Source organism: Equus quagga, chromosome 9 (assembly GCF_021613505.1).
Source record: "Equus quagga isolate Etosha38 chromosome 9, UCLA_HA_Equagga_1.0, whole genome shotgun sequence".
Classification (NCBI taxonomy): Eukaryota; Metazoa; Chordata; class Mammalia; order Perissodactyla; family Equidae; genus Equus; species Equus quagga.
The window spans coordinates 41,560,918-41,680,619 of NC_060275.1; the positions used below are offsets into that span (position 1 = coordinate 41,560,918).

General features: G+C 38.9%; 2 protein-coding genes across 2 annotated transcripts; both read right to left on the bottom strand.

The window, feature by feature from the left end:
* Nucleotides 1–7,944: 7,944 nt before the first annotated feature.
* Nucleotides 7,945–57,166, bottom strand: DSG2 (desmoglein 2). The gene is made up of 15 exons (XM_046671395.1): nt 56,915–57,166; nt 39,847–39,882; nt 38,517–38,651; nt 34,857–35,018; nt 34,563–34,707; nt 33,535–33,701; nt 31,423–31,560; nt 31,124–31,309; nt 26,639–26,904; nt 23,308–23,450; nt 22,789–23,016; nt 16,246–16,473; nt 14,213–14,334; nt 12,657–12,968; nt 7,945–10,829 (listed from the first exon to the last, which is right to left on the bottom strand). The coding sequence occupies exons 1-15, from the start codon at nt 57,146–57,148 to the stop codon at nt 9,813–9,815; spliced, it is 3,519 nt and encodes a 1,172-aa protein (XP_046527351.1). The 5' UTR covers nt 57,149–57,166; the 3' UTR covers nt 7,945–9,812.
* Nucleotides 57,167–70,702: 13,536 nt separating this feature from the next.
* DSG3 (desmoglein 3) lies at nt 70,703–101,317 on the bottom strand. The gene is made up of 16 exons (XM_046671398.1): nt 101,108–101,317; nt 92,871–92,906; nt 92,211–92,342; nt 91,206–91,361; nt 90,604–90,748; nt 89,574–89,740; nt 88,553–88,681; nt 88,095–88,280; nt 85,128–85,399; nt 84,333–84,472; nt 83,008–83,235; nt 81,077–81,331; nt 76,886–77,025; nt 76,535–76,598; nt 74,621–74,856; nt 70,703–73,413 (listed from the first exon to the last, which is right to left on the bottom strand). Exons 1-16 carry the CDS (start codon nt 101,153–101,155, stop codon nt 72,796–72,798), a joined length of 2,952 nt encoding a protein of 983 aa, XP_046527354.1. The 5' UTR covers nt 101,156–101,317; the 3' UTR covers nt 70,703–72,795.
* Between the last annotated feature and the right edge of the window lie 18,385 nt (nt 101,318–119,702).

The window sequence follows — 119,702 nt, forward strand, 5'->3', positions numbered from 1 at the left end:
CTAGGGGATGGAAATATGTTGTTCATTGAAATTCTTTCAAATTTGCTGTGTGTATATGAAGTTTCCCAATAGAACATTGGGAGAAATGTTTACGGACGCAAGACATGCCCTTCCGTTAATTTCAATAGTACTGTTTAACTTATGGGCAAGTCAACACAAAAAATAATTGAGCACCTGCCATATATAAAGCACTGTGTTATGTACTGAGGATACAAGAATGAATAAAGACCAAGTTCTTGGCTCAGAAAGCTTACAGTTTCATGAGGGAGACCAAAGGGCATCCAAACCGTCATGGAAACAAACACATGTCAACAGTTTTCTGGAATAGTCTAATTTCGGGTACTTTTATTATTTTTAAATGGAAGGCATTCGTTAAGTAAATGACCCATGTTATTTTGATTGCTTAACTTTGTGAGACTTTTTTTTATAAATAAATTCACAAGTCAGGGAACAAAATCTTCTGTCAAATGCCGCATTCCAATTTGGTTTAGGAAAACATTTTCACTCTAATTACACCTTGCCTCTCTGTTGGTTCTGTGACCTTGTCGACACAACATTTAAAATTTACAGCAAGGAAAAAGGCACTGAGAATCCATGGAAAAAAAATCAATAAAAGTGGAAAAAAAGAGGTTAATATTTAATGCTCACCTGGGTTTGAGTTATTTTCAACTTTTCCCCACCCTGCTTTCTTCAGGATCTCCCACCTGCAGCCCATCCCGGACTACAGCCTGAGGGCTCTTTCTAAAAACTGACCCGAAGACTGTAGGGCTCAGAAATGTTCTGTGGCTCTCTGGTCCAGTTCCACGGCCTTAGGCTGCATCTGTACCACCTCTTCTTCCGTCTTTTCTGCTGCGTCCACCACGTCATTTCCCAAACACTAGCCACCCTCACCTGTGTGAGCGGCGCCTCTGCTCAAGCACATCCCTGCTTCCTTAATCTTCACTTTTCATGAAAAGCCCCCCTCTCTGAGAAGACTTCTTAGATATTCCCATCCCTAGCCTCACAGAGGACTTAATCTCTCCAAGCAGCCTTGGCATTTTCTTTCTATCTTTGGTGACTTGTTGATTACAGCTATCTTGGTTTTCAGAATAAGGTGTTTGTAACTACCACCTCCACTACAGCGTGGGCCCCTTGTCTTTGAACAAACTTAAAGCCACTGAACAGTGCTCGGCACATAGTGAGAACTCAGCAAATGTTTGTTTCATTGAATCTCAACATCTATTCTTTTTTTTGTTTTGTTTTGTTTTTGTGTTTTTTTTCTGTTTTTGATGACGATTAGCCCCGAGCTAACTGCTGCCAATCCTCCTCTTTTTGCTGAGGAAGACTGGCCCTGAGCTAACATGCATGCCCGTCTTCCTCTACTTTATACGTGGGATGCCTGCCGCAGCATGGCTTTGGCAAGCAGTGCCATGTCCGCACCCGGGATCCAGGTCCGGGAACTCCGGGCCACCAAGAAGCAGAACGTGTGAACTTAACCACCGTGCCACCGGCCGGTCGTCTTCAATGTCTATTCTTAAAATTAGCCCACGCCAGGTTGACTGTGTTATTTGTAAATCCATTGGCCAGCCTCATTTCCTCCCAAGTGAAGCATTTTTAATAGAACCAAAGGCTCAAGACTCAGCTTCAGAAGGACATTTTGTATTTCATCACCAAAGGAGCAGTACAGGTTTTAGTAGACTTCCATAAGCTGGGCCTCGTTTCCCAGGCAATCCTAAAGCATATCACACTTTATCGGGAGAAGCACAGTTAGCAAGGGCAGGTATTGGCCTTTGTGCGTTTGCATTGCTTATGTCTTTAAATTGCTTAATTTTTTCCTCTTGGTTTTGATACAGACAGACTTTGCCTCGTTTGCTGTATGCATAATGCCATCTAGTGGTCAGAAAGCATATAACACTCGTTTAACCCAACCCTACTGAGTTGATGGTTTTGGGGCGCGTCCAGAGGATCTCCAAGTGGACAAACATGTGAATTATTACTAGGTGAACGTACGCATCATTTACTGCTAAGCCAACTCAACTTGGGCTTCATCTAGCAGGAGTGTATTTAGAAGTATTTATGATGTTTGTATTTTGCGCATTTCCCCACTTCATTCACAGCCGTACCTCAAGGGCTGTTTTTTCTCCTTAACCCAATTTCTTTTCTTTGAGAAAGCACCCATGTAAAACGTTAGGAGTGGTCCTTAGAGGGGTTGGGAATGACAAAGCTTGAGATTACTCCAGCAGGATTCACATTAAAAGGATTGTAAAACCAAACTGTCTGCAAGAAGCAGCTAGAAGCGGTAGATGAGGGGAAATGGGGCATCTGGGTCCCATCCTATCATACAGCCTTGGGTAAAAGGACAGAATAATAAAACAAATCTTTAATACAGTGAGTGAAATCTCCGACAATCCTGGCAACTAGAATATAGAAAGAAACTCTGAAATAAACTATTCGAGCCATTGCAAATAGTTCCCATTATTCACTAAAACCTCTATAGTTCTCTTTGGAGCAGGACTCCTCAAATGGTTCTCAGAGTCCATGGATTAAGGCTTTATACTGAGAACAAACTTCGGTTTGGGATGCAGCAAATTAGAGGATGCAAATTGACATTGACGTCATCCATTACACACAGGTTTAGGAAATCCACTCTGAAAATCTTGCTGGATTTTCAAAATTCACAATTGTCCTGTTTGAGTGTATCAAAAGCCCTTCTCCTCCTGGGAAGGCTGAATTGTCCCAACTCAGGTCATCATTTTCCCTCTGCCTGGCTGTTTATGCATTCAATTGGCCAAGCATTCCCTTTACTGGTTTACTTTGGTATTTTTTACAGACACTGGAGAAAGCGTGGAAGAGAAAGATCAAAAAGGCCATTCCTGCCTCCACTGATCTCAAAACCTAGTGAGGGTGGGGATAGGAAACAAGGATAATGTATATGAAGGAATTAGAGAAATTTAGTAAGTAGTTTTTGTTCTTTAATCTATATTTTGCCTTTTTCCAACAAAACATGTGTAGTAAAAGAAAATATTTTGGTAAAATAACACTTTAAAAGTGAGGAAATTGGAGTGAACCAAAACAGGGGCTGAACTCAGGCTGTTAATCTTCCTAGAAAAATAAATAATTAAATGGGCATAGTTGCCAAATTTCCTAAGCCAATTTGACCATTAAGCAAACGACACTTTGAAATTGTTTTAATAGTAATAATTTCTGCTAGTTAGGGGGCTGTTCCTTTGGTTTATTACAAAACAAGAAAGTATTAAATAAATTCCACAAAATGTACCAATATTTATTAGCAGACGGGCATAAAAACAGTCATGTGACAACCTGATTTTGTAAAGTTGGGCATTTCCACTCTCTGCCCCGGTCCCTTCAGACTAGCAGTTGATGAAAGGTCGGTTCTGAGGTAGATGGAATCATGTTTAAACGACGAGCCAGCATTGTGTCTCCGTGAAGTGGGAGGACACAGGACGTGGGACTGGACCTCAAGTGCTTCAGTGGCGCCATTAGACTCTCAGGCCTGCCATGTTCTCACACCTTGTTCATGGCCGTGCAGCGGGGGCTGTACCCAAAGCCTTAACAATCACCGGTCTCAAAACTACTCATTTCACCCAGGAAAAGCTACTTCTATCCTTTATGCTAATTAGCAAGCCTTCCGATGTGGATTTTGATGATGATTTTTGAAGGGCTAAGTAACCATTTCTGGCGAGACAATTTCTGATTAGAATTCTTGAAAGACTAACCATTCCTGGGCTAGGGAATGAATCAGAATTAACTTGTACACATGTTTGTCACACACCTTATACGGAAGTAATTTTGAAGTGAATGACTTCACAGACATTACAGCAGAAGTCATAATGGAGAAACAGATCAATATATTTTATTTTAAAGTCTTTGTATCAATTTTTTTTAACTAGAAGTGGAGAGAGAGGAAGAATAATTTGTATTGACAAATTTAGAATACAAAAAAAAAAACACAGGAAAGGCCACTGTGCTATGTATAGGAACCTCAGAAGCAAGGAGGAAAAAAAAAAATCTTTAGAATGAGTTCCAAATGAGAGGATTGTCCTGCCTCCCCTCTCTTAGCTGAGGAGCTGTTCGTGGTAGCTGTGCTGCAGAAGCCTCAGGGGAAACTGAAGAGCAGTATGAAGCGTGTGGCCATTGCTGGCAAGCTGGGAAACTGGCCGCTGTCGACAATCCTTAGAAACTACAGCCAGCGCTTCGCTTCGATTGCCTTTGCGGTTTCTCTAAAGGCCCAATAGAGACTCTGAAGTCTCTTTATTCAGGCTGCTTTCAACTCAGGTTTAAATTTTATCACCGTGACAAGCAATTTGTATTAATAATTAACCAAAGAGTTGGATAAAGGAATTCATAACTTCCATGAGAAAAAATAGTGCAGCTTTTCAGGCTAGTCTGTATGTTTGTTTACTGGATATTATGGTTCCCCCAACATTCACATGTTGAAATGCTAACACTTAGCACCTCAGAATGGGGCTATCTTTAAAGATAAGGTGTTTACGGAGATAATTAAGTTAGAATGAGATCATCTGGATGGGCCCTAATTCAATATGACGGGTGTCCTTATAAGAAGAGGAAATTTGGACATAGACACGTACAGAGGGAAGACCACGTGAAGACACAGGGACAAGATGGCCATGTGCAAGCCAAGGGGAGAGGCCTTGGAAGAAATCAACCCTGCCCACACCTTGGTCTTGGACGTCCAGCCTCCAGAACTGTGAGAAAATAAACGTCTGTTGTTTAAGGCCCCCATTCTGTGGTACTTCGTTATGGCAGCCTGAGCAGACTCATACAACAGGATTTTTAAAAGAGTCTTTTTTTTATAACTTTAAAAATGAGTCATCATTTAGCAGCTAAATGCCTGAGTCAGTGAGTGTTCCAGGCAGAAGCAGACAGAAGTGAGGAGAGTGTAACGGATGGTATACAAAAAGTGAGGCAGGTGAGGGAACCCTCATGGGACAGTCCAGGACCTTGAGTCTGGCAACAGTTAAGTGGGGGGCAATCACCACCAACAGGCCCCCAGGAGCAATGAGAGGGAGTGGGTCCTAGAACTCAGAAGGGGAGTTGCTGTACAGAGGGAGATGTCTGACAGACGCTGGAGAGAGAGACAGGGGAAGAAATGCCCGGACCTTATTTCTCTCTTTCTCCCCAGTGCCTCCCACTGGCAAAGCCCAGCTAGAAGCCAGAGGGCAAGGATGCCTGTTGAAGCGGCCTTAGAGCAGGGTGAAAAAGGTAGAGAGTTGATATAAAGAAGCAAGTGGAAAATCTCCACCCCAGGGCATATCTGGATTCTTAATAGAAGTACACATTCCTCCTCTCATTTTCTTCAACTTGGCTAATGGGTTGGTGGAGGTCCTGTAATCTGTGGAACAGTGAGTCCATTTCCACTCGCCAATGGACTCGATACAGGTTTCTGAATATGCGTGCTCATAATGCGCTATAGTCAATGGAGCAGGGACATCAAGGATGGTGTGGGGGACAAGAGGCAACGTTTGAGGGCCTCTTGATTAGAGTATGAGTGTGAAGAAGGTCAGAGATCTAGTGACATAGCAAGATCCACCAACGGGAAGCTCAAGATTTATGTACATTGTTGGCGAATTAGTAGAACATTTGAAGGTAGACTGTGACAAATTCAAGATGTATACTATAATTTCTAGAGCTGTGCTGCCGAAAAACCTTTCCATAATGAAAGAAATGGTCTATATTTGTGATAGCCAATTGCTAGGCATTGCCACATGGAGTATAGCCCTAGAGTATTAGGGTTAAGTACAAATCTAAGAAAGAAAAAATAGAATTTTTCCTGGTGCCAAAAAGGAGAGAGACTTTCCCTTTCCTCTCCCCTTTCTTAGAGCATTTACTTTAGAAAACTTGTCATTGTTCATTCTTCCTCTGCCCCTTTCAGATAGGATGTAAATCATTTTAAAACTAAATAAGCCTTTCGCTAGCTTTACAAGCAGGAATGTCTTTCTCAAGGACCTGGGAGCCATCTCTTCGAACATCAAACACGTGAACATCAAGGAAGACAGCACCCGTCTCTCCTTCTCCATGGGTGCCTGCCTCCAAATTGTAACTAGCTACCTGTCCCAGAGATATAAGAGTTTTACTATTTCTTTGAATAAAGGCAATCAGCAAACACAATGGCCACCTCAATTACCAGGTGAATTTAAGATGAGCTGTGTATGACAAATGGTGCTGGCAAGTCTTACTTGAGGACAAGTTACTTGTGAACATCTTGTGAACATGTATGTAATGGGTTGTATCTGTCTGGCTATATTTCTGTCTTTGCAATTTGTTTATAGGTTTCTTTCCGTACTTGCAATTTCCTTAGGGGCTACCTGTGACACACATCACATTCTGGCTTAATGCTTATTGTATCATGAAACTGTTTTCTTTCTCGTCTACCTTTGTGGAGTGTTTCCAGGTAGACTAGATTTTGTTTTTAATGATGTTTCCGCAACAAGAGTAAACAGTTAAAAAATAAACTGGAGGTTTATTTTTTATTATTTAGGTTTATTAAGGAGTATAATTAACAGGTCAGTAGGGGACCTGCAGTGGAATCCTAGAACATGCAACACACCAAGGAGGAAAGGAGCAGAGAAATGAACAGATGGGACCAAGAGAAAACAAATACCCAGATGGTAGGTTTAAACTCATCCATGTGAATAATTGCTGTAAACAGGCTAAAACCTTCCATTAAGTCAGAAATTGTTAAAATGGATAAGAGAGCAAGACCCATTTATATAATTACAAGAAACACACATTATAAAGGTATAGTCAGGTTGAGAGAAAAAGGATCAAAAAGATGTACCATGCAAACACCAAGCCTAAGAAAGCTGGCATGGTGATGAATGTTAGAGGCAAAGCAGATTTCAAGACAAAGAATATCCAGAGATAAAGAGAGACATTCCATAATGATGAAAGGGTCAATTCTTCAGAGAGACACAATAATCCTAAATGTTTTTGCACCTAGTAACACAAGTATAACAAATTTCAAAATACAGGAAGCGAAAGTAGAATGAATTAAAGGGGAAATAGGCAAAGCCACAGTCAATTGGAGATTTATAACATTCCTCTCTCAGCAATTAATAGAAAAAGTGGACAAAAAAATCAATAATGATATAGAGGATTTGAATTACACTTAAATAGAAACCAAGAAATTTTGGTATGTTAAAATTAAATTATCTGGAAGTTACGTAAAACACTTCATTTCTAGGTGATACTTGATAAGCAATGTCTTATTGTATAAATTTTGACACAGAGATGATTAGAATATGTCTGTAGAGATACATGCAATCAACCAAAAGTTGCTCCCATGTGCCTCTTGGATTGGGAGCCCCGGAGTTATGGAAATATCCCACAGTTGTCATGCTTTTGGATGTCTTGATGCACCAGTGTTGTGAAATATTTCTTGATGTGACATTATAGTATAGGCAGAAACTCTGATCTTTTCCCTTGTAAACTATAAGAAGCAACTAAAACAGCCTCTCAACATTGTTTGAATGATTTCACCTCTTTGGGTCAGACATGCAAGCCTTCTTTAGCCCAATCCAACAGGTTCCTCCAATGTTGCTTGCTGGGCAGGGAGAAAACTTCAGTCTTTTAGGAACAAGGTTGCCAGACTTGGCAAATAGAAATACAGAGTGCCCAGTTAAATTTGAATTTCAGATAACAGATAATTTTTTCACTCTAAGACAAACTTACTCTTTTTAGTGTAATTAAATTACTACTCATTATTGATCTGAAACTCAAATTTAACTGGGCATTCTTGTGTCTACTCTACTTAGGAAGGGAAATATGCTCTTCCAATGAGGTTGGTTGAGCTGGATTTAACCAGTTCACAATAAAATACCAAAGTCCAATAAATACCCGCCTTCGGGGTGTTGCCTCCTCCCCTAACCACCAGCTATATTCCTTGTAAAATACAATGGAGCAATAAAAAGATAGGGGCAAACGGTCGCTCTAAAGATCATCTTTTTATTTAAATATTTTAATGATACACATACAAATATAGTCTCCCAAGCAACACATGTAAAAACTAATACAAATCACCCTTTCAGGTACAAAGAAAGCCATTTAGAAACTGTGATTATGCTATATATATACAAGAGACAGGCTAGGTTTTTCAGGCCTGCCCAAGGACGACCTTTAAGACCAAGTTGTGTTTGTTCGGAGTACATAGGTCATATTTACATTTGCACACAGTAGTGATATTCCTGTTGTATACTTGGTAAAATATAACTACTAAGTCTATAATGGAAAAAAAAAAAGCAACAATTACTAAGTAGAGAGTTAAAAATTTGGATCATGGAAGAATGACCTTCATCTTGGCCACAGGCTTACGGTGTCTAAAAATATCTGCCTTTTACCCATTAATAGTCAGTAGGAGTAAAAAGTATAAATCTTTTGCACAACACAATTCAAGTCAATGATATTTTAAAAAATACGTACAAAATGAATTTTTAAAGATTCATTTCCCTAGCAAAATATCCTGAAAAATCACGAAATTACATAGTCTTTAAAATTTATGAAAATTATTTTGCTATGGAGAATATTTATATAAATTATTATGGATATGCACAGATACTTTGAAACGTGAAATGGATTATTTTTTCAAGGAGCAATAAAAATACAATCTATTTATTTGTCCAAAACAGCCAAATCACTTTTAAAAAAAAGGGGCGAGGATGTTGTACAAATTCAGGTCAATTATATAATATTTAATACCCCTGTAGGAAGTCATGACCAGCTAGCCAATGACTTTGAGACACAGAATAACATCAGAATTTCAAACTCATAATTATAAAAATTATAGGGTCTTTCAATATTTTTTGCAATTGTAGATAAAAGAGAGTAGCTTCTAAAATTCAGTTGTATTCCACAAATATTGATTTGGCACCCACGTTAGGCAAAGAGGATATACAACAGTGAAACAGGCACAGTTCTTACCACAGTGTACATAGTCTAGTAGTTAAGTCAGCTGTACTAAATTAGAAGATAATGTACCCTGAGGGTTTTTTAATATCATACTATTACTATAAAAAGTAAAGTGATTTTATATTTATAAATTTCTCCCTGGATTATACAACTGCACTTGAGGTGTTCAATATTTTCATGATTACTGAGAGACAAAGGGAAGGTATAATGCTGTTTTTAAAGTCATACAACACACACACACGCACACCCACACACAGAGTCACATGCACACACATAGTTACATGCACAGAAACATACAATGTGTGTGCTTACCATGTCAGTATTGCAAAATTCAGTCAATTTACCACAGACTGAAAGGCCTCTAGTCTTATGGAAAACAAGAAAACAAACTGGTTGCCCAGACTGTGCGTGTAATCTTTGGATGAATGAATTATTGATGATCTGCTAGGTGCAGTAAAGTACGGAGTACAGAACAGCAGGGTTAAAGGTTAACAGGGTGAGCAAAGGGGCCCACTCAACCTCCTGGGGGCTCTCCCGGATGGTGATGAACTGGATACTCTGTGTTCATTTGGTAAATTCTTAGAAGCCCGATTTACTCTATTTAACTTGCTTTGTGAATATTGTTTGGCCATTTGCCACTAAAAGGCAATTAGGACACAGCACGACCACTATACCCTTGGTAAATCCTGGAGCATTTTTGAAGTACACTCCTGGAAGCTGAGACAGTGAGGCCCTTGGTGTGTATGTAATTAAGTAAAATTTTAAGCCCAATGTCTGTGTGCCTCTTACGGCTGTAAGACTCCTGAAGAGCCAGGTCCATTGAAAACATGCAGTCAGTCCCTGCTGGGTAAACTCTGGGTCAGGCTGTGGCTGACTGCTGCTTAGGACTAAGAGTGCTGGATGGTGCTGTGCTTGGAGACTCTGGTGGAAGATGTGGTTACAGTAGAATGAGAATGACCAGACTCCTCTAAACTGAAATTTGGAGGAGGGCCAGTGACTCCAGCTCCAGAAACCACAGTCTTTCTGGCCGTGACAGAGGTTTCAGCAGGAATTTGGAAACCGGACTGCAGAGCGGAAGCAGGTGTTAGCACCCTTTCCGTCACTGTCACGTTCTGGCCTACCGCTACACTGGGCATGGTCAGAGTGGGCTGCACAGCCGGGCTGGGGGCAAGGAAGCTCTCTCGCTCCCTGACCATAACATAATGTGCATCTGGCGGCTGCTGAGTGCCTTCCAGAGGACCAGACACCCCCCCGTTTGGCTGAATTATTCTCTCGGTAACCGTGACATTACCCTCACTAGCATAATGCTGATCTACCAAGGTAGAAGCTGGAGCATACACCCGCTCTGTCACAATCAGGCCCTGTGGCTGGCTAGGACCCAGGATCATAGTACTTGGTGGCATGGTGGAGCCTGTGGCATAGGAAGTTTCTTTCAGTATCACATTACCAGGAGGCAATGGATCAGGAAGTGGTCGAGGCACCTTTTGACCCTGCCGAGAAGATACAGACCTTTCAGTGACTACTTCCTGAGTTACTTTCTCTGCATTTGCTTCATGCAAGTGTTCTGGAACTTGAAAGCTACTACCAGAGGAGGAAGCATTCTCTGAATTAACCTTAGTTTGCTCATAGAGTGAATGGGAAGCTGTCTTCACACCTGTTTCTCTCACAGGTTTTGGCTTCTGCTCAATTTGCATATCTATATTTATTTTCCGACCCACACAAACTTCAGCTAGTGTCTTGAATTTAATTCCTAAATCATCTAAGAAGCCATCATCTAGTTCTCCTTCAATAAAACTGCAACAGCCAATGGAACCATGTAGAGATTCAGTTTCTTCCTGAGAATAAACCAGAAGGCAATCTTTGCCCAGGTGAACGTCATCTTCCTCAGTGTAAGAGGCCGCTTTCTAAAACGGAAATAAAAACAGACACATAACTAGTGGCACAACTTCACTTAAAAACAAGACTCTATATTCCTGCTCAAAATGCATAACCTGAGTCTAATTATGAGGATGCATCAGAGAAACATAAACTGAGGGGCATCCTACAACACGACTGACCTGTATTCTTAAAAAATATTAATATTAAATGCATGGGGTCGGCCCCATGGCCTACTGCTTAAGCTCAGTGCGCTCTGCTTTGGTGGCCCGGGTTTGGTTCCCAGGCACAGACCTACACTACTTATTGGTGGCTATGCTGTGGCAGCGTCCCACATATAAAATAGAGGGAGACTGGCACAGATGTTAGCTCAGGGTAAATCTTCCTCAGAAAAAGAAAAAGAAAAAAAATTAATATTGTGAAAAACAAAGAAAGGTGGAGGAGACTGTTTCAGATTAAAGTAAAGTGTCAAGACAACTAAATGGAAAGCAGGACCCTTAATTAGGTCCTGGACAGGAAAAAAAATAGCTATAAAAGACATTATTGTGATAATTGGCTAAACTGAAGGAAGGAATATATGTGCTATTGTTAAATCTCTAAATCTGTTCACTGTAACTGTGGGAATGCAAGAGAATGTGCATGCGTGGATGCGTGGGTGTGCACGCGTGTGGGTGTGAGAGAGAATGGGAAGGCAAACAGCAAATGTGGCAAAATGTTAACATAACAATTGGGTAATCTGGGTAAAGAGTATACAAAAGCTTAAAAATTCCATTATTCTTGCAAATTTTCTGATACATTTGAAACGATTTCTGAATTAAGTTGTGCACACATACATAACCAAGAATGACTGGAACAGGATTAGCATGGAGAAAGAAAACATCAAAATAAAACAAACAGGGCACCAGCATGGAGCTTGGCAGTGAGAGAGAAGAGGGAAAAATGATTTCCCTTGACATGATCTCATCATGTCTCTGTCAAGCTGATCCCTGGGCTGGGCAGGAGATGGTATGAAAGGAGGGTGGAAGGGAGCAGACACTGGGGAAGGGCTCCAGTAACTTGCAACCATTTAGAAGATAGGGGACAGAAATAAACTGGCCTCCACGGAAGCCCACCCCCTACTCGTCTCAAGTGTCCTTCAGATGCCTGACACCCTGACTCTGCCCATCCCCAGGCGGGACACAGGGACCTTGTTCTCAAGAAAGTCACTCAGCCTGCTTCTAGTTTCTAATTCCAGGCAAGAGCTACCTGACTGCATCTCGTCATCTTCCCTCATAATTTTTTGTGAAGCCATGTACTCTCATTCAGAAGAGAGAATTTAAACGGACATAACAGATTGTGTTTTTCAGGTCACACATTCTCTCCCCACCACCAGGCCCAACCCTATCAAGCCTGCTCCTGCACAGGGATTATACTTTCTGACCCACTCATATCTGGTTTAGTCATGTGACTCACTCTGGCCAATGAAATGGGAGTGAGGAAAGGCAGCGTCTCTAGGAGACACTGCCTGGTTCTGCAGTGCTGTTCCCTGTGGCCCAAGGACAGCAGCTTTCCAGGCACAATCTGCTCCCTTGACATGACATTCGCCTTGGAATGCAGATGACATGGAGCAGAGCCGCATGCATCAAGTGGTCAAAATATGAATGGAAGTGAGAAATAAGCCTTTGTGAGAAGTAAGACTGTGGAGTCATTTATTATTTCCACTGACTGACTCGGTGGGTCACGTCTCTTCCTCATTGCCTGGAAGCATTCTTTTAAAAAAAACAAAGTCCCATTTGGATCCAAGGCAATCATTACCCTAATAATACCATATTCATATATAAATTTTTTTTCCCCTATACATAAAAACAAATCCTTACCTCAGTGAAATAATTTCTTAAGAACTCATCACTCAGGGCCACGGCAGCTGCTTCAGCTCTGGTCATGTCTCTGGAAGCCCCTATGGTTCTTGTGGTCGTAATGGTTTCGGAGTCTATGACTCTTGTTAACTTGGTAACCTGGGGGGGGTCAACAGAAATAAGGCGTCTGCATTCCTTCCATCTTCCGTCCACCTCATGCCCTTTGGTATAGGAAGAAGAGCTACTTCCTTTGGTGATGGTCTTGGTTGTTACACCTCCTACTCCATTGCTTACATGCACTCCGTGATCTGCCGCCACAAATGAGGACACCACCTGTGAGAGCAAATACAGTTGAGAACCGAGTCAGAAGGATGGAGCGTCAGGATGGGTGGTAGAAGGATCTGAGCTAAGTGGGCATATGAAGGGAATAAGCTGTCTACACAGAGGCAAATCAGGAAAAATATTTTGGGTTGAATAACTTCCATTTGAGTCTTCTGAAGATCCCTATTCTACCTTCTTGTTTTGTTAGCTGATTGTAACAAAAGGAAAAGACAAAAATGATTTAAATATGGTCTCAGTTCATTTGCTCTATTGGCACCAATGGCATTTCAACTTTCCTCTAGTTTGATGCATCTTCTCCAGTTATTAAATCTTTATTTTGTTTTTCTAGGTGGACACATAGAGGCCCCAAATAAAGACTAGAACTCCAAGCCTCCACTGCTTCTAGGTCTAGCCAGATGACTAAGTTCTGCTTAATTTAATTTCAAGAAGAAATGGTACATTCAACTTCTGGGAAGTGTTCTTCAAAAGCATTCCTTCACTTTTCTCCTATCTGCTGGTTGGAATGTGGGGATACTAGCTAGTGTCCGGTCCATTAGGACAGTGTGGGAATGAAACTCATCCATGCAGGAATAGCAAGAAAGGAGGAAGCAGGGGTCATGTTGTGGAGGCATCATCACATTGGTCCTGGATGGCCCAGGGTTATTCTTAAGCCACCGTTATGCTGAGTTCTCTGACACCTGATGCTAAATCATATCCTATTAGACACGGTGCTCACTGTGGATGCTGATGAGACACCCAGTGTGGAGATGCAATAGAGAGAAAATGGGAGAGGGCTATTAAGTAGATAGGAGAGGGGATTTTGCAACGTTTTACAACTGTTATGAGGTTGTAGGCACACCTCTGCCAACCCTATGTATCGAGGAGAATGGCAATGGAAAAGCATCTAGTTGAGAAAGGTTGCCCATTTAATATTGGGAGCAAAATTTCTATCCTAAATCCCTACACACTTTTGCTCTCTCTCACCTTTGTTGTGCTTTCTCTGTGTTACTACTTGACCTTTTTCTTCCATTCTCTGTAACACAGGACCTGTCACAGTAGAGCAAAGCCACTTCAGCTCTGCCCTGGCAACAAACACAAACTATACTGTCCTTCAAACCCTTTGTTTAACAAAGGCATATCCATGAAATCTGTAATGACCATTTTACTCTCTCATGACGAAAAACGTTAGAAACACTTCCCAAGGACCCTTTAACTCAGAGAAGAAGACAAGTTACATCAATATGTGATTATCTGACCTTGTCTTCAGGTGGCGCCCCTTCATTATTCCAAGGATGCAGCATCTCTATAGTGCCGGGGATGGGTGTGAAGCCTTTGGCGCCCTCTCCACAATGGCACATCAGCAGTAAAAGCGGTACAACTGGACAGAGACAAAATTGGGTGCAGAGGAGGTTAGTTCTGACATATTTCTAAATTCATATTGCGTAATTTTGCAATGTGTGTATCTCTTCCTGGAGTTCAGTCTTTGCTTATTTCCAGCCCTATTTTTCCGATTTTCTTTTCTTCCCCTGATCCAACCTCATCAAGCTTGTTTTGGGTGAGTTATACCAAAGCCTGAAGGCAGGATGAGGGAGTCTCACAGATTCAGAGACCACGTTCATCACGGAGGCTGTCTCTGGTTACCGAATGGAACACCAAGACTGGATTCAATAGTATCCAAATCATCAAAACCAACTTCAAGACTTAAATTTTCTTTTAAATCACTTTAATTTTTAATATGAGAAAATTCACTATCTAAAAAATATTTATATATGTGTTAAAAAAAATCAAAAGCTCCTAAGGGTAGGAAAATGTTAATATATTCAAATATTCTAGAACATTGGAACTTCTATTAATACTTTACCACTTCACCCTACAATGGAATTTAGCACAGGGCAGGACTCACTGAGGTTCCAATTAACCTTTGAATTACCTAAATACTATTTTCTAAAGCGCTTCTACCTTAAAAACCCTTAGAATATATATATAACATTTCATCTAGGATTCAATCAAATTTCAAAACTCCCTCCTTAAATTTTATTCTACCTCTAGGAGGAAGTGAAGGCCCATGCTGGGCCCGTGATCAGTGTAGTAAAGAATTAACTACACCTGCAGCAATCCACCCCAAACTAGCTTTCATGGCCACTCCCATTTGGCAGCGTCCAGTGATGAACTGACTACCCTCTAGATTCCTTTTTATGTAAAACAGTTGACAGCACCTACTGTCAGTGATAAAAAGATTGAAATCAGCTAGGGGCAATTAAAGAATTTCAACAAATTCAACAAATACTTATCAAATGTCTGCATGTGCCAAAAGGCATATTAGGCCCCGGGGAATATGAGATGAGAAGGCAGTGCAAGGAATCCCCGGGTAAAAGATTTGGTCCCAGCTCCAGCACCTACTTCCCGAAAACTTGGTAAGCTGAGACAAGTCATTTACCATCATGTGTCTGTACTTCACCCTTAAAATAGAGATGACGGTGGAAAAGTACACTGCAAACTGTTGAGTGCTGTGCATTCAATGGCACATCTACTAATGGCTTTGACAAGCTCCTCCTCTGTCTTTGCAATAGCTGAGTCCTCTGCCCATGTTCAGTGGTCAAGTGGAGTGGTATTCCACATGACCCCAGGCTGCAATTCTTGGTTCTTTCATGAAAGGAAACCCCAGGTCTTTGGAGGGCATGCAGGGAAGGCAGGTGGTTGTCAGTGTTGGGGAGCAAAGTGCTCAGAGGGTCTGTCTATTGTTGGAGCTGGTGAAGGGCCAAGTCAAGAAGAGGGTATCGGGAGGTGGAGCTCTGACACGGTGAGTGTGCAAAGCAAGGAACCATGGGGATAAGCTGAGTTTTTAAAATAACCTTGTATCCATAACCCAAATTCTTGCAACAAAAATCTTTTCTGAGCCTCCTATGTGCAAGGCACTGTTCTGGGCACTGGGCAGTGAAGAAGAGACAACATCCCTCCATCACAGAGCTATCAAACTGGGGACACCAACAAGGTTTCTGTTACAAGGGTGTTGAAGAGTATGCCTAACAACCTTGGTTATTTTAATCAGCAAATGATTCATTTTTATAAAACAAAATTCTGAAGAGTGCTACAATAACTTTTGGTGAATTTATCACTGATCAATGATTATTCCCCTATTCACCCTCAAAAGTGTTCTAGTGTAGTTAAAGAATAACTCTAAAGAAATCCATGACCACTACACTAACACAGCACGAGTAGTAAGTTATGACTCTAACGAGTAACAAGTAAGTTACTAAAAGAGCCAAAGAGTGGCTTTTAAGACACTTACGTAGCAAGAGCAGAAGAGCAAAAATTATTAGCGCGATTGCCGCAGGTCCCAGGCCAACATAGGAGTCACGCAGTGCTTCTACACAACCACCGCCATCCAGACAACTGCAAACCGTGAGATCAAGGGTCTGCTTCTCAGGGCAACTGAAGCCCTGACGATCTGAAATCAGGAACTGAATTTCACTTCTCCCAAGCTTTCGTTCGCTTTGTTGCAGTAACACACTGGTACCTAGGAGGGCAGGAGGCAAAAGGAAATAAAAATGAGCAATTACCATGGAAGGGGTGAGATTAAGTTACAGAAACATTCTTTAATTGCTAATAATCTTTAGCTCCAGTTAGTTTTATTCTTCCTCAACTTCTCTATTGAATTCACACTAGGTGCTTCACAAAGTTAGTGCAGACACTCCAAACAGGCAGGTTAATAGCAAAGGATTGGATTTGTACACACCTTACTTTTATGATTAATTTTAGCAAATACGTGTGGTCTACCAAATGCTAGGAACTGTTCCATGTACTGGGAATAGAGTGACAAACAAGTGGTGAGTTAAGTGACATTTCCGATGAATGGTCTTTATTTTACCATTTCTTTAAAAAACTTTATTAGGGCAATTTTCAAACAGACAGTAATAGAGAGAAGAGCACAATTAACCCCCATGGTATCCATTTCCAGGTTTAGTAATTTTCAACAATGGGCCAATCTTGTTTCATTTAGTCCCCTCCTTTTTGTTCCCAACACTGTATACTCAACATTTTGAGAAATTTCAAATCTACAGAAAAGTTGAAAGAATATTACAATGAATATGATATACCCTTCACAAATTGTTTACATTTTATAACAATACTTTCTCTCTACACACACATTTTTTTCCCTGAACTCTTTCAAGTTGCAGATATCATGACATTCTTCAGCATATACCTTCTAAGACCAAAGGACATCAGCCCTCTTTAGAAATTTATTATTGATATACTACTATCTAATATATAACCCATATTCAAACTTTTCAATTGTAGTAATAAAGTCCTATATAGTTCTCTGTTTTTCTCTGTTTTCTTTTTTGATCCTGGATCCAATCAAGGATTAGGCAATTGCATTTAGTTGTCATCCTAGTTTCTGTTAATAATCTAGAACAGTCCTAATCTCCTTTTTGGCCTTTCAGGACCTTCATGTTTTTGGAGGCCACTTATTTCAAAGAATGCTCCAGTTTGAATTTGTCTGATTGTTTCCTCATGATTGGATTCAGGTTATACATTTTTGGCAAGAATATTACACAGGAAGCGTTGTGTGAATGACCTTTCATCTTACTTTTTTTTAAATGTGACTGATGATTATTTCTAAATTTTTCCTTCACATGAATAAAAATAATGACCGGTTTTCATATGAGTAAAAACAATCACTTAGAATAGTTGAAACATTATCTGATACATGTATAACATTAAAAAATAATTTGCCTTCAAGACATGTAAAGACGGATAAATATAAAGATAAAAATGAAGTGTTTTGGGTTTTTGCTTTTATTTATTTTTGGAGTTAAAAGACAGCCTCTTCTCATTTTAAGGTCCAAGTTTTGTGGAATTTCACCTGCACAGCTAGAAATATACTTATTAAATCATCCTGAAAGCTTTGGAGATGTGAGGAAAGCACCTAATCATTCACTTAAGAAATATGAGCTCATAAAAAAAATCCAGGAAAACATGGCCTGGAAGGATATGACTAAATTAACGATTGGTTCTGAGGGGGTAGGTGGGAGGGGACGAAGGACACAGCGGGACTTGTACTTTATCATAAAAAAAGAGGATGACAAATATTCTTTTGTTAACATTCTTTTAATTCTAGGTAGTAGGTACAAGGGTGTCCACCTTATTGGTCTCTGTATTTTAAAATTTTCCCCAATAAATAAAAACAGATAGGACTATTTATTATCATGACAGTTGGCCAATCACCTTATTACGTAACCAAAGAGAAAAAAGCCTGGCTTACAGAATCTTCCCTCTAAAGTGCCTAGATAAATGAAGTATAATCTCAGTGACCTCCTGTTATAACACTCGAACATGTATATCTTTAAGAGTGTTTTGTTTCTAAGACTATGAAAAATTCAAGAACCTATCAAATTCCAACCCCTTTATCTTTAGATAGGAAATCCATTTGTGTGTCTGGAGAGGCAGCACAGCATAAAGGCAGAGACTCCAGAGCTAGTCTAGTTGGGCCCAAATCCCGGCCCCAGCTCCTAACAAGCTGTGACCTTGAGAATACTAGTCAAACTCGGTTTCCTCATCTATATAATGTTGACCACAGCAGGGCCAAACTTCTAGGGTTGTTAATATCACTCAAGTGCTGAGAACAGTGCCTGGCAGCTCCCAAACTCACGTGTTTCTTAGATAAAATAAAAAAGTCTTGGAATCCCAGCAAGTTCAATGCAAAACACATTCACATATCTTAGGCAAAGAAAGGCAAACTACACTCCAGCGTTCAGCTGAGGCGGGAGTCCCAGGCCTCTGTGAGTCCAGAAGGAGATACCATGAGCCAGGAGACCAACCACTGTTCAAGTTTTGATGCCTGTGACTTAATTACCATAAGAAGAATCATCTGGATGTCTGCCCCCCCCAGGGCTCATGCTAGCTGAAAACTTGATCTGGAGTAACCTCAATTAATCAGGACGGTGACTGTCATCCTTAGTGGAGAGAAAATCTGAGTTAACTGAGGGTATAGCTGTCTTCTTCAAGTAAGTACACAAACCCTAAGAAGACTTTGAATTAAGTATAGAAATGTTTAAGCAAATTAAAGACACAGTTTGAATATTTTTGTAAAGAATTTATTTGTATTTGTTGTGTTTATATATTTGTCATATTTTTAGGAAAATTAGCCCTATTAATATGACAGCTTTGTAGCTCCAATTTAACACACGTATAGGCAAACCTGAGAGATCTTGTAGGTTTGGTTCCAAACCACTGCAATAAAGTGAGTCACAAGAATGTTTTTGTGTCCCAGTGCATATAAAAGTTATGTTTACACTATACTGTAGTCTATTAAGTTTGCAACAGCATTATGTCTAAAAAACAATGTACATATCTTAATTAAAAAATACTTTATTGCTGGGGGCTGGCCCGGTGGTGCAGCGGTTAAGTTTGCATGTTCTGCTTCAGCGGCCCAGGGTTTGCTGGTTTGGATCCCAGGTGCGGACCTACACACCACTTGGTAAGCCATGCTGTGGCAGGCATCCTACACTATAAAGTAGAGCAAGATGGGCATGGATGCTAGCTCAGGGCCAGTCTTCCTCAGCAAAAAAGAGGAAGATTGGCAGCAGATGTTAGCTCTGTGCTAATCTTCCTCAAAAAAAAAAAAAAGAAAACTTTATTGCTAAAAAATGCTAACCATCAGTGAGTAGCCTTCAGTGAGCAGCAATCTTTCTGCTGGTGAAGGGTCTTGCCTCAGTGTTGATGGCTGCTGACTGATCCGCGTGGTGGTTGCGGGAGGTTAGGGTGGCTGTGGCAATTTCTTAAAATAAGACAACAATGAAGTTTGCCACATCGATTGACCCTTTCATGAATGATTTCTCTGCAGCATGCGATGCTGTTTGATAGCATTTTCCCCACAGAACTTCTTTCAAAATTGGAGTCAGTCCTCTCCAACCCGGCTGCTCCTTTATCAACGAAGTTTACGTAACAGTCCAAATCCTTTGTTGTCATTTCAACAGTCTTCACAGCATCTTCACCAAGAAAAGATGCCATCGCAAGAAACCACTTTCTTTGCTCATCCATAAGAAGCAACTCCTCATCCGTTCAAGTTTTATCATGAGATCGCAGCAATTTAGTCACATCTCCAGGCTCCATTTCTAATTCTAGCTCTCTTCCTATTCCCACTACATCTGCAGTTACCTCCTGCATTGAAGTCTTGAACCCCTCAAAGTCATCCAGGAGGATTGGAATCCAATTCTTCGAAACTCCTGTTAATGCTGATATTTTGACCTCTTCCCATGAATCACAAACGTTCTTCATGGCACCTGGAATGGTGAATCCTTCCCAGGTTCAATTTACTTTGCCCAGATCCATCGGAGGAATCACTACGTATGGCAGCTATATCCTTATGCAATGTGCTTCTTAAATAGTAAGACTCGAAAGTCGAAATTATTCCTTGATTCATGGGCTGCAGAATGGACGTTGTGTTGGCAGGCATGAAAACAACATTAATCTCGTACATCTCCATCAGAACTCTTGGATGACCAGGTGCGTTGTCCATGAGCAGTAACATTTTGAAAGGAATTTTTTTTCTGAGGGGTAAGTCTCAACAGTGGGCTTAAAATATTCAGTAAACCATGTTGTAAACAGATGTGCTTTGTTGTTCCATTTACAGAGCACAGAGTAGATTTAGACTGGTTTCAATTTAAAGTCACAAGCTGCATTAGCCCTGACAAGAGAATCAGTCTGTCCTTTGAAGCCAGGCATGGACTTCCTCTCTAGCTGTTAAAGTCCTAGATGGCATCTTCTTCCACTATAAGGTTGTTTTGTCTACATTGCAAATCTGTTTTTTAGTGTAGCCACCTTCATTACCGATCTTAGCTAGATCTTCTGGCTAAGTTGCTGCAGCTTCTACATTGGCACTTCCTACTTCTCCTTGTACTTTCACGTTATGGAGACGGCTTCCTTCCTAAACCTGCATGAATCACCTTCCGCTACTTCAAACTTTTTTCCTGCAGCGTCCTCACCTCTCTCAGCCTTCACAGAATTGGAGAGAGTTAGGGCCTTGCTCTAGCTTAGGCTTTGGCTGAAGGGAGTGTTGTGGCTGGTTTGATCTTCTATCCAGACCACTAAAACTTTCTCCAGATCAGCAATAAGGCTGTTTAGCTTTCTTATCACTCGTGTGTTGACTGCAGTAGCACTTTTCATTTCCTTCAAGAACTTTTCCATTGCATTCATTACTTGGCTAACTGTTTGGTACAAGACACCTAGCTTTTGGCCTATCTCGGCTTTCAACACGCCTTCCTTACTAAGCTTAATCATTTCTAGCTTTTCATTTAAAGTGAGAGAAGTGCGACTCTTCCTCTCACTGGAACACTTAGAGTCTGCTGGAAGATTATTAATTGACCTAATTGCAATATGGTTGTGTCTCAGGGAATAGAGAGAGAGATGGGGGAATGGCCGGTCAGTGGAGCAGTCAGAACACACAAATTTACCGATTAAGTTCACTGTCAAAATTTTATGGGCGTGGTTCACGGCTCTCCAAAACAATGACAATAGTAACATCGAAGATGACTGATCACCATAACAAATATAGTAATAATGAAAAAGTTTGAAATATTGCGAGAATTACCAAAATGTGACACAGAAACATGAAGTGAGCAAATGCTCTTGGAAAAATGGTGCTGACAGACTTGCTTGAGGGTTGCCACGAACCTTAAATTTGTATAAAATGTAATTATCTGCAAAGCGTAGTAAAGTGAAGCACAATAAAACGGTATGCCCATAACTGTGTTACTGATTTAGACCTGTGGTTTTAGGTTGAAATATCACTGGTTTGTTTGGTATTGGACCACCGAGGAGAATTTCAGGGTCAATGCACTTCTAAGTTAACTTCACAGGAATTTTGGAGTACAGAGATCATGGGAAGGTTTTCTTTATTAATTCAGATCACTGAAATACACAAAAAGGAAACAATATACTAAACTTACGAATATAGCTTGAAATGTTGAAGGTGTTTAATTTGTAAATTGGACGAAACATCATTCAAAGCCTCTTTAAAATGACTGCAAAAATTGGTTAGACTTAAAATAACAATAAACTTGCAAACTAAGAAAAACTTGGGTATTATATTTGAAACTTTTATGAAATGCACACTAATTGTTTAGATCAAAATAATCTTCTGGATAAGTTTTTCTGCATTCAAAAACTACCCTGAAGGGAACCCAAAAGCTCAAGTCAACAAGGGGGATATGTCCAAGATATGGATATATACACATGGCCATCTGGCATGGGGGGGCCAGTAACTGACACTTCGTTGCGCTGTGTCCCTCACTTATGAGCTTTGTGACTTTGAACAAGCTACTTAACTCTGGGTAAGCCAAAGTTTCCTCAGCTGTAATGAGAAAATAATGTTATTGGATAAGGATTAAATGCAATGATGCATAAGAAGTGCCAGCAGAGTGCCTGGCACATGGTGAGTGATCAATAAATGTTATTTTTAATGAAATTGTTACCATATGTCAAGATTTTTAGATGGCACCTACTCTGATTGCGGTGCTTAGACAGGCAAGGTACTCCTAAACTCACAAGATGAAACAGGTACTTTAAGAACAATTTAGAGAATATCCAGCTATCTCTAAGACATTAGGCCATTTTTCTTCTCTCCTTTTCCGTTACTCCAAATGGGTTATTTATTATAGGCAGATAAAAGACAGTCCGCCTGATGGTCAGAATTTAATTTTATAAACTCCTTTAAAAAACTGTATTGGAAATACACTTTATGAAAAAAAAAAACCACAGCCTGTATTACGAAGATTTTAGATTTCTAACAGTTTAATATTTAAATATGTAGTCCAATGATTTTTCTTACTTTCTTGGTGTACGATCTTCCATCTTTCTGCCATTCCAGCTGGTGTGTCAATGATGGAGAAACTGAAAGGCCAGCTGTATGGGTATCCATCCAGGTCCTGTGCAGTCACGTTCACATGCTGCACGTCGTCACAGACAGTCTGCACTGGGTTGATCAGTGTGGGGCAATTGTCATTGATGTCTTCAACTGTGATAACAATGGTGCCAGTGATGGTTTTTCTGGGATAATCTTAAAAATAGGAAAGAAACAATACATATATTCTGGTGATATTGCTGACAATGCACATAGTTCGAATCCTCTTGCCAATCTGGTAAAGAGAAGGTGCTAACAAATTAGGACATTCCGTATCCTACATATGTTTTCATATTTGGATCAAGTAATCTCTTTTAATGCACTAAGTAGAAATGTCAAGGCTTATCTGTTGGAGAGATTTGGTTTTTCTACAAGATCAAAACTTTGGTGTTGGAAAATAAAATCTAAATACACGTAACCAAGAAACATATCTACTTAATAACTTACCTTCCGATATAGCCACAATCTTAGCTGTGTATGTACCATTGTGGACATATCTGGATTCAAAATCGGGAATTTTTACAAGTCTAATTTCAGATGTGACAGAATTCACAGAGATCCAATTGTCTATATCTTCGAATTTGGCATATCTGTTATAAAACAAACAAAATTAATTTTGGATTCTGGATAAATTGAGAATCTCTAATATCTACAACTCTTTCCAGCTTACTTTTTGCTTCATCATAAACGTTCTTGTTACAGGCCTTAGTGGGGAATGTTTTAAATTTCTTGAAACTATCCTAAAAGTCCCTCCCTTTACTGTATATTACACTTCAGTTGGAACTTTCCTTATTTCTCTAACATACCCAAGACATAAATGCAAAGGCCACATCCCCCTCTAACCCAGGACATTTGCCAGTTGCTCTGCAGTCTGTCCCACAGCTGGTGATCTAGTCTCTCTCAAATCTGGGCTAAACCTTTGGAGAAGAACTTAGTTACCCAACAAGAACTGGTGGAGAAAAGTAGTCTTACATTCTATGGTTTATTGACATATTATCAATATTTTAAAATATCAGTTTTACAAATCAATGAATGCCTTAAATGAAAGTACTTTAAAATTTTGGGGGTAATGTTGATTGTTAGGAGCAATAGGCTTCTTTCGGGTAGAAACAGTTAAAACTGAAAACAGTGCTGATAAAGTGAGTAAAGGAGAGCTAGTGTGGAAAGAGACAGCTTTCGGAGGGCAAGGAGAATGTTCACATTATGTCTCCAGAAATGTATGTAATTTAATACCATTGAGTTTAAAATATAACCCAATACAAATATAGACCAAATATATGAGTATCTTGGTTCAGTCAAATTGATAATTTATTTTCTACAAAGTGTTGGTTTAGGCACACAGGAATGAGTGGCTAATTTATAGCAATAATTATTTATACCGCTATTGTAAAAAATTCCAATTATACACTTGAACTAAATTCTTCTGCCTTTTAATATTTCTATGAGGAAACAATACATTTGGATCTTCACAAGTATGTCTGAATTTCATGTCTGGAATTTTAAAGCTTGGACTTGGTTGCCATCAGTGGTTTCCCACATTCATACCTATAATAAAGGCAGAGTCATAGTAATAACGATCACATTTCACAATGGAATGTTTTCTGCAATCTCATTTATGGAATTTTCTAACTGTTCTTCTCTATTGTGAAAATCAGACATCATCAAAGTAAGACGGCAGCTCACGTTATGTCAAATATCCATAAACAACTGATACATATGAATAATCAGTAAAATAGTAAATTATGAAAAAGTTAAGGGAATAATTCTTCTGTTGTCCTTATCAGCATTTGTAAATACCAACACTAATTACTTAGGTGAACAATGGAAAATAATTTAACTTAGCTGTATCTCTCATTCTTTTTCTGTAAAATAGTAGGATCTAATTGATCTTTCTCAATCTAAAGCTCTATAATTATATGCTAAAGAATAAAAGAAAATACTTTGAGAAATAAAGAAGCATGGTTCATTGTTTTTCCAGGCAAAATATATCTTTTGAAATATTCATAGCTCTTAACAAAAACAGCAGCCAAGGGGCCGGCCCCGTGGTGTAGTGGTTAAGTTTGGCACGCTCTGCTTCGGCAGCCTGGGTTTGCAGGTTCGGATCCTGTGCACAGACCTACACCACTCATCAGCCGCACTGTGTCGGCAACCCATATACAAAATAGAAGAAGACTGGCACAGATCAGGGCTAACCTTCCTCAAGCGAAAAAGGAGGGAGACTGGCAACAGATGCTAGCTCAGGGCAAATCTTCCTCAGCAAAAAAAAAAAAAAAAAAAAAGAGGCAGCACAAATTAACAGCTAGGGGGTAAACAGAAGTTTCAATAGATAGCCACAATATTATTGGAGGGTAATTCATTAGAACATATAAGCCTTTCAGTGGACAGCAGAAGAAATGATCATATGGAACATCCATCCTCAATTCTGGGGATTCAGTTAGGACTGCCTTGTTAGGTTTAGAGCCATGGAAATAAAAACCAGACTAAAAAACTCAAGAGAAACAGGACTGACTTCCTGCACAGAGGGTGGGCAAAAAGGGTCACCAAGACTCCAGAAAACACAGTGGAAGTTGTTTGTTAATATTATTTTGGGAAAAAATTATTTGCTGATGAATTTCATTAAAAGGAAAGAGACACTTGTAAAGGGTTTCCTCTACATTCCCATTCTTGATACAGTTGGCCATGCATCTAAATACAACGTTATATGAAGTACTGGCACCCAGGGGCACATGCCCGGGGACAGTCAAGAAACCAAGCAACTCTGGCACTGATAGCAGAAAGGCACACAAGCTGTGTGTCCGGGTACCATGTGCGGCTTCTTTTAATTCAACCAGAATCACTGTAACTAGAATTCCATAAATAATAGCTCTGTAGAGTTGTCTTTCCATAGTATGCTTCTGAGATGTAAGATGGAAATTAACTTTGCAAATTTCAACGTATCATGCAAACCTAAGGTGTCACTATAGAGGGGGAACAATCCAGTCCCTTCTAGCACAGTGGTGGCATCTAGTAGCTTCTCAAAAATATATTCTGAATAAAAGTCGCCACGATCAAGACACACATTATAAAAGGTCCATCAATCCCTGAACCAAATAGCATGGTTTAAATGAAGATTAATTTCCAAGATTTAGGTACAAATAAAACTGGTTTCACCATATGAAAATACATTACACAACTCTTTTCTTCTTTTTTCCTCCCCAAAGCCCCAGTACATAGCTGTATATCCTATTTGTAGTTCATTCTAGTTCTTCTATGTGGGATGCCTCCACAGCACGGCTTGAGGAGCGGTGCTAGGCCTGTGCTCAGGATCCAAACTGGCAGACCCTGGACCGCTGAAGTGGAGCGCATGAACTTAACCATCAGACACGGGGCCAGCCCCCTATGCAGCTATTTTCTTAACCAAACTTGTGTAGAGTAGAATAAGCAGTAAATTTTATTTGCTCCTTTCTTACCTCTAATACCCTTTCAGGAAATAAGACAGATTTTAGAAAGTTTCTTTCTGAATGTTCTCTTTGCTGCTTTTAACCTTCTCTAGCCAGAACTATTCTGAGGTGAGGGACCCAGCGTCCGCCTCACACTCAGGTGGTGCAGGGAAGGAAGCCTGGGGAAATTTCTCCCTTCCTCTCAGTGACAGGTACAACTCTGGGGAATTTAATCTACAGACCTTTGGGGAATTATAATGTGGAGTGGGAAGAAGTGAAGAGTCCACATTTCATTATGAGTTTTTGAAAATAGGCATTTAAAGTAATTAAAAATGAGGAGATACATTAATAACTCTTACCTTACTTGGGCTAGTTTTCCAGTGTCTTCATCGAAAGCTTCAAATTTTCCAATTATTCGGCTTAAGCTTGCTTTATCCATGCTCTCGCTAGTGCGAATTGAGATTGTGCTGCTTTTAAAATGAATGCCTTCTTTCACATTTTTCACCTTTACCGTGATGGGAATGGATATAGGCTTATATTTATTCTTAACTGATTTGTGAAATGCTGCTTTATTAGTGACAATAATGCTGAAGTTAAGATTCTTTATTTCTTCATAATCTACTTCCTAGAAAGGCAAAATCAAAAGAAATTCTTTTAAAAGAGAAAACAACCAGAACCCACATAGAACACACACACACACACGTGGTTTTAATGTAGACATCATAATTTCACACGTGGGAGATACAGTGGCACTGAGTATTCCAACTCTCATACCAATACCATGCAATTAAAAAGTCTCTGTCAATCTGGAGATTCCTAAATGTTAAGAATGTTTAGGAAGCATCCCTAATTAATTTTTTAAAGGTCAAAATCATTTTAAAAATGTATACTTTTTGACAATTTGAAGTGATTTTTTTTCTTAATGAAAAACATGAATGGACATTTAAGATAAATGAGTATTCCTTAAACTGTGCTCTGTGGGGGTGTTCTGGTGAAAAGGGCCACTAAGCAGTGGCAGCACTGCCAGCTCTGTTCCCCTCACACCGACTTTCACTGCACACTAGCAGAGCAAGAACTGAGACCTCCTGGAGGAAAGATGACGTCTAACTTTGTTAAACCCAGGGCTTTAGAAACTTGTTTAAACAAAGAACCTACCGCCCCTCCTTTCTACCATAATGTCTATTAATATCTGGTTTGCGATTAACGCCATAAAAAATGAACCTTCCTCCAAATATGCTATTCTTTGTGAACTGTGGTATTTAGAAAGTACACTTGATATAATCAGTATATCACTGTATGCATATTTTATGTTCCAATTTGTCCATTTTCTTTTTACAAACTTTTCTATTTTATTCTATGATTTAGATATAATTTACTTAGCCATTCTATTACTGGGCATTTGGAGTACTGGCAATTTTTAAATATAATTAATACTGCTCTGCACATATTTATACAGAGCATTTTTCCTCTGTTGAGCTACATCCTACTACTAAAAGAAGTATCTAGTCAAAGTTTATTTAGGTCCTGTTGCTTTATTCCTAGTGGCCCTGACCATTTAGACGCACTGACCATTTATGCTTATTTCTTTAGTATAACATTACATATATTACGTGTGTTTACATGAATTACTGCAAAGAGGTTCACTTTTGTTTTTGGAAGATTTGTTATGAAATTTCTTATCCTCTCTGTAGGGTTTTTGATGGATAACAACTTTTCCTGCCTCTTTTTTTATATGGGACACTATGGTGTTGGGACAAGCACACAACAGATATGACTACAGAAAATACACTCTATGTTTTCTTTTTAAGTTGCTTTTGCACTTCACATGCTTGTTTTGAAGGCATGATGTAGGCTGGATGAGAAATAAAATCTTCCAGCCACTGTCATTCGTATTCAAAGACTGTGGAAAGCCAAGACAATGCTATAAACAAAAAGAGCTAGGTACTGAGGACATAAAAGCTATTTCACAGTGTTTGTTAAAAATAGCCATGATGCCCAAAGAGAATGGAAAAACTTTCAGCATCAAGAGCAATGTATGCGGGCATATACTCTTATTTTCTTTACAATTGTCAACACATTTTATCATTTCCATTTTTGCTATTTTTAATAGCATTGAAGGTTTTAAATTTATTTGTTAACAAAGCTGAGGCTGTTTTTTGTGTGATGATTCCCTACCTCTATTTCCACAGTTTAAAGTATCTGTCGTTCTCATTTATCTTTTTTTTGACAGCTTTATTGAGGTCTAATTTACCTACAATGAAATTCGCCCTTTTTAAGTGTGCAGCACGATGATTTTTAGTGAACCTATATGGTTTTGCAAACACCACAACTGTTCACTTTTAGAATACTTTCATCACCCCAAAAAGTTCCTTTTTGCCTTTTTGCAGTCAATTCCTACTCACATCCCCTAGCCCCAAGCAACCACTCGTCTGCTTTCTCCATCCATCATTTTGCCTTTTCTAGAAATTTCACATAAATGGAATCATATGATATGCAGTATTTTGTGTCTGGCTTCTTACACAAAATTCAATGTTTCTAAGGTTCATCCAGTAACATGTACCAGTACTTTATTCCTTTTTATTGCTCAACAGTATTCTACTGTATACATACACCACATTTTGTTTATCTGCTCACCAGTTGATAGACGTGGACTGTTAGCAGTTTTTGACTATTATGAATAAAAGCTGCTGTAAACACTTGCACACAAGTTTTTGTATGGATAAGATGTTTTTATTTTTCTTGGGTGAACACCTAGGACTAAATTGTTGGCTCACTGGATAACTACTCTATGTTTAATGCCGTAAAAAACTGACAAACTAGCTACACTATTTTATGTTTCCATCAGCAAATATAGGAGTTCCAGTTTCTCTAGATCCTTGCTGACACTCGGTGCTGCCAGTCTTTTTGACGACAGCCATTCTAGCACGTGTGTAGTGGTATCTCACATAGTTTTAATTTGCATCTTCCCCAATAACTAATGAAGTTGATTATCTTTTTATGTCTGTATTTGCTACTTGTAGATCTTCTTTGTCTAACTTCCTTGCAATGGAATCTGATTATTGCTTTTCTAATTTGGAAGCAATTCTTTATAGAATTGAGACAGTAAATTTGTAATTTTCTCAATCTGTTGCTGTTATTTTATTTTTTTTTAATTTTTAATTTTATTTTTTTTGAGGAAGATCAGCCCTGAGCTAACATCTGCTGCCAATCCTCCTCTTTTTTGTTGAGGAAGACTGGCCCTGAGCGAACATCCATGCCCATCTTCCTCTACTTTATATGTGGGATGCCTGCCATAGCATGCCTTATGAGTGGTGCCATGTCCACACCTGGGATCCGAACTGGTGGATCACGGGCCACTGAAGCAGAATGTGTAAACTTAACAGCTACACCATGGGGCTGGCCCCTGCTATCATTTCAATACTAATTTTACTATTTTTTGTCCATGCCCCCTTTGGTAGAAATAACCATATCCCTTTTTTTGCTACCACACAAATACTTCTATTCTGGCACTTCCATCATTTATCAGTAAGTGAGTGCTTCTCCTTATGGCTGTTATTGGCTTTTCATCTCAAGCATCAAGCATGGTTGCACCTATAATCAGTGACTAAAAAGTATGCTTACTTCTACATAAGCAGATATAGATAGATATAATAAATAAAATCTATTTTGTCTCTGATGCCATTATCCATTTCTTCAATAATCATAAAATGTGTCTTCCCTTTAAACACGCGGTAATCTTATTCTAGTTTTCTCTGCTTTGAATAAAGGTAGTCTAAATGCAGACAGTAGTAGCCTATTGATAAATGGTACCCAGAATTATTACTGTGAAACTTCAAGTTAATTTTTCACTACTCTGTTATACATTTATATTACCATTATTCCTCTTCCCACTGTTAGATTTTACCTACTTTGCCATATATTAAAGTTTTGTAAAACTCTGGAAAGTTCTGGAATCAATTTTTGTCTGTGTGTGACTTAATGGAATAGTGTTTTGAAAGCTATAGATTTGCATTTTACTTTAAAATCTGATAAAGGCAATTCTACCATAAGCCATTTAAAAATACATTGATTTTCTTCCTTACTTATTCTACCAGATAAAAATCCATCCTGTAATTTCTGCTTAAAGAGATTCTGTGGGGGTAATGGGTTTCAAATGTATAAGACCCATATGTTTAATAAGACTACTTAATTTTTCCTTCATTGATTCAATTAAGCACAAGAGGTTTGGCCACTGGCTTTCAAAATGTGACCGTCATACTACTTATATTAGAATCACAAGTGGATTTTTGTTATGAAGGTGAGTTCCTGAGTCCAACTCAATCAGAATTATCGATGATAGGGCCAAGAAATCTGCATTTTTGGAATATAGCTTTACTAGGTGATTCTTAGGCACACATAAGTATAAGGACAACTACATGAGGGCTTTATCAAGTTATTACAGCTTTTGTTTTTAGATGTCATTAATGAGGTTTGGCTTTACTGTTAAGTTGATCCAATAAGACAGAGTAAGTTGGGGCATACTCAGTAGAGGCAAGAAGTCATGACATGGGAATGCCATAGTCAGGCACAGGCTGCAAGGAAGACCAGAAGAGTGCTAAGCAATAATGATGCTTGTATCATGCTGCCAGGTTAGGATCAGAGTCCCCTGATCTGAATTTGAACTGTACTGTGACCACTTACTAAACACAGAACCTGGGCAAAAAGGGATAGCTCCTATCTCAAACAACTGTGACGCCAGTTAGATGAGAATGTAAAGCATTTGTAAGTGTTTGGGGCTCAAAATATATCAGTTGCCTCCTCTGCACCAACTTCTCCCATTCCAGTTTTGAACACTAAGTACTTACCTTAATAAGGGTCACAATTCCTTCATTAGTTTGAGTATCAGTTTCTATGTGGAAATAACCTTTTTCGTTTCCTGATGCAAATGTAAAATTTGCTAACCAATTATCAGAGCCTATTTCATCTGCATCGAACACTTTAATGCGTATAACTTCTACATTGGCTTTATTTTCTTCAACCGTCCCTTCATACTGCAAAACATGAACATATGATGTTTATTTTAATGTAACACAAACATACATGATATGTTCTTCGGACTAAAATATGAATAAGTAGGTATATTTGTTATAAAAATAATAGTTACCGTTTCCTTTTCGGCTACAGGTATATTGTCATTGACATCCAAAATACGAATCTGAACTTGAGCTTGTGTCACTGGTTTATCCGTGATTTGTCCATTGCCATCTCTCGCTTCTACTGTCAAAGTATAGCTGCTGTGTTCCTGCAGGGCAATGAAAAACATCCAGCTGGGATGAAAATGAATCGCTTCCCAAATCTGGTTTTTAGTTCACTTTGTCACCAAGGGAAGGAACCACAGTATATTTTATTCATAAGTAAGTTTCATGATCTGCTGTTATTTGTGTGAAGATGCTGTTTACTTGCCATCAGAGCTTTTCCAGAAAGGCAGAAAACCCTAGAGGAGTTGTTGATAGTCAAATTCTTAAAGGTACCATTGGTGATATTATCAGGAGATAAGTCTCTCCTTAATGCAGTCTGTGCACAGGGGGGTGTTCAAAATGTAGTTTGCTCTACACCAGAAGTGATGGCAGGACTGTAGGAATTGGTCCTGTCTGCCCTACATCTCATGCTCAGCTAAAGTTAAGCTAGGAAAATCTAGTTCCCAAGAAAACGGCCAGGGAAGGCAAAACCTGGTGAACTTTGTCCAGACATCTCGAAAGACATGATTTTTAGAGAATGTGTCTAGAGAGCAACATCTTGGATGTTAATCCAAAGTGAATCCTTCTCTTCAACATGCTCCCTTACGATGGCCCCCTTCAGTATGACTGGAGTTTAAGAAGGAACCAGGCAGCCAGTACCAATGCATGGGGGTCCTGGGTGGGGCAGAACCGCTCAGTGAAAGGCAGGACAGCAAAGGCTCTGGAGCCAGCTGCTTGCGTTCCAATTCTGGCTTTGTCACTTATTACCTGTGTTGGACACACACTTAATCCCTTTGACCTTTGGTTTCCTTCTGCATAAAATGGGGATAATAATTAGATCTCCCTCCCAGGGTTCCTAGGTGAATTTAATGGATTAATCTATGTAAAAGGCTTGGAATAACAACTGGCACATGGTAAACGCCCAATTAGTGGCGGCCACGATTACTGGCTAAACATTCTATGGTTTTCAGAGACAGTATCTTGTTAAAAAATCACTCTACTAATTCAAAATAATACTTTTCCACTCTAATTTTATGTGAAAAGTGCAGAGCAGAATTTTAGGAGTAACAATATTCTTTAATTTTGCAAAGATTCCAATAGTAATTCTGGGCACAATGCTCTCCCTCTCTAGGCAGAGTCAAATAATTTTCGAAGTAATGCAAAATACACTGACTGCACGTGGACGATGCTTTATATTTGATGACAATTCAGTGTTCTTAGGATCATCAACATTTTACTCGTGCACACTGTTAAACCCTTCACGTATGCAGCATTTAAAAAAATCCTATATCTCCCTTTTTCATCTAAAATTTTCCCTTTGAGTTAGAAATATAAAAGTGAAACGTTTGAGGGAACAGCTTCTCTAGGAAACTCAGGCAAATTTTCCTCCAATTTGGGATTTATAATAATTCTTTCCTTTATAAATATTTCTATTACTGTAAGTAGGACTCCTATTTCAATTTTTTCCCTCCCTCTGTATATATATTTGAAGTAAAGCAGACTCCTGAGATTTCATTACAGAAACACAAATTAAGGAACATTGCTTTAGAACTCTCTAGCAAACAGAATCCTGACTGGAGAGGCCTTAGAACACTGCTGTCCCTACGTAATTTAAAATTTCCTAGCAGCCAACTTAAAAAAGTAAAAAGAATAGGCAATACTAATTTTAAACAAATATATTATATTTTACCTACAGTATCCAAAATACTATCATTTCAACATGTAAGCAACAAAAAATTATCAAGATGATAATTACATTACATGCCTTTTTTCACACCAGGTCTTCCCAATCTGGTGGATAGTTTACAGTTACAGCACATCTCAATTTGGACTAGTCACAGACCACGTGCTCAATGGCCTCCTATGGCTAATGGCTACCATATTAGACAGCGCATCCCTAAAAAAGGATAATTTCAGGAGTTACCCCATGAATGAGGAATATAGAACAAAGTAGGAAAAGAGGGAGAAAAAAAAGAAATAGAGAGGAGAATGTGAAAGGATTATAGTTTAAAGATGAGTAACAACAAATATTAATTTACCTCTCTGTCCAAGGCAACACTGGTCGTATAAATCTCCCCTGTGTCTTTATTTAGGTGGAACACTGGAGAAGAAGCAGGCTCCTGAGACACAATTCTATAGGAAATTTTAGAATTCATGGTATTGGGCTCATCCGCATCTGTTGCGATGACTGTCATCACAAGTGTATCTGGCATTAGAAACAGGGTGTCCAAGATGAAACTCAACTTTAAGACACTTATATACGCTGTTACTTTACTTATAATTTCAGCTTGTTCCCAAAAGGATTTCAGATGCATCAAACTCACAGTTTACCAAAATCAAAAGATTTAATTGGATGAGGAAGTAAGTGTGAATGGAGTATAGGAATAGAAAAAACATGATGAGGGCTAGGCTGAGGTCAGCACGTCCAATTCTTGGGGTGCAGTCCTGAACACTTGCTACAGGAGGGCTGCAAATTTATTTATAATAATTTTAATAACCAATACAAAGAAAGCAGTTTGAACAAATACAAATACATACTTTTTAAAATACAAACAATTCAGGAGAAGCATGGCTATTCTTTACACTATGATCTAAGAGGAATCTCTCCTGCAAGTCTTCATATGGAGAGTGCATTAACAATGCTGTCGAGAAATCTGACGGGAGAAATAACGTAAGCCAAAGGTCAGCCAACTACTGCCAGTGGGCCAAAGCCAGCCAGCCACCGGGCTTTGTAAATAAGATTTTACTGGACCATAGCCACGCCCATTTGTTTACATATTGTCCATGGCTGCTTCCCTGCTACAGGGCAGAAGAGTTGCTAGTGACTTAACCTGTCACGTCAGTCTACCATATCTGTTCTCAGGGTAAAAAAGATGCCATGTAAAGTCTTTTGAACTTATCACAAAAAAGGCAGTCTTTCTAAGTCCAAACTTAGAGCAATACGTTTACTATTATTTGTCCTGTGGGCAATACTCAGCCTCCATTAAGAGAGAGGACTTAGTGTTCCGTTACATGATGAGGAGAAAATGACCTTGGGTATTCATTCATAAAAATAATAGACTCTTACGTGCTGCACTCAGCTCTTCAATAGACCCAGCAAAGACGGCCTGGGTGAACACTGGCTCATTGTCATTGATATCGAGAACTTTAATGCGGAGTTCTAATGGTTTCTCTAGGTTGTTTCCTCTTACATCCAAAGCGTAACCCATCAGCTGAAATCATGACACAAATAATAGCAGAGATTAGATTTAAGCTAAGGTAATTGAACTAGCAGGGATCAATAAATAAATAAATTAATAAAACGAACCATAACTATTACCAAAGAAAAACTCCAAACAAATAAACGTAAAATTGGTCTTACCAGAAAATATGGTGTTTCTTCTCGATCAAGAATGCGGGTAATGTTCAAGTCTCCAGTGTCTTTATTAAAGACAAACACGCCAAAAGGTGGCTCTGTGATCCCTTTTCCGGTGTATTTGTATGTAATTTTTAGTCCTTTTTCTTCTGCAATATCAGAATGTATCTAACACAAAAACAACAGAGGAATGCCTCCAGTTAAACCCTCTATAACTTACTTGTAAATATTTTTAAGGGCAAATTTCCCTCTGAAGTTGTCAGGATGCTGACAGCAGGAGGTATGGGAGCACAAGGGCTCAAGAGCAGATGTGCTGGTGTTAGAGAACCTGGGTTCTCCTCTCCTCTCAGCCACTCAGTGGTTATGTGATACTAAGACAGTCACTGAACCTCTCTGTGCCTCAGTGTTGTTATCTGTAAAGTGGAGAGATACTATTGTCTCCCTCTCAGGGTTGTTATGAAGTTAAGATATCATTAGGGGTACTGGTGGCGGGGGGGGGGGGTAAATTTTAAGTTTAGCACATAAGGTAAAATTTGCAAAGTTAAAATCACCTTCAGAAATCCATTTAATCATCTGGAAAGCATGAAGAAGGCATCTTTCCTTTGAAGGATTAAAATAATCAAGCACCTTCTCTGCTTAAAATGCTTCAGGAAATTGATGTTTCTAACCCACTGGGTCTTCTGTAGTTGCCATCTTCATGCTCTATAAACACTTTATCCGTATCCCTAATTCTGCATAGTAAGTGTGATTAGTCTCTGTGGCCTCCTCTTGGTTCCTCAATTCCCTCCTTTAGACTTCACTGAAGCCATCGCCACCCACCTGCCTGGTGGGTTCTTTTTCCTGAAACCTCAGGATTAGTTACGCTTTCTTCCCATAGGTTTCCCAACATGCACTGGGGCTGGGGAGTTGCTGCTGAGAATACTAAGGGAACAGCAGATGGGGCCTCCAACCTCCTGGGACACCAGCTCTAGTTCTGGAGCGGAATGGTGAACCTGGAGCAGTCCCGTGATTACTCTTCAGAGACAGCTTCTATCGATCTGTTTGTCTTTCTCTGTGCTTCTGTCTGTCTCTTTTTTTGCCAAGTACAGTGTATACACATATATACACACACATACATGTATTTGCATATGTATGTGTGTATATATATACACTAAAGTATTTATAAAGAATATTCTAGATCTTTATGTACTGATTATAGGTATTATATAATTCCACTTATGTTAAAACTAAAACAAACTTGTGTCGACATAAGTGTTGGTTTGTATGTATATACGTATGCACGTAAGAGTATGTAGGTATACACATATTTATGCATTTTATAAGACCCGGAAGATACTAAACTGTTGACAGTATTACCTGTAGATAATTTGGAAAGTTGGGGAAATTTAATAAGACGTTTTTGCTTTTTATGTAAATTTTACTCTTAGGAACTTATATAATCAAAATTAGAAAGAAGAACAACTAGCACTTATAGAACCCCAAAGAATCAATGCCTTTTAGGGAAACCTATTGAAAGAATGTGTGAATAACTCAGATATCTCAGAAAACCAAAAATACCAAAACAAAAACCTTAACTGATTGCATATATACTATTATGTAAAGCCATGATGAAAAATTTAGATTTTGGAAGGCTTTTATGAAAACAACACATTGCTGGAAAAAGGAAATTGTTGTCTTTTGTTGCACAGCTGCTCTTTCTTTTACGGAGCTCTTCATGTACAACATTTATAAGATTGGAAAGATGAACGTAACACTTGGGTACGAACATTTATTCATTCATACCAATGTTTACTGAGCACCTGCTGGATGTTGGCACGGCTCGGGGCACAGGGTATGAGCTATGAGCCTAAGGACTAAGCCCCTGCCCTCAGGAGACTTACACTCTATGGAGGGAGCCAGACAATAAGCAAGCAACATACAGCACAACGTCTTGAGTGGAATGTGCCATAAATGAAGCTGAAACGGAGTAATAGGACTGAGAGAGATGGCGTGAGGAAGGGAAGGGAATTCTCCTAGGAGTTGACACTTGGGCAGAGGCTTGATGCTGTGAGATACTGTAAGTATCTGTAGGGAGGGGATTCTAGACAGAGTGAACAGTAATGCAAAGGGTGAGAGGCTGGAATGAGCTTGTGTCAGTTTAGGGATGGAGCAGAGTAGGGGGTGAGGGGTAACAGGAGCTGAGGTCAGAGAAGAGGCCAAGGTCAAAAAATCCCAAGTTTATTCCTTCCATTGTAGCTACTGAAAGGGTCTCACTAAGGGGGTGAACATGCTTCGATGTTTTTTCAACTGCTCACCCTGGCTGGTTTCTGAAGAATGGACTGGGGGGTGGAGCGAGGGGCGGCGTGGCCCAAGAGTGAAAGCAGGGCGACAAGGTCTCGGGCTCTTTTGTAACACAGGTTAGAGATGACAGTAACCTGGATGAGGGGTGCGGCAGTGGAGAGAAGTGAGCAGATCTAGAATATATTTTGGGGGTAGAACTGATAGCACTTGCCACGTTTTTGAAAAACTGGATAGAATTACAGTGCTATTTACTGAAATGGGCAGAACTTATGTAAAACAGCTTTAGGAGAAAAATTAAGGTTTGGGTTTGCAGCTGCTAAATCTGAGATACATATTAACATATTAGTATGATTACTATATAATTTATCAAAAAATCTCACCCCTTTGAGAGTGAAAGGAGAGTTATTAATTATTAAGCCAGGACAACGGGCATTAACCAAGACTGTCTCAAGTAGAGTGTATGGTTATCCTACTTATTAGATATTGGTTCTTTTCATTTTGAACATTATTTTTTATGTGTAGAGTGGCAGAATATGCCACCCCAAAATAAGCTACTTTGGTATAGGATTATTTTGAGGCTGAAGGCAATTGAGAAGGAGCAGACGGGAGAAAAGTTCTCTGCCCTCCCCCTCTTGCCTAAAAGCAGGACAAAAATCTGTAAGGGTGTCCTCCCTCCCCTCTCTACCAGGAAGAACAAAAATTAATCATCAGAGACAACTTCAGACCCATATTGGCTTGGAGATGACACCAGGAACCCACGGAACAAACTTTACTAACCAGCCTTTTTCTACCATTAGTTTCCAATATATTTGCCTTCCCACAATTTACTACCCCTAGAGATTCAAGGTCCTTTTTCTTAGTCACTTCTCTAAAAATTTGTTCCTTTGCTAAGCCCAAGTTCAAAGCAAACTGCTGAGTTACACATTTCTGGGTACGCTCAGGTGTTACATGTGCAATACACATGTTCATGCACTTCTGTTTGTTTTTCTCTTGTTAATCTGTCTTTTGTCAATCCAATTTACAAAGTAGGGCCTAGGAGGGTGGCAAGAGAAACATTTTTCCTCCCCTACAGATAGTGTCTTATTTTGAAAAGTGTTAAACAAAGGTTCAACTAGTGCCAGATCCCTTAACTCTTAGTTGAACCAAAGCCCCAAATTATATATATTTTCACTAAATACGCATCTTTCAGAATGGAAAAGACAATCTTCGGGTTGGCACTTTCTGCTAAAAGTTAAGCTCTGCTAATTTTCAAACATTATACGTAACGTCAAAAGACTCAGTAAGTACATTATATAATTCTCTTTAAATTTTAACACGAACATGAAAGTTTTATCACAACGTATTTGAATAATATGTATATATTTCCTCTTTCTCTGGAGAAGGTACCTTGGCAATAGGATTCTTTTTGGACAGATCTTCTCCCTCCCGGAGAGCCACAGGGGCCGTGATCCAGGCCCGCTTTTGCCGTACTAAGTGAGTATGTTTAGAAAGCAGCTCATTTTCATTTCTTGTGTTGAAGACCTACAACAATAAAATATGGCCAAAAAATTATTAAGTACCCTGAGACATCAGTATGGAATTTACTAAATTTACTAGACTTTACTAAAACTTTAAAAATAGCTGTGCAAGTTTTAAGATATAAATTTCATATTTCTTAAGATCCATTTTCAAAGAGAAAATGAATACACTCCAGCAAACTCGACAGGTGTTCAAGAGACTGTCTCCAAATGATACAGTGGTAGGGTGTCATTCTTATCAGTGAAAAAAGATTTCTCAGAGTAATTTAGTGACCTTACAAATGGGCAAGTTACAATTAATATACTACGTCAAGAATTTTTTTTCTTACTCACTGAAAATGAAGTTTGATTTTTCTGTGGTAGCTTACAGTTTAAAAATGAATTATTAAATGCTGTAAGACTAAATCTTAGTAACCTGTTGTTATCAATTTGACTAAAACTGGTAACCTGTCAGCTAATGAATTTATTTTTAAGAATGGGGTAAAGGATTAAATTACCCATCTTTCATTTTCAGAACCTTAAGTGGAAAATTATAAATTTTTAGTTAGGCTTTAATAGATATATATCCTATCCAAGGAAAATTTCAATACAGCTGACCTAGTATCTTAAGATCAGAAATGATCATTATTCTAGGTTTTACTCATTTTGTTGCTCTACATAACGTGTTTTATTTCAAAATATTTACACTGGTTATCATTAAGTCATTGAATTTTTTGTTTTTATTTGAAAAAATTCTATAACAAAAAAATTATATCAAAAAATTAAAATAGAATTTATAACGCAAAAACGTAAAACTTCTTTCTACTTTTTCACTCACACTTCGGAGTATTTACTGTTAGCAGCTTGGTTAATCTTTTCTCAGGACCATACAGTTGCATGTGTATAAAAGTCTTTTTCCCATAAAAATGGAATTATACTATACTTCTCATTCTGCCCCTTGATTTTTTCATTCAGCACCTCATCACAGACATTCTTCTATGTATCATAAATTACTTTATCATTCTCCTATTGATGGACCTTTAGACTGTCAGAAAACGCTGCACCAAACATCCCTGGATAGTTGTTCCTGTGCACTTGTTTGAATGGGAACAGCTGGGACTCAGGGAGTGAGCATTTTTAATCTGGTAAGGCACAAACTGTCTTCCATGAAATTAAGCCTCTGAGTCCAAAAGACAAAAATAATCCCCTTGGCTCCTTACCTCTAAATGGAGTCCATTTCCAAAGTTACAGCAGATCTGTAAAATAAAATTATTTGTTATTTAATACAGTTTGTCACTTAATTCAGTTTAAATACATTGTTAATGACCTACCACTTAGGATACTATAGGTATTTAAAAAAAAAATTTAACCACCACTACTATCCTCCTTTGTCAAAAGGAAACAAATTATAATTTTTCCCTTTGCCTCCCGACAAGGACCAGGGCCAGAGGGAGGAATCTACATTCTTTTTGATCCACACTGCCTCTTGCAGAAAACTCAGAACTCAATGAATAACTGAAAAACAAAAGCCAAAACTGTCCTCTTGAAATCTTAGCCATTTGCTGACCTTTTTCTCCTTACTTTAGGGTTTTCATCTCACGTTCTCTGGGACCCATTGACCTTTCCTCAAGGCCTTTTGTGTGAGATACAGAGACGCACACCGCCCCTTGCCCCCTCCCCACACTATCTCCCATTATCCCCCAGGGTCACACACACACACACACACACACACACACACACACACACACGACTGTCCTTATTTGGACATCATTCCTCAACTTCCTCAGTCCCACCAACTCTTTTCTTTGGTTCTTATCAAGCACTGTCGCACTTCAGACTTCATCATTACACAGAACTAAACAGAGTTATGTTCACTCTAAAATCTGCACAATAAACTCCTACCCTGCTTTTTGACTTTCACTGTACTTTTACAGTCCATTGACCTCCTCTTGGCTTCTCTTTTCTCCTGGCTTAATCTAAACCAGCACCTTCTAATATGGCAGCCACATGTGGCTATTTAGATTTAAACTTAAATTATTTGAAATTAATTTGCTCAATAGCCACAGAAGGCAAGCGGCTAGAGAAAATTTTCATCATTGCAGGCAACGCTATTGGGCAATGCTGGTAGACTATTGCCAGCCATTCCAAAGACGCTATCAATGAGTCAGGGATCCCTCATTCTCTTGAACTTCTAATATTCCTGCCTCACTTTTTTCCCAACTCTGAACGTCTATTACTTTGTTTGATTCTGACCCTGTACTGGCGATGCCGCTAGAGAGAGCTGCGGTGACTGAATGGACCCATCACAATCCATGCTAATAGCCGCTCCCTCCACAGGGGTGGTGCACATTTCTAGGGTGACCAAATGTTTACATTTGCCCAGGAGCGTCCAGCTGACACCTATTGTGCAGGCATCCCATCTGTTAGCAACTCTTTCCTTCTCAAAAGTGTGCTCATTCAGAGCATAAACTATACAGTCACCTTATCTTTGTCTCTCTCTTATTGTAGCCCCATCATTCCAGTCCAAACTTCGGGGGAATGTGCCAATCACACCCACACCACCTCTGAACCCACTCATTCTTAGGAGATGACCCCATGTTTTATTTGACTCAGATTGTACCTTCAATCATCTTTTCCTTCCCTTCTTCAAGGAAGAGGTGTCTTGATTCCTCTCCAAGGTTAACCACCATCTGTGTTCTTTACCTTCCACTCTCCTACTTGTTCTCCCACATTTACCTTCTCAAGAACCTTGTTCCTTTCACTAACTTTTATCTTCCTTCCCTACTGGCTAATCCAACATGTTCATTTCCTTCACACTGACAACCAAACATATTCAGATCTTCCCTCTCTTAAAAATAAACCAACCCTATCCTTGTTTCTGCTAACATTTAATCTACTGCTCCATAACCTTCTTTTACTGTAATTTCACACTGAAACAATTGTATGTATTTATTGCCTTTACTTCCCCACCTGCCATTTATGCATTAATTCACTGTAATGTCTTAATTTGGATTTTCTCAGTCTTGTTTGCCTTCTTCCACCTGCATCTCATGTCACACGGATCCAAGAAGCCCTAGTTGGTAAATGGAGCTACAGGAAAACAGAGAACTACATGGAAAATAGGGCTTTCTGTAAAATTTCTAAGTCTCTTCCACTTCTTCACATCCCTTTGAAGGCTTCTTGCAGGGTCTGTTCTACTTGTGGATCCCTCACCTTCCTTTCTTCCCTCTACCTTGTCAGAACATGTTCTTGCCCCTACTCTTCCAAAGAGAAACTCAAGGATAGTCGATGTTCAGCCTCTGGTATGAGCCTCTCTGGAGCAGATGCACAACATGCTTAATTTTCTATTTTATGGTCAGATATATTATGTCTTCCTTGTCCTCTCTATTATTAATTTACCAAGCTAGCAATAGCCAGAGATATCTCTAGCCAAAGTTGTGCTCCCTAAATTTACGTATTTTCAAAGGCGGCACGGTATGAAAAACAAGTAAAAACAATGCTGAGATGGATCACTTCTCTCTGCGTGTTTCTCTTTTGGGAATTGTGGAAAGACTAGGGACTAGATCCAAGATTCCTCGGTGTCACATCATCAGGGGACATTCTTAAAATATAATTTATTTCTTGCCCAGCCTCCTAACCATCGTCTCTTCTCTTTGTACAGGCCATATTGAGGGGTTGGCTGGATCCAATATTTACCACTTTTATTCTTCCCTAGAATCTTATCGGGCCTAGCACAAGTATAATAAGCAGGTGTTATTTTAAGTAAATGTTATCATTCTGAACAAACATAATGTGTTTTACTAGGATATAAATAAAAGGGAGCAATGTATGATCCTTTAGTCAAAGGTAAACCCTTCCTAAGTATATCTGCATTGATCTTTTTTTATTGGAATGTACTTGCTAGATGTTACTTAAGAAATGCAGAAAATCACATGGTTTCAAACAGTGCTGCTTAAACTTGAACGTGTATTTTGTTTACTGGGGATCTTGTTAAAATGAAGATTTCAATTCAGTATGTCTAGAGTTCAGCCTTATACTTTGCATTTCTAACTAGCACTTAAATGATGCTCAAGCTACAGGTTCTCGAGGAGCAAGGTTGTAGAACGTGATATGGAATATCAATTGTTCGTTTAGGGATAGAGACAATGCAGTCTGCCTTATTCATTACTGTCTCAGAAGTTAACACAAGAAACTTTGTTACACTTGAGCACTAACGTCTTGAAAGCAGAGAATCTTACATTTTATTTCATGAATTTACTTTTTTCTTTTGCTGAGGAAATTAGTTCTGAGCTAATATCTGTTGCCGATCTTCCTCATTTTTGGCTTGAGGAAGAAAAGCCCTGAGCCAATTAGCTACCTATGCCAATCTTCTTCCACTTTATATGTGGGTTGCCGCCACAATATGGCTGACTAGTGGTGTAGGTCCATGCCTGGGATCTGAACCTGTGAACCTGGGCCACCGAAGCAGAGCACACCAAACTCAACCACTACGCCACGGAGCTGGCTGCATAATTTACTTATTTTTAATGTTAAAAATTTTTTAAATTGCAAATATATACAAAAGCAGAGTGAGCAATACAATAAACACCCACATAGCCAACACCCAGTTTCAACTATCTAGCACACACTTCTTTTTAAATAAATTTTTAATTTAGGAATAATTTTAGATTTACACAATGCTGCAAAGATGGTGCAGTTTCCCCCTAATGTTAACACCTTAAATAACTATGGTACATTTGTCAAAACTAAGATATTAATATTGGTACATTTAGACAATGCACAGTTAACTAAATTCCATGCTTTATTCAGATTTTACCATTTTCCCCATTAATGTCCTTTTCTTCTGTTCCAGCATCCAATCTAAGATCCCACATTGCATGTAGTCGTCCTGTCTCGTTAGTCTCCTCTGATCTGTAACAGTCCCTCAGTCTCTCCTTGTTTATGACCTTGACAGTTTTGATGAGTAACTGGCCAAGCGTTCTGCAGTGTCCTCCAATTTGGGTTTATCTGTTATTTTTCACAGGGTTAGACTAGGGTTATGTTTTTGGAAAGAAAACCACAGAGTTGTGGTGAAGTGCCCTTTTCATCACATTGTATTAGGGTACATGATATCCACATGACATTATTGGTTAAGGTAGCCTTTGCAGGTCTCTCCACTACAAAGTTACTACTTTCCCCTTCCCTCCTCTATTCCTTGGAAGTGAGTCGCTAAGTCTAGCTCACCCTCTGGGTGGGGATAAGGGAGGAGAGAGATTAAGCGTCACCTCCTTTGGGTGGGGCACCTCTACGTTTTATTTGGAATTCTTTGGTAAGAAAGATTTGCCTTCTTCCTTTATTTATCTATTCGATCATTTATATCAGCATGGACTCATGCATATTTATTTTATTCTGTGGGTTATAATCCAATACTATTTAATTTATTTTGTTGTTCAAGTAGTTCCATCTTTGGCCATTAGGAATTTCTTTAAGTTTAGATTCTGTGTCCCTTTGACATGTCCCCATCTTTTTGTTTTTTGAACTCTTCCTTACTGCCTACCATTTTGAGCATTCCTTACTGCCTTGTATTTTCCCTGTCCCAGCCTGAGAAAGAGCCATTTCTCTAAGGAGCTCTGGTTTCTAATATCGGAGAATGGTATTTAGAAGCCAAGATCTGCGTGTGGGTGTAGCATACACATTATAAAATTGTTTCCGGTCTCCTCAACCACTTTTTCAGGGTAGGTTGTAAAGATAGAGTTTTTCTTAACTTTATTATCAGAGACTCTGTTTTAAGTTTTTTTGAGTAGCAGTTTCATCCAGTGGAAAGTGTATGATGTTGGAAACAGTCATACTAGATTAAAATCCTGATTCTGTCAGATAAATTGCTTTAATCTGAGTTTCCTTATTTGTCCAATGAGAACTACTAACACCTCTGTGCAGACATTTTTGATTGTGTATCTAAATGTCATTTCCTCTCATCTTCAGTGTTCACAGAACCCTATTTTGTTCAGGTATCAGATAGACCCTACCCAGTCACGAAGCTGAATAAAGACTGGTAAAATGCCAAAGCACGAGAGCCTCATTCACTTTGATGGTGGCTAGTTTAGGCATAAATGTGAGTAGTCAGCTCAGGCTGCCATAACAAAACCACCATAGGCTGGGTGCCTTAAACAACAGGAATTTATTTCTCACAGTTCTAGAGGCTGGGAAGTCCAAGATCGAGGTGCTAGCTGATTCAGTTCCCCAGTGAGGGCTCCCTTCGCTATGTCCTCACATGGGATGGGGAGCCAGAGGGGGAGGATACAGGGGAGGAGAGAGCCATCTGGTGTCTCTTCTTATAAGGGCATTGGTCCCAGCATGGGGCCTCACTCTCATAACCTCACCTAAGCCTAATTACCTCCCAAAGGCCCTACCTCCAAATATCATCATGGCGGGACCTAAGGCTTCTACATATGAATTTTGGGGGGGGGGGGGCACAGACATTCACTCTATAACAACGCATAAGAGAATTTTGGCCAATGAGATATCAGGAGAGTCTGGAAAAGATTATCCTTGCTGACAAGAAGAGAAACATATGCACAATCTCTGTATTCACCTGCTTCTGGAGACTGCTAAGCAAGGATGTGATATTTGCAATGGCCACAGCCACTTGTGACCATGAGTGATAAAATTAGTAAAATGACAGAGAAGCCAAACTGAAACCATAACATCTTTGAGTTAAGGAATTGGTCAAGTCTGGAGCCGCCCAATCTCCGGACCATTTCTTTTAAGATATTAAATATTCCTTTTATTTAATCTATACTTAGTTGGGTTTTGTTACTTGTATTTAAGAGCAACCTAACTGGTTCACCCATTTTGCAGGGCTATTATATAAACTAAAAGAAATAATAGATAAATGTGCTTATTGCAAAGACTAGCACATAGCAGGCACTCGGTAAACAGAATTATGATGGTATTTCCTCACCTAAGATGCATTTTCCTCATTTTAAAATTTCTGAAATTTGGATTTATTCATGCCTTCAACTTCCCAAGTTCCTACCATATGCTAAGTAGTTGAATGCTCTTATCCTCTTGGATTAAGTGTTGGGGAGATAGACAGAAACAGGTTGTGAGAAGAGCTGTAAAGAAAATTAAAGCAAGGACAGGGTGGCAGAGAGTGATTTAAGACTGGAGGGGGCTCTTAGAAGGGGTTCTCTCTGCACAGAGACCACAAAGGAATGAAGGACCAAGTGGGGCAGAGTCCTGAAAAGGGAATAGATAGGCCATGGGGTGGGAATGATCAAGCTGGTCCTGCAAGAGGGGAGGGAGTCTGTGGGGATGATGTCAGGGCTTTTGGGGTGCTGGCAATCTGTTGCTTCATCTGGTTGCAGGTTACATGGTGAGTCAGATTGTGAAAATTCAGTACACTTGCGATATGTGCACTTTTCTGTATGTGTCACGCTAAAAACTTACAAAAACTTATGTGCACCTTAAAGCTAAGGGTGTCATGAATCTTCGTAATAGTTCTTCTATTTGCATTTTTATCACACCTACTGCAGTAGCCTGTTTTCACAGACACTTAATAAGGCATGACAGATGAAAATGTTTGCTCCACACTCATTGTACAAAAAACCTAAGAGATCTGTACCAATATTCTGTCAACTGTGGAACTATTTGTTTATTTGATTAGGGAAATAGCTATGATCTGAACTACACCTTTCTAAAGTAAATAATTGGCTGTTTCCTTGGGACTCTGTATCTCACGGAATGCATTCTTAATTCAGAACAGTGGTTCTCATCTATGGGAGATTTTGTGCACACATCCCCCTCCCCTACCTTGGGGCCACCTGGGATATTTTGCAAAGTCTGGAGACATTTTTGGGTGTCAAATCAGGGATGGAGGTGGGGATGGTGAGTGCTACTGGCATCTAGTGGGGAGAGACCAGAGATGCGGCTCAACATCCTACAATACACAGGACAGTGCCCCCTACTCCCCCAAAGCATTATCTGGCTCCAAATGGCAAAGTGCCAACATTGAGAAACACTGATTTAGACCACATTTCTCTGATTGGAAGACACTGTAATAACTAGGGTGAAGAAGGTTGTACAAACTCCAGAGAACCATAGATTTCTGTAAATTTCCAAATTGGTAGGATATTGCAGGCAATATAAATGGAATAATTGACCCTGTCTTCTGTCCTCCATTCCCACTCCTTCCCACTTCCCTTTGAACATTTCCAGCTCTGTAAGTCTGAGTGACTTCCTGTGGGAATGTTGTAAAGGGTTTCAAGGATTGGAAGGATGGCTGGACAAGATGGCCATTATGGTTTCTCCTAACTATGAAATGTGGAACTCTTTTGTTTCCCCACAAGGAACTTTGTAATAGCGAAGTGTCATGTGTGACATGCCTTCAACGATGAAGAGGAAAAGTACAAAAAAAACAAAAGCTTCTGGTCTCTGTATTCAAAGCAGTAGCGTTTTTAGATGAATCAGAAAAATCCTTCAAAAGCTTTCCCAATTTACTAAAGTTAAATTTTTTTTTTTTAAATTTCTGCTGTTGGATCCTATGCATCTTGTAAAAACTGGCCTTCCTGGTAACTAGCAGGAAAATAATTCGTTCTGGCAGAGGCATGAGGGAAGGCCAGGCATCACTGCAAAATACAATCAATGTACTCTTTGTTCTCAAGGTTGGCACTTTTAGAAAAGGCTTCCTGTTCTGAAGTCACCTTGATGAGAGTAATAAGCAGAATCCAGTAGCCCGTATGAGTCACTGAATGACAGATCCTCCTGACTTGACAGGTTCTCAATCTGAAGCAGACGATCTTGAAATTTTCTTCTGTGCTTCTATGAGGCCCCGGTGAGGTGACCCCTTAAGGTTTAATATGTCAGACTAATAGATATCTTTTAAAGATGAGATGTAGAGGGATACAAAGTGGTTTAAAACAGTTTCAACTTTGAGGCATTATAATGGCTTATTATTTCCACTTAGCCAGAAAGAACTTTATACAGGAGGTCAGTGTGTGGTCAATGGATGATCTTTGGGACTCAAATAGAGATGACCTAGCACGTGCCTGCTGTTCTCTAAAGTCATACCCACCCTTGGACAAGCACAGAAACACCTGTGTTATTTGTTTTCCTTACCCACCCTTCCAACCAGGCAGAATGTTTTAAAATTCTTTGTTTCACCTTTGCACTGTACAGAAAGTAAAATCAGAAACTGTCCTGAGGGTCCCTGCCTTACCCCCAATCCATTCTTAAAGCATTTTCAGCTTTGGCTGAAATGATCTAAAGGGAATAAAATGAGATAAAGGCCATGTATGTCACTTATTTATTTCCTCTGAGCACACATCCTATTATTCTATTTGTATAGACAGAGCTGGAGGTCTGGTAGCCTCTGTACCTCCAAGAAGGTCTTGGCAAGACCTCTGTAATGGCAGAAACTTACATATTCAGAAGAGTTCAAGTGACCCAGTGCAGCAAGGGTGGATCAAGTGATTTTGCTGAGCTACTCTGATAACCTTTCATAGGTCAGATTTATGTTAGAATTTCACCTACCATACCCTTCTCTTCTTAATTTTCTATTTTTTGAGGGAGGAGGAGAGGTAGTCTTTATAAAATTTCTTTTTTTATAGCTAAACGTTATAACTTATTTAGAAAATCCCAACTTAAAAATCCAATTTATAAATGACCCATATGTAAGTATAACTCCTATAGCAGCCTTATTCAATAGCTAATTTATTTTTGTATTTTATTGAGGTAACTTTGGTTTATAACATTATATACATTTCAGGTACACACCTGTATATTTCAACTTCTGTACAGACTATATCGTGTTTACCACCAAGTCTAGTTGCCATACATCACCATACGCATACGCCCCTTTACTCCTCCCATCTCCCTTCCCCTCTGGTAACCATCAATCTGTTCTCTGTATCTATGTGTTTGCTTATCTTCCACAGATGAGTGAAATCATACAGTATCTCCATCTGACTTATCTCACTTAGCCTAATACCCTCAAGGTCCATCCATGTTGTTGTAAATAACAAGATTTCATATTTTTTATGGCTGAGTGGTATACACACATTGTGTGTGTGTGTGTGTGTGCACATACATATATCTATGTCTCCTTTATCTATTCATCTGCTGATGGGCACTTAGGTTGTTTCCATGTCTTCATTATTGTGAATAATGTTTTAACAGCTAATTTAAATATACAATTATATTTCTTTTCACAGTTGCTAATTAAAAAAACCAGAAACAAGAAAAGCAATATTTTGAACTTTAATTTTTCAACTCTGAATTTGAATTTTATATAGTAAAACTTACATACTTCAAGTCTGACTGCAATAAATTATACAATTTATCATAATCTTTTGCCTGTTCCTCATATGTTTAGGCTAATCTTAATGTAACAAATATGATTTTGGGTGAGTCATATTGAAGTTAGCTTCAAAGAGGAAGACAGTTTCCTTGAAAACATTTATTGACTCGAAGAATTTTAAAATACGGATTTAGCAATGCTGTGCTACACCTGAGTTGTCAGATAAAGCTGCGAACTTATTTCAAGTTAACTTTTGTGAAATCATGGACAGCTCCTATTTTTAACTTGGTATAGACAAACTTAAGACCTATAAAAATCAATATTACTTTTCTTAGTGTCAATTTCTTTGGCCCAAAAAACATTTTTTTTAAAGTCAGAGTCACTAACAAATAGCTAAAAGTAGGCTTGATATATTTAATCATCTTTCTAGTCCCAATTGGTTTCTAATCGGGATGTTAACAGTGGCGCTCAAACTTGAGCGGTGTCAGAATCATCTTGCTCGACCACAGACTTCTGGGCCCCACCCGAAGGCTGTTTCTGATTCCGTGGATCTGTGGTGGGGTGTAAGAATCTGTATTCTAACAAGTTTCCTGGTAATGCTGATGCTGCTGGTCTGGGGATCACACTTTTGAAAAAAACCACAGAGGAGAAAGGAAAAGAGGAGAGAGCCTGGCTAACTCATAGACTGGATAATGAGCCCTTAATTACAGAGATGTGTGAAACAACAGACCCCAACTGAGGAAATTCAGTAGATTTCCCACTTTACAAGTCCTCATTAACTACAAGGATTACTTTAAATAGTGTTTTCTTCTGGTTTACACCTCTTCTTCTAGCTTAAGTTTTACTAACCTTGCGCATTTGCTATTTTTGAAATATTTTACCATTTTATTGGTATGTGTTTTCTATACCCGCTAGAAATGCTTTTGGAATCAGGAAAAATATACGTAAATCTGTATAATATACCTTACATAATTCTATAGACAAATATGATGTGCTGCCACCTTATTGCTGCAATATATTTCTGAAAATTACATTGAAAAACAGAATGAAGAAAACCAGATGTTTCCCCCCAGAAGTTTAAGGAAATCAAGAGCCTCAGACTGTCCTTTTTCACCATTAGATGGCACTGGTCTGTCAGCAAGGCAAACTTGAGGAACTACCAGAAATGCACCAACAACTGACTTCAAGGCCCAAAGTGGAAAACAGGTATTTTCAACTGGCTTCAAATAGCGGGCTGGCAAAACTGAAAACAGTGAAAATCAATGGCTTTTCAAAAGTTGTATGAATACTTTTGCAAGACTATCATCTGTGAAACTAGACATCTTAATTTACATTCTTTTCCTTTTTTTCCTTTCTAGAATGATTCTAACTTGTAATGAGACTAAACCAATTATCTCGTCCAGAAGTTCAGGCCTTACTGATGACTAACTGTAGAAAACTGCTGCAAAGGAGGTGACGGTGATGCCCTTGGAGTGACAAGAAGCCTATGGTCGGGGGACTTGAGTTCTATCTGGCTTTGCCCATTAATAACATTCGCTAGATCCAGTGACTGGCACACAGTGGATGCTCAAAAAAATGTCAAGTTCTCTTCCCTACACCCAATTTCCCCCACGGTAAACTCCAAAGACAGCACCTGCCAGAACATGGAGACTGAGGGCAAAGAACAAGAAGTTGTGCACCGTGGCATGTAGACTACGTGACGGTGGCAAGTAGAAAATAAGGACACACATTTGTACCAAGGATCTTCACTGATCCTATAAGGAGTGGGAGCCATTGACAGCTTCTGGTTAGGGATACTAGGACACCAGAGCCTCAGAAAGATTTTTTGGCAGTACTGTGCAAGATGAAAGGCAGGAGGCAGTCTGAAGATTAAAGATGTAATGAGGACAGGCAATAGGGTAATGGTACTGGGATGGATGGATGGAGGCAAGTCTTTATGGGGACACTAGTACGTGCAATGCCCTGTGTGTGGAAGATAGGGGAATGGGTCAGAGGGTACCAAAATTTTAAGTCTGAGTGGCTAGAAGGATGCGATTCTCAGGGCACAGATTGTAGAAATGTTAAGCTCAGGTCCTGGGGGAATCCTTTGAGGAGGCAGGAGAGATAACAGACAATAGAGAATAGGGCACTGTGTTACACACACACTATCCTAAGGGCAGCACCCTCTCAGCCACTGCTGTGCCACCCACTCTCACCTCCCTTGCCTCCCATCCATATCTGATATGTCTCCTGGTGATGTGTGTACAGCATATCCCTCTACTGTGCTGGGTCAGAAAAGGAGGTGAGAACCACTGTAGCTTCCTAGAGGTGAAAGGACCCCTATTAGAGCAGTGAGGAAGCAATGGAAGGAGATATTTGAAAGAAGAGACGACTGATAGTGTTAAGATGATGACTGACCTAGGCCCCTTGCCCAATTTCTCCATGAGCACTTTCTGGGTCTGAGAGTGGATCTCTAAGATGAGGTGGTGGGTAGGGACCATTCATTTTAATTTTATTTTCTGTTCGTTTGCACCGTAGGGAACTTGAAAAAGTAGTGGGATGGAGGTATTTTAGAACAGGGGAAATCTGAGTTCTCCTCATCTTTTCTCATTTCCATCCAAATCTGTCCTCTCATTCCCCAGTCAGCCTGGCAGCACCTGCTTGACTGATGACACTAATTCCCATGAAGGTGGGACTTTGACGTAAGACCTAAAAAAGCATTTGGCACAGAGTAGGTGCTCAATAATATTTGTTGCTTGAATGAATGTACCAAGGCTTAACCAATCCGGAGAGACATTTGCATTTTAAAAAGAGGACAGAGATAGGTAAGTTGAAGTCCTCATTAGAACCTCTCACTGATCACCATTCTCACTGGGGGTGCTATTGGCATTTCCAGTATGAAAAAATCTTCATGAGTAGCCAATTCTTGTAAGTTCTGCAGATTGCTGGATGTTTAGCATCCCTGGATTTGGAGTACCAAACACCAATAGCATCCCAGGCCTTGTGACAACCAAAATGCCCCTTGCACACCCCTGCCTCCCAACACTTCCTCAAGAACCCCTGCTCCCAAAGCAACCCTGCCAGGCTGCACCCTCCCTCCAATGTACTCTCTGGGCTTTTCTGCCTGTCTTTGATCACAATGCCCCAAGTTCTGGAACCCCTCCTTTTTTTGAAATAATGAGGCAAAACTGTACCCAATCAGTCAACTACCATCTCTTCTTTCTCGATGCTTTCCTGACCAACTCAACCAAAACTCATCTTTTCATTTTCTTAATGATTTGAACACCTCCCTAACACCACTCCCTTGTCAATTAGCCTTTTCCGGCTTCCCTTGGTATCAAGAAGGCTACATTAATCTTTCTGCATGTTGTTCTGCCTTATAGTCTATGTTCCAGTTACAATGAACTCTTTCAGTTCTTCCAAGAAACCATGCACCCTGTCTTCAGGCCTTTGCATATGCTCTTTTCTCTACCCAGAACATTCTTCTCCCTCCTCGTTGTATCATCTCACTAATTTATAATTATTCTCAGATCTGGGATGCTCAGTGCTAGAGCTCCTTCTGTAGGCTTCACGATACTATGTGTTCTGTTATCATTCCTCTTCTTACCATGAGCCATTTGGAAATTAGCTATTTATTTGTTTACTAGACTGTAAGCACCATGAGGATAACACATGTCTGGCTTTTTTGTGGTTTCCCAATGTCTAGCACATTGCCTAGAATCGAGAAGGGAGTCACTAAATAGTGGTCATACGTGGTTAGTTTCTACAGTTTCCTTTCTTGTGGGCATTACTCATCTTACCATTAGACTATGGTATAAATCCTGTTGTTCCCGCCTCCTTCACCCTAATCACCAAGTTTGCATACGATAAAAATCTCAATACATTTTTTTAATAATATGAAATAAACAAAAATAATGCGATGTCATATGTGGTATACATCTGATACTCTAATATAAACTTAACAGAGAAAACCACCTTTCATCATACATGGACTGTATGTTTGAAAAGTGTTTTCATCTGCTAAAATCAGTGGCACATTGAAAGATAGAAAAAAAAGCTGTGATCTGTGATTAAGAAATGCTCAAATTGTTCTAAAGCTCATTTATGATTTCAATTAAGTTTTCTGAATTATACTACAATTTGGCAGTTTAAAGAATACCAATGCCTATTCTATGAGTAATTTTTTCCCATATAAATATTCGTATGCTTCATTCATGAATGAACTATTTTGCAAAATTTAGACTGGTAATTCTCACTCTTATACTTGTCTGATAATTAGACTAATTGAGACGTTTTTGTCAATACATATTTCTGGACGTCAGCCTTGGGATTTTAATTTAGCTCATAAGGTATTTCTAATGATTAGGGAGAATTCAGACCAAATGAATGCTCATATCTTTTCATAAAGTACTTTCCCCTAAGTTTATAATCAAAGAAACTTCTGTTAAGAGCTGTCATTTTCCCATTACCTATTAAATTTTAGAAAGAAAAACAAATGTGAAATCATACATTTCTAAAGTCCCAAATATGATAACTGATTATTCTTATAGGCTTCAATATTTCCAATCTAATTTATACTTAAATTTATTCTAAAATCTGTTATCCAGTTGCATATTAGAACATTAGGCAAAACTCCAACGTTATTGACAATTTATAGATAGTTGAACACACTTGCTATGGGTTGAAGTGTGTCTCTCCAAAGAAGATACGTTCAAGTCCTAACCCCTAGTACCTCAGAATGTGACCTTATTTGGAAACAGGTCTTTGCAGATTTAACCAAGTTCAGGTCCTAGTGTGGGCCCTAATCCAATATGACTAGCGTCTTTATAACCAGGGTAAGTTTGGAGAGACTCAGATAGGCGCAGAGGGAAGAGGATATGAAGAGACATAGGAAGAAGGCCATGTGAAGACAGAGGACTGGAGTGATCCATCTACAAGGCAAGGAATGCCAGAGACTGCAGGCAAACCACCAAACGCTAAAAAGATGCAAGGAAGGAAACTGACAGGTTTCAGAGGGAGTGTGGCCCTGCTAACACCTTGATTTCAGACTTTTTGCATCTAGAACTGGGAGACAATATATTTTTGCTGTTTGAAGCCACCCAGTGTTTGGTACTTTGTTACAGCAGCCCTAAGAAACGAATACACTAATAGGTATGACTGTCCACAGTACAATTTGCTATCACTGAATCCTTAAAATGTAGCTTGATTTTAAAGGACAAGCTTAATTAGTCAAAGGTAAAATTGAGGGAACCACCAGAAAATTCCTCCCTCAAGTGCTCTCTTTAGTAGTCTGGTGAAGCCTATGGACCCCTTCTCAGAATAATGTTTTTAAAGTTATAAAATAAAAAACATCACATTATGAATGAACTCAATATTGAAATAGTTATCACAATTTTTTAAAAAACACCAATCTGTGATGCAATATCATGCACCTTGTTATCAACGTATTGAACAATAAGATCTAGTAGAAAGCATATTAGTGATGAGACTAAATGGTGTCTTGAGCTAACTGTTGCATGATATGAAAGTATGTGTGACTTCTACTGTGACAAAGTCACAGGTACTGCTAATGCTATTGCAGTCTTTTCTACACTCACAATTTAAAGAAATGCTAAATTGCAGTTAGAGATTTGTGAAAATAGATATGTAATTTGTTCCCAGCCATGTCTAAGGACCCTCTGAATTCTATCTATGGACCATTTGGGAGTTGGTGGATCCCCGGTAAAGAACTCTTGATGAGGAAAGATTCTCTGGCTTTCTTCACAAATTTGTCTCTATTTTCCATTTTGATAGAGTTGGGCTAAATGACTGTGCGATAGCTATGTGGGTACCACTCAACACCTCTCTGGTGTGTCTCCCTGAACTGCAGAGGAAAGCTAAAGACCACATATCACAGACTCCCTTGCAGCTAAGTTTCTGCATGTGAGTTAGGTTCAACCAATCAGCATTTACATGAGATCTGAAAGGAAGCAGAGCAGAAGCTATGTGTCTGCTGTTCTTGCTGGCAAGCATAGATGTGGCTAGAGTTGGTTTTCTGCAGTAAGCTTATTATGGCTCTAGTGTCCATCACTAGATTCATGAGCACCAATTCAATAGGATGGTATGCCTCCTAGCAAATGTGACATGATTCTGGAGCTGGCAGCAAAAGTAGCAGCCTAACTGCGGCAGTTTCCACCTTGTGGGAGTGGCAGTATTAGTTCCTGATTACAGGCGAGGCAGCAGTTCTCTAAGTGCTTGGGTTCTGCTGTGTGGCTTTGAAGTCATTACCGAGAGCTCAAACTGGGTCTGTTTCCTCAACCCTTCCTGCACTCATGCAATTAACTTGATGTCCTGAAATAAATCTCTTCTTGCTTTAACTAGCTAGGGTGAATTATGCTATCTGCAAGTGAACTCTGACCCATAACTACTACAATTTATACTCCCTTCTATAAAAGACTTATTTCCTGAAGAACTACTTCTAACAGACGCTTTTTATTTTTTACTGAAGACTACTCTTCAAACATATTGGGGGACAAAATGTTGAAGTGCCTGCTGTTCTCTGATCAAAAATAAACATATTCAAATTTTCATCACAAAAAGCATAATAGAAAATACAAAGAGTAGTCCAAGAATCTGTTTCAGTTCAGTTATAATCACTTTTTAAAGGAACAATTATTATCCAAAAAATTAAAATTATTTAATTGCTAAAGTAAAAAAATGCCTGATTTATTTACCTATTTCTCTGTAAATGTACTTGAATTGGCTTGCTTGTTATGTCATTTGCGGGGAAAGTTAATTTATTTTCTTATATGGAAGGAATTTAATATTTAATCCTCAAAGGGAGCCGGGTGCCAGGTCAGCTTGGTATTCTCCTTAGCCAGGGAGCAGCCAGAGGAGAGCAGCAGTTGCTCTGTTATTCTGGAGCCAAAAGCAAAACCCAAAATTACGTCTTAAAAAAGTTTTATTAACAAAATGAACCTGAATTGAAAAATTCCCTCAATGACTTGGGCAAAATGAAATGGATGAATAGAGCATGAAAATAAACTGGTGTGCCAAAGGTCCTAATTAGCATGCTATCAAGGGAAAGTTCACTTAAATCCACAGATTCAAGTAGTCATGTTTTTTCCGGTTTTATATATAAATAAAATCTCTTCATCGAACCCACTTAGCAAAGCCATATAAACCAGATACATTGGTTATGTGTAATTCCTTTTCCTTTAACAAACAGAACGCAAATATAGTTTAAATTCCAAGTGGAGCATAGAAATGAAGCATAAGAAAAGGAGATCCAGAGACTGAACATTGTTTTCTAGGGGCTGAAGCCCTTTTCTTTAAGAATAACCTCTGAAAACCCCATTTGACTGTGGCTCTACACTTTGATTTCCTGTAACCTCTTAAAGTGAAAAAATCTTAAAACTATTACATATGTTCATTATCTTTAATACTAGGAAACTGTTTTAAAACACCAACTTTGTGAGTTTTAAGTCAAAACTATCTGTGTGTGTGTGGGGGGGGTGATTTTAATAGTAACAAAAAAAATTAAACTTTGTAAAATGCATTTTTTTGAAAACCCATTGTTACTGTCTAAGTAAGAATGCAGGTATTTCCTGGTTTCCGCGGTTCACGGACCGGGCCCGGGGGCTGGGGCACCTGGGGCACCGCTGAGAACCTGAGCGCGCTCGGGAGCAGGCAGGGCTGTTGCCTCTCCTGCCTCCATGTTGCCCGTGGGAGAGACTCCGAACAAAGCGGCGATCGCCAGGAAAGGGGTGCCCCGCTGCAGGGCTCACGACACCCACGGATCACAGTGAGAAAAGGGCGCTCGGGGGTGGCGGCGAGAACCCCGGGCGGCTGGCAGCTTCCAGGGGCGCGCTCTGCTCCGGCTCCGCGCCGCCGCCGCCGCCTACCCGGCGCTCTCCCCTCGGGGCACAAAGAGGGAGCGCGGCCGGCCGTGCGGGCGCCGTTCAGGCGGAAGCGGGCAGGTCGGGGCGAACCCCGCGCCCGCGCTGCCCTGCTGGCCCGGGGCGCCGCGCCTCGGCTCGCGGCTCCGCACTTACCAGCACAAGCAGCAGGCAGGCCTCCGCGCGCCGCGCCATCGCGCCCTCGCCTCGGGCGCCTCGCACCGCTCCGTCCGCGGCGCCGGCTCCCCGCGCTCCCCCGCGCGCGCTCGGCTCCTCCCGCGCCCCCGCCCCGGGCCGCCTCCCCGTGGCGGCCGTGCCGCCCTGCCCCGAGGCGTGCCACCAGGTGTGGCCGCCGCCGAAAACGGCCCCCGGAGCCCGGCCGAGCCCCATCCCGCCGCGTGGGGATGCCGCGGAGGAGGGAGGCGCGTGGGGCACGGCCGCCCCCCGACCCACGCGCACCTGGCACCGTGATGTTACAAGCTTTGGGACTTGGGTGGCAGGCCCCGCCCCGCCGTCCTCTCTTTCCCGATCCCCTCCTCCCAGGAGAGGGGCGGGAGGAGGGAGCTCTAGGCCACACGGCCCCGGGGCAAACTGAGCTCTCTGCAGCCAGGCCTTGCGGAGTTCAGCCGGCCCGGCCCCCGGGCCGCCGGGAGGTCTCGCGCTAGGTGACTACGCGCCGGAGCCAGAGCGCAGGAGGCGCGGAGAGGAGAGACGGGACGTGGGGAGCCGGGGGTCTGGAGCAGGATTTCAGGTGACTGTCTCTGTAAAGGCTTCTCACCTCGTCCCCACGGCCCCTTCACTGCTTCCAACAGGTTTGCAGCTTATCTGGCTCAGGGAGAAACAGTTATTAGAAGAATCACAGATGATCCAAAAGGACAATTGTCCAAGACTCGCCCCGTTAGTTACTAGCTGTGTGATCTGGACAACCTCTCTGTGCCTCAGTTTCCAGATCTGTCAAATGGGATTAATGGCGCCCAATACGTAGGGATGTTGTGAAGATTAAATGAGAAAATCCATGTGAAGCGTTCTGCAGTGTCTAGCACATAGGGTTTAATAAGTGGTAGTTGTTACAACCAGTATAATTATTATTACAAGTGTAAATGTTAAATCGAACTCTTCTTGAAAAAGGGAAACACTAGAATCAGCCCCACAGTAGGAAGCTTCTAAGAAAGATTAACTATCGATGTTGAAGTATTGGGAGAGCCTATGAAAGAATAAAGGTTTGACTTGCTACTAGAAAGAGAAGTTTGGCATTACATTTGGCCAAAATAGCAGAGTTCCTTCTGTGGTCAAAAGTGCCTTCCTCTCCCTCCCCCTGTACCTCCCTCCCCAGTTCTGATCTTGCCGCTTTTCCAGATCCAGTACAACTGCCATCTCCTTGGACCCTTTCTTCCCCAGACACCATGGATCACTCCTTCTTTGAGCTGAGAGAACCACATTCTCCTCTATTTGTTTGGGGCTTAATTGCTGAGTGACTTTCTCATAGTGTTATTTGAGTGTCAGTGGTTAAGTTAGCTGAGGACCGTCTAGGAAGACTGTCTGCTTAGATTACCACCGTTTCCAGGCTAAGTACCAGGGGAGACTCAGTAAACACTGGTTATGCAGTTGAATCAGGAGGAAGGTATGTCTTCTAGTGTCCACTCCTTTCTCTTGAGTTGGACATGTATGGTAGTACACCTTGGGGATAGTTCTCATTCCCTGTCACACCGGGCAAACTAGTTAAACAAGGCGGGATTTACCAAAACACTTTGGAAATCATTCCTGGAAACCATATATAAGTCCTACCTAAAATTAGTGCTCTTGCAACTGGGTCCTATAGGCAAGTATTTATGCCTCATTATCAAGATTTTAGTTTCTATTTCATAATGAAGATAACTCTGGCTTCTAGAATGAGAAATAGCTAACGCAAATTTTATTTCCATTGAATTATTCAGTCTCCCTTGGAGGCTGTCAAAGTCAGTCTGGGATAGTATTCCACTATAAGACATTTATTCCAGGGCTTTGAGAGAAGCTGTCGAACCACGCACTATCCAATGCCATAGTAGGTCATTCTTGAGTTAGTTTCTCTTTGAAAATACTGTGATTCACTGAGTTGAAGGGACTTGTTAAAAGTCAGAGGATACACAGCTAGTTTTCTAGCTTCTGACTTCTTTCTGCTGGCCTGAGAACAAATCTGTTTCATAAATATCTGTGCATGAGAACAAATGGCATTACCAATGAAGCACTGAGTACTTTAAAATAAATCGAAGTGTAACAAGATGTGAAAGATTTAATTTACGGATTTTTCCCCCTAAATTAGTTGAACATTATGGTAAGTGTACTTTTCTTAAGACACGTACTTATAATGCATGAGTTCAAAATATACTTTGTGCAAATAATTACGCTTTAACGTCTAGGTTTGTCTGTGTTCAAACGTCTATATTCAAAATACCTACCTGAGTTATGTTTCCCAGAATACTTTGCCTCACACATACACGCAGGTGAAAATATGCTTTAGGCGATTAGGTTATTAGAATCATCTCTTAATATTATCTGAAACATAAACATTTTGTAAAAAAGAAAGGCTTCCCAAAGACCAACAAAAATTCATGTGTACTTTTTCTTCTGTCACCACCTCCTTACTCCCAATACATTCCATCATTAAAGATCCGTTTATAAATTGACAGTTCTTGATTCATGGTTTGATCAATGGCTGACCCTTTAATTCCACTGAAAATCCCAACGAGTATGTGTGTTAGAATTAATGTCAAAAAGGTGAGAGCTAAATCAGGTTGCTGTCCTACGAAATGCCTTAGAAGCACGTCACAGAAATATGTGGCTATTACAATACAACAAATGATTATTGTGGTCAAGAGGCTTACTCATAGAATGTCAATTAATGGTGTGTGGACACAGGAAAAATAAATAGCTCTAGGAAATGTGAGAAGGGCAGTAAGAAAAGGAATCTGCATCCTGGTTTAGCTCCACTCATTTATTCCTTCATTTATTCAACATTTAGTTTGTCCCTGTTCAGCAAATGTTTAATTTGCGTTTTATTGAGGATGCAAAGATAAATGTGTTCTTTCATCTAAAGATCCAAAAATAGATACTTATGAAATAATATAGCTACTTATAAACTATGATCAATGCCGTGGTAGGACTGCACTGCGAGCAGCGAAGAGCGGCCCTAACTTACACTTTGGACCATGACATTAGAGAAGGTTTCTTGGGAGTGAGTGCGGGTGGGGGGGTTCTTAAAGGATGAATAGTTGTGGAGGAGACATTGAACCTACCTGGACAGAGTAACTCAAAGCATAGGCGCTGTTGGTGAAGAGTCAGGGCCTTCAGATTTATCTGTGAAGAAAGCATTCTTTCATCACATTGATACAAACATGGAAGTCAGAAGTAAAAACTTTTTTGTGTGTGTGTAAAACTGAATTTGAGATATTAGAGCAATATCCAATTAGAGAATGTCTAGCAAGTGGTTTGAAATGAGAAGGAAAACACAGCTGCAGGTAGATTTCTGAGTAGCAACAGTCACCTAATTGTCTATCTTTCTGGCTGTTGTTTCTCAGCCCATTTCTTACTCTCTGCCTACATGTTAAATGCTTTTGCTTTTTGAATTCTTTCCTTCCCTTCTTTTCTCCTTCTTAGCATGATTTTGTAGCCACTCCCATTGTGCTAATCCGTCACACCTTTCTCTCCTAAGCTTCAAACATGGGACGTTACCATTTGGATGTTTCACAGGGACCTCAAACTACCATAATAATTTTGTAGGCATATCAAACTCAGCATACTGATAAAAAAGATTTCCCCATCCCTCTACACCTCTCCAGCTCAAGCCTTCTGCTGTTTCGTATGCCTTGTCAACTTGGCCACCCAAACCAGGAAGCTGAGGGTCCTCCCCATCCAGTTATTTACCTTTCCCTGCATTCTCTGTGGCCCTGTTCAAAATGATTCATCCAACATGCATAGCAGCATTCACATCATGGTTTGTGGTTATTTTATTCATGTCTGCTCCTCCACCCATTCCTCTTTCCCAAGCTTGTTACATCTTTGAGACCAGAGGCCCTATCGTATTCATAGCGGGCCTAGCCCCTCGTATCCAGCATATATTAGATGATTAATAGAGTTGTTGAATCAAGCTTGCATAATGGAATTATACGTGAAAAAGGAGTATTGTAAAGGAAGGTGTTTGAAATATTCATTGTGGATGAGTTAATAGTGGATCTGGTCAAAGAATGTTGGTCTGGGATTGTATGTGTGTGTGCCATGCACGTGTGTCCATGCGTGCACACACACACGTGTATTTGTTGGTTTGTGTATGTATGTTTTCCCCAACAACACTGTAGCCCAGGAGCAGCAGAACAGCAGATAGTGAGTGTAAGTCAGGGTTACAGAGGGGCCTGGCTGATAGTTAAGAGGTATAAGTGGCCCAGATATACATGGAGTTGAGTGTGGCAGGAAGGCGATGGACAAGGTGAAGCTGGAGGAGTTCACGGGTCAGTTGAGAAGAGAGTGTATTACATTAGATGTGGAGAAATGGGAGAGGATTGCCCTTCTCCTTAATCCTGGAGACGGAGCCATGGCCCTTTCCCACAGAAGCCAAGGCACGAGTCACATCACAGTCACCAGGTGTCAGGATGTTGAGGGTCTCATGGACTTTCTAGTTAGATGGACCAAGAGCCGCCTCCACCTTAGGCAGTAAGAGAGGAGCAGTGGCCAGTTTAGGAGTGGGGGACGCCCTCTAATACCAGAGTGGGGAAACCTTTGTTGCTTTTCTGAGCTAGAACTTGCAGAGTCATAATGAAAGCCTAGCCGACTGCATGCCTATGTGTCTGCATGTGGTCTAGTACAGAGAGGCCAGCACATCCTTAGTGAACGGTCATTGTACTTTGGGGGCAGCAACAGTCAGCCCTGAGAGTACGGTCACAGACGCCAACACCTCGAAAGAGTGAGAAAGCCCATGGAGTGAGTCACAGTCTAAACTGAGCTGTAGCCACAGGCTTCTCCTTGTGAGTCAATATATGAGGACTGGTTACTTGGATGCAAAGTCCCTGAACCAAAATGGCTTAAGGAAATTGTCAGCATTGTCCACGGGGCAGAGGAGAATTAGGGGAAGACACTACAATTGCAAAATAGGATGTGGCTCAGCAGAGAAAACGAGTCTATTCTTGGGTCTAAGTAAAGTTCTGAACACTTCTTAAGAGACTTTTTTTCAAAATAAATCCTACCAGTTTTAAGTTATCTTAATGTGATAAGACTATAATAATGCTGGATTGAGGTGTGTACAAGGCAACAGTTGTCTGGGAAACCTCAGCAAGGCCTTGGTGTCCCATCACAGTGCCTCTCCCTCTTACTGACTAATGTCTGGAATCCTTGAGCTGAAGGCTCCCTTTATGTTACTTGCCCGTTACTGGGAGGGTGACATGTTAATCTCTTATCAGTTGTTTACCTGATAGCCTGATACCACAGGTACACCAGAATGCTCCACCTCAGAGCCTTTGCACTCTCTGTTCCTTTTCCCTGGAAGGTTCTCCTCCAGACACGTGCAAGATTTACTCTCTCACTCTTCACTTTTTTCCCCCTCAGGTATTACCTTATCAGTGAGGTCTTCTCTGACCACCCACTTAAAAATTATAAATACTCCCACCCCCGGAGCTCCCCATCCTCCTTGCCTGCTTCATTTTTCTTCTTGACACATCACAATCTCAAAGACTGTGCATTTGCTTACTTATTTGTTGCCATTTGCTAGAGTGTGGACTTCATGAAGGCTGGCTTTTTTCTCTGTGAACTGCTATGTATCCAACACCTAAAACAGTGCCTGACCCAGTGTAGGTCTTCAGTAAATATTAGTTGAATATATGAGTGAATGAATACGAGAATACATTTTCAAGGTTATTTTGGAGGATAGGGTGTGTGCGTGTGTAAAATGAGGGTAAAAGGGAAAAAAGCAAGAGAACATTACATTCCTGGAAGGATGTGAGTAAATGTGACCAAACTGAGGTGAGGGTTTGCTGGGAGGCCTGGCTCACTGTGGACAAAATCCTTGACCTCACAATTTTATCAAGGATGAGCCTTGCTAGGACTGCTTGAACAGCGTGAAGTTGGAGAAGTTCAGAGGCCAGTGGAGAACATTTCTGTGTTCTTCCTCTCCCTTCCTTACAGGAAAACGAAATGCAAAACCATAAACAATATGGAAAATTGCTCTTCCCTCTAGAGATGAACAAAGAAAGCATTCATTACAGGCATGTGACACTTGGGAATGTTGATTTTATCTACTCAACTATGTTTTCTTAAAAAAAAATCCAGAATAAGTCTTTGGCTTTGGTTTCACTCTAGGATTTGTTTATGGGAATTCTTGGAAAGATAAGGGAAATCAGTGGCTGGGGAGAGAGGAGGAGAGTGTTCGGTTGCTAACAGCAGCCTTGGGCTGGAATCCCTCACCTGCGTGATAGGACCTGCAGTGCTTATGGGCAGGCCCAGGACTGTTTACCGAGAACGCAGACAGAAACCATCACGCTGACCCAACGTGACTAATGAGCCCAGGGAGATAAACAGAAAAAAGCCCTCAGAAGACTGAAAAGAATACTGGTTTCTTGGCAGTTACTTGATTCATTTGCACGTAGACAAGTGATATTCTTACATATAACGAAAAAATCAAATAGAAGCAATGCAATAGCTTTGGAGAGCAAACGTGGGAGTAATATGTTGCGTAAGATCTTTTCAAAATGATCCATAATGATGATTATAAATGCTTTGGTAGAAAGAAGGAGGATCTCAAAAAGAAATAGCAATTTTCCTTTTTTAAAACAATAAGGATTCAAAGAAATGAAATTATTCATTATAATTTACTTTTAAAATTAATCTTGTTGGTGATGGTTTTTTATTTCAGTACCATAGCAGTAGATGTAGTAATTTGTTAATGATTGAGTTCTGAAATTTGTGAATGATTTGCTCGTTAAAATGATTAGAGCACATTTCAAGTTATTCAATAATGATGTTACTTACTTGCATTTTGACATCCCCCTCTGGTGGAGAAAGAGGATTGATTCCAGCCGGGAAGGAGAACGGAGCCTCAGTGTGAATCTGTCTGTTGGAGGGCGCGGGCTTGTGAATGGCATCTGTCACACGCGTCCTGCAGAAAAAATATTGGGAGCCACTACTCTGAAGCACACACTTGCATGAGCTATGCTGACCAAAAAGTTAGAACGTTATTATTCTTGAATTCCAAATTAGATATTACCAATGGCAAATTATTTCTATGTAGTAATTTTACTTTTGTAACAAAAGTAATTGAAAATCTCTTAGTATGATAAATAATAATTTAATTAACTCAGTTACATTTATACAAACCCAGGGAATAGGAAAGTGAAGCAGTCTTTCAGATGTCATAAGAGAAGAGAAACAAAATGGCTCTAGCTTCTGAGCATTTAAGGAAAATGTTTTTAAACCTGTTTTGTTTGAACAGTATATTTCTCTTTGTCTTTGTTTTTGTTTTTGCACTGGACCTAGTTTGAGTTTCATTACCTGCTCTAGTTTTCACTTAGAGATTTTATTAGACAGATATGTTCAAACATTAAGCAAACCAGTTAAATAAAACTTAAATACAAAGAAGGCAATGGGAAAAAAATTCCTCCTGATAATTTAGTTTTAACCATAAAAGTGACCATTACCAGCTTTTCTGAGGACATTTGTGGTTAAAGATTTTTAAAAAATCATAATATTCATTATGGACTTTACTATATGCCTTGAAAGCAGATCTGTTATTTTACTAGGCAATTTTCTGTTAATTTACTATATGGTTTTTTTTCAGATGGACCTCTCAACTTCTACTGAAACAGTATCTGGGTGATACCGTACCTGTGGAGAAAGTCACACCCATTTTATCCAGATTCAGCTACAATAAAGGTGAGTCAGTCAACAAAGACTTCTTGTGACTAATTCCCTTATGGGTATAAGAGAGGAAGAGAGTGTACCATTGTTCTTTCTTAACTTTAGGATTAGAACATTCATCTGAAGTAATCAGCAAATTTGATGACAACTCAGCGAGTTACTCAGAGAAGTATTACAGGGAAGACTTAGAGTTGAGCAAAGTAAAACCTGTCCGTGAAAGCTCGTGTGAAGAATTGCTTTATGGTTCATAAAAGTGCTGCTGTGAGTTTCCATTGTTTGGTACTGTAAAAGAATCAGTCTATACTTCGGAATTTTCCATAATTGGAATCTTAAGTCCATAGAGTATGGTTTATTGTTCTTTATACCTTGGATTTTTGCTTTAGAGGTATGAATAAGCCATCTAAAACCAAATGTATATATATAAAGATTCTGTGGAATCAATGGAATACAAAAGAATCAAATATATATATATCTTCTGATTGAAATATATATGTAGATATATAGATATCTATATCTATATCTATATATAAGATATAAATATATCTAAGATATATCTGTATAGATCTATGTATATCTATATAGAAGAAGAAGATTGTGGCTTCTATGCTTTCAGGAATAACAAGATAATGGGACTTCTATAGAACATTGTGTTTACTTTTATTTCTTAGAAACCAGATGTATTAGGTCAATTGGTCGTAATGTGAAACCCGAGTCCCAGGTGTGCTGTGTGGCCTACATGGATAGATGCCAAATATGTGATTTGAGGGACACTGGAAAGCGTCTGTACACAAAACACCCCACCTCCTGACCTATGACCTAATGATAATGAAATTTCATTTTGTTTTCTGAGTTAACAGGTATTCTAAGCATTAAAAATATATCCTGCAAGGAGGAGTAACAATGTGCTTTCTGTGATTTATTTCACAGATATATACTTTATTGTGTAATTTATACTTTATTGTCAACTAATTTACCAAACAATTAAGAAACATCAACTAGTTATGGTCAGATATTTAAAAGAAGCAAGAGATAGTGATGATTATGAAAACAAGTATATCATGTTCTAGAAATAAGGTAAAAAAACATGCAAAGGTAAAGACAAATTTCACTCCTCTCCTTTTTATGTTGAGTCAACTAGCTTTTACAAATAAAACTCTTTTTCTCTTGGCCAGCAACTTGGCACCATAAATCATATAGAAATTGAACATAAAATGTGGTCATTTTCTTTGTGTACTAATTGCTGTTCCGCTAACATTACCTGAAATATCTATCTGGCTGGAGATTGGGTCAATAGCATCATTCCTTTCGTGCTAATTTTCAAGTAACTAGCTTTTTTCCCAAAACCACCTGGCCATGCCCTCTTCTACTTGGTGGAAATGACATAATTAGAACTCTTAGGGGAAAAAGCCTCCCTTTCTCCCCTTTTCCAAGGCAGCTCAACTGAAAAGTTGCGGTCATCTGGTTATTCTCATCAGTTTGATTGTACAAGATAACAATTTGATATGAATGCATTCATCTCCAATTGCTTGTGTATTCAGAGGAATTTCCTGTGCGTTGTAGACTAGACAGGACAAGCCTTGTGGCTAAGGCAAAGGATTAGTTAAAAAAGAAACTTTACAGTGGCAGTTTGGAGTCGCAGAAAGAGAATTTGCCTAGTCAATTCCTAACTCCGCCTTTGATCAACAAGTTACTTTTCCGCCTGTTTGAGCATTTGTCAAACAAGACTTTGGATCAGATAATATAGATGTTTTGAGTTTGTATGGTTTCAGTAGTTTGCATGTCAGCACTCTTAACTTTATTTGAGTTGAGTTCATTTTGAAGATTTAAATTATAATAATAAAAACAATAAAAATAGCAAATCTTCATGAGCACTTACTGTGTCTTAAGTGCATTCTTCAGAAATGCACTGGACTCTTATTATCTCCATAATAATAGTCCAGAGAGGTACAGAGAGATTAAGTGACTTGCCTCAAGACACACTGCTAGTGAGTCGTGAAGCCAGGATTTGAACTCAAGTAGTTTGTCTCCAAAGCCTGAACTATTAACCGTTCACTTAAAACACTTAAAACAAAAACCCTGCAAGTTTATCTTTCGTTAATCATTAAAATATAATATACAGTTATTTTTGATTGACTAGTAGATGGGGTGAGATTTTAACATTTTCTCTTAGGTCCAGTAGCAGTGTTGATTTTCTGCAAACTTTAGCAGATTTTCTTTGCCTGACAACTCATTGTTTGCTATCAAAATATTCAACAACATCTCCTGACTTGTTCTTTCAGTGGAGACATCCTTTTCTAGCCAGAGTTGGCGAAGGTAGCAAAAGCATGTGTTGGCTTGTTTTGGAGGCCCTGGAGAGTCTTTGTTGCAAAGAGCAGGTCTTCTGTCATCTTGGCAACATATGCCTTTGTTATTGGTTTGCATCTTTGAGAATATTCAAAGATTGGAACAAAAGCGGACAGTTCCAGGGTCCAAGAAAGTGTGTATAGAAAGCGTGGAGTTAGAAAATCAACTTAGATTTCAGCTGTTAGCAGCTGTAAAATATCCTTTGAGGAAAAATCCTTAGGAATCTATCACAGCTGAGAGGAAGAAGGAAGAGGCAGAAAAATATTGTCAGAACTTATTAGACTAAGGTTTTATTATACATTAAATTTTTCTTTGACATAGAAGTTGTACATAATTACTGTATACAGCTTGATGGGTTTGGAGGTAAGTATACACCCATGAAACCATCACCACCATCTATGCCATAAACCTATCCATCACCTCCAAAGGTTTCCTCCCAGTCTCTTACTTATTATTATTATTATTTTTTTGTGTGTGTGTGTGTGTATGTGACAAGAACACGACATAAGATTTACCCTTTTAGCAAAATTTTAAGTATAACTTATTCATTTGCATAACTGAAACTTTGTACCCTTTGACTAATGCCTCCGTTTCCTATTACACATTTTTTTACTAATCAAAATTTGTTGATGTCAGCCCTGGATGAGAATGACTAAAAGTTTGGTCAAACAAGGCCTCTTCATTGTGTCTTACCTAAAAATAGTTAGATGGCAAATCTAGGTGATTCTTTTCTTTTTAATAATAATCTAGAGAACAGACTGCTTGCTTGCAGAAACTTTGTATCTGAAACGCACACTAAGCATTAGTGTCTGGTCCATCAGTGTGATGATGGAAAGACACTGCTTCCTCTACCCCAAGCTATGTGGTTAGCCGAGGCAAATATGTGTGCATATGTGTACCCCTGTGTGTGTGTGTTTACCTTCTAGTTCGGACCATATAAATGTTATAATCAATACTAGTCAGTTGGACATGGGAAGACATGACTGAAGTTACTCTCACATTTTTTGTTTAAATACTCATTTTTGACTTAGTAATAATGCCTCCTTGCAGGAGTGGAAACCGTGTCATTACGCTGTTGAAATAAACACAAGATTACCTAATTCTGTACTGCTCTATAATTAAGAAGGTTCTTTGCAATCCTCTCTTGATTATGAAAGAATGTAAATATTTCCTCTGCCTTCTAAGGAAATGAGGACATACATATTCTTTCAATATCAGTGTTTTGTTTGTATTAACATAAATTGATGTTTTTTTCACACAAAATTTACTGTTTGCTAATTTAATAATGACAAATTCAGCACACAGAAAACATCAGAGATGTTCCAAGGCATAAAATTAAAAATACAATGATCCTTGTACTTTGTGGGAATAAAGGTAGAAATGGAGATGGCTTTAAGGAGTAAAATAGTTGTTGTAATTGTTAAAATGTGTTGTTTTCCACAGATAGTGAAAACACTCAGGTGGAAGGACCCATTTAAAGTTATATTTTTGAAAAACCAAACCAAACCAATCAAAACCCAAGCTCATAGATAGAGAGAGCAGATTGGTGGTTGCCAGAGGTGGGGGTTGGGAAGTGGGCAAATGGATGGAGTCAAAAGGTACAGACTTCCAGGTTAGAAAATAAATGTCATGAGGATGTAAAGTACAACCTGGTGACTAATAGTTAATAATTCTGAACTGCATATTTGAAAGTTGCTAAGAGAGTAGATCTTAAAAGTCCTCATCCCCAGAAAAAAACCTTTTTGTAACTATGTATGGTGATGGATGTTAACTAGTCTTATTGTGGTGATCATTTTGCGATATATACACATATTGAATCAAAAAGATTAAAAAATATATAAGGTTATTTTTATATTTAGACACACCACATAACCTCTTCTAAATAATGTGCTATCAAAGTAATTCTTAAGGAGTTTACTGAAAAAGTGGTGCCATGTCTTCCAGGTAGCTTGTTTCTGTTATTAAATGTGGAGGAGAGTTGATCATTGTGCCCTGGAAAATAACCTCCCATATACTTCAAAATAACAGCAAATTCTGTATTTGTATTCTTTCTATCTCTACCTCTTTAGCTCTCCATCTCTCTCTCTCTCTATGGAGATATATAGATCTCTCTCACTCTACATATTTGCCTACATTGTACTGCTTCTTTACTCTTTAGAATTATATCTAGATTCCTAACCTTTTAAAAATAATTTCCATTGTTTTCATTCTAATTTTTCATGTTCTATTCAAGTCTCAGAGCTGAAAATACACAGATGATTTTGAGAGTAATAATTATTATTATTGCTGAATAACAGACTGTAGGTAGACTTTTACATCTGTGTCACTTGATGTATGACCTTGAGGAAGTTACTTTGCTTCTCGGAGTCCCTGTTTTCCTGACGGTAATCTCCGGGTTGCTGTAAGAATTAAATTGGAGTTTGTAACTCTCCTGGCCACCTGGTAGCCCTCGCCAGTGTCTCCTTCCTGCTCTGGTAATTGCATCCATTTGCACTTGTTCTTTTAGATCTCCATTCTCTTGAGTTTTCACCACATCTGCATTATGTTTAGATTTATTTATTTTGCAACTGTAAAAAAAAAGTCAAGGTATAAAAGAAACGTAAAGACACTAACCTAGAATGGCCTGTGTCTTGTCATGGAGGGAATTGCAGTGAACTCTAGATCTGACAAAGCAGAAGGAATCTCGGTGTTCTTTGTGGAAAATGCATCAGTTTCTGGCACCTGGAATTTAAATGATTATTTTCTTTTCTTATCAATTATCACCCTTACATAAAAAACGATCTCAGACTATGTTGTTGAACAAGTGTTGAATCATACAATCTCTCATGCAGAATTACTCTTTGTAAACCCGATAAAGGAGCTGAGAAAATGCCTAATTGTCAATAACAAGAATGTGCTTGTTTCTTAATTGTTAGTTGCCTTGAAGCTAGTCAGTTGAATGTATTCCTTTTATACTCTTATTTGATATTTGAAAGCTAAGATAAGATAAACTGATCTTGCTGTTTTGTTCCTCAAACTTTCTATGAATAGGAGGAACTGGTGATATTTTTGAATTTACCTATGTGGCTTTCATTTTCCTGGGACGGATTTGGAACATCTGAGTGAAGCCATCCACTTTCTTCACTCAACATCCGTTCTAATCCAGTTTCTGCTGCCCATACCTTAGGTCCAAGTTGAATTGTCCGCATTTAAGAAGGAGGAATGTCATCCAAAGAAGGATCTGAAATTCTGAAGGGACTTATTTTGTGGCATGCCTTTAAAGGAAGACATAAAAATAACAGGCATTTACTGGGAGACAAACCCATCGCTGGGCTGATGGCTGTCACCAGAGCTGTGGTACCTTTTTTCATCATGTTAGGCTGGAAACCTTACCTTCTCTTTACTCCAGCTTTTCTCTCGAGTCATAGAGTGTCAAAACTTTTGCCTGAGAGACCGTTCAAAATTACCAAGCAAATAATAAATGAGTGAAAGCATCCAGTTAGTAGAAGTCTGCCTTGACCTCCTCCAGTACCTCATGCAGCACTGTTTCCACCCGAAGAAGAGATTGAGTCCCCAGGGAGCTCCTTCCTGTCTGGGAGGATGCAGTAAAGGTATCAGCTAGGAAAAAATGTAAAATATTCATGAAAATAGATATGTAAGTCACTTTCTTACATCATATTTCTTAATAGCTATTAATTATAGAGAGTAGTTCAGCTTTTACTAAATAGTTAAGGAAGGACTCATAAATTTGTTGCCAAACAGTTTTATTATGACAATGTTACACTGTTAAAGTTTTAATATATACTGTTTAAAATGTATATTACATCAAGTAAAAAGACAGCTTTTAAAAAATTTTTCTGCTGAAAACAATTTTTATTTTTGGTGAAAAAATACAGATACATTTTGCTTTAAATTTAATTTTACATGGCAAATCAATTTTAGGTCCTCCTAGACAAGATTAATCTATTTTTATTTTAAAACACATTTAATTTCAATTTTTCCCTTAGATAGCCTTTACAACTATGGCATGGTTTCCTCTGCAGTTTGACAATGCAGCAAAATTCCCATTTCGTGATAACTTGGGTTTTAAGAGGCAATGTTAAAATACTCTGAGGATCCTGAAAACGCTTTGAACTTGGAAGGGTTATTATAATGGTTAACTTAATTCTCATATATAAACAGAGGCACAAATCAACGGTGTGTGCTCTAGACCCCAGAGCAAGCATCTCTGGAGAACACGCTCTAGTGGTGATAGCCAGGCGACTTCCTGAGGACCCAGCAGGCTGCTCCATAGGGTCTGGTTCCCCCCACCTCAGGACGGGCACATTGCAGCTATGTTGCAGCAGCAGCCTTGTCTTGGAAGAATAGGCTGCCTGCACTTCTTGGGCTGTCCTAGCACATGCCTTCCTGGTAGTCATGGCACCAGGAGAGGGAAGAATGCTAGATGTAGGGACATTTAGGGGTTCTCTTTCCCCCATGGTATCCTCAGGACTGCACCTTTTTGGGTTAAAACACAAACACTTTGTTACTTTGCATTCCATCTGTAAAAACAAATATAGGTTTTGAATATGGCAAAACCCAGAAAGGAGTATTTTATGTACAATCGGAGATAATGAAGCTGGACAATGACTTTGTAAAGACTTAGCTAAGACAATAAGGTCGATAAGCAGGTAGGGTGCTCTCTATGGGCAAAAGGCTGAAGATCTTGAATGACCAGAAATGATTTGAAGAACTGCATTGCCATCATGGAAACATGCATGAAATAATATATTCTAAACCTTTGCTAACCTAACATTGTTATGCTCAAGAATTAAATTGCTGTAGCTGTTTAATTTAAAAGGCATGAGTTTTAATAAAATAGAAGTTACTAGTAATCCCTTTCCATATCCCTTTTTGACCTGAAATACTGCTTATAATACATATTGACAAATTTCCCCATGTGTTATTCTGGTTAGAAGCCTCTTTTGCTTATGAGAAAAGCCGTGTTTTGTATTCCCACAAAGTCTATAGATGCTGTTAACATAATAAGCGTCATTATATGTCATATGTAACTTACATCTACCCACTGACATTTAAAGTAAAGAGTAATTTTCAAAGAATATTAACATGGGATTTGTTACTGAGAAGTGTGTAGGCAGGAGCTCAAGGTAAAATATTTTCCTTGGATAGAAGCTTTCAAGGTGATTTAAAAAAAAACCAAAATATTTACACATACTAAACTTTCCTAAATGTTCTATGATATTTCTATTTCAGAATTGCTTATTGTGAGAATATGAGATGTAGCAAGTTTAACGCATAAGCCAATAGCCCTTAGCTTGAGCAGAAGATGCGCGTAGGGTCTCCCAGCACCAAGAAGATGGCAAAAACTCAACTACAACTACTTCCTTTTTTCCAAGCAGCTCAAAATGCTTTAGCCAAGACCTTAAGACTCTTCCATCATATTAATGATATTAAAAAAAGGTGACAGAGACAAAAACTGGAGCTCTTGACTCCAAGTGCTTAATCCACTAAAATACATTGCATTTTAAAGTGATAAACACCTTTCTTTGGCGCTGCAGAAATAGAAGTTTAAAAATTCTTAGGAAATTTTCCTGCTGGATATGATCCCACTGAATTTTTTGACAAACATTGAGATTTACTACCACTTGAATAGTGTTTGAGAAGTAAGAGTGACACCAGGTTTGGGGTATGAACTAGAAAATTTAAACTGAAATCATAATCAGTTTACTGTTATTAATAAGTGCCAAATTAGACCAATACTTTGAGCTTTGCTATGCTGTTTTGAATAATTTGGTCCAAATATCCATATTCGGCCAGTATGTTATTCCAGTTCATTCTGGTCATATCAGACGGGAACAAGGATCTTCTGTACAGATCATAGTACGTGACCCTCGTATCTCCATCGGACCATGTAGGTTGCCAGGAACATTGGAAACGGGACAAATCACTCTTTCCGTCACTGTTACATTTTGCGTGAGAAGTGGATCGAAGACTGCAGTGGAAGGTTGCGCGAGAGAACCAGAAGCCGAGTAAGTCTCCGTTACCACAAAGCTACTATGCTGCAAAGGCTCAGGGATAGAAATGGCTGGTTGGAGGACAGAGCCAGAAGCAGACAAAGCGGAAGCTCCTTGACTGCCTGACAAAGTCTGGTACCTAGCAGATTCGGACTGCTGGACTTCTACGGAATAGCCAGAGGATTCAATCCCAGAACCGCCGTCTTTGGTGGGTGCGTAAGATTGTTTGGCTTCGTCATCAACCCCCAGGCTTATCTCTGCAAGTTTTTTAAATTTGGGGCCAAGCGAGTCCAAGAAGCTGTCATCCAGCTCATCGGCAATAAAACTGCAACAACTCAGGGAGCCTACGGGAGAACCGGGGGCACCCACTCCTTCATTATCATAGATCAGCAAGCAGTCATTTGCTTCCTGGCCATCGTCTTCCTCTGCACAGGCAAATGCTTTCTAAAGTTGGAGAAAAGTGGAAAAAATGAATTTTAAAAGAGGCTCAATTGAAGAATATAATACCGTTCACAGAACTCCAAGTTTGATCATGAATGCCTAATTTAGGTAATCCATAGAAGATACTTTTTATGTCAACAGCCTTGTTAGGGAAATTATCTGGTGTTTGGAGAATACTATAGTTGACATTTCCTCAAAATTGAGTCTGGCCTAGGTTCATGTTTTAATTCTTAATTTTGAAGGCACTTACATGGATTTAGGCCTACAAAGCAAATGTGTGGAGGTTATTCAGTGGGCCAAGTGAGGGTCCCTGTGTGTGCTTGTGTTAATGCGTGTCCTTGTGTCTGGAGGTGGGGGACAGGCATCCCATTTTGCACTTTCTGAGGCACCTCTCACCCAGACTGGGACCTTTGACTTGACTCTGCAACCCTTGTGGGAGCCAGACCCCTCACTAGAGTCCACACCACACCTCAGAATATCTCAAGAATTCTCATCCCAGACAAACTCTCGGTGTTCAGCTCTCCTGAAACACAGCATCAGCCTCCATCTGCTAGGACACCAGGCCAAATTGCAGCACTTACCAATTCTGATACCAAAACTATATGTGAGATCCGTTTCAACAATGCACCACCCAAGAGGCACGCCACCCGCCTCCCAAAGTCCTCTCTGTTCTTGCACCCTTGTCCCTTTTCAGTTCTATGCTTCCTGACATTTCATCTAATCTTCAATCACATCTCTTCTTCCTCCTTTTATTTTTGAGTCAGTAATTCAATGGTTCTTCAATGCTTTTGGACATGGACTCCTTTGAAAATGTGTAGAATGGTATAACCCTGTCTCAGAAAAATATATGCACATATATTCTGACATCCTTTATGGTACTGGAAATACAAAATAAGCTGCTTTGTGTTCCTAAAGTGGATGCTGCTCATCCCAAAATAAAGATTTTGCTCTCCATTGTTATTCCAATCGGACAGTTGAGGGACCACTTGCTATATTCTCTCACTTTGTGTCTATCTACCTATTCTTCCTGTTGACCACTAGCCCAATTTGGGCAGCCACCTTAGGTTATCTCTATTATTTTGGCAAAGAACTCCTGTTGTTTTCTTACGTTTTAACAAGCTGTAAAAAAACCAACTGCCAAACTGAAGTATAGTCACTTAAAAAGATCTCTAATGTACATACAAAGCCACAAAATTTTCCACTAAATTACCTGAGAAAAGTAGGAATCCAGGAAATTCATGTTTATTGCCCCTTCACTATAGTCCTTATTGGTTCCTCCAGTGGAATGCCTTGTTCTCATCATTCCAGATTGTCCTGTAGAACAGACGCCCAGTCCAAATCCTGCTGCGGCTCCGGATCCTGTCGCGGCTCCAAGCTTGGTAGTCAGCTCCATTCCTGAAGCTCCTTCCACCACCGTCCCTCCAGCATATGTATTTGTACACACTTCTAGAAACAGGGGAGAAAAGTCTGTAACATCTCATGCTGTAATTAAAAAATGATTTTTTTTAAACTGGTGTTTGATATCCATGAGCAGTCAGTTACCAAATAGAGCAGATAAGTGGGAGAAAATACAATTATATGACTAGAGCTGCTAAGAATATCCCATAGTCTGTTATGTGAGAGTAACAGAGGAGAGGATATTAGCAGGTGAAATAGCTCTGAAAACCCACTATTTAGCAGATGTACAAAGGAAATGGAAATTCAGTGACAACAGCCAGAAATGGGAGGTGAAAACAGACTATTCAGTACATAGTCACAGAAAGCTTCTAATGCAAGGCTTGTTTGTTTTCGTAGAAAAAAGAAATTGTAATTAAGCAGTCATATTGGCTCAATATGCAAACCAAGGAGGAAGCATACATAAAGTAATGATGCAAATTAGCTGTTGCTAATTTGGTGTCTTGGTACTTAGTGAAAATTTAGTGAATGATGACTATTCTGCCTGTTATCAATACATTACGCTTTTATGGAAAGTTATTTTTTATAGAGAATTCTGAATATAGTTTTTGCTATGTAATTATAATGAGAGAAACAGGTGAGGATTGGGGTAGCTGGTAAGGGCAGACAGTTATGTTTTAGGGGAGATTTCATGTGATTTTGCAGGCTGGACATTTGTAAACAATGTATTGCTAAGTATGGAATTAAGAAAAATTTTAATATCAGGCATCGGGTCTTATTGTTCCTCTAGTTTATGCTTTATTTGTGGCATTGAGATAATATCAGTAAAATAGCCATTTGGTAAACCAAAGAAATAAACAATTTCACCTATATGACAACATAAGCGATCTTGTCCCATTATGACTGAATATAGGAATTGGTAATTGAACTTGAATCAAGATGCTGTTCGTTCTGGGGAAGGAAGAAGGGCCACAAGATTGAGGATGTGCATACATGAAGCTTTAACTGCAAATATGACCAGTTAAGAATAGTCAAAGTTGGGTGGTGGGTACATAGTGTTTGTCCTATTTTCCTTTACATTTTTTTGTATATGTGAAATCTTTCCTAATTAAAAAATTAGTAATCAACTGCCTGGGAGTTATATTTCAGTTTATTAAAGTTTGGGAAAAGTGTAACAAATCTTCATATATTGAAAACAGTGGCATCAGGGGCCTGCCCAGTGGCACAGTGGTTAAGTTTGCATGTTCTGCTTTGGTGGCCCAGGGTTTGCTGGTTTGGATTCTGGGCACGGACCTACAAACCGCTCATCGAGCCATGCTGTGGAGGTGTCCCACATACAGAATAGAGGAAGATTGGTACAGACATTAGCTCAGTGACAATCTTCCTTGAGCAAAAAGAGGAAGATTGGCAACAGATGTTAGTGCAGGGCCAATCATCCTCACCAAAAAACAAATAAACAAACAAACGAAAAGCCAGTGGCATCAGTGGACAAATTAACCTATTGAAGCTCGATCTAATTGACTAATGGAATTCACTTAATATATTAATGGTCATAGAATTGACTAATATACTAATAGTAAACCAGCTTTTCCCTATTTCAGTGTTAAAATATCCACCTTGTGCACACATATGCAAATTATTAAGAAAAGAATTTCAAACACTTCTTATTTTTCAATATTTCTTATTTAACCCACTATGGCTTTCCAAAATAAATTTGATGTTCACTTACCAGAATTTTCCATGAAATCAGCTCCATTGGCTGTTATGAGGGGCACACAAATATTTGTGATTTCCTGCAAACCATGTTCAAAAAATAAATATATTTAAAAACAAATCAGATTTCATGGCAATATAGGTAAAATGTGGCTCTTTGCAAATGGTAACATTACAAGCCTAAATTCTTATAGGAGTAACCATTTTCATGATTTGACATCTGAAGAGCTAAAACCCTAGAAGTCTTTATTCATTTCAGCACTAACTCTCAAAATGAAGGTCAAGGAGTGTCTTATTTTTATACCCCATTTCCTATCTCAATATAAATTGAATTTTGAAATAAATGTTTTACAAACTGGATCCTCACCTTGTCTTCAGGTTGGGCTCCTTCGATTCCCCATTGATGAATTGTTCCTTCTGAGCCATCGGGAACTGGGATGAAGCCACCTGTCATTCCCCCGATAGGACCTGTCCCGCAGTCACAGGTCAGCAGCAGAAGGGGGGCCACTAGTAAAAAGCAAAACAAAATGTCAGAACATTTGAATCACTTGGAAATGATTTGATGTGATAATTGTCAGAAATGTTACAAAGTAATATTTTCAATACTTATGGAAAACTTCTAACAGAAAACAAAATTAGTTTCTACAAAATAAAATTTGGTACATTAAGCATAGTAAAGTAGCATATGATTGCGAAACTGAAGAAGATGGTTTGAATCATTCTTGTGCTATGTATATTGTTGTCTTAAAATAGTCACTGTTTGATGAGTGATAAAGGTGGTTATTCAGTTTCTCAATTCTTTTCATATGTGTATATACATATTTTTTTGGCAGGGAAATATTCACCCAGAGGTAATATCTGATGCTAATCTTCCCCTTTTTTTTTTCTCCCCAAAGCCCCTGTACATGGTTGTATATCTTAGTTATGAGTCCTTCTAGTTCTTCTATGTGAGCTGCCACCACAGCATGGCAACTGACAGACAGGTGGTGTGGTTCCACGACCGGTAAGTGAACCGGGACCACCAAAATAGAGCACATAGAACTTCAACCACTAGGCCTTCAAGGCTGGCTGGCCATAATATATTTTTATTGTTCTTGCATTTATTTGTACATATTGAGGCTATGTATATCATGTCAGGTGAATATACACCTTGATGGTCAAGAGTTTTAGGTGCGCATAATACTGTTTTAGTAATCTGGTCTCTAATGATCTCTTAGTAAACAGCAAGTAGCCAGCAAACTCCCTCAGCAACTGGAGTGATGATCTAATATCGATGCACTCTTAATTGCCACTTAAGAATCCTTAGCTTGGAGGTGCCTGCCTGCCACAGGAATTATCATTCTTTCTGTGCCTATCAGTCACATGTTGGCAATAAAGACTAACATCATTCTCATGCTAATGGACCAAGAGAGCAATACTCTTTCTTGAAAGGAAGTGCTTCCCATGCTGGGTAATCAGTGACCCCACACCCACCTCTGGGCTGCCAAGGCCACTTGAATCCTAATGTTTGAACTCTGTCCACTTAGAGGAACTTAGTGAGGGGTTTAAGAACACAATCTCTGGAGTCAGACTTCTAGATTTGAATTTTGGCTCCACCGCTCAGCAGCTGGGCAAGTTATGTGTGTCATCTTTCTTTGCCTCAGTTAATGCATCCATAAAATGGGAGAATAAATAGTATCTACCTGATGGATTGTCATGAGGATTAAATGAGTTAGTATAGGTAAAGGACAGTAGTGAGTGCTATGAGGATTTGCTAGTATTCAGATGGGCTACATCTGTTATGCAACTTAGCTCAGTCTTACATGTAGTATGAAAAATATTAGGCCAAGTGTATAAAATAAAATAGGTTGGACATAATATATTTTCTCAAAATGTAATATAATGTCCGTATAAATGATACTTCTAAAGGCTTGCTTTATTTATTGCCATCCTCAATTTTAAATGTGTAAGAAGCATTGAATATTGTGAGTTGACACATTAGTTATGAAGGGTAATGAATATACACCTGTGTGGTCAGAATTTTTAGGTGGGCATAATAGTCTTTTAGAAATCTTGTTTATCATTGTATGTGCAATCTATATTTGGCTTTTATATATGTATCCAGAAAAACATTTTTCAAACTGTGGAGTGTTATTTCTACATTCTGAAAAATGTATGTTCTATCCTGCACATAATTCAGAACATGGCATTTGGCAAAGGGTAGGATAACATGAAGCAAATATATTGTGGGAATAATGCAGTGTATTTCCTCTGACTGCCATCTTGAGCCACAGTCCCATGTGTAAAATGGCCTACAGGATGTATCCACACCTCAAAATTCAACACTTCAAAATCAAGCTCATCGTTGCCTCCTTATACACCTGCACTTCCTCTTATATTTTCAGTTTCGTTTAATGGTTTCAGGAGCAACTGAATTCAGTGGTTCGTCTGGACTTCTTTTCCAATCTTCCTGTCCATTAGCCTCCCAATCCCTTCCATGTACCCCTATAAAGCCTTGCACACCTATGTTTTCCTTTCTAGTCTCATGCCATGCCTCTATATCTGGCCTCCATCATCTCTTCTGAACTATTAGAATAACCTTCTAGCTCTTCTTTCCTTTCTAATTTACAGTACACACTGCTGCCAGTGCTACCTTCCTTAAATACAAATAGGATCATGTTGATCTTTTATTCGGGTACTTTCTACAACTCTCCTTTCTGAGAACTTAAAGTACAAACACCATTGCATGTGTACATAAGGTGTTGCAAATTAGTCCCTATGCATCCTCCAGTTTCGTCTCCTTCCCTCTCCACAATTTCCCCATGCTTTAGCCTCCCAAGACTGTGTGCTTCCTAAAACATTGCTGTTTTCTGGCTTTGGCTCATTCTGTTGCCCTTTGGAAACACTTTTCCCCCTTTTTGTACTTACTGCATCCTATTCATTTTCCAAGGTTCAAATTGATGATTCTCCTATTCTGTGAAGCCTCTGCAATACTCCTTTGTATTCATTTCTATTATAGTTTTGTCATGGTATACTTCTTTTTCATATAGTTAGACATGCAAAAATCTATGAAGTGCATGAAAACCAGGATCAAGTTCCCTTTCATCTGGAAGTTAGCATAAAGACTCACAGAGGTATTTGAAAAATCTTTGTTTTTTGAAATTGACTAATATGATATTGGACAACTGAAACTCTAGTATCAATTTCAGCTATTGAACTAAATGATGCATGATAACTTCAGAATAGTAAACACTTTTGGGGAAGGTGGGAGGGGAACATATGGCATGCGTGTGGAAGGCTACTAGATGTATCTATAGCGATTGATTTCTCTTTTAAAAAAAAGAGATCTGGGGGCCAGCCTGGTGGCATAGTGGTAAAGTTTGCATGCTTCCCTTCAGCGGTCCAGGGTTCTTGGGTTTGGATCCTAGGCACAGACCTACACACCTCTCATCATGCCATTCTGTGCCAGCATCCCACATGCAAAGTAGAGGAAGACTGGCACAGATGTTAGCTCAGGGTGAATCTTTCTCAAGCAAAAAGAGGAGGATTGACAACAGATGTGAGCTCAGGGCCAATCTTCCTCATACACATACACACACACAAAAGATCTGAACAAATATGGCAACTATTAGTAACTGTTAAGTTTCAGTGATGGCAGTATGTGTGCTTGTCATGTAATTTTCTGTACCTTTTTGTGATTTCAAAAAGTTTACGTGAATGGGTTGAAGTGGGCTTGATCATCATGAAAAATCATTTTAACTGTAAAAGTCTATCATTCTGTAATGAGAAGTGATTGTGAATTTATCAAGGATTTCTCTTGTATATACAAGAATTTGCCATGAAGCACATTTAAATAGAAACTCATTACCTTCAAAATACTATTTGAGTCACAATATTTTGATTGAAATGTAACTTTTCAGAAACCTATTTGTTGAATAGAATGAATTTTACTTTTATTGAAAAATAATACATGTATGTAGTTTTCCTACATGTGTTCAGTAAACTTACTCATTTTAAGTCTGAAAGCTTTAAAGGGGATGTGTATTCAGGTGGTAAGTTATTCGGAGGAAATGCTGGATTAAGCAATAACTTCGCAGAGTCTATGTTGTACTAAGATGCATTGTAAAACTCAAAGCCTAGGATAGCCCCTATATTTTCCCTAAATTTATTTGGCCAGGCTTCTCTTTTTATTTTAGAATCTCATGAGACTTGAATATGGAGAAGACATTTTAGAAAGTGCCGCACTCAGGGATAAAGCCATTATTTTGACCATGAACATTACTGGCAGTGTGTAGAAAGTGTTCATGCTTTACTTTTTCCTCTTGATTCTCTTGTGCTTTTTCTAAATGTCCAACATATAAGACTTGCTTTGTCGTATCATGAATGTAGATTGTTGGCAAGAGATACATTAACTTTAAACATTTCAGATTCTTACTCAAGATGCCGTTTCCCCCCAGCATTGCCTATAAAACAATTAGGGAATGGTTCTGCATGGCAGAGGTGCGTTGCCTGTGCAGCATGAAGCCTCTGCAAATGCTGACACCCCATCAAAAACAGAAAGAAGCTTTGGCATACTCACACAGCAACAACAAAAGACCGAGGAGCAGCAGGCCGATGGCGGCAGGCCCTAGCCTCATCGATGACTTCGTACCACGTACGTTCCCAGGGTCTGTAGTCCCGTCAGTTCCACAGATGCCCCTGTTGGTACACTGACAGACTTCCAGAGTCAAGCTCTCTGGTGTCTCGCAGAGCCTGTCCTGACCTGTTACTATGAGGGAGACTCTGTGCGTTCCCAGAGATAACTGCTGATGGGCCCTTAAGACGGCAGAGGTGGCTGCAGAGAAACAATCACACGAATCAACAGTAGCACAAGGTGTCTTTTGCTCTTAAAACTACTTATTTTTGTTAACAGAGCCAGAGTTGCTGTAGACATCACTGTCACAAATCGCGGGCTGATAGTAGGGTGAGGTTTGAGCAATTATGAGGGCTGTTAGGCGTTCACTTGGGTAAATCTGTGTGCACTGCCCCTCCTTGCCCTTCTCTCTGCCCCGGATGTGCTCCTTATTCTCCTCCATGAAAACTCAGTTCTACCCTGATTTTCCCCCAAAAGAAGATGGGAGGTGGGCATCATTTAAATATCAGGCCCCCCCTCCAGGGGCTTAAGCACTCTCCTGTATGTCTGCACCAAACCCTGGGCTCTTGTGTGGCTCTCTGAATGTATACCTTCCCCCTAAGTCCATGTTTTTGTGCCTGACTTATCTAGACTGAGTTTCTGATTTAGCTGCTGCTACCTCAACTCTTCCTGATAGTCCTCATCCTGTGCTCCCAATGCCGGTTGTATGAAATTCCCTGTGGTGAAGGCCTGTTGCCTTTCTGACTCATGAGCATTGATCATTCTCCATTCTTCATTGCTGTGTTGTTCCTTTCTAAGTGGGCTCCAGCGGCAGCTCTTATAAGCTGCAGAGTTAGGTTGATTGAATCATTCGTGACTGCACCGTGCCCTTTGACCTTGTGCCTGGTCCACTGAGTCCAACCACTGTTGCTTTGCCCAGTCTCACCAGAGCAGATGTGTCTAGTGCCAGGTCCTGTCTCTCTCTGATGTTTCTTTTGCAGCTCTTCGTTGGCCATGTGTCTGGTAAACTCATTTGGAGCCAAATGCTATGTGCACGATTTGGAGCTAGAGCCTTACATGAGGATCAGTAAGGCCCCAGGGAAGAAGGCCATGGAGAACAAGATCCCTTTGGTGACTCTAGCAATGGGTGAAACCTATGACTAGCGCACCGTGGAGCACATTCATGAAGCGAGGCAAGATTGGTTCAGAAAAGAGTTAGAGAAAAGTGAGTTCATGTACAAAGAATTTGAAGTGGCATGATTGGTCATTGTAAAATCCAGAAAGGAGATGATTCTTATTAAGTCTAACATCTTAGACTTAATTTAGGAGTTTCTATGAGACTCCTGGAAAACACAGGAAATGTAAAATTAGCATGATAGAGGTTAGGAGCAAAGGAAGAATGGATTAGCTCTTTCCCGTTGGCTAAAGAGTTTATGAGTTTCAGTCCACCATGCTCTCAAGATTCCTGACTAGTGACAGACTAAGTAGCGCTTCCTATGAGCCTTGAGCGGGGGACCCCTCCATTGCTTCATGTCTGCTCACAGCCTGGCTAGTTAGGAAAAGTTTATGTATTTATGAATTTAAACAGTGCTGCAATAAAATAGATGCCTGACTCTAATCTTTTTTTGGTCTGCTGTGGAGATAGAAATAAATATTAAAAATAGAAAACAATTGGAGTCCACATGAAGAACAGAAAATATGAACTAGTGCCAACAAGTCAGATTCCTTTTCTCTTCTGAAGAGAGAAGAAATTCACAAGGCTAGGACTGCATCTTCATTGCAAAGAAGTTTTTCGATTGTTCTTGGAAAGGACCTGCTCTCAAAGGACCCTCTTATCCCTCTGGAAATATGAAGAAGCAGCCACTTTCATTTATGGAAGCAACTTTACTGTTACTCACCGTTGAGTGTTGTGATACTCCACACAACTGGCAATTTTACGGGTTGTTCCTCCAGTGAAAATGTGTAGGGGCCAGTATATTTATCATTGTCCAGTGCTCTAGCCGAGACAATCACAGAAGGGGATGATCTACAAATTGTTTTCTTTTCAAGGACAATTGTTGGACAATTTTCATTAAAATCAGGTACTTTAACATAGATGGTGCCTGTAGAAGTTTTACCCGTGTCTCCTGTAAGAATAACATTTTACAGTTAAAGAAATATACAGAACAAGTTGTACAAAAAATAAATAAATAAACCTTTTAAATTTCTCTTGCACGCAGCCAAGTTACTGTGTTTTCTCATGAGAAATTGTGTTTGCTGTTCTTACAGGTGAAAAGATGTCACCTGATTTCCACATCTTGTAAAAAGCAAATTTGGGTTTATCAACTTGACTTGTGTCTCTAATTAGTAGCATTGGCTGTTAATTTAATATCCTTAAAACCGAGAGCTGTAAGGTGGTCAATTCGCTGATTACAAATGAAGTCAACATAAAAATAAAAGTTTTCTCAAATATATTCTATGCAAGAGTCCAGCAGCATGTGAAAGCTTTTTGCTTCTAAAACTTGAGCCAAGTATTTGGAAAAAACGATGATTTATATTTATTACCCAGGCTATAAAAGTTTATTGAAGAAAAATTTTTAAATGTTGACAATTAAAAACAATAAAATAAAAATTTCTTGGTGGAGGGATTATGAATCATTTTTGTTGTTTCCATTAGTGCTTTTTGCTGTTTTCCTAGGTGATATGTATTTGGTGTTTATTTTTTTGTTTTATTTTTATGTTTGCTTATTGCCTTGAGGATAAATTAATTTTATACTTGGGGAAACACACACACTCAATGAATATTATTTTTAAAACATTCTAGAAGATTTTATCATTCAATGATGTAAGCATATGTGGTCTCTGTAAGTAACTGACTCTATAAATAACTCACAGAGTCACCTCACATTTGAGTTGCACTTCCCTGATAGGCTTTCTGTACCAATCTTCATCCATCCTCTTGAACTCAGAAATTCCTCTGGGTCTAAAAATTCCTGCCACAACCACAGCAAACCACAGGGACTGAACACAGAATTCACTAGTGCTACAAACTTCACCAAAAAGTTGGAATGCTCCATCTTCTCCTGGATGCAGCTGCCTCAGACTTGAGACCCAAGGCCCCTAAGATAATTAACTTTATCTAGTGATAAACGCAATATGTTAAATAACAATAATCATCTATTCATAAGAAAATTGCCGATTGGAATAACATTTCTCTAAAAAATGATTGAAATATTTTTCTTACCATCTATGGCCAGAACTTCAGCTGTGATTGTCTTGTTAACTATGAAAGTAGAATCCCGATTGATGTTTCTGACAAATTTGATTTGAGCAGTGGTTGAATCAACAATTAGCAAACCACCATCGTTACGTCCCATAACATATCTGTTGTATGATAGAAAAAAATGTTTTCTTTCAAATATAGAATGTTACCTATTTAATGAAAGTGACTCATTTTATATATTTTATATGTAATGTATTTATGCTTAATTTAAGACATTGAAATGTGCTTTTATAAAAAGCAGCAGAAAATTAACATATTATCATGGACAAGCAGTATTTCATAATCCTTAAGTATAAGCTTGGATTTTCAGTTTTCTGCTCTGTGCAATAAAATAACCGTGTCTTTGCTCTTTATACTACAGCAACTGCTTTGCATGGTGCACTTATGTTTTGGACATGTATGTCTTTGTATGTGCTGTTCCTTATCTGATTGCACTCTCGTCTTCTGGTGAACTTCTACTCTTTCTAACAACTCAACTGAAAGTTTCCATGAAACTTTTTCCCGATGTCTCTTGACAGGCTAAGGCATTCTTCTCTTGATTTCCACTTTAACTTATGCTTATGTTATCTTTGTTCAGACACAGTATGTTCTAATGATTTAACTACTTGTCTCTTCTTGAGTTATCTAGTTCCTTGAGTTGGCCACCTTTGTATCTCTTTGTATTCTTGGCATATAATAGTTTAGGTGTTATTTTGTAATAGCTTATGGGTTAAAACTACATCAAGGCATAATAAAATGTTGTAAAAATAATCCCACCTGACGTTTGAGGCAGCTTTGTTGGTGTCTTCATCAATGGCCTGGTACGTTCCCAGGATATAATTGACCAATGTTTTACTACTTATGCCTTTCTGGACAGTAAATGTCTTGGAAGGAGGACGGAATGAAATTCCTTCTTTCACATTTACTACTTGAATTATGACTGGGGTTGACTGGACCCGATATTGAGAGATTATTGATTGGTGAAATTCAGCTTTATTTTTGACAGCAATACTAAATTGCACATTTTGTAGTTGTTCATAATCTAGAGGCTAGAATAAAAATAAAATGAGAAAGAAAGAAGTGTCACAAAAATATGATCTGGTAAATCGAGAAGAAGATAGCAGAACTCTATGTTACATGCCATGAATGGATCCTTTTATTTATATACAGCAAAACAGTTTCAGAAATCATTGTAATGTTGAGATAAAGAAACGTTTAGAATTCTTAACTCAAGACCTCAGTTTGGTAACTGATACTTACAAAGCAGCGTACCTGTTTTTAGACTAGTAAAACATCATTAGAGTTTTTTTCTTTTTCTTTTTTTTTTGGTGGGGAAGATTCTCCCTAAGCTAACATCTTTGCCAATCTTTCCTCTACTTTGTATGTGGGTTGCCTCCACAGCATGGCTGATGATTGGAGTAGGTCCACCCCTCGGATCCCAGCCCGAGAACCCTGGCATCGAAGTGTGTGGAACTTTAACCACCAGGCCACAGGGCCGGCCCCTGTCATTAGAGTTTCTTTAGGCTGTATGGTGCAGTGGTAAGAATCTCAAATTTGCTATGGTGGCATGTTTGAATCCTGGTTTTGCTATTTAATAACTGTGTGACTCAGGGCACAATAAATAATATCTCTGATCTTCAACTTTCCACTTCTGGAAAAAAACCTTACCTCGTCATATTGTTGTGAGGACTGAACAAATTAAAGCCCATAATACATTCCTATAAATGGCAGCTGTGGCCATTCACAGGACAGTCATTGAATTCATGTGCAATAATGTCTTTCCTGACTTTAAAAATTCTTAAGTGGCAAAGGCAAATTATCTTAATTAACTTGGTTGGCAAATAGGCCTCTGCCAATCAGTGAGTGGCTGTCCTATCAACTCTTCATAGAACCATTCTCAGATAGTCTTGCATGATAGCTATTTGTTTGACTCTCTTACTCAGGTGGCCCCAGTCAAGGCCTGAGGAATCCCAGGATAGCTTTTTCCATTTACTAGTAAAGTTTTTGAGGGTAATGAGAAAAGGAAATGCTCATCTCGGTTACATTTGTATATTACTGAAAATAACTAAGGTAGGAGAACTGAATGAGTTTTAACTTGGCAGTGACTGGTTTTGTGGGCTCAGGTATTTCCCAGTGGAGTGGAAGAGAAAGATGTATAAACAGGTAATTGTAATACGAGGGCTGACAAAAGAAATTATAGAGTCCATGTGGAAGCGAGTGAATACTTCTACATGGGAAAGTTATGAAAGGTTTATGAGAGGTTTCATGTAAGCTGGGTGTTGAAGGATATTGAGGAATTACTCAGGCAGAGGCGAAAGCATTGCAGATGCCCAGAGTTACATATGATAGGGAGTTGGCTGGCTGCAGAGGGTGAGGGGCTTTGTATACAGTTCTGAGGCTGAGGGTCATCTTAAAGGCCAGCAGGTCGTCACTGACCCTAGCTGTATATTAGAGTCACCTGCTGTGACCTGGGCTTTCCCACAAACCAACTGATCCAATAGTTCCTACATTCCCACTGGCTAGGAAAATTTGCAGATGATTCAAATGGGCAATCAAGGTTGAGGGCCACTTTCACGGCCAATGGAGAACGAGGAAGGATTTTAAAGAGGAGAGAACTGATCCAAATTGGTTTTAAGGAAAATGTGTGGTGGACTGTTGGCAGTAGGAGAGCAAAGGGAAGAGACGCATAAGATAGGGACGTCTATAAGGAGGGACTCCAGTCTTCTTGGGGAGGGGAAGCAAGGCCGAGGAGAGCACAGGCCATAAGAAGGAAGACCAGGGCCAGACTTTAAGGACAATTTCAAGGGCAGAATTTGATGACTGGCTGTGTGTTGTGGGGAAATGCCATGATGGAAGGATAAGGCATGGGATTCTAGTTTGGGAGACTGGATGACACCAACACAGGAGACAGGCAATATCTCATTCGCAGGCATTGCTGGGAGTTTATAACAAAACCCTTGCAAGTGAGGATGGCTGTAGCCCTCTCTCGGAAAAGCAGAGTGGTGGGAACTGCTTGCACGGCTTCCAGCAATCCGGGACTCCAGCAGTCTCCTTGTTAAGGGAACTTTATAGGTCTGTGACTCTACTGGACTCAAGGGATTAAAGAAGCTGTCATATAGTCCAATGTTCCATGCCAAGGAATGTCCCCAAATGGTGGTTATTTTTTCTAGTCTATACAGTATCCTGGCAGAAATATCCTTATGTTATTGCAGGTGTGGGGAGAGGTCTGCTGTAGCCAGGCTTAGTAAATAGAAGCTTTACTCAATTACTTATTTTTATCCTGCAGATTTAGTTATACATTCCTATTTTATAGGAAAAAAATTGCATTTTTCCCTCTCTGCTGACTGTAGCTAGTCCATTTAAAACAAGTTGACAAATTCACAAGCCACAATTCTATGTATTTTTTTCTCTTAACTTTAATTGTAGAGAGTGAATGAGGTTAAGTCAAGAAATGTATTTTACTTTCTTGTGCTTAAAGCAGGCACACCTATAAATATACACATATTAGTGTGTTTGTGTTTACTATAGAAAGTATGATAGCTTGGAAGGAAATAAGTCAACATATTAAGAAAGGTTATCCTTAGGTAATGGGGCTATGTGTGTGTGTGTTTATTCTGTCTATTTTTATGTGTTTTCTATAAAGAAGTGATATTGTTATTCATAAAGGAGTAAAGGTTATTTGTAGAAATGATCGTTTTGGTAAGTATAGGATATTTTTCCCATCGAAGGGAATTTGCTCCTTACCTTAACCACCTTCAGGATGCCTTCGTTAGTTCTGGGGTCAGTTTGTATTTCAAACCATTCCCCTTCATTGCCAGAGGTGAAGAAATACACTGCAAGCCAATTATCCGTGAACTCTTCATCCCGATCTACTACTTGAAATCGAATCAACTCAGAACTTAAAGTATTTTCCTCAATACGTGCTGAATACTAAAAATGGAGAAAGGCAGAATTCAAGACTCAATGTCAGGTTTTATCTAAAGGGATTATATTTATTCTGAATGGTATTAATCATTAATTCTCAAATTACGTATTGCCTCCTTGCCGGTTACTGCATTCTTATATTTTACAAAAGCTTATTTTTTAAGAAAAGTGCAAAGAACTTAAATGAAAGCCAGCAAGCAGGCAAATACTGAATCAGGATGGCAAAGTATAAAATGAAATATATATACAAATTATTCTTCAGGGAGTGGAAGGTGTACCTGAGATTCTCTGAATATTGGGAAATTGTCATTGACATCTTTCACTTTAATACTACATTCACACTGAGTTGACAGTCCTTCTCCATCTTTGTCTGCACCACTTACAACCAGACGATAGCTGCTAACTTGCTAAATTTGGAGAAAAAATAGAGAAAAATAATTAATCTCCAGCGTCAAGAATATGAATGGAAACCACTTGCTTCCTTTGGGTAAGGAGGTGAAAATATTCAAGTTCATGGTTCATTCTCTAGAAGGATCGCATGCATTGTTCTCTATCCATCATAGAGGAGGTGTGTGGGGCTCTGGATGATTGAGTGGAAGTCTTTACGGGGCTAGAATAAGTTTTTTTTCTTTTGCTAGCTTCTTGGGCCAAGAGAGTACACTTAGAGCAGAAACGGGCAATGAGGATGGTGGGTTGCATATCTGAGGGATGCTCACTTATAGAGCTTTCCTGTTTGTCCATGTGGGAGATCATTTGTCTAACAGTAACATGGAGTCTGACAGGGTTGAAAATGGTGATTGAGATGGTGGTGGTGGTGACGGTATTTGTGGTGGTAGGACGACACGGAAGAGAGACGAAGGGGATTCTTTAGTGTTCTGGAAGCAGGGAGTAAAATTAAAAGTCAGAGAAAAAGTGTGACATCAGAGAAGGCTTTATCCTAGATAGAAATTTCTCCCTTAATCTAAGAAATTTCCTTTTCCTCTGTCAGATGAGGAATTAGTCACAGTTCAATCTTTGTCCGTGTATGCCAATGACTTCTTCTACTCTCCCACTTTAACTCCTACTGGCATGCTGATTCTTGTTTGTTTAGGGTACAATTGATTTTATAGGTCCCAGGTACACATCCCACCCCACCAGACTCACACTTGAATGCAAACCATTTCCCTAGATTAGCCCAAGTGAATACTGGGAACTTGTTTTCCTTTCTCCATTCATTCTCAGATAAAATGGAGTCATCTCTCTTGGCTTTCTTACAGACAAATCCTTTATCATTGAATGCTCCTAAGTGCCTTGCTTTACCTCTCGATCAAGAGAACTGGTCAAAGTACGGACTTCCCCCGTGTGTCTGCTTAGAAGGAACATGGGTATGCCTGCAGGTTCCTGCGAGAGGATTTTGAAGGCAATTTTAGAGTTCAAATGGTTTGGTTCATCTGCATCTGTGGCATTTAGAATCATCACCAGTGAGTCTAGGAATACAGAAGAAGTTCATTAAAGAATATGTAAAGATTGACAGTCTGTTCACATTAAATGTTCAACACAATTTCAAATTGATCGTTTGTCTGTGTGTGTGTGAGGGAGATTGGCCCTGAGCTAACATCTCTCCCAACCTTTCCTCTATTTTGTATGTGGGTCACTGCCACAGCATGGCTTGTTGAGCAGTGTAAGTCCACACCTGGGATCTAAACCTGAGAACCTGGGCTGCTGAAACAGAGCGCGCCAAACTTAACCACTACACCACCTGTCTGGCCCCTGGTCTTTGTTTTTTAAGATCTTAAAGCTATCTGTATGCTCAAAAAAATTTACACATCACTTGCAATATCTCTTACTGTCTCTCTTAATCAAGTAGAAATGTGCTGCCTTCCATAACAATCCTCCAGTTCTCCTTAAGCCTTGGCTGTGTTGGGGTTGAGACTATTTTCTGTTTTTATTTCTTCCTTTGAGGATGGCCTTATAATTCTCCCCTTTCCCCAAGTTATCCAAGTAATGTATGTCTTTGTCCCATGTAGTGTAAAAAAGCCCAGTTGATCCATCCAGGCTGCCTAAGGCCACCTCTTCAGCTTTGTGACTGCCAGGTACTCATATGACTATATAGATAGCAGAAGATACTATTGACTTTATAACAGGACTACAATCTAGAAGATAATGTCAGTGGATAATTAGCTCAACTACAGATGTTAGAAAGGAAGACTCAGGTTATCTTGATGAGTTTTTCTGCAAAACTACTGATGAAATTAAAAGAATAAATTAGCTTATAAAAATGATGTACTATAGTGATACTTGTATTTAAAAATAAAAAAATTAGAAGTGGCAGGTACTGTAAAAGACTTACTTGAAGCACTGTTTTCTTCAATTTCGCCCATAAATACACTTTGTGAAAATACTGGAGCGTTGTCATTGATATCTAAAATTTTGACTGTTAGTATAAGTGGTTTCTCTACATCTTGTCCTAGGACATTGAGAGCACGACACGTGATCTAGAAAAAGAGGGAAAATGTTAATTATCACTCAACAAACCTAGTTTGCATACTATGGAAGCTTGTAGGAATAAGGCCTCTACTGGCATGTGCAGAACTTTTGTGCAAAGAAGAAAAATATTTCCCCAAAGAGTAGGCAAAGTAGGAAAAAGTGCCCACTCTGGGCAGCCCAGTTGGGCAAGTTGTCCTTCCTCCAGGCTGATACTGTCTCAAGTCAGCATGTAGCTCTTGGCAAGCTGCATGCTGGAGTTCAGCGTTCACTCATGAACCCTCCTGGTGTATTTCTTCAAAGGCACAACCATAAGTGGAGGCTCTTCGCAGAGAGACTAATATTGTTATGTGTCAGTGGATTGATTTATGAGCTGATCTCTCCTCTACATTAGCCAGTAGAAGTATCACCTTCTAAAGTCACCGTGCATGAAGTGAAGAGTGGCCAATGTTGAGGACACAGACTTACCTGGAAGCTTGGGGTTTCCTCACGATCAACTATGGCTGTTATGTTAATTTCTCCAGTGTTTCTGTCGACAACAAAGATTCCAAAAGGGGGCTGATCAATCCCCATTCCAGAAATTTGGTAGGTAATTTTCTGGGTTGCTTGGAAGTCTGAAGTAATCTGCAGCCAAAAATACCCCAAATGTTAAGGAGATCCTGAATCAGGCTTTTTCTTTCCCCTCTTCCCGAGTCTTGAGTCATCTGTTCATTCCATTCACTCTTTCTGACACTGTGCTGTTTACTATTTGTCTTGATAGATAATAGGAAGGTAAAATAAATGCAAATTGTTGACTCTGTTGACCGGCATGGACGAATATGTTTAATCGCTTTGGCCTTAGAATATTTGTTCCGATTGTGGCCACCATGGTGACATTAAAAGTTTGAGAGAAACTCAAGGATACTTAATATTGACAAGGCTACTTCTCAATGCTCCCTTTCTTAACAGATAACATTAAAAAAGTAAAAAAGACATTTATTTTAGTTCAAATAAGGAGCTGGAGAGAAAAAAGGGCAAAGGATTATATAGTAAGCGTTAAAAAATCTGTATTAAAATGAAATTTTCTTTTTGCTATTTGTTATATGCTTTTTATTGTTATACTTTTTAAGCTTTTTAATATGGAAAATTTCAAATATATATAAAGTTAGAATAGTATAATGAACCTGATGTGTCTCATCACCCAGTTTCAACAATTGTCAATACATGGCCAATCCCCTGTTGACTCCCAACCATTTTTCTAATTGTCTTATCTGTCTGTTTTTTTCTATTTGTTTGCTAGAATCTGGACCTAAATAAGGCTTATCCATTGAAATTATTATTATTTTATTGATTTTTTTTGTTGAAGTTACCAGGTTATTTGTTCTGTGGACTCTGCAGTCTGCATTTTGTTAATTGGAATCGCCATATTTTAAAAAATTTACATCTAATACATTTGTTCTAAAAACTCACATTGCCCCTGCTCATATGACTTACTGTGGCAATTGGGTTTCTTTTTGAGTTGTCTTCTCCTTCTCTGCAGGGTCTTGCAAATTTTACCCATTCACGTTTATATCTCCTTTTGGCTTTTTGTACTGCTGTCTCATCTTCTCCATGTTGTCTTTTTGTCTTATATGAAAAGGGATTCCATTTTATTATGCATATGGTTGGAAAGTTTTGCTTCAAGTATTGATTATAGACATGTAAGTTGAGGAGCCTCCTATGTTTCAAGGTATCTAAGATTGTTAGATGTCTGATTCGCTCTACCTCACACTTTGTCAAGCAAAGAAGAAACATTAAATAACAAAAACAATTACAAAGCAATAAATATAATTTTTAATAGGAGCATTTAATCATATTTTATGTTTTCTGTATATATTCCATTATATCTAACTTTTCTGGGCACATAGGACTTGTTTAATGAAAATCTGTTGATTTGTTTAAGAAAAAAGAATGCACGTGATAAATTACAATAATGACATTTATGCATTGCTGGTATTTAAATATTATTGGGTTAGTTGTTAGAATTTTAATTTTATTTTCACAATTAAATTATTAAATAATTTAAAACATTAAATAAATATTTTTTCTGAACACAATTTTAATTTTTTAAACTAAACTATTATTTTAATTACAAAAAACTTGTTCATACTTTACCTCTATTCGCAATTCTCCATGAACCAGTAGGACTGCCTGTAGACATTTAAATAAAGTCAAAATTAACCGTGAATTCTTCAAATAAGTGATTACATAAGCTGATAATTCTGATTTTTACATTCTGCTGTTCATATTGTAGTTTGTTTCTATTTCAAAATAAGTAGATTTGGAGAAGCAGTATTCAAAGGGTAAAATACTCCCAGGAAAAAGAAAATGCTCTCAATATAAATAAGTTCTACTTCTTTAATCTGACTACAGAATTTTAATGATATACTGAAGAATCTGTTGGACTTTGCAGAACTCTGCCTAATGGCTGGTTGCAGCAACCAGACATTTCGTACCTGGCTGTTCTTTAGAGATTTCCCAGGAGCTATGGAACCTATTGCTTTGGGAAACAATGGTGAACATCATTTTGATAAGCTTCAGAAAGGACCGTAGGGGATTATTAAAAACCATGACCTACTCAACTGACTTGTACAAAGGCAGTCCTGTATTAGTTAGCTGCAGTTACTGGGTAAGGCATTTTCTTGGTTGTACAAGAGTGGAGAGAATAGAATGGAGCTAGTCTGGTTTAAAAAAATGGAACATAAAAGATGTAGATATGCCATTACAATCATAAGTACTGTTTGCTTTGGGACATGGATCTGCACATCTCTGCCCTATTACTTCAATTTAAATATTGAGCTTACTTTTCATACTGATCTGAAAATGTTAAATAAGGATAGACTGAATTCAGGCAGGCTACTGTCTTTACTTTCTCAAGAGCATACCTTTACCTGTGTCGTTTTCCATCTTGTTTTCTACCTAGAATGCTTTCTTCCTTCCCCTTTACGCACTAAAATATTACTCATCCTTTAAGATCAACTCAAACTCCAACAATCTCCATGAAACCGTCTTTACTGATGTCTCCTTTTCTGAGCTCGTACAACACATATTCTGTACCACGCAATTTAGTCCATAATGGTTTACCATGATTTATTATTTCTTATTGTTTTATGTGCATTACAGTGCTAAGCCAGGAGAATTGTAAACTCTCCAAATCAGTGCTTCTATATTAATATTATTATTTTTTGAACCCTTGCAATACCTGTCCCTCAGCAGATGTTTAACAACTATTTGCCTGCCCACTGATTATCTGAAGAGAATCTGGTAGGGAAAAGATTGTGAAAAATAGATGAGAAGGAAAAAATTACAGTAATCATAGTAGCTAATGTTCATTATGGTTTTTGTGTCAGTTGCTATTCATAGACCTTTATACTTATTATATCATTTAATGCTTACAGCAGCCCTCTGAAGGAGACTCTACTATTATAATCCCTCTCTTATGGATGAAGAAATGGACACATGAGAGAGTGAGAACTACGCCCCAGCTAACAGCCCTAGTAGAGCCAGGATTTGAACCTCGGTAGCTTGCCTCCAAAGTGTGTACATCACCACTACACTAGACTCCACCCAAACTGGGCATAAATAAATAGAAACAAACTCGTGGAAGAAAGGAAGTTATATGATAAGTCAGTTTAGATTTCTACCTGGCCAAAGGCTGAGGTTACTTCTGAAATAATGTGGATTTATTACATTGTTTATTTTGGAAGGTTACAATAAAGAGGCAAGTTCAAATCTGAACCAAGGGAGTAAGTACATAAGATGTAGGAAGCCAGGACCCTTCTGTTCTAAAAATTTAACTGAAATCCTTCTTTCAAAGGGGGTGTGTTCAGATTGTCATGAAAAAGAACAATTACTTGTGGTTATAACAGGTTTCAAAATGATTTTTACAGCTTTTCTGCTCTTTATTAAACAATAACATGAGTTACTTGAGAGAGACCAGCGCACTGTAGTAATTGCGCTACTCCCGTCTTAGTTCATAAGAACGACTCAGCCACACGTGAAGGAGGGAGGGGCCAGGCACACTCTCCTTTACAGGAAATCTGGAAGAGTCATCCGGAAAGTATGAATCATGTTGGTGCTAGCCCCACAGAGAATGACTCTTCTAACAAGCTTTGAGGCACAATTTCTGTTTTCCTGGGAAGCAAAGGAGGACAAACCCTAAACTATGGAGAATGAACGTAGCAGACAGTTGTTTCTTGTTTGTTCAGTCTTTTCATAGAATCAGAGCTCTAAGAGAAGAAGTTCTTCAGTCTAAACCTTTGCTCTTTCCCATCCTCTCTTTTGAGTTAGACCACCAAGAATGTTCCCTAACTTTAGAGAATGTTGTGAAAATGTGATTTTTTTTTTTTTTGGTATTTCTAGGAATATGAGGAAGTTAATAAGAAACACTTCTGAATATTGCAATGCTTTTTGGATATTTAGAAATATAATCATAACCTTACATTATTTAGAATAGCGTTTTTTAAAAACAATTATTTTAGTTAGTTAATACTTATATGTGGCTACTTGTGTTAATTTGCTAATATAGTTATTTTGAATATTTAGTAAATATTCCAATAATTTCCTGACAAAATAAAGCAATTAAGTTGTCTCTTTTAGTGGCCTGGATTGGAAATACCATGGCAAGGAAAGCATCCCTTATCTGGGGAATTCCTATACTTTTCTTTCTTCCTCCTGTTTCCTGGTTATTTTGATTATACAATTTTTAAAACATTGATATGGCATAAATACCTTGGTATAGATAAGAATTAGAAATATTTTATTGAGAGCAAATCAGATTATTAAATTAGTAAAATAGCATATAAACTAAACTAATTTGATATCCATATGCCCTATTTGCTAATTAAAATGTGCATAGTTATATCATTAAAGTTTGTATTGAATATGATAGATATATAATAAATAAATTTTGAGGATATGGGTGACTACATTTTTAAAAACCACTTGTAGTAGCAGCTGCTATTTTACTTAGTTGGCTAAGATTTTGTTTAGAGTTACCTTAAGCTTTAGGGTGAGGAGGGGCAGACTATGCGTGAGAGCCAGGGAGCTCGTCCCAGCTGGCCCAGGGCAAGGCCACTCTTCTCCTCTCTAGAATGGGAGAAGAGTGGATTGCACCCACTACCCTCTGGGGAATTTGTAGAATGAATTAGGTAATTCAAAGAAATCGTTATAAGTTTTAAGCATGATTTTTTATTTATTAATTATTTTTTGGAAAAAAGTCTTGAAATATATATAAGTTGGTGATATTATTTTTATAATTGGTTAGATACAGTGATTATTAATGTGTCAGATCATAGAGGTCATTCAGTACATGTTTGATGAGTAGCTTACATATGTACAATTCAGAAGAAATGAGTGATTGATCTTTTATGATATCTCATAGCTTTCTCTCTCTCTCTAGATATATACTTTTTAAAATTTAAAATTTTAAAAACCCTAAAACATCCTAATAAACTTTGTATTCATCAAGGTAAATTCTTTAATTGAACAAAAATGACATGTGCTTAATTACTTGGAAATTATTATTTAATTTGGGGCAATTCAATTTTTACTAACTGATTTTTAGAGTAAACAATTAATTTAGAAAATTAAACCTTGCATTATGATAGATCGTGATGCTAAGAAAAATAAATACGTGTGGGTATTCTCAAATGCTCATTTTAAGTGCTGTGTAGGATGCAGTCAAGTGTAGTAATACCAAATTGCACACTGGATCCTGAATCCCTGAATTTAAATCTCAGTCCCACCGTGTACCAGCTGTATGACTTGGTAACACAGTCTTTCAGTTTCCTCATCTGTAAAATAGGGATAATAATTCTGCTTACCTTATAGGTTTGTCGTGAGAATTAAATGAATTGACGGGTCTGAAGCACATTGATGAGCCCTAGCTCACAGTTAGTGCTTAATAAGTATTCATCACTTCTGTCACCAAACTTAAAAAAAAGCCACTTTGGCATGAAGTGACCTCTTATTGTTATTCACGTTACGGCACATAAGAACTTTCTCTTTCTTTCTATTTATTTATTTATTTATTTATTTATTTATGCTGAGGAAGATTTGCCCTGAGCTAACATCTGTGCCAATCCTCCTCTATTTTTTGTATGTGGGATGCCTCCACAGCATGGCTGGTGAGTGCAGTAGGTCCGCGCCTGGGATCTGAACCTGTGAACCTGGGCCATGGAAGCAGAGTGTGTGAAACTTTAATTACTCAGCCATGGGACTGGCCCCAAGAACTTTCTCTTTCTTGAGCATCAGAAAGAGATAAGAACCAAAGCTCCATTGTACAATTGTGTAGGTTGCTCCTTGCACAACTCCAGGAGGGTACTGTTCACATTGTAGTTTCTTTGACTGCACCTCCTACAGTTGTGCAGTGCACAGCCTGATCAACTTCCCAGCAGCCATGCAAGAAAAATATGCATATTAGACAGATTCAATTAGTCACAGTATAATTATGAGTAGTAACCAATTGCCTGTATAATTTTCTTGTGATGAACTTCCCAAGCAAGCCCTCACCTTAGGCTATCAGATTGACTCTTAACTGGTAAGGAAGAGCCAAAAGCTAAGAGATTTATGAGAAACCTCATGGGCACTGATGTTCTGGCTCCAAATGAAAACCGGTTTCAGGTATTAAGTAAGTGGGAGTGGTCATAGGTTGAAGTAATTACGTCTTTCCTGACTTCTGCCCAAGTCACGCAGGGCTGGCCAGAATTACTGACAAGCTTATTCTGATTTTGGAATCACAGGATTCTCCTGGAGAGAATCAGGAGGAAGTTTATTTTCATATACTTATTAACACTGGAAACTGGATTGCTTCATCAATTAAGGCACGAAAGATACCACAAAAATTTTCCTTCTTTTAAAAATTTGGGCTATTTAACCTACAATTCTTTTCCTAAAAATTTCCCTTTGGATGCTCTATAGAGGAAGGTGGTTGAAGATAGTTCTATATTTGCAGCATGTTTTTACTCAGAATTTGATATTTAAACTACTTCTTTCTTTTTTTTCCATCCCTACCACTCCTGTTTTCTTTAAAACATTGTATTTTAAAAACCTTTGGATTTCAAATGTCTGTATTAGTTTTGTAATGAGTAAATTTTTACATAATGTAGTAACATGAAATTAAATAGCTTATTGTCCAGGAGTGTTATATGACAAACTGTTTCAGATTTTGTGGACTATAAAATACTGAACAATGGTCTCCTTTGAAGACAAACACTGTTTCCAAAAGGTTAAATCTCTGAAAATAAGCAATTTTTAATCACAAATCCTTTCCCCAAAATGTTAATTTTGTATTGTGCCAAATGGATCAAACGAGCACAGGAAACTGATCAATATTACGTTCTTCTTCAACAATCGGTAGGTGTTCTCCATGCCTTCCCCTCCTTCATCTGGAAGGCTCAACAGTGGAAAGTTTGAGTAAAGCTCCAAGTGTGAAAATGCATTTTTCCACACCCACTATTATATTCATTTAAAATATATCTTTTGTTTTTTCTGTCAATTTTCAGAAAATGATCTTACGATAGTTTTTGGTATGCTCTTTTGTTCAAGGAGAATGGAGGCCCTTTCTTAACTTATTGAAACTGATGTTGGTGATCATTTAACATAGTAAGGTAGAATATTAAGAAGTTATTAAGAATCATCCCTATTACTAAAATATTACAGATGATAAGAACTAGTCTTCCAAAGCACTTTACATTTTTCAAAGCACTTTTTGCCCACATTGCTGCTTTATTCTCAGTATGGCCATTTTAGTTAGGCAAGGGGGCTATGATTATTCTCATTTGACAATGCGGGAAACAGGGCCTGGAGTGAGTCAGCGGTACAGGCGTCAATTGAAGTCTGTGACTTTGCGATTCCATCTCACCTCTATAGGCAACCCTTGTGTGGTCATAGGTTGGAATTAGTTCAAAACCTCCAAACACGTCTTTTAACTTTCAGACCCCACCCTTTAATAACAAAAGATGTACATTCTCACTCAACAATGCTTTTAAAAACATTGCTTTTTTCCACATCACCACATTATTTCAAAACTCTGGGTGGCTCCCCACTTCTAAAAGGATTCCATTAGTCTTCACAGAATGTACATTTCAATCTGACCCTCATCCACCTTTCCAGCTCATGTCCAGATTCTCTAATGCAAGCTGTCATTCCAGACGAACCAGTGTGTCCATTGCCCGTAGGAGAATGCCATAATCTCTCCTGCCTTTGCTCGTGCTGGTCTAAAAACCAAAGATATCTCCCTCTACTTACTAAAAAGCAGCTCAGATCTCACCTAGTCCACGAAGCCTTTGCCTGCCTCCCTTCTGACTGGCACTGTCTTCCACTGACAGCATTAACGGTAGACCAGCACTGTCCAATGGAAATATAATGAGAACCACAAATGTGAGCCACATATATAATCTTTAATTTTCTAATATTCATGTTAAAAATGGTTAAAAAGGTAGAATTAATTTTAAGAATATATTTTTATCCAATATATCCAAAATAGTATCATTTCAATATATAATCAACATGAAAATTATTAGTGACATATTTTACTTTCTTTTTTCATACAAAGTCTTCAAAATATGATGTATATTTTACACTTAACAGCACATCTCAATTCAGATCAACCACATTTCAAGTAGTTAATAGCCACATGTGGCTAGTGGCTACCATATTGGACAGAGCAGGTCTAGACAACGCAGTTTAACAATTACATATGAAGTTATATTATGTAAATAGCATGTGTGTGTGTGTGTGTAAAATTTTCCTAAGGGGAGGAAAATGTCTTAGATTTCATAGATTTCTCCATGACTAGCATTATAGAAGCACTGTGTGTGTGGGGGGGTTATAGTTGAGAGAGGCCTCCTTCAATCATTCATTTATCCATTCTTCAAACAGTATGTGTCCACTGTAAGAAAGATAGTATGGTAGGCTTTGGGGATATGAAGATGAATAAAACAGCCCTCGGTACAAGGATCTCACAGACACTGTAGGACCAGAGAGTGGTCTCTAAGTCGAAGCAGGGAAAATAGCCCTAAGCTTGTGGTCTCCAAATTCTGTGTCCTTTATGAAGATGCTATTCCAACACCCGCTGCCATATAACTAGCTCCTGAGCTGGTTATTGGCTTGGGCATATGGGTCATCAGGTTACCTGCAGATTAGTCCAGAAACAACTATCTGGAAAGGTGAGAAAGTCATACAACTGTCACATTTCTCCTTACAACATTCTTGGATCAAATAAATTCATCGAATAACCCAAACGGTTAGTTACATTGTCATAATGGAAGCTGAATCTAACAGAAGGGATGGTACAGATTTTCTGCTTGAGCATTGTCATGAGGGGCACGGCTGGGAAACTGGCTCACAAGCAGCCCCATTCTCATTTTAGACACTTTCAATTTTTAAAAAGTTGTTTCTTGAGAGCTAGCTCCCTGTAACTTCTTGAAGTCCAATTATCTCAATTTTTTGGATGAGGAGGTGAGGGAAACTGGTGTGTAGGCCAACCCAGCTTTTTATTGATAAAGTGGAGAATTAGTATTAGGAATTTTTTGATATTCATTTATGGTATATGTCACTATTTCGATACCTTCATGTAACTGATAATATTGGGACATATTTTTTTCTTGACTAAAACAACACACTTAAGGAACAAACTAGTATGTAATATCCCGGTTAGTGCTGTGCTCAGCACATTCCACTTCTCTTTTAGATAATATTATATAAAACTTTCACAATCAACACAAGTATTACTCTCCTGAAAAAATGGCGTATATAATGTTGTACTTTTTTTTCCCCTGCTAACGTCTGGATACTTTCTGTACATAATGGTTAAACATAAACACTGTTTTCTTAATAACCCTCCCAACTTCTCTAGAGTCAAACATTGCTTTGATTTTAATTCAACAGTCTTTGACTATTTAAAAACATGTCAGCTATCAAGACCCAGCATGTACAATTGTAAGCCATGTGCTTAAGGGATATGTGACCTTGGAAAATAGGCCTGGTTCTCTTTATGCGTTTTAGTTTGTGTATTAGAAAGACGAATAAAAGCATTACTTAGAGGAAAGTGAAGATGTTGTGGAAAATAGATCTGAGATCAGCCCTATTTAATTCGTTAATTAAAGAAATGCTAAACGGCAGCTTTCAAATTCAATTCTCTCTGGCTTATTTTTTTATGTGAAATGCAACATTAAGAAAAACAACAAAAGGAAGAAATTGGTAATCCTTCCAATTTCATTTAAAAATTTTTATTTCCACTGCAATCTTTTTAGAATTTATCATAGCGATTCAGCAATCAAATATAATATTCTCCAACAACGAAAGAAGCAAGGAAAGTTTGCAATTATTAGAAAAAAAATAGGACTTACCATTAAAATGGCCAGAGCCCCTGTGGTTCTGAAAGGGAGCCAAGTCATCGTCTGTGATTTCCCTGGGCAACAAATTGAGGGGAATTTCTGCCTCGGTCCTTCCAACCGTCTGCATCTGATGTCTAAGAGAAACCCTTCTGCAGCGTCTCCGCCGTTCTTCAGGAGTCTACAGACGGCCTGTTATGTGGTTCCTCCCCACCCTAAACCCGGGATTGGTCTCATCAGAAACGCTTGCATCACTTTTGCTCCCAGGTAAAAACTTAGACACACCTCAATTCCTAAAGCAATGAAATCCTTTGTTGGAAGCTGAAAGAAAAGTTCACAGGCTAATGGCGAAGTTTAATAGGAAGGTACCAGATGAATAATAAATTCATCATAGAGTGGAAATGCCAAAGCTAGTCCTGACTGCACTGAAAAAAAATCTAGTTGGCTTCTTCTCATGGGGACAATTAAAACTGCAAAGCAAAACAAAACAGACAAAATCCCCCAAAACCTAACTTGTGGAAGAGCGTTTATTTTTAGCCTGAATGTATGTGGGTAGATCCAAAGTTAAGCAGAGTGTAGGTGTTAAGCAATAATAGTAACTGCAAATCTGATGAAGAAAATCATCACATCAAGCAACTATAAATGCAGGTTTTGGATGAAAACAATCAGGAATAAAAGAGGAGTAAACAGTTATGTGGTACCTTGGATATTTGAAATATGTAAATAATGCATTGCAAAAGCAGATCTCTGATAACAATCAGATGACATGTTGGCTATTGTATTCTGTTTCATTTATATGTTTTTTTAAAAAGTAGGTTGGCTAGTGAAGTAGATTATCTTTGTGCACTTTTAATTACTCAAGACATTTCCCCCAGAGCAGTCACCTTGCTTACCGCTTGTATTTGTGCGCTTCTAAACATCTGGACTCTAACCCAAGTTAGGGGATAGGGGAAAAACCACTAACACCATTTTAATTGGCTTCTAACACTAGAGTTAGAAGCATTCTTGAACATTCTAGAATATTTGAAGAAAGATTTGGTAGAAGAGAAATTTTATCTTTGTAAGTATTTATGCATTAGATTTGGAAAGCTTTTTAGTTTCAGGGAAACCATTCAATCACAGAGTATTTTAGGCAGAAAGGATTTCATAGTCTAGGATTTGGAAAAATGCACCTTGTAGGCAAAATATATATATTTTTTCTGTGAATTGTGGTAAAATATGCATGACATAAAATTTACCACTTTATTTTTAAGTGTACAGCTGAGCGGCATTTAGCACATTCGCATTGTTGTGTAACCACCACCACCATCTTCAGAAAAATCTTGTTTTTGTAATAAAGTGTTGATAAATAAAGTTTTCTTGGAACACAGCCATACCTATTTGTGTTTTTTTTTTTTTTTTTGAGGAAGATTAGCCCTGAGCTAACTACTGCCAATCCTTCTGTTTTTGCCGAGCTAACGTCCATGCCCATCTTCCTTTACTTTATACATGGGGTGCTTACCATAGCATGGCTTTTGCCAAGTGGTGCCGTGTCTGCACCCGGGATCTGAACCGGCAAACCCCGGGCCGCCAAGAAGCGGAACCAGTGCACTTAACCGCTGCGCCACCTGTCCGGCCCTGCCTATTTGTTTATGTACTGTGAATGGCTGCTTCTGTGGTGCAACAGAGAGTTGAGCAGAGCTGAGTAGCTGGACAGAAACTGTACAGCCACAAAGCCAAATATATTTACTAACTTACAGAAAACATTTGCTTTACTTATTTACTTTCAGAAAATGTTTGTTGACCCCTGGCTGACACCGTATACCTTAAACAGTATTTGTGACAAATCTGATGAGTGTTGACTCCTACGGAGAAATAAGTGGTGAGGTTTTAAAATCTGCTTCCACTTGGAAAGAAAATTTCTGAAGATCAGGTTTGACGTTCCTTGTAGAGTTCCCTCTAAATTTCATAATGCATACTTTTTATGCACTTTTAAAAAATTTTGTGAGGAAAATTGGCCCTGAGCTAACATCTATTGCCAATCTTCCTCTTTTTGCTTGAGGAAGATTGTCCCTGAGCTAACATCTGTGCCAGTCTTCCTCTATTTTGTATGTGGGACACTGCCATGGCATGGCTTGATGAGCGGTGTATAGGTCTGTGCCCAGTATTGAACCTGCGAACCTTGGGCCACCAAAGTGGAGCACTTGAACGTAACCACTACACCACTGGGCCAGCCTCATGCACTTTTTTATTAGAATCAGAAAGTGAACAACTACTGAATCCTTTCCAACATGGAAAGACTGAAGCGAAGGGCCATCTTTTCTGAATTAGGAAGTGGTTTCTCTGTGAATGGACTAGTTAACAAATCTGAGGGGAGAGAGCTGGGATGAGCATTATTGAATTTATTAGTGATTTGTGTAATGCAGAATTCAGTGATCAAAATGTTGGTTACTTTCTGAATTTAGTATTTGAATTTGTTTAACAGTGGTGAGTGTTTTGGGTTAATATGTGTGTATTTGGGGCTTTTTTCTTACAACATAATGAGAGGAAATACATGTGCATGGTCAAAGACTAGAACAGAGCACCATAATATAGAACTTATTTTTTGAACGAAGTACTATGGATGTATTTTATTTTCTTCATTATATCTGTATATATTTTCTGGGGTTTTTTGGTAATGAGAATGTATTAGATTTATAATTAATATACTCGAAAGTTATTTAAAAAATAATGTGAGTACAGCAAGCCTTTAGAAATAACATTCTAAACTTTGGTGCAGGGAAGAAGAGAAAAACACAATTAACTTTCAAGTCTTTCCTTTCTCATACTTTAGTATCTTATAATGCTTCAAAATATTGTTGTGCTGGGGCTGGCCCGGTGGTACCGCGGTTAAGTGAGCACGTTCTGCTTTGGCGGCCCGGGGTTTGCCGGTTCGGATCCTGGGTGTGGACGTGGCACCGCGTGGCAAGCCATGCTGTGGTAGGCATCCCATATAAAGTAGAGGAAGATGGGCACGGATGTTAGCTCAGGGCCAGTATTCCTCAGAAAAAAAGAGGAGGATTGGCAGATGTTAGCTCAGGGCTGATCTTCCTCGGAAAAAAACAAAAAACAAACAAAACAAAACAACAAAAAATATTGTCATGCTAAAGACAAAAGAGATTGAAAAAAGATGATAGCAGTGAATTATTATGTTCCTAGGCATACCCATAAATTGCCTTTTCTAAAGCTCCAGTTCTTTGAAAATTTTAATTAATTAGGGCTTAAAAATATTAATTATCATTCCATTCCTTCTTACCAAAACACAGGTTAAGGATTTAACTAGTATTTTGCTTTTGTATTTTGAAACACCATCTAAGGATTCTTGGTCGGGTGGTATGTAAAGGATGTGGGCAGCTTGTAGGATAGTAATATAGCAGACTTGGCCTGATGCACGCTGGCTCCATCTACTTGTCCCAGTCAAGGAGAATTGTAGAAAGCCACGACAATCCCATTGTGCATCCACAGGCAGCCAGGGCTCTCTAATCTTTCTATGTGCTCTTGACAGTGCTTTAAGCCAACACTTCCTTTTCTTGGAGGATTGGGGACCTCAGTAAGATTATAAAGCACCCTGGTGTTGGGGCCACATTTGCATGGTGATAGGAAGGTAGTCTGGAGGTTATTCCTGTGGGGAATCCATTTCCTTCCGGACTATGTGCCTTCTGGACCAGTGCCTTCTGGACTAAGCAGTTTCACTTGCTGTTTTGTTTATGTTTGTGAGAAGGAAAGAAGGGAGGATTTTCCAGGACTTTCCTTTCCGTTGAGTGGTTATGTTACTACTCCCTGGATGATGGCTTTGGAAACCTAAGCCCACTTGAAACTAGCGCTTGCTCAAGAGGCTGAAATAAAAATGAGGATCATAACAATAGTAATCATAATCATTAAAAGGGAGCTTCATTTTATGTGTATATTGTGTTTCAGTTTTTGCACCATGTTGAAAATATGAGTTGGAAAGTAGATATAACACATCACAGGTTTAAAAAGCTAAAGAAACCATTCCTCAATTTGCTAGAAATTGAATCATAGCATAAGGAGTGAAGCAATAAGAATGGCTATTTATTCAAGTGATCAGTGGCTTCAGAGGTTCCATAATGTTTCTAATGCTCATTGTTTACCACACTTCTATTATTCATCAAGTAGAGAAAGTTAATGAGATTTTGTCTTCACTGGCACACCTTCACTGGTTTTTGTTTGTTTCAACTGAAAACATGTACATAATATATATTATATGTCAGACATCACTACTTTTTGATATTTAATTGTTCTTGAATATCCACAAATTCATGAATTAAGATATTAGTTCCACAAATCATGCATTAACAAAGTTATACATACGTTCTGAAATGAGCTGAAAAAGTTGTGATTCATCACTTTTTCTTAGTCAAGGGAATGGAAATCATGCACTTCTTCTGTTAGGATCACCACCTGAAGGCATCCAGAAATGCCAGAGAATGTAATAATTGTGCATCTGCAGAGAATGGTCTGCACTTCAATAATTGGTGAAAATAGTGCTGTTGATCCAATTTCCTATTAGATGGTATGCAACATGGTTCACCATGCTCCTGGGATTCCTAGAATTATTTCTTTAAAAAGATTTGTGCAATTTTTATCATATATTGATTTAAGTCCAAACTTTAGAAGGGTAAATATAGGTGAATGCATGTTTTAAAACATTTTACCTATGCTGTGGGCCAGGGTCATCCTCTTTTGGCTTTGATTTAGATGATTAGGCAATTGCTTATTTGTGGGAATATTTTTGTGAGTAATAAAAAGCATGAAAGAGGAGTTTTCCAAATGAACCTCATTCAACAAAGTGTTTCTTTAGGAAAAGCTTTGCTTTGGTTCCTGTGTTTTGTTGGAGATAAAATTGACAAGGTGGGATCTACTTACAAAATGTATTTTGAATCCATACAGTTTCCTTTTTCTCTGGGCTTCCACACTAGCCAGATTCCTAATATCTCTCATGTAGCTCAAGTAATGGGCCTATGACTGAGCTCTTGCACCTTTCTCGCCTCTCACTCGATCCACCCCTCCCTCAGCAAGCTGGGTGCTATTTTTAAGAGGATCATGGCTTCCAGTGTCCTTGGAACAGAATCAAAACTGTCTGTCATAGCTTCCAGGGAACTGCCTGATCCATTCCCTGTTTTCTTTTCCAACCACATCCCACACCCCTCCCTCTCACATGCACCTTCCTTCTTCTTTTCTGCCTCAGTTCTTCACTCAGTTTCTCTCGCTCCTGGCTGACTTCTCATTCATCAGGTGGTAGCTTTTGCAATCTTCTCAGAGAAGTCTTTACTTCCTACTCCTCCCACTTGAGCACTCTCATCCCCATTATTTTTTTGATCAGTAATCCCAATTTGCTTCCTGCATAGGACTTAGTACCTTGTGCAAGTTGTTATTTCTTCATTGGGTTGCTTATATTGCCTTTCTTCACCACTTGACTGTGAGCTCTACCTGGGAGGGGTCAAGTCTGTGTCATTCAGTAGGAGATTCCCTGGACTTTGCAGGGTGAATAAATGAATATATCTTTAAAATTTTTGTGCAGGGGTATCTGCTGGATCAAAAGGCACATATAATTCGGATTTTTGATAGACTGTCATCCAGAGGCTATACCAATTTGCATTCCCACTGATAGTGTGAGAAAATGCCTGTCCCTCCGCCCTGTCAGGCATAAAGTTTGTTATAGGAATTTCTTTTCTGCTTCTTTGATGAGAAAATAGCACTCTTATGAAAAATATATTTTAGCTCTATGAAGATAGTTGAATATTTATTTGAATGCTAATAATTTATTAGATTAGAATAAATTAAAGAAAGTTAGGATCCTGAGTTTAGCAATGTAAGAAACTAGACTCAGAACTAAATAAATTTTGGATCTTGGTTAGATCCAAAGGACCTGGCATCCTTCCTGGACCTAATACCTTCCTGGCCTTTTCACCATCTCAGATGATATGATGATATGACATGAAAAAATATGACAATCAAATATGCAAAGTCAAATATTAATTTCCTATACTCTCTAGTTATTGTTATAATGCCTTTATTTATACATTTTTAATCTTCTTTTTCTGATAAAAATCACGTTTCACCAAAGTCCTCAAGTATTTTTAAGTATCATGGGAACCATTACTTATGTTTTTCTAGTAGTCAAATTGTACCAGTATTATTATTGGTAATTCCTGAGGAAGGAAATTTCTTTTTCTTAATTGTTTTAATTTAAATCTCAACGCACCACTCCACTCATGGGAAGAAATCTTGTGTAGATTGCTCCACCAGCTTCTCAAACCACATGCCGTGAGGTGCGGCTCCAATGGAAAGGATACACTGTGTCCTATGAGGCAGCATCTATGCTCCTTGCTAAGCCACAGATGCCAGTCTGTAGATAGAATCTGAAAACAGCATGAAACGTTTAAAAAAATGATCTCCAAGATGTCAGGAATGACTAGTTAAGAACTACCAGCTCTAACGTGGTAAGGAAGGGGAATGCTTCTAAAAAATGAGCAGCCTATCATTCTTTATTCTTCAGGATTAGTTCATTTCTCTACCAAAGACTCATGTGTTAGATATGGTGAGGCATCGTATGCCTATACTTTCATGATTAATAAGTTGCAAGTCAATTTGGCAAACCTGTAAAACTTGTGCAACTTATTATATTGTGCATTTTACTGTTGGTGCCCTGACTAGGAGCTACAAAACCTCATGAAAAGATTAATTAGAGAGAACAGAAATTTTAGGTGTATTTTATTGCTGCCATTTTTTGGGGGCAGAATAGCTTTCATACCACGTGGTTTAGTTTTGTTTTCACATAGTACTTAGGAAAGCATTGAACTTTCAGTTCAAACACATGAACATGTTTCTTTGGAAGTTTTGGACATGCCTAATTGGCCTTCCTTTGAATAAACACCATTATTATATTCACTGACGTTAAGAAGAGGATCAGAATCCATTACCTACCTGAACTGGTAATAAATCCATGTCTTACAGCAATACATTGTTTAGGCCTATAGAATTTTTTTATATGTTGTTTCACATTAACTTTTTTGAACATCGTTTCAATTTACTTTCCATTATTGAAACTTCCAAAGATTCCTATGGGTTCATTTAAGCTGAATGTTTCTCAAAGCATGATATTTGCAGTGTGAATTTATGTTCTTTGATCCAATGCTGGCCTAGCTGCAACTTATTTGGCCTTTTTCTGGAAGGATACACCCTAAAGAGAGATTAAAGGTAGAAAAGACTCCACCTATCTCCCTTGTTAGCACAGCACGTTCATGAGTCAGTTTGGGCTTCATTTTTGATGTGTTAGACACAAGGTCAATTTTATGGATGTTTTTGCAGGTTGATTAACGTGCCGTGTGGTGACAGCATTAATTTTCAATTCTCCATGTGAAGTCAGGGTTGACAAATTCTCGAAACACCTTTTTATTCTTTTAAACTTTGAAGTGATGCAATTTATACTAATTTGGGTTGGTCAGACCTACTTTTGAAGGAAGTGCTTTGAGCTTATGAAGTTTCTCTCCAGTTGCTCCAAGTTTCACTACACTGAAGCTCCTTAATATTCAATTGGTCTGCTGAGGTTTTCCATTTTGGGGGCTACATTTTGATAGTTTGTATTTTGCAAGGAAATTGTTCATGTCTTCTAATGTTTTTGAATTTCTTATCACTCATTTGCAGATAGCCCTTTTTTTTGAAATTATAAGGTGGATTTTTATAGAATAAATCAGTAACTTTTCTTTACCCTAGTAATAAGGATCTAGAAAGTGAAATGAGAAAAAGAATCCATTCACAGTCTCAATTAAAAACTGTAAAATATTTGAAAGTAACTTTCTTAAGAATGCACAGAATATTAATGAGTGAAGGACAGAAAACAAGATCTAAGACTATAGAAAGATATTATTATGTTCCTGGATGGAAAGAATTGCTATTATAAAATGTCTATTCCTCAAAGAGCAAAACCTCAAGCAGTTCTCAGATTTGACTCATAGTTTATGTGAGGGATGGAGGCGGAGGAGGGTTAAAAAAAATCTTAAAGTCTATGTGGAAGAAAAAATGTCTCCAACGGCTAATTAAAGAATGATTAAGAAGAATATTGAAGAGTCTTGCCTTACCAGATATTAAAACTCACTATAATACTGCTATTATTCAAAAAGCAACTGGTAGATGCAAATGTTGCTTCTGGACTCATGTTTCTATATGAGGGGGATTCAGCTACAAGTAAAGCTGACTTTATTCCCCATCCCTCCTGTGCTCCTGCTGATGGATGGAGGACAAATCTTCTGATTGGTGAGCTTGGGAGAAGGAATTATACATGCTGGGTTCGGCCCACTGCCCCCTCCTACTCTGCAACTCCCCATCCAGTGTTTTCTCTTTTGGAGCCAGCCTGTTGACGAGACACATCTCCTGTTTCTTCTAGCTGTAAGCTCACAGGGGCAGGTTCCATCCTTTGGTCATGGTGGTGGGGGTTGTCTGTGACTGGATGAATAAGTTTAGTTATGGAATGCTTATAGGGATGTTCTTCATGATTGCCAGTCTTAACCAGATCATCCACATCTATTTTGTTACAAATAATAAAGCTGATGCTTATTTATTTTTTTTTGGTCTGCTCCTATACCTTATTTTTCAATTGCTTCCAATATAAGGAGATGAAAAAAGTTGGTTTCCTAACACTAACAAATATGATATTCTTCTGGGAGTGCATAAATAGAATATAGAAAGTAGAATATTCTACAGACAATAAAAAGAATTAATTAAAGATACACTAGTTGACTCAGAAGTATTTATATGGGCTACTATTGAGTGAGAAGATCAAGATATATAATATTGTCTATAATAATTGTTGTGTGTGTGTGTGTGTGTGTCTATGTGTGTATATATATACATATGACTGTAAATGCTTACTTGAACATAGGGAAAAGTATGAAAGACAAATACTAGGCTGTTAGAATGAGGTTTCATGCAAGAGAATACTACTATTTATGTGTTCAGGAGTAGGGAGGAGTATTTAAGCTGAAAAGGAAATGTAAAAAAAGTTTCACTGAAAATTCTTTATAGTATGTGTCATAACGTCGCCTTTGTTAATTTATGTCAAATATATTTGTAGAAAACAAAATTAAAAATATTTTTATTCATTTGTATGTTTAATATTTTTCCTTTCAAAGTATTAACTATTAAGAAAATAGAAATTTAACAATATGATGTTTAATCTCTTAGGAAAACATGGACTTGGCCAAAAACATGAAAGCGTATATATATATAATTATTATTTTAGGGCTTTGTCTAGTAACAACATTGGCATAAAATATTGAGCTATTGAATTCCTTTGAGTCGTGTGATTTACCCTAAACAAGAACAATGTGGTCTGAAAACACATGAATCAGCTACGTATGTGATGCTGAAAGTGTTGGCATAGTGACCAATTCTGTGCATTTATTTCTTATTTGCTATGACAGGTAGAGATGTGCACCTGAGTTAGAGACAGACTAACTAAAATAAGGATAAGCATAATTTTTACCAGCAATTTGAAATGAAAAGCCCAATAGCATCTTTCATTATTTTGGAAATAACATTCTTAATGCTGAAGATAAAGGGAGAGAATTACTATTCTGGCAATGAATGTTAATAAAAAAAGTGATGCTATTAGGGGCACTGGGACTCAGTAGCAATTTCTAAGGGCATGAAAGACTTCAAAAAGTCGTCCCTGAGGTCCCAGTGGGAGGGCCTGGCCCATCGCAGGTGGGTAGCTCCTAGCAGGAGAGTGTGGGAGCCGGCTGTCCTCATCACCAAGTCCAAGGGGGTACTTGTGGGGAGTCTGGTCAGCATCTCTATCCAGTGGGTCACAAGGGTGGTCAGTGGGGCCTCTAGGCAGTGGCTTCAGGTGGGTGACTGCATCGTAAATCAAGACAATCTGAATTAATACAAGCAATGCAGGAAACAGCATGCAGCCCAAGCGCATGGGTCTCCTTCACAAGGGCTAGACCACAAGCTCAGAGAGGGCACGGGCCATGTCTCTATTTGCCACTTCTCACCTGGTCCACTCCTTGGGTCTCAATAGCTACTTGTTGAGTAAATAAGTGGATGGATGAGTGATTGAACGAGGGCATAGAAATGAAGGGAGTTGAATTGTGAGTCTTAGCTGGGCTCCAGATTGAGCAGGAAAGTCAAATAAAAGCTAGGAACCAGAGTTGGAGCAGAGGACCTGTTAGGGGAACTGATGACACATAGTGGGGCTCCCCTAAGGAGGCTAGAGCCTCAAGCTCATTGAACACCTAAACACACTTTCATTTCAGGCGGCAAGGGAGCTGATGTTTATTATGTACCCTCTGTGTACTTAATCGTGGCCCTAAGTATTTTCTTCACATTGTTTATTTAATTATGTAATTTCCTCAAACACCCTGTCAGGAAGATGTTATTAACCCTATCTTGCAAATGAGACAATCAAGACTCAGTAATTTCTTCAAGATCACCACGCTGGTGAGTGATGTAGCTGGGGTTTGAACCAGAACTGTCTCACTTCAAAGTTTGTGTTCTTCCCACAACCCCAATAACTCTAAAAGGAAGGACATATCCACATGAGGAGGCATTTCGTAATTTGGCAGAAAGTGGGTTTCTAGACTGTGAGAACTCATTTATAGGCTGAAAGCGAATCAGCCTTCCCGACTGTTGCTTTGGTTTTTTAAAATAATGATATTTATTGGTATTTCAAATAGCCACAGATTTGTATTTTTATTAAAAGGGGTTATAGGCTCACAAAAGTTGAAAAGCACTGTACTTGCCTATTTTGTCTTCCTTCTTCCTAATTAAAGAAAATGAAAACAGCTTTTTATTATTACATAAGCAGTAAACATATCTTGTAGAAAGTTAGAAAATATAAACAAGCAAAGAAGAAAATAAAGTCACCAAATTCTGACCACCCAGAGATTACTTCTATAAACACTTTCAAGTACATATCTTGTCTGGCAAATGAGACTGATTACATCTTCTTTGTAGGGTTTTGGGGAGAATTAAATGATTAAATAAGTGATGTAAAGAAAGTACTTAGCATAACGTTTAAGTACATAGAAGGTAAATATTAGTTCCCTTTTCTGCTTGAAATTCTCCCACTTACTCTTCTATTTACGTATACTTGGGGGTTTTTTTTGTTTTAGCAAAATGAGATTCTACTATACGTACTCTTTAGTCATTTGCTTTTTTCTGTGCGTGAGCTCTACCTTTCCATGTCAGTGAACATTTATCTTCTCTAATATTCAGTCCATATTCAAATTTCCTCAAATAAGCCAAAAAAATGGTTTTTACAGTTGATTTGTCCAAATCAGGACCTAATTCAATTGCACCTTAAATTTATTTTACTCTAGTAATGTCCTTTTTTTTAAATGTCAAGTTGTTGAAGAGACTGAGCCAGTTATCACCTTACAGAATGTCCCATTTTGAGGTTGGTCTTGTGGTGTGTAACTTGTCGCTCTATCATTGTATTTCTAATCCCTGTATTTTCATTATTATATCTAATTATGTCTAAAGGTTTGTCAGATTCAAATCAAACATTTTTGTCCAGAATGTATCCTATGTACTTCATTTTACATCTCATCAGAAAACAGAATAGTATCTGGTTGACCTGCTTGCTGCTTTTTTTTCGTTTGTTTTAACACTGCTGATTAATATTCAGGTTATACAGACTTTAAAGAAGATTCTAGTGATCTGAAGTAATGGTCTTTTCAGCCTGTGAGACAAGGTCCAATGACAAATATTTCAACTGTTAATGCCTAATGTTGCAAAAATACATTAGATATTAATCCGGCTCATTGGCAATATCCTTCCTCGTCAAAAGACAAAGTGGTCTGTTTATGAGGCTGCCTCCAGTAGTAACCAGTTGGTCACAGACCATCACAGCATGAGGTGGTCTGGGAGGTGCAGAACTGAAAGCGAGGTAAGTTCAATTTCAAGTCTTACTCTCCACAAATTCAGCACCATAGAGGCACTGAAAGATGTATATGAAATGCAAATCCATGCATATATTTTCCTTGCTTAAATCCCTTCAATGTCTCCTCAACGCCTCTAAGATGAACTTCCAGTTCTTTAACATGGCTATGTGGCTTTCCATGATTTGGTCCAATGGACATCTAAATCTCATGGCCTATCTTTCCCTGGCATGTACTTTATACTCTTTGTGCTGTGTCACACCACACTACAAACTGCTGGTGGTTGCCCCACTTCCACTCTTCCACCCACTCCCCACTTCTCTGCTAGCTGCCTCCCTAACACTAACGCAAGGATTCATCTTCTCCAGGTACCATCTCTGATCTCCCAGACTAGCATGTGCTCTGTGTCTGCATGCCCATATGTAGCACCTGGGGAGAGCTTTCTTAAAGACTATACTGAAATGTTTGCTGAAGAGTTCATCCCTCTTACTTGTCTATAATGTCCCTCAGGGTGGGACTGTGCCTTATTCCTCGTTGTAGCCCTAGTGCCTAGCCTATTCATGGCAGATACTCGATAAGTATTTGTTGAAACAAAATGAACTCAGTGGATTGAAAGTCTGAGCAAAATGTGGAGTAGGAATCATGCCTCTGAGTGTTACATTGAAAGAATAGATCTGGGGGTCCTGGGAGGAAATCTAAGACCTGGGTCAGAGATACGAGGCAAGTTTCAGTGTCTGAAAAAGTTCTTATTATGTTAGCAGTCAGAAATCCAGGTCAGGTATAAGGGGAGAAGTAGTCAGAATTAAACATCAAGAGTTTGGTATTTAGGACTAGCATAAGAAAAACAACAACTACAACAACAAAGAGAATGGGAATAGAGTACAAATTAGAACAATCCTTCAGGAATCAGAACAGGCAATAGTCAGTTCACTCAGTGCCAAAGCAGGAAATGGTTGTCAATCCTCGAACAATGAATTCCTCTACTCTGTCTTGTGTAGGCTTTCTGGTGAGGTCGAAGAGCCAGCTAGGCAAGTGTGGCTGGTTCCAAAGTGAGGCAGGCTCCTTCCACTAGTGAACCCAGCACAGGCTCCTAACACCTTTCAGGATATGTTCCTCCTCCCATTTGTCTTTCTGGCTGCAGCCCACTCTCCCCATTCCTATTCTCTCTCGCTCTCTCTCATCCTTCTCCTTCCTGCTGCTTCAGGTCCCCCCGCCCCATCTCTGCCTATCCATTTTTCCTTTTCTTTCTATTATTTTTCCCTTTTTTCTTTTCCAACTTCCACACTACCTCTGGGCAGAATGTAAATCTGATGTTTGTATTAATCTGTTTATCAGAGGAAATTTTATGTTTTGTATTTTCACTTGAAAAAGTAAATACCCCCAAACCCTTTTTTTCACCTTTTTTTAAATGCCAGGTTTCTTTTTTTAAAGTAAGTTTATTTATTTATTTATTTATTTCTGGGAAGCATTTGCCCTGAGCTAACATCTATTGCCAATCTTCCTCTCTCTCTTTTTTCTCCCTCCCCAAAGCCTCATTACATAGCTGTATATTCTAGGTGTAAGTCCTTCTAGTTCTTCTATGTGAGCCGCTGCCATAGCATGGCTACTGACAGACGAGTGGTGTGGTTCCACACCTGGGGACCAAACTCAGGCCACCGAAGCAGAGCCTGCCAAATTTAACCACTAGGCTATCAGGGCTGGCTCCCTTTTGTTTTCACTTTAAAAGAAGATCCAAATAATAAAATTGCTTGATATTCATTTAGATGTAATTAAAACCCACTCTGCTAGAGCTTTAAGAAAAACAAGCTACTGTGTGTGTGGAGGAGGGTAGGGGGAGTGAATGTACTGAGCTGGTCCCCAAACTGCCCCATCAAGAAGGGCAGCACAGGGAAAAAGGGATAGGCGTTACACAAAATCGCAAGGAATTCTGGAGGTTCTTTGAGAAAAGTTATCCTTCAGGGAACAATAGTTCATTGCTTTCCATGAGGGCTCATCCCTAACTTTCTCAGTTGACCATAAAACATCCTGGGGATTACGTACCTGGGGTTTTACTCACAAAGAGGATCTTCCAGAACTGGTTTTATTCTTGAACAAAATTCCTGGAATGCCTCAGGTCACTCTCAATTTAGGAAAGCCTTAGTGTCCAATAGGGATTATCTTGTTAAGTAGGAGCAGGTGAGACCTGGATAATTTCATACCAGAGACATAGATTGTCCAAGGAACTCACATTCGGAAGGTGATGACTTGAAGCCCAGAGAGGTAAAGCACCTACCATTGCGTGGCTCATCAGTGGTAGAGCCTGAGCTAGAAGCCCATCTGCAGTGTTCAGGTTAGGATGGCAAGTTGCCACCGAGCAGGAATCACGGGCATTATGTCTCAACATCTGCAAAGTGCAGTCTGTTTCATTCTCCAAAAGTTGACAATCAAAGCAAAGGGAGTCAAAAGTGGGGTTTACTAGGTTCCATTTAAATGAAGGAAGATATGATCCACCCACAACCCACTGTCTTTTCTCTATGTAGGTGAACTGTCTCTCCTTAGCAACAATTCTAAGAGGCCTACGGTAGGTGAGGATCACTAAGTACTCGTTTTTACAAATTCCTCTGTAATATTCCAGGGATTTGATGACTTCCTTATTTTCCCAAAGCTTTCTAGGAAGAGGTATTCTGTATAGAAGATCTTCCTAGTGCTTATCTTCATGAGATGTGAATAATTTAGGTGCACTAAAGTAAGTCTCACCTCACAGCTTTTGTTCTGCTCTGAGAGGCACTGCCTCTGTCACTCCTCTAGCTTCCCCATTCCTAGCATGAAAACCCTTCCTATTTCTCTCTCAACTTAATCATAAAAGTCAAGCATTTGAGAGCCCAAAGCAGCTTAAGATGATCTAGTCTAGCGTTGTTCAAACTTCTTTTAACCACAACCCATGGTGAAAAATATAGTTTAGGTCACCAACCAATACAAAAACACATACTCGTATTGTGTGTGATTATTCTGCTATTTCCTTTTCTTTTCTTTTTAATTCCATTAAAAATGTTTATCTAGGTAGGCATACTAAATTGATTTCATGACCCATTATTGGAGGGTGTGACCCACAGTGTGAAAAATACTGATTTAATCGAATTCTCTAGTTGTACAAATAAGCAAAGTGAGGTGAACAGATTTGAAGGGACTTATCCAAGAATTGGACCCAAATGTGAATAGAATTCTCAGTACATTATGCAGAGCTGTAAACCTTGGTATATGGAAGTTGAAGCACCTAATTGGTTTTTCCTTCTGACAGGTTATTAATATCTCTTTATGATTTTGCTTTGAGAACTGTTGATTCTCCCATAATCTAGAGCTAGTAGAAGAGATAATTTTGATAACATTAAGCAGTGCTTGAAGAAGGATAATTCAATCAACAAGTAGTTTATTCCACAGGCATTTGTTAAGTATCTAATATGTGCCAGACACAGTTTGGGACTAGAGATACGTGGATGAATGAGATAGCCATGGAGTCTTAGACCAGGATGTGCCCATAAGTGTGGAAAGAAAGTCACTAATTCAATTCATGCTGCAAAGGATTTTACATGACTAACTTGGCATGTGAAATCAACAATTATTTAATGAATGCTTACGATAGTGACTGTGTTTTCTAAAAGTCAACTTGTTCTAACAAGAATGAATATGTAAGGGGGCAAAAAGTAGATGATTTTAAGTTAAGACTGACAGGGATGGTGATAATAATTGTGAACCTGTCCTGGAAATCCAGGAAGTATGGTTACTATTAATTATGCACTCAACCCTAGGAATCACCAGTTTCTCCAAATTTCAAAACTCATTATAAAGCCTTTTTTATTTTGACCAGATTTAGTAGTTGACAAAGCAGTGGGTGTTTTCTCTTTTAAGTATGCCCTGCTAATCCATCTGACTATCATGGACCTTCGTGGATCCAACTTCAGGTTTCATTTCTCAGCCTTTTTCCTGTTAAGCTACATGCTTTTCTGTCTTAGCTAAGTGCGCTTGACAAGTCCTTTGCCAAAACATGCAATGAACTGAACACACCCGTGTCTTCAGGACACCCCTCTCAATTTCACGGAAACCATAATTGCTGAACCAGGGAGATTTTCTGTTGTCTTTTCTCCCCTCCCCTCCTTTTGCTTCTAGGGGAGGGGAGAGTGTGGAGGGAGGAATGCGGGAGGAGTCTGCCACCCTCTCGACCCGCTGAGTTTTGCTTTCTTAAGTAGCCTGTGGTGCAGGGCAGAAAGGAACCGTTGACTTGGCGAGAGACTGGGAGAGGCCAGAGTTAATGGAGGGTAGGTGTCCTGTTTGCTCTTCTTCCGTTAGAGAACTGCTCCACCTTTCAGATTCTCATGCTTGCTTCCCCCCTGCAGAAAACAAGGCTCCTGGAGCCTCCCAACAGAAAATCTGAAGATCGATGGAGGCAGGCACTAACTACCCAACCTATTCGATTGCCTGGCTATGACAAAAGATTTTCCTTTACTTTTCATTTCTTTAGATAATCAGTTATTTTTCACTGACTCATTTTATGAAATTGAGGTGGGTGCAAAGTGTTAATATTCCAGTTAACTTTTTATAGCACTTGCTGTGTGATTTGGTCCTAAAGTACTACTAGATTTCAGTAATTGGTGGAAGCATCTTGACTCTAACCATGCTGTGAGGATCATGCTGCTATACAAACAGATAATGGCCATCAGAAACAGTTCATCTTATTATCTTGTGATATTTGTTTGGGGGAATTTGCAACCCAGCTTGTAATTGTTATGAAAGGGATTACTGTATAAGCCAAATGTTCCCTCAGGTGTCCAGGTCGTCCATCCTCTTTGTTCAAGGGTTAAACAAAACATTTGATCTCAGGTTTTCAATGTCATTTGTCACAGTAACTTCTCTCTTGCCAATATCTCAGTGCAAGTGAAACAGAGAATGTCAATTCCCTAAGTTAAGGGAGGCAGGGTGAGGGGTGGAAACATTGGTTTGAAACGATGGGAATAGAAAATAACAGAGAACAGGCTGGTACTTGCAATTCACAAATTCTGAAAGATTAGTCATAGTTTAATGTATTCTGGATGGTGTAAAAATCTCAAATGTTTTGAAATTAAGAACAAAGGTAAGTAATAAGGGCTATCTCAGCGTGAGATCTACCATCATCATGTCAGATCGTGTCCTGTCTTTGCCGGGAATATTTCTTTTCCTCTAAAGCGCATATTTAAATCTAAGGACCTTTCTCGGTAGATGGTTAATTGTGAACCAGCTTACAGGAGGTACTTGGGAGATGCCAGTGGGGAATTGTGGTTTGGGTTTTCTCGTGCCTTTTGTGGGGAAGAGATTTTTTTCAGGGTTCAAATTGTTAAATGATAATTTGGTAATATCTTAGAAAATTACAGCCCATAACTTTGGTTCTGGGACTATATTATATAGAGATGAGGGCTGAACACATTATAGATAGATATTATAGATTATAATATCAAATTATAATATATATGACATATACTATAATATATAACATTGTAGATAGCAGAGCCTTTGTTGTGTTCAGTCAAAAAAAATGAGTAAGCTTTATGGCCATGAAAAATAACCTGGGACAACTTAAGCCTTAATAGCGGAAGATATCTATCTAAATATTCCTCTATAATGCTGGCATCCTTATAAGTGAATATGAGCTTCATAATGATATGATATATCTATTGAATTCACGAACTCAGTCTCAGAACTGGAAGGGAAGCTGGAACTCCAGAAGTTAAAAAAATATATATTGTAGTTATGATTGTACTTTGGTGTATAAGGTGTTTTCAATAATATCCAGGACTGTCTTCTTAATAATGTGTTGTAATATACAGATTCTTAAATATTTGTGTAGTCTTTGACCTAGAAATTTCATTTCCAATGGAAATAATGTAAAGCACATACAAAGCCCCATGTCATTATTTACAATGTAAGAGGAGTGAAGAAACCTCAATGTCCATTCATGGGATGAAATATTCCTTAAAATACTTTGACAAAGAATTTTACATTTTAAATATCTAATTTATTATATTATATATAATAATGCCAACTTTAAAGTGATATGCAATGAATAAAGGTGTAGTGACTAAGTAACAGTCAGGAATTTGGGTTTCTTAGGTGTGACCTGTCACCTGAAGGATAGGACTGTGTTAATATTAACTGAAAGGAAAACTATCTTGGTGTAGGCAGTAATTATCTCTGAGTAATGGGATATGATTTCCATTTCCTTTTTATGTTTTCATATTTTTAAAATTTTCTACAATAAACACACACGAATTTTATACTAGGAAGACAATCAATGCTGCGCTAATAGCAAAAAAGTTAGCTCAAAATCTTAACACTGACTTTTCTTTTGATTTCATTTCTATTCCTTATAAATGTAGAAAGCGTATTATTCTAGAGGTGAGAGGCTGGGTCTTAGTCTCCATGTTCTGCTCCTTCAACAGATAGTCCTCCAGGGAGAGTCCTCCAACCTCGAGGACATTTACTGGGCTCGGTGTTTTTAGGTTATAGTGCCATCTATGGGACGTAACTGGCATAACTGTTTGCTGCCATTTGCAAATGATGTGAAATGCACAATTATAACATGATTTTGTGATACGGGCAGTTAATTAGTCAGTTATCCCAAGGATTTTGCTATGGATGAAACTCAGATCATCCCCTCACCGCCTGGGTTCATTGAAATA

Bases quoted from the DNA above. Each gene is read 5' to 3' on its own strand.
- DSG2 (XM_046671395.1), bottom strand. From the start codon at position 57,148: ATGGGGCTCGGCCGGGCTCCGGGGGCCGTTTTCGGCGGCGGCCACACC. The intron at 33,702-34,562 runs GTAAGAGTCTAT...TTCTAATGCCAG, and splicing joins TGAAGAGCTGAGTGCAGCAC to ATACACTTGTGATGACAGTC. The intron at 23,451-26,638 runs GTAAGAGTTATT...GTTTTATAACAG, and splicing joins GGAAAACTAGCCCAAGTAAG to ATATGCCAAATTCGAAGATA.
- DSG3 (XM_046671398.1), bottom strand. From the start codon at position 101,155: ATGACTTGGCTCCCTTTCAGAACCACAGGGGCTCTGGCCATTTTAATG. The intron at 81,332-83,007 runs GTGAGTAACAGT...GTTTCTCTGCAG, and splicing joins GAGTATCACAACACTCAACG to CCACCTCTGCCGTCTTAAGG. The intron at 76,599-76,885 runs GTGAGGATCCAG...CATGGTTTGCAG, and splicing joins GAGCCCAACCTGAAGACAAG to GAAATCACAAATATTTGTGT.